At 45.1% G+C, this 101,604-nt stretch overlaps 2 protein-coding genes, 1 long non-coding RNA gene and 3 pseudogenes across 9 annotated transcripts; 5 read left to right on the top strand and 1 right to left on the bottom strand.

The window, feature by feature from the left end:
* The first annotated feature begins 2,573 nt into the window (after window positions 1-2,573).
* Window positions 2,574-3,456, top strand: LOC111523296 (annotated as a pseudogene).
* A 3,953-nt stretch (window positions 3,457-7,409) lies between these two features.
* Window positions 7,410-16,353, top strand: LOC111523295 (annotated as a pseudogene).
* A 3,935-nt stretch (window positions 16,354-20,288) lies between these two features.
* On the top strand, window positions 20,289-30,693 carry NUTM2F (NUT family member 2F). 6 transcript variants are annotated; one of them, XM_026447179.2, is made up of 9 exons: window positions 20,524-20,641; window positions 22,999-23,695; window positions 26,261-26,389; window positions 27,366-27,505; window positions 28,003-28,079; window positions 28,170-28,433; window positions 28,915-29,031; window positions 29,384-29,772; window positions 29,845-30,517. In XM_026447179.2, exons 1-9 carry the CDS (start codon window positions 20,626-20,628, stop codon window positions 30,239-30,241), a joined length of 2,226 nt encoding a protein of 741 aa, XP_026302964.1. In that variant the 5' UTR covers window positions 20,524-20,625; the 3' UTR covers window positions 30,242-30,517. The 6 variants fall into 6 exon arrangements, with proteins under 6 accessions (XP_026302965.1, XP_023043577.1, XP_026302964.1 ...); XM_026447177.1 differs by having other exon boundaries at window positions 20,613-20,641; window positions 28,125-28,433; XM_023187808.1 differs by lacking the exon at window positions 29,384-29,772 and adding an exon at window positions 30,656-30,693 and having other exon boundaries at window positions 20,626-20,641; window positions 28,003-28,060; window positions 28,151-28,433; window position 30,127.
* Window positions 30,694-47,153: 16,460 nt separating this feature from the next.
* ZNF169 (zinc finger protein 169) lies at window positions 47,154-92,008 on the bottom strand. Of its 2 annotated transcripts, none has more exons than XM_023187788.1 (5): window positions 91,929-92,008; window positions 73,324-73,411; window positions 57,996-58,122; window positions 57,388-57,483; window positions 47,154-51,256 (listed from the first exon to the last, which is right to left on the bottom strand). In XM_023187788.1, the coding sequence occupies exons 2-5, from the start codon at window positions 73,354-73,356 to the stop codon at window positions 49,698-49,700; spliced, it is 1,815 nt and encodes a 604-aa protein (XP_023043556.1). In that variant the 5' UTR covers window positions 73,357-73,411; window positions 91,929-92,008; the 3' UTR covers window positions 47,154-49,697. The 2 variants fall into 2 exon arrangements, with proteins under 2 accessions (XP_023043556.1, XP_023043557.1); XM_023187789.1 differs by having other exon boundaries at window positions 47,154-51,253.
* LOC111523313 lies at window positions 61,782-62,707 on the top strand (annotated as a pseudogene).
* Window positions 81,858-85,014, top strand: LOC111523305. The gene is made up of 3 exons (XR_002725495.3): window positions 81,858-82,121; window positions 84,061-84,218; window positions 84,636-85,014. It is a non-coding gene; the product is annotated as an uncharacterized LOC111523305 (long non-coding RNA).
* Window positions 92,009-101,604: the final 9,596 nt, after the last annotated feature.

The raw sequence follows: 101,604 nt of genomic DNA, 5'->3' as shown, positions 1-101,604 counted from the left end.
TTTTTTTTTGAGACGGAGTCTCGCTCTGTCGCCCAGGCTGGAGTGCAATGGCATGATCTCAGCTCCCTGCAACCTCCATCTCCCCGGTTCAAGCGATTCTCCTGTCTCAGCCTCCTGACTAGCTGGGATTACAGGAGCCTGCCACCACGCCCAGCTAATTTTTGTATTTTTAGTAGAGATGGGGTTTCACCATGTTGGCCAGGCTTGTCTCGAACTCCTGACCTCCGGTGATCCACCCACCTTGGCCTTCCAAAGTGCTGGAATTATAGGTGGGAGCCACTGTGCCTGGCCTTGATAGTGTCTTAAAATTGAACACTGCTTATTTTTTATTTGGGGGAAGGGGGTGAGGTAAGATGAATAGCTATAAACAGAACCACTAGTATTGTAAATATATTCTTAAATAAACACAATGGACACAGTCTGATAAGTTTTATGCTGAGAAAGATGGGGCCATGTTACATTCCTTTGTTTTCCAGCGCCCAGGCCAGTGCCTAACTACCATGGAGTAAGCACTCAATAAATGAGAAACAGTCTTGGAAAAAAATAATCTGAGCACACAGAATATTTTCCAGTGTGCACTACAAAAAACACGTAGTCAAAAATATCCATAGAAGTGTTGCTTAGAATGGGGCAAAAGCGGCCGGGCGCGGTGGCTCAAGCCTGTAATCCCAGCACTTTGGGAGGCCGAGACGGGCGGATCACGAGGTCAGGAGATCGAGGTCCATACTGGCTAACATGGTGAAACCCCGTCTCTACTAAAAATACAAAAAAAAACTAGCCGGGCGAGGTGGCGGGCGCCTGTAGTCCCAGCTACTTGGGAGGCTGAGGCAGAAGAATGGCGGGAACCCGGGAGGCGGAGCTCGCAGTGAGCTGAGATCGGGCCACTGCACTCCAGCCGGGGTGACAGGGCAAGCCTCTGTCTCAAAAAAAAAAAAAAAAAAAAGAATGGGGCAAAAGCCCAAGGAAAAAACCACCCTCGCAAGGTTAATGAGAATTACAAGCCAGGCTTTAGGCTGAATTGTGGTCAGGCATCAACCAGGGTGCACTGGTGTGCTCTGACTCATCTCCCTGCAGCTGCTAACCAATCGAGGGCCACGCAGCACACTGACCACCTGCTCCCATAGATAGAATCTGACACGAGACCTTTTTACCTAAGAATTGCTTACGGTGTTTTTCAGATCCTGAATTCCAGCAGAATGGCTGATGCCAACCCGTCTGAAGACCCCTACCAAGAAACCGATTCAGCATCTCCTGGTCCCATGACTTCACCCCCAACTTCTCAACCAATCAGCAATCCCCATACTTTAGACCATCACCTGTCCAGACCCCTTAAAATCCCTATCCCCAAACCTCTCAGGGAGGCAGATTTGAAGAGTCCTCTCATCTTGTCTTCTCGTTCAGCTGCCCTACAATTATTCAACTCTTTCTCTGCTGCAATCCCCACTGTTTTGGTGCATTGGTTTGTTACCATGCAACAGGAAATCAAACCTGATGATTCTATAACCATATTCAAGTGAAACTGAGAAATAACTATATCAATGTGAAACAGAGAGGTGTGACTTAGAAATTGTACACATTGGGTGTCACAGCTTCCCTATACTTTGTGTTTTCTTTTTTTTTTTTTTGAGACAGAGTCTCGCTCTGTCGCCCGGGCTGGAGTGCAGTGGCCAGATCTCAGCTCACTGCAAGCTCCGCCTCCCGGGTTCCCGCCATTCTCCTGCCTCAGCCTCCCAAGTAGCTGGGACTACAGGCGCCCGCCATCTCGCCTGGCTAGTTTTTTGTATTTTTCAGTAGAGACGGGGTTTCACCATGTTAGCCAGGATGGTCTCGATCTGCTGACCTCGTGATCCGTCCGTCTCGACCTCCCAAAGTGCTGGGATTACAGGCTTGAGCCACCGCGCCCGGCCTTACTTTGTGTTTTCATACTGACCTTGTTCACACTAATAAAGTGCCAACTTTGACTGCCTGATTGTGATTCTGATGATGATGAGAAGGAGGAAGAGGAGGAGAATAGGAATATGGTAAGAAGATTTTAAACCACTCTCTTTTCTCATCTTCCAAGTATTTACAAGTGGCTCAGTTTTCCCAAGTATTCCTTTCTTTCTTCAGAACTTCCATTAAAATAAAAAACAATTCTAAATCAAGCCTTATGGACAAGAATTAATGGTTCTCCCTAATATATCCCAAATCAGTGTGTCATTTGGGCAAGTCACTTCTCTCCCAGATTGTTATTTGTCCTACATGTAACTGGGGTTTTGCAACAGATATTACTCTTCCTTCTCCTTTCCAGGTCTGTTAGAAACTTTACTAGGAAAGCCTGAAAGCAAAATCTGTACTGTATATAAATCCAGAGAAATGCTGATACTGACTAAATAATTTCCTCAAATCTGGTCACCTTTCTATGGGAAAATTCCTCACCTTAACAGTGTTTCATGCATAAAGTCATTTGGCCTCTTAACTGCATTGTTGGATATTTTTAAGACCAAAAGCTTGCTAAACCCAGAACAGTGAAAGCATTCAGTTGAAAATAAAGTGAAAAGCCACATATGTCTTAGAGGGAGAAAACAGTGCTAATGATTTTAGGCTTTAATAGTTTCAAGATCCCGACTGGCTGCTCTCAAAAGCCATCTTTGCATTGTTCCTCGTGGGGCTCCTTGCTCGCCACGGACTCCGGCAGCTTTATCGCCAGAGTCCCTGAACTGTGCGCACATGCGTTCCTTCCTTCCTTCCTTCCTTTTTGTTTTTTGTTTTGTTTTGTTTTTGTGTGTGTGTGTGTGTTTTTTTTTTTTTTTTTTTTTTTTTTTGTGGTGGGTTTGAGACGGAGTCTCGCTCTGTCACCCAGCCTGGAGTGCGGTGGCGCGATCTCGGCTCACTGCAAGCTCCGCCTCCAGGGTTCACGCCATTCTCCTGCCTCAGCCTCCCGAGTAGCTGGGACTACAGACGCTTACCTAATTTTTTTGTACCACCCAGCTATTTTTTTTGTATTTTTAGTAGAGATGGGGTTTCAGCCAGAATGGTCTCGATTTTCTGACCTCGTGATCCACCCGCCTCAGCCTCCCAAAGTGCTGGGATTACAGGCGTGAGCCACGGCGCCCAGCTCTGGCTTTCTTTTTAATCCCCTGCATCAGATCACCGGCGTGCCCCACCGTGTCAGATGCAGCGGTAGACACCAGCTCCGAAATCATCACCAAGGACTTAAAGGAGAAGAAGGAAGCTGTGGAAGAGGTGGAAAATGGAAGAGACGCCCCTGCTAACAGGAATGCTAGGGAGCAGGAGGCTGACAATGAGGTAGATGAGAAAGAGGAAGAAGGTGAGGAGGAAGAGGAGGAAAAAGAAGGTAATGGTGAGGAAGAGGATGGAGATGAAGACGAGGAAGCTGAGTCTGCTACAGGCAAGAGGGCAGCTGAAGATGATGATGTCCATACCAACAAGCAGAAGACCAACAAGGATGACTAGACAGCAAAAAAGGAGAGGTCAAACTGAAAAAAAAAAAGGCCATCGTGACCTATTCACCCTCTATTTCCTGTCTCAGAATCTAAAGGTGGTCACCTTCCAGTATTGAGGCCCACCCGCCATGGGCAATGCCACCCACAGATGACACTCTCCACCACCCAACCCAAACCGTAAGAATTTGCAACAAGGGAGGAAAAAGAACCAAAATTTCCAAGGCCCTGATTTTTTTCTTAAAAGTACTTTAAGAAAAGAAATTTGTTTGTGTTTTTTATTTACATTTTATATTTTTGTACATATTGTTAGGGTCAGCCACCTCTAATGATCTCGGATGACCAAAGCAGACTTCGGACCGTTCTCTGTCCTACTTCTGACTTTACTTGTGGTGTGACTGTGACCACGTTCATTATAATCTCAAAGGAGAGAAAAAAAAAAAAAAAAACTTGTAATAAAAAGCAAAAATGACAACAGAAAAGCAATCTTATTCCCACTATTCCAGTAACTTTTTTGTGTATGTACTTAGCTGTACTATAAGTAGTTTGTATGAGATGATTAAAAAGGCCGGCTGGCGTGGCGGCTCACGCCTGTAATCCTAGCACTTTGGGAGGCCAAGGCGGGCAGATGACCTGAGGTTGGAAGTTCAAGACCAGCCTGGCCAACATGGAGAAACCCAGTCTCTACTAAAAATACAAAAAATTAGCTGGGCATGATGGCTCATGCCTGTAATTCCAGCTACTTGAGAGGCTGAGGCAGGAGAATAACTGCCCGAGAGGCAGAGGTTGTGGTGAGCCAAGATCTGCCATTGCACTGCAGTCTGGGCAACAAGAATGAAACTCCGTTTTGAAAAACAAAACAAAACAAAAAAAAAACAGGCCAGGTGCAGTGGCTTACACCTGTAATCCCAGGCCTTTCTTTGGGGGTCGCCGAGGTGGGCAGGTCACGAGGTCAGGAGTTTGAGACCATCCTGGCCAACATGGCGAAACCCCATCTTTACTAAAAATACAAGAAATTCACTGGGTGTAGTGGCGGGTGCCTGTAATCCCAGCTACTCAGGAAGTGGAGGTTGCAGTGAGCTGAGATCGTGCCACTGCACTCCAGCCTGGGCAACAGAGTGAGATTCCATCTCAAAAACAAAAAGGCCAAAGATAAAAGGTTTCTTTTCTTTCCTTTTATTTTTATTTTTTTAAGATGGAGTCTCACTGTGTCACCCAGGCTGGAGTGCAGTGGCACCATCTCGGCTCACTGTAACCTCCACCTCCCAGGTTCAAGTGATTCTCCTGCCTCAGCCTCCCGAGTAGCTGGGATTACAGGCACACGCCATCACGCCCAGCTAATTTTTATATTTTTAGTAGAGACGGGGTTTCACCATGTTGGCCAGGCTGGTCTTGAACTCCTGCCCTCATGATCTGCCCGCCTCAGCCTCCCAATGTGCTGGGGTTACAGGCGTGAGCCACTGTGCCTGACCTTTTTTTTTTTTTTTCCTTTTTTTGTCTATGAAGTTGGTATTTTTTTTGGGGGGGGGGGGCTGTTTGATGTATGTGTGAAACAATGTTGTCCAACAATAAACAGGAATTTTATTTTGCTGAGTTGTTCTTAAAAAAAAAAAAAACTAGCTGCAATGTCCCAGAGAGAAAAGTAATACACAAGTAGGCTTTCAAAAATATCAAGGTTATTGGTGTTTAAAATCAAACTATGGCTAGGCACGGTGGCTCACGCCTGTAATCCCAGCACTTTTGGGAGGCTGAGGAGGGAGGATCACTTCAGGCCAGAAGTTCAAGACCAGCCTGGCCAACATGGTGAAACTAAAAATACAAAAATTAGCCAGGTGTAGTGGTGTACACCTATAATCTCAGCTACTTGGGAGGCTGAGGCAGGGGAACCACTTGAACCTGGGAGGCGGAGGTTGCAGTGAGCTGAGATCACACCACTGCACTATAGTCTGGGTGACACAGTGAGACTCCATTTCAAAAAATTTTTAAAATAAAATCAAACCACTAGAGTAGTTCAGACTTCCCCTAACACTTGCAGGGCCCAGACTAAGAATGCAAAAGAAGGCCCAAATATGCTACATCCAGGTATTTAAGTTGCAAATTGAATTAAACTGTCAGAGAAAACATGCCCTATCTTCCTAGCTTGACAAATGCACCTTTCTAAAATATTAAACTTTTTTTTTGGCAGGGGGTGTGGAGGGGACAGAGACTCACTCTGATGCCCAGCCTGGAGTACAGTGGCATGATCTTGGCTTGCTGCAACCTCCACCTCTCGAGTTCAAGCAATTCTCCTGCCTCATCCTCCCAAGTAGCAGGATTACAGGCATGGGCCACCACACCTGGCTAATTTTTGTAATTTTTTTAGTAGAGACAGGGTTTCACCATGTTGACCAGGCTGGTCTCAAACTCATAACCTCAGGTGATGTGCCCACCCCAGCTTCCCAAAGTGCTGGGATTACAGAACATTAAACTTTTAAAATTGGTTTAAAGCTCTATTTCTCCTAAAGTTAAAAATGGAGCTAGTGCAATGGTGTGCACCTATAAACTGAGCTACCCAGGAGGCTGAGGCAGAAGGATTGCTTGGCTCAATAGTTTGAGACCAGCCTGGGCAACACAGTGAGACCTTGTCTCAAAAAAAAAAAAAAAAAGGCAAAATGTCAAGATAATTGAGTGTTATTATGGTTGAAAGTGTCTGGATGCTCTGATGATAAGCTGGTGATTTGGGGATGAGCAAAAAAACAAAATACGTATTGCATTTTTTTTTTTTTTTTGGCCTTCACTTACTTTATTTTCCAAGACGGAGTCTCACTCTATCACCCAGGCTGGAGTGCAGTGGTGCGATCTCAGCTCACTGCAACCTCTGCCTCTGGGGTTCCAGCAATTCTCCTGCCTCAGCCTCCTGAGTAGCTGGGATTACAGGCATGCACAGCCATGCCCGGCTAATTTTTGTATTTTTAGTAGAGACGGGGCTAGTCCTACATACATACAAATGTAAGAATAGCATGCATCATTCAGTGTTACAAAATGTTTCTCAGGTGCTATATGCAACTGTGGTGAATACCAAAGTAATTACAACTCCATAGTATTAAATTAATGTCTTCTTAAAGTAGAATCATAAGAACGATAGAGAAATATAGCAATAAGGGAAACAATAAATTGGGGTCCTGTTCACTAGCAAATCATGCCTATTCATTGTTGAAAATGTGAAAATTAAGGTAAATAGCATTATTTCCTAAAGCACGTACACAGGGTAGAGCTGTTGTAATTGGGTTTTTGTCTTTTTGCAGTTCAAAAAGTTTCCTAGGCCGGATGCAGTGGCTCACACCTATAATCTCAGCATTCCGGGAGGCTGAGGTGGGCAGATCACCTGAGGTCAGGAGTTTGAGACCAGCCTGGCCAACATGACGAAACCCCATCTCTACTAAAAATTACCCACTTTCCCTAGTTCATTGAACAGTGGGATTCCTGTGGATTTATGTTTTCTAGTTTTGTGGGGGAAAATCAGAACTACTTTCCCAGAGGAAGTAAAAGTTAAGCTGAGACTTAAGGAGATGGCATTCAGCCACGTGAAGTGCAGTAATCCAGGTAAAGTATCGACCTATATATCCCCCTAGTTCTCAGTAGTGCTCAGGGGACATTCCCATTAGTGATGATTCACGTGGCAGTGAGCAGGCGAGGCAGCTGACTGTCACACAGGACCACTGTTGTTTTACTACTAGCTATTTCTCTTGCTCAAGCAATAGTATACAAGTGGGCATGTCATATATTAAAAAATACATGTTCAATATATACAAATATGTATCATATATTATTTATATTATATATATCTATAGGTATCCATCTATCTATCTATCTAGGAAACAACATTAAGAAATGTAAGAGCTGGTGCCTTGCACTGGAGAAGTTTATACAGCAGTGAAGGATATAAACAGGAGAATCAGACTTAGGGAAAGTGAATACGGAAAAACCATGACAAAATGGCAGGTGAGTGAGTAACCTGCATCATACTTGCACTTAAAGCTTCATCTCTTCACTCCCTGAACAACCAGTGAAACAGAAGGCAAGGATAGGGGAACTGGCTGCCAGCTGATTTTGATGTCTTGTGCCACCAAGAACTTCTTTCTGGCCTGGAGCAATGGCTCGCGCCTGTAATCCCAGCACTTTGGAGGCTAAGGCGGGCGGATCACTTGAGGCCAGGGGTTTGAGACCAGCCTGGCCAACATGGTGAAACCCTGTCTCCACAAAAAATACAAAAATCAGCCGGGCGTGATGGCACACACCTCTAGTCCCAGCTACTTGGGAGGCTAAGGCATAAGAATCGCTTGATCCCGGAAGGTGGATTTGCAGTGAGCTGAGATCGCGCCACTGCACTCCAGCCTGGGTGACAGAGCAAGACTCTGTCTCTGGAAAAAAAAAAAAAAGAAGTTCTTTCTGATATCCGGGACCTCTTCCGTCAGAAAGAAAAACACCACGAAAAGAAACCAGTCACCCCATTACAGTGTGCAGGTAAAGAGCACTGAGTTAGACCTTTTCCTCCAAGGGCTGGTCCCAAGCTGCAACCTGGGCACTCCTATAGCTAGATGCCTGTGGTGTGCAGCGGCTCCGCAGCCCGAGGCCTTTGCTTTGCGAAGGCTGGGCTCATCCCACTCACCTGGGCCTGGTGAAGAGGGAAGGGAGGAGAGCCAAAGGTGTGGGGCAAGAGAGGGTGAGGAGAAACAAGGAAGACAGAGACTGCAGCACTCTATGGTCAATGGCATAAAGGACAGTTGGCCACCTGTTGTCAGGGCCACTGTCACAACCTCCTGCCACTCCCATGCATGGGAGGGGAAGGGCTGGACCTGGGTGCTACCTGGGAGGGGCATCCATCCGTAATCTGGATCCCGGCTCCACCTGTGCCCCTTCCCCTCTGGTGCTCCCACCCTCACCTGCGTCTCTCTGCCAGGTTCTGTCTTTCCTTCAGGGGAAGCCTCTGGCACTGTTTGTCCAGGTAAAATCAGAGCCCCAGCTTTATTCTGGGAAGTTCTGACTAATAATTACTGGGGAGAAGAGGGAGGAAGCAATGCAGTAAATGAAGAAAGGAGGAGGCGCTGCTGAGGCCTCCACCACTGTGTTGTCACCGTGCTGTTGTGGTGCTGCTGTCAGCACCCCTGGGCCCCCTCAAACCTTTCCATTTCTTACCTACGTTTGGTCTCATTAATTCACATCTAGAAATGTATTCAAATGAAAAACAATCCAGGATGTATGCATATAATTTTTAGGGATGTTTAGCAAGGCTATTTGTGGTAGAAAAATTGGAAGCTGGAAGCTACATAAATAACTAACAATAGGTGACTGATTCTAAATCATGGAATTTTGTTTGGTAAAACTTTGTTTTTTGAGACAGAGTCTAGCTCTGTCACGAGGCTGGAGTGCAGTGGTGCGATCTTGGCTCACTGCAACCCCTGCCTCCTGGCTTCAAGTGATTTTCCTACCTCAGCCTCTGAAGTAGCTGGGATTACAGGCGCCCACCACTACGCCCAGCTATTTTTTGTATTTTTAGTAGAGACAAAGTTTCACTGTGTTGGCCAGGCTGGTCTCAAACTCCTGACTTCGTGATCCGCCAGCCTCAGCCTCCCAAAGTGCTGGGATTACAAGCATGAGCCACCGCGCCTGGCCAGAATTTTTTTTTTTAGACAGGGTCTCACTCTTTGTCCAGAATGCAGTACAGTGGCATAATCATGACTCACTACAGTCTCCAATTCCTGGGATCAATCCTCCTGCCTCAGCTTCCTGAGTAGCTGGGATTACAGATTCATACCACCACCCCTGGCTAAATTTGTGTGTGTGGTGGGGGGGAGACGGGGGTCTCTCTGTGTTGCCCAGGCTGGTCATGAACTCCTGGGCTCAAGCCATCCTTGCACCTCGGTCTCCTGAAGTGCTGGGAATGTAGGCATGGGCCACCACACCCAGCCTTTTAGTAGTATTTATTGCACATATTTAAAGTAATTTTATGGGAGAATATATATGATTGACAGAAAATGCTCACTATAGGCCAGGCACGGTGGCTCACGCTTATAATCCCAGCATTTTGGGAGGCCGAGGCAGGTGGATCACTTGAGGTCAGGAGTTCGACACCAGCCTGGCCAATATGATGAAAGCCTGTCTGTACTAAAGATACAAAAATTAGCCGGGCGAGGTGGCCTGTCCCTGTAGTCCTAGCTACTTGGGAAGCTGAGGGGGGAGAATTGCTTGAACTCTGGAGGCAGAGGTTGCAGTGAGCTGAGATCATGCCACTGCACTCCAGCCTGGGCAACAGAGGGAGGCTCCGTCTCAAAAAAAAAAAAAAAAAAAAGCCCACTATATATTGAGTGGGGAGAAAGCAGTTTACAAAACAGATTTTGGCTGGCTTCAAAAGAAAACAGGGAGACATAATACGGATGGGCAGAGACAGGAAAGTGGTATCTCTAGGTAGCTGGATGCTAGGAATAAATATTATGCCATGTTATTTTTGCAAAGATAAGAGAAAAAAGGGTATTTTTTAAATTGCGGGGGTGGTCAGCAGTTCACTCACTGGTGCTTGTGGGCTTTGTTCCCTCCCGGGAAAGGGACAGAGAATTCCACATCCAGAGGGAGCCCTGCCACTTATGCTTCTGAGCTTTAAGTCACTAGGACTTCTTTCCAACTTGTGTGCTGAGGAGACTCCAGTGTTGGCCTCAGTTCCCAGGCTGAACTCAGCAGCTCAGCCCATGAAAACTTCTGTATTGAGACAAAGGAAAGGATCTGTCAGAAAGCAACACCTGTTGTCCTGACACTACGAAAGAGGACAGGTAACAAAGAAGCTGAAGACGGGTGGTAGAGAGAGGTGTAACATTTCAGCCCCTCAATCTAGAAATGTTAGTAGAATCAAGAACAGCTTAATAGACCGAGAGTCAGAATCCCCTGACGAAGATTCTTCATAAGAAAAAAGAAAGAAGACAGGGACATAACTCAGCAGCAGCTGTAGGGCAGGCCATGCAAGATGGGGGAAAGAACAAAAATTTTCCAAATAATCAAAATGGGAACTCCAAACTTTTCAGGTCCCAGATTACTTTTTAAATCTCAAGCTAATCAGAACTTTGCCAGAGTCAAACGTAGCGAGCCTCCATCACCAAGTGTTCTTCCCAAACCACCAAGCTATTTCCTTTAATTCTTCTGATAAGGAAATAATGACATTGTAACTCAAAACCTTACTTAAAGTACAGGTACAAAATAAGATAAAGGACTAATGTTTACATTTAGCTATGTTTACAGATAGTTGTCAACTGGTCTAAAACAAATTCACCAAGGGATTAATGTATTTGTGTAGAACTGTTAATTATTGTAAAAAATATAATTGACTTCATCTCATTTGTTTTATGTGTTGGGTGCACTGTGATGTAATGATAGCATCAGTGCAACTTAAAGTACTAAATTAATAATTGTATTAACTATTAAGTGTTCTCAAATGAGTTGTTTTTTTTTTTTTTTTGAGACAGAGTCTTGCTCTGTCACCCAGGCAGAAGTGCAGTGGTGCAATCTCGGCTCACTGCAACCTCTGCCTCCTGGTTTCAAGCGATTCTCCTGCCTCAGCCTCCGGAGTAGCTGGGATTAAAGGCATGCATCACTACGCCCAGCTAATTTTTATATTTTTTGTAGAGACGGGGTTTCACCATGTTGGCCAGACTGGTCTCAAACTCCTGACCTCAAGTGATCCAACTGCCTTGGCCTCCCAGAGTGCTAGGATTACAGGCATGAGCCGCTACACCCAGCCTCAAATGAGTAACTTTTAAGTGAAACCATTCAAGTTTAGATTTGGGGACTGGCAAGGGAATCAACTTTTTCTATTGAATGTTGGAGGAAAGTAGTAATATAAGATTATTATTCATGGATAGTAGATTGCTGAAAGTGAATCAGATTGTAAACATCTAGCTAAGACACAGGATTGAGAAGTAGGTAAACTTCTGAAAGTTCAGTATACTAGAAGCACTCAAACCAGTAATATGCCAACAACCTGATGCACTGCCAAAAGAAAATGTGAAGTTTTCCTAATAGTTGCATTTTAGTAAATTGTACAGTGGTGAAACTGGAAAGGGCACTTGGAGTTTATTAGAACGAGGCAGAGTACACCCCAACGGCCCTTTCTCTAAACGTAGTGGATAGGTGTCTGCCAACAAATACACCAAAACCATTGGTTTTTTTTGTTTGTTTGTTTTTTGTTTTTTTTTTTTTTGAGACGGAGTCTCGCTCTGTCACCCAGGCTGGAGCGCAGTGGCACGATCTCTGCTCACTGCAAGTTCCGTCTCCCAGGTTCATGCCATTCTCCTGCCTCAGCCTCCCAGGTAGCTGGGACTACTAAAAAATTAGCCGTCACCACACCCGGCTAATTTTTTGTATTTTTAGTACAGACGGGGTTTCATCGTGTTAGCCAGGATGGTCTCGATCTCCTGACCTCGTGATCCACCTGCCTCGGCCTCCCAAAATGCTGGGATTACAGGCGTGAGCCACTGTGCCCAGCCCAATACCATTTTTAAAAAAATATCATTTAATGGTCACTCAATAGCTTACAAAATACATTTTTATGGCTGGGCATGGTGGCTCACACCTGTAATTGCAGCACTTTAGGAGGCCAAGGCAGGTGGATCCAAGGTCAGGAGTTCGAGACCAGCCTGACCAACATGATGAAACCCCACCTCTATTAAAAATACAAAAATTAGTCAGGCATGGTGGCACATGCCTGTAATACCAGCTTACTCAGGAGGCTGAGGGAGGAGAATTGCTTGAACCCAGGAGGTGGAGGTTGCAGTGAGCCAAGATTGTGCTACTGCACTCCAGCCCAGGCAACACAGCGAGACTCCGTCTCAAAAACAAAACAAAACATTTTTATATTACGGCACTGCCTAAGCTATTCTGATAGTAATGTGACCGTATCATTTCCGCAAAGCTTGCCTTGGGGAAAGGAAGCTTGCTTTTGAGAGATGTATAATGTGAAAGTTTTAAGTAACTAGGGAAAAAAGAGCCATGTAAATACATGTAATAAACTTGTAGCATATGTAAAGTTTTCTTGGCCTTTATCCTACAAAAATGGAATATTTTAGTATGCATTTGCTGAATATAAGAGTGTGGACTTTTTTTTGTTTTGTTTTTTAATACTGTGGCCTAATTTTAAAGGTCCAAAATAAATTTTTTTTTTTGGAAAAAAAATCACTTTATTCTGGCCGGGTACAGTGGCTCATGCCTGTATGTAATCCCAGCACTCTGGGAGGCTGAGGCAGGCAGATCATGAGGTGAGGAGATCGAGACCATCCTGGCTAACACGGTGAAACACCATCTCTACTAAAAATACAAAAAATTAGCCAGCCATGGTGGCATGTGCCTATAGTCCCAGCTACTCGGGAGGCTGAGGCAGGAGAATCGCTTGAACCCAGGAGGCAGAGGTTGCAGAGAGCCGAGATCACGCCACTGCACTCTAGCATGGGTGACAGAGCCATAACCATCTCAAAAAAACAAACAAACAAACAAAAAGAACTTTATCTTTTTTTTTTTTTTTTTTTTTTTGAGACGGAGTTCACCGCGCCCGGCCAGAACTTCACCTTAAAACTAAAATCTATTGCCAGGCGCAGTGGCTCACCCCTGTAATCCCAGCACTTTGGGAGGCCAAGCGGGAGCAGATCGCTTGAGGTCAGAAGTTCAAGACCGGCCTTGCCAACATAGTGAAACCCTAGCTCTATTTTTTTTTTTTTTTTTTTTTTAAGAGATGTAGTCTCTCTCTGTCACCCAGGCTGGAGTGCAGTGGCACAATCTTGGCTCACTGCAACCTCCGCCTCCCAGGTTCAAGCGATTCTCCTGCCTCAGCCTCCCGAGTAGCTGGGATTACAGGTGCCCGCCACCACGCCTAGCTGATTTTCATATTGTTAGTAGAGACAGGGTTTCACCATGTTGGCCAGGTTGGTCTCAAACTCCTGACCTCGTGATACGCCCGCCTCGCTTCCCAAAGTGCTGGGATTACAGGCGTGAGCCACTGCACCAGGATGACAATTTGCATTTTTAACTGCTTCCCAGATGATGCTGATGCTGATGGTCCACACTTTCGAGAATCTCAGAAACAAAGCCTTATATTCAACAACAAAATTTGCATAATTCTGTCTCCCTTTTGTCTCAACTAACAGCTTAAGGGAAAGAAAATAGATTTATTAAGTATCATCCAGAATATACATAATGTCATTTTATTTAATTCTCACAACACTCTACAACATAATTGTTACATCATTTTGTGGAGGAGGATGTTACATCTCAGAAATTAAGCAACTTGTTCAACAGTATACAGTCAGGAAGGGGTGAACAAATGTGTTTGACTTCAGAATCTACATTCTCTGTTATAACTTGCCGCTTCTAGTGATGTTTAGCCAGCATAATTATGTTAGCCCAGAATTTTAACTTCATTCTACTTTCTATGTGGCAGTCTGTCTTCTACTTCGTTGTAGTCTATTTTAAAATTTTTGTTATAAACTGTTTCAAATTACCTAAAGAAGGCCAGGCACAGTGGCTCACACCTGTAATTCCAGCACTTTGGGAGTCTGAAGCAGGCGGATCACTGGAGATCAGGAGCTCGAGACCAGCCTGGCCAACATGGTGTATTATAATACACAATAAAAGATGGCTATTAAAATTGTAACTTGGGGGAAGTGTTAGCCACACTAACCACATGACAAAAGACACTATGAAGAAACACATCTTACTGCTCACCGGTAGCACAGGTCATTGTTCCTTAGGAGCTGGTCCACCATGTTCTCCACTTGCACAAACCAGCTGGGCACGGCTTTGTAAACAAGGGAAGTGTCTCTCACATCGCCAAGTACTAACAAATAACCATATCACATACCTGTAATACATATAAATTCAGTTATCTCACTCTCCTGTGTAAACACAGAACCCCATCTCTCTATCAGACACACACATACTACATTCCCAGAATATATAACCCTAATAACCACTTACTGAAAAATACAAGCACATAGCTCCACAAAACATTCATCTAAACTGCCATGCCCTTGAACACACACACACACTCAATACTCATGTAGTTCCCTATGTGCCCTAAATATATCTGCGATTAACTAACACGCCACAAATATGCAAACATGCCACCTCATATCCCCAAATACACATACAGTCCCACAATACCTGCACATACGTAATCACACTTACAAATGCTCACACAGAAATAACTCCTCCATTTTCCAAGACACAGAATCATACAAACTCCACCTCACAACTGCACACATTCATTCTACCAGTCCCCCAGCAGTCATGGATCTGCCCTCACACACTGAAATAGCCATACGCAACCCCTGAAAATCCTGAAAGGAAACACACACAACCATGCAACATATTCTGAGCACACAAATGGTCTTCCTACATTCCCCAAATATGTAAACCACAGTGTACATCCACAGAAATAGACACAAGCACTTTCTCTATTATTGCCCATATGCACAACAAGGTAATTCTTCCAAATCTGCCAAACATTAGACAAATACAAACCCCCAACATTCATCTGAGAAAACACATGGAAAATACATCTTCACAACCCAAATCGCAAATATCTAACCCTAATTCTTCTTGTATACATATATTACACCTCATATCCTCCAAATATAGACACTCACTCTTACACACTCTCACAAAAGCAGTTATGAATAGTTAAGAATGACCTTCTTTGCTTTTCTTTTTTCTTTTCTTTTCTTTTTTTTTGAGATGGAGTCTCGCTCCCACCTCAAAGTGCAGTGGCGTGATCTCCTCTCACTGCAGCCTGCACCTCCCGGGTTCAAGCAATTCTCCCGCCTCAGCCTCCTGAGTAGCTGAAACTACAAGTGCGCACCACCACGCCTGGCTAATTTTTGTATTTTTAGTACAGACAGAGTTTCGCCAAGTTGGCCAGGCTGGTCTTGAACTCCTGACCTCAAGTGATCTGCCCACCTCAGCCTCCCAAAGTGCTGGGATTACAGGCATGAGCCACCGTGCCCAGCCCAATTATGACCTTCTTTAATCCGCAATCTCCACACAGACACCACCAACCCACACAGGTGAATCCATATTAGATTCTCACCAATTAAATACATATCAAATTCCAAACTAAGAATTCATATAAACACATTTTCACATACACACAACCACCCCCACAAATCTCACAACCCCCAAAATGCAAAACAAATCTCTCACATTTTCAAGTACACACACTGACCCAACTGCCCAAGAAGACACACACGTGTGTGCAGTAAATTTTAGATATAATACATGTGTAGTCTACAATTTACAAATAATGATATACACTACTTGTTATTGTAAATTCCACATAAGTAAGCGATTCTCATAGAAGCTTTTCTTGACTTTGGCCACACTCTTGCATCCACAACCAACTTGTGCTGCTACCAAGTGAACAGACTATGACTAAAGGCCTGTTCTTCCACTTTGCAGCTGCTCATATCATTGGCAAATGAGCGTATTGAAACACGCATTGCTGGCTGATCATTCTGATTAAGTCAACAAGCTTGGCAACTCACTCAAATGAGGTCGTCCGCGAGAACTTCACTGATTTTACCAGCACAGGAGCTACTTCTTTGCTGAACTGCAACACGTTTCAACTGCTGAGGTTTTCCTCAAGCTTTTGCATTGTTTGGAATGTGAGCGGCACCGCCGAGACAAACTGGGGTTCCCACTGTACTGCTAAATTTCCCCCTTCACTTCAAGGCCAGGCGAGCATGGGAAAGGAGCAGGGCCTGGGCGTCCCGCAGAGCCCCCGCTAAGGAACGCTCCCACCTTGAGCGCAGCCACAGGCCTGCTCTGGCCACAAGGATGGGGTCGCCCCGCAGACAGTGGTGACCAGCGGAAGCATGACCAGGAGGCGATAACCTTCTAATCACTAATAACTTTATTTTTAGGTAACACCATGGAGGACGCCATGAGAGCGAAGGCCGTTGGGTAACCGCCCTTTCTGCTCGCGCTGCGCCGTCTCCCTGACCCGAACCACCGGCAACCGATGCTGGCAGCGAGCGGTTGAGGGCGGCCGGCTGCGCAGTGGAACCCCGCCCGCCTCGAGGCTCGTGCGCACCTGGCGCCCGCCCTGGAGGGGCCCGCAGGAGATGGGGAAATGGAGGAGGGACGCGGCGCCTGGGCGCTTCCTGGGACCAGGCGACGCCTTCTCCTTGGAACCGCCAAGACCGTCCCTCCTAGAAACGACCGCGTCTGACCGGGCGCGGTGGCTCACACCTGTAATCCCAGCACTTTGGGAGGCCGAGGTGGGTGGATCACCTGAGGTCAGGAGTTCGAGACCAGCCTGGCCAACATGGTGCAATTCCATCTCCACCAAAAATACAAAAATTAGCTGGGCGTGGTGGCGCGCACTTGTAGTCCCAGCTATTCGGGAGGCTGAGGCAGGAGAATTGAGTGAACCCGGGAGGCGGAGGCTGCAGTGAGAGAAGATCACACCACTGCATTTCAAGGTAGGAGCGAGACTCTAAGGAAAAAAAACAAAACAAAACTAGTAAGCAACTCACTGACTTGAGTTTGTGATAGCTTGAGAAGAAACTTTCATCATCAGATCCTTTCTGCTCATTTGCAGGATTCCTATTGTCTGTCTCCACGTGATGACACTGAAGAGCCTTCACATCCCAGGCTGACATGGAGCCTTAAGTGCAGAGACTGAGAGCTCTGCAGGACACAGCATGGAGCCGCCATTCCTCTACTCTTCCATGACTGGGTGGAAGAGCATGTGTCCTCTGAACAGGGGATCCAAGCCCTGAGATGTTCTTTCTCAGCAGTCAGTGCGGCCCAGGACATTGTGTGGGCATGCTCAGAGAGCAGGGGCCAGAGGGCTTTTAGCCACCACCTCCCATGGCCAGTCTTCACAAATTACCTTTGGCTAATTTGATTGTCTCTCCTCCTGGGGTCTGGGACTTCAAACATACAGAAGCGATTGCAGAATTGAGACAAGGCACTGTTCCACAGTATGCTTTTTGTATCAGTGGCTCAGAAAAAGACTCATTGAAATCCTGTATCAAAGTCGTGTTTGAGAATCTTGAGAAAGCATCGGCTCACTGACTTGACAAGGGAGGAAGCAACCAAGAATTCTGCCCTTCTTCAGTGCCTGAGCGTGATATTTTGCCTCAACAGCCCTCTTAGATGAAGTTACTGGTTGAAAATCATTTATGTTTGCCCCATGATAAAAGCTCAAGTCCTCAGAAAGGTCTCCAAAGTGGTTGTTTTTTGTTTTGTTTTGGTAAGTTTACTATGATTTTGCTTGAATTGCTCTCCGTTGATCTCAGCTAAGATCGAGGTAGAGGTGCACAGCGGAAGAGGGCTGCATGTAAGAAGGCAGCTCTGTCTCACGGGACAGAAGGCCTGGGAACACCCAGACACGCAGTCACTGCATGGAGGTCACTCCCCTCCCAGTGGCCACTGTGGAGGCATTTTATAGAATTGCTCGCTGGACCATTCAGGTTTAAAGTTGGGACAAAATGGAGAACTCATGAGGATATTGGACAGGAGTTAGGAAATGACTTTTTCCCACAACTGGAGCGAGGAGGGAAGAACCCTGGGCTTGAGACTTGCAATCCACCGCCTTCCCCTGCGGTGTGGCCCCCGTTAAGTTTTCCTGCAACTCTGCCTTCTTAAGTCCAAATGTCTTCGAAAGGGGCAAATGCTTCTTAAGTGCCAACAGGGTGTGTTTCAGCGAAATGTTCACAGTGTGCACCGGTCCGGCTGACGGCCTCTTCCCTTCCCCAACACCCTGCCATCAGTGCAAAATTACCCTGCCCAGCAGGGAGTGACGTGTGTGTCTCAGATTTTGTTGCTGTGCTCTGAGTACTCCTCATTTCCTTTGACCAGTTTCCTAAAACTCCCCTTGTTCACAGCACAGAACATGAGTGCTCTTTCCTGTCATTTTGATGCTGATAAGCAGCAATTCTCAGTGTGAAAATGAGAATGAAGTTTTTTTTTAAAGACAGGCTACGATAATTCCCACACTGAGAATCACATGCGATGACACTTGTGGTGAAGACGAGGCCAACAGTGAGCTGAGAGAGGCCAGCCAGGATTCACACGTGGGAGGGGATGCGTGGGAATGGGGATGGGACATTGGTAGATAGCATCCTCGCTTGTCTCAGAATGGACATGGGTAGTGAATTTCTAACTCCTGGAGAAACCAGAGTTCTAGGAATTGTAAGATGCTTTATGTTAGGAAAGAAAAAGACGGTGTTCTGCCCTCCTGTCCCTTAAAACTGCATTCTGCCACTAAACCTGGAAGCTGAGAAGGATATAATGGCTACTCCTGACTTCCTCTCATCAAATCAGCCTGCTGTTGTTTTCTGCAATGGTTGTGGTGCAGAATCTTTTTGTGGTGCAGCCAAGATTCACACTTGAGTCTCCTTACTGCAAGTTCTCACTCTCACAGTGGAGAGTTAACAATAATTGCCTAGGCCGGGCGTGGTGGCTCATGCCTGTAATCCCAGCACTTTGGGAGGCCGAGGCAGGCGGATCACAGGGTCAGGAGATCGAAATTCATCCTGGCTAACACGGTGAAACCCAATCTCTACTAAAAATACAAAAAACTAGCCAGGCGTGGTGGTGGCTGCCTGTAGTCCCAGCTACTTGGGAGTCTGAGGCAGGAGAATGGTGTGAACCCAGGAGGTGGAGCTTGCAGTGAGCCGAGATTGCACCACTGCACTCCAGCCTGGGCGACAGAGTGAGACTCTATCTCAAAAAATAAAATAAAAACAATAATTGCCTAATATGTTATACTTTTTTGGGAAGAGTTACCAGATAAAGTACAAGATCCCAGTGAAATGTGAATAACACAGATAACAGATTGTTTTTGTAAAAGTATATTCTAAATATCATATGGATCATACTTATAGTAAAAACAAATTCGCTGTTTATCTTCAATTCAAATTCCACTTGGTATTCTTTATTCATACTTGCTAAATCTGGCCACTATGTTCTTTCATGTATTTTTAACTTTAAAAAACAGCAACATCTCGTTCTAGCAATTTACCTACAGAAATAAAGACAGGAACCACATTACCGGGACAAACATGGTCACTGCAAGTATCAGCAGAGTACTGGAACATATTAATGTATTAATTTTTACCCAAAAAACCAAAATATTTTTAGAGAGCAAAAATAGCTTTATTATGCTTTTGATTGCATAATATATCTCTGGAAAGATGAAAAAGAATCACATAACACCTGTTTGGTCCAGGAAAGAAAATGTGGTGGCCAGAGAAAAGAGGCGGGAGGAAGACTGGTCACTGCCTATTCCACTATGCGCAGTTTGAATCTGGAACCATGCAAAAGTATTGCTTAGTTAAGTTAAAATCATGTAAAAGATACAAAAAATAAACATTTAACACCAGCACAATATGCTGGGAAACAAAATGAACGGATTTCTGGTCTCGGTGCTGTAGGTCGCATAGCCACTCTTTCCTGGACTGAGGCTTCCCAGGAAAGGGGATGGCAAGTAAGGCCTGCCGGCTGCTGTGGACAGAGATTCCAGCAACATACATAACCCGGGGGCACAAGGACTGCCTCGTAAACAATGATGAGCGCACAGCCACCTAATAGCCTGGATGGGCTGAGACCATCCTGATTTCAAACACCCAGTCCCCTTGCCTTCCTAAGAACCCCTGTGTTTCTCAGACTGAAAACGTGTTCTGAATTTTGTTCGGGAAGTGCAGCCCCTGTTGAAATTCATCAAGAGTGGGAAAGAGCCAAAGGGGGAAGGAGCCTGGGTTGAATGGCACAAAAGTAGGTCTGTTGATAAAGAATGAAGTAAAGGAGACATCAGCTACAAGCTTTTGCTGTGAGTCAGGACGACAATTTAAAAGTTGCCTAAAGGGGCCCACACCGTCTGTGTTGCTGCTGTCCAGTTGGAAGGGAAACTCAGGTTCTTGCCTACTGGCCAGAGCCCTTCACAGAATGTCCCCCACCCCTGCCAAGCCCAGCTGCCCACTGCCCCTCCCCCTCTGCAGAATGTCTGGGGTCCTATGTTCTAAACCTATTTACATTCAAATTTTCCCTGCTCCACTTGGACTCAGGAGCATCTGCTGAGCCAGGTCACTCTCTGGGTCCTGCCCTTGACTTTTCTCATTGCGGAAACTGCCAGACAGCAGTGGGCAGTGCCCAGCCTGAGGGGATGGCTTCAAATGGAGGTGAGCCTGTAGGGATGGGGGCATTATCCGAGTCTGCCATGCCTCAACTCCTTGGGAATTCAAATTTGAACTGCCCCTGGGGACAGCTGATAGGGCTGATGTTGAAGAGGGAGGGAGCACTGGACGTCCCCAAGGACAACACGCCTGGAGATGGCCATGGCACCCTGAGTCTGTGGTTAGGGAGGACGGCTCCTTAGAGGTGGACCAAGATGCCTGCAGGAATATACCGTGTAGAGGAAAGGATGGAGTGGATGGATTGATCCTTTCTGGAGGGGGACAGGTCATGTCATTGTGTGTTTGTAGGGAGTAGTGGGATCGTGTTGTGCTGGTGGCCACGGGAGGATGACAGGCAAGCCTGAGCCCTGTGCTGTGTCTTCAGGCACCTGGAAGGTGCCCTTCCATAGTGTTCAGAGGGATTTGGGCTGGAGTTTTCTAGATCTTAGGGAGGAGTGGGGAGAAGTGGTCTCAGCCAGAAAACTGTTGGGTGGGTTGGCTGTGACAGAGCATGCAGTGACAGCCTCTGAGTGGGCGAGGCTGGGGGCTACTGTAACTGCCACAGCCCAGAGCCTCTCAGCTCCTCCCCAGAGCTGGCTGCTCCATCAGTTGAGGTAGCTGTTGGCTTTGATCCAACAGGGGTGGGGGCAGATGAGGAAGTTCAGGTAACACATGGCCTGGGCTTCCTGAGTTGTTCTGCATTGTTTGCCCTTTTGTGGAAGCTCAGGTCTTCAGACCCACTTCCTCTTGTCTGCTAGCTCATGGCCTGTCCCCTGCACTTTGTGTTACTGTGGAGATGAAGAGTTTGCCCCATTCTATGTATACCACCTCATGAACAGGGGACAGGTGTGGATTCTTGCTGGTTCTCAGTGGAAGGGTTTGGAAAGGCTGGTTTCCTTTTCAGTAGAGAAAGGAGAGTAGCACACAAATAGGAAGATGGTTCTCTTATTATTATTCAAGTTAGGATGTGTGTCCTGAATGATGAGGTGCATGTGCTGTATCCCTTATTCCCCCTGACTAGAGACTGCATGGGGTCCTAGTGAGCAGGGATGAGTTCCCGACAACTTTGCCTCACCTGGCCCGTGGCCCAAGAACCCCTGGTTCTTGGTTGGTCACTATGTTCAGTTATTGGGAGCTCAAAGGAGAAGGACCAGAGATGCTCCTTGTCCCACTACCTACCGTAACATGACCAGCAGCTGTGAAAATCCCTGGGCACCTCCCCTGATAGCCCTGCTGCTCACCATTTGCTGGCTGAGTTCTAATAGTGTGCAACTGTTGCTGGCTGTGCGGTGACAGTATCTCAGGCGACTCCACCACTGCCTCTCAGACCTGCTCCCTGGGAACAGAGCTTCCTGAGTGGCAGCTGGGACCACTGAGCACTGAGGAACGGGTGGCCGGAATCTGACCCCCATTTAGCACTTGTGTGGGTGGTGCCAGGACAATCATTTGCATGCTGGGTGTGATATGTTATGGTTTATCTTCGGGGTTCCTAGGGCACTGGCTTGGGTGAGATTTCCATCCAGTGGTTTTCTTTTTCTTTTTTCTTTTTTTTTTTGAGACGGAGTCTCGCTCTGTCACCCAGGCTGGAATGAAGTAGCGCAATCTTGGCTTACTGCAGCCTCTGCCTCCTGGGTTCAAGCAATTCTCCTGCTTCAGCCTCCTGAGTAGCCGGGATTACAGGCATGCGCCATCAGCTAATTTTTGTATTTTAGTAGAGACGGGGTTTCACCATGGTGGCCAGGCTGGTCTTGAACTCCTGACCTCAGGTGATCCGCCCACCTTGGCTTTCCATAGTGCTGGGATTGTAGGCATGAACCAGCATGCCTGGCCTATCCAGTGGTTTTCTTTTGTGGTGTTGAGCTAGGAAAGAAAGGAGTTTACAAGAGCTTCAGGAAAAGGAAGACTGAAGAGGAGATAGGGCCATAATATTCGGAAGCTTCTGGCTTCCTGTCGGCCTTCTCAGTGCCAAGCACTGCCCTGGGGTAGGCCCGTCTCCTGTTGCTGAGCACGCTAAGGACCACCAAGCCGCTGAGAGACTCAAGCCTGACCCATGGCTTGGGAGATGCCTGTGAGGCTGACGGGGTCTGCCAGGGACACTGAGGGAGACCCTCGGGCAGCGAAGGCTTGGCTGTTCCTTCTTGGGAGACAGGGGTCAGGGAGTCTTGGTGACCGGGGCCTGGCTCTCTAGTGGAGCAACCCTTTCGTGGAGGAACAGAGCATCCCATGCACACTCAGGGACACTTGCAAGCGGCAGAGTTTCCCCGTCACACGCCCTCAGCTGTTGGGACTCCCCTCTGATTCCCCAGTGACTAGTGAGGACCTGGAGACCCCAGCTTATTCATCTCTTTCCTTTGTCTCCACAGCATACCCAGTGCTGGGACCGGGCGTGACTGTGAACCCTGGCACCTCCCTTTCTGTGTTCATGGCTCTGCCCTTTACCACACCTGCTCCCGGCCCAGCACACGGGCCACCCCTCGTGACTGCAGCGGTTCCTCCCGGCGGCCCTCTGGTGCTGTCTGCCTTCCCCAGCACACCTCTGGTGGCAGGACAGGATGGCCGCGGCCCGAGTGGGGCCGGGGCTCCCAACGTCTTTGTCCAGATGTGGACAGAAGTGGGGCCTGTGAAGCCCCCTCAGGCACAGACCTTGGTCCTAACTCAGGACCCCGTCGTCTGGCAGGCTCCAGGCGCCCTCTGCGGAGGTGTCGTGTGTCCACCTCCCCTACTCCTGGCAGCTGCTCCTGGGGTGCCCATTACATCTGCCCAGGTGGTTGGGAGCACCCAGGCCTGTGAGGGAGGCTGGTCCCAGGGCCCTCCTCTTCCACCACCACCACCGGCTGCCCAGATGCCTCCCATCGTGCCCCCAGGGAACGCTGGGCCATGGCCACAAGGGGCTCATGGAGAGGGCAGCCTGGCTCCCTCCCAGGCCAAGGCCCCACCAGACGACTCCTGCAATCCCAAGAGTGTCTATGAGAACTTCCGACTCTGGCAGCGCTACAAGCCCCTGGCCCGGAGGCACCTTCCCCAGAGTCCTGACACCGAAGCGCTTTCCTGCTTCCTCATGTGAGTGTCCTCGGGGCACCAGAGCTCGTCCTGCAGCTCACACATAAAGAGGCTGCCGAATGGACAGGAGGTCACGCTGTTCAGGGGAGTCTGCAGGGCGGTTGTGACGGTGATCGGTTATGCTATGGGAAGGTACATTTTCAGCAACATTAATCTGGCTGTGGCTCAGGACAGACTGTCAGGGGCCTCATGTCAACTGCCCGTCACTATCCTGTGAGTCCAGCCAATCCTTACTTTTGTTTTGAGCCAGACTTTCGCTCTTGTAGCCCAGGCTGGAGTGCAGTGGCGTGACCTCGGCTCACCACAACCTCCGCCTCCCGGGTTCAAGCAATTCTGCTGCCTCAGCTTCCTGAATAGTTGGGATTACAGGCATGCGCCACCATGGTGGGCTAATTTTTAGTATTTTTACTAGAAACGGGGTTTCACCATGTTAGCCAGGATGCTCTCGATCTCCTGACCTGGTGATCCACCCGCCTCGGCCTCCCAAAGTGCTGGGATTACAGGCATGAGCCACTGTGCCCGGCTTTTACTTTAAATAATTTTCACAGCAATGTTTACAGAAGACCCAGGTCAGAGAGAGTTCTTGGTGTGACGTGAGCCACGGTTTGAGTTTAGGTCTTGTTTGTTTGTTTGAGATGGAGTCTCGCACTGTCACCTGGGCTGGAGTGCAATGGTGCGATCTTGGCTCACCACAACCTCTACCTCCTGGGTTCAAGTGATTCTCCTCCTTCAGCCTCCCGAGTACCTGGGATTACAAGTGCCTTCCACCATGCCCAGCTAATTTTTCATATTTTTTAGTAGAGACAGGGTTTCACTATGTTGGCCAGGCTGGTGTTGAGCTCCTGACCTCGTGATCCACCTGCCTCAGCCTCCCAAAGTGCTGGGATTGCAAGTGTGAACCACCACACCCGTCCTGGGTTTAGGTCTTTGAGTGTACACCCCAGTGCCTTCCCTCGAATTGAGTGTTGATGGCCAGGGGTACATCACATGGGGCTGGGGGGAGGAGCTGCAGGGCCCGGCGGGAACCTGGCACATGCCCGCAGTTCTGCCAGTGAGGTCCAGTTAGCACCGCGGTGATGGAGTCTGCACAGGGGGATGGCCTTGGGCCCCACACTAGGGTCGATGCTGGGCAGGTATTTGCATCTTCACCCTCAATCCTCCCTAGAAAAAAGGACGATGATGCTTCAGAGGATGGCGAACAGATGACTTGAGCTCACATATGACATGTGTAGCACAGTGCCTGGCACATGCTATGACACATTACATGACAGCAATTATGATTACTGTCCCTATTACTATCATTATCAGGACTAGGCCATCTAGGAGAGTGCTCCCCAAAGCCACGGGCTCCAGTGATAGCTCTGAGTGCACCACGAGCCCAGCAGCCAGGGCCGTGGACTGTGGTGACTGTGAGGCAGCAACGTCACCATCCGGGAGAGTTTGTGGTTTAATTCCCAGTCCCTGCCTCTCTCCACCCTGCGGCGCCTCTGTCACCCTGTGTTTCCCACTGATGAGCAAATGGGAGCCTGAGCACATCCACCGTGCAACACACTGGCCGCTCCCCTTGGGAAGTCCCCTGCCTGGGGTGTAGGTGGAAGGCGGCCCCATCTTCCTCCCCAACAATCTCACTGCCCCCGCACCCTGGAACTGGTTGCATTCCCCCTTGGAGCGGAGTCCCGGTGCACTGGGGACCCTGAGTCTTGGAGTGGAGCTGCCCCAGGCTCACAGGCCTTTGCCATGGCTCCTGTGGGAATGTGCGAAGCTGTACCTGGCTGCTTGCAGTGGGCTTGGCACCGCTCTGCTTTGGTTCTGGACATGTGCTCCTGCTCCTCATGCTTCAGGACTCTGAGGCTGCATCCCCAGGGGCTGCCTTACTCCAGAGTCCCCAGGAAGCTGGTGAAATGCTCAGTCCTGGGGCCCAGGAACCTGCACTTTAACCCTGGCTCCCAGGTCATTCTGTGTGCACGCTGTCTCAGTCAGCTCAGGCTCGGCTGTAACAAATCCCATAGATTGGGTGCTTTATCAAGACACATTCATGTCTCCCAGTTCCAGAGGCCAGAAATCCCAGATCAAGGTGACAGCAGATTGGGTGTCTGGTCAGGGCCCTTTTCCTGGCTGGAGAGAGCTGCCTTGGCTATGTCCTCTTGTGGCTGAGAGGAAAAGCCCTGGTATCTCCTCCTGCCCTTATCGGGGCTCGGATTCCATGACTAGGACCCACGGTCATGACGTGCTGTAACCATGATTGCCTCCAAATACCAACGCGCCGGCGCTGAGGGCTTCAGCACAGGAATGTTGGGGACACATATGTTCCACCCATAGTACTGAGTTCACTTCTCAACATCATAACGCCGAGGACTTGAGGGGCAGTCGGAGAGGCCCCTCCGACTGTGTTGATGTTCGATCTTGGGGGCGTGTCCTGGGGCCTGAGGAGCCCACGTGGGGGAGAACAGGACATGGACAGATGGCAGGACAGGTGGGAGGAGGACAGGGGCCAGGTGTTGGGACCAGGTGGGCTCGGGATGAAGGGTGGGCTTGTAGACTGGGGCTGACTGCACTGGTTTACAGCCCAGTTCTCCGATCCCTGGCCCGGCGGAAGCCCACCATGACACTGGAGGAGGGACTGTGGCGGGCCATGCGGGAATGGCAGCACACGAGCAACTTTGACCGGATGATCTTCTACGAGATGGCGGAAAAGTGAGTCTGGGGTCCTGGGGGCAGGGCCCACGTGGCAGAGTTGAGACTGAATGACAGAGGCCTGGTGGCCGTGGTGGCTTCTCAGCATGGAGCATGAGGAGGGTGTGGACAAACACAGGATGCTCTGGGCCCCTGGCTCCCTCAGGAAGCTGCTCCTGCCACCTAGAGTGCTCTGGGGTCTCTGTCCTGCCCTCTTGGGAAGCACCCCCTGCCTGGCCTGGGCCAACCCCTGCCTTGACACTGGAGGTCATGGTGGCAGCAGCCAGCGTCGCAGCCCAGAGGGGGTCACCTCCAGCTGTGGGGATGGGGAGAAGGGGCGCTAGTGACTGTAGACAGAGTGGGGTGCAGGCTCCTCACAGCAGTGGCCAGAAGTCGGTTTTCTGCCATCCCAGCCTGGCCAGGGAGTTGGGTCAGAGGAGACCTGCGCCCGGGACACCATGAGACCCATCTCTGGCCTGACCGCCTTTGCTCCTGGGCAGTGCCCTCCGTGAAGACAGACGGACAGACAGACAGCAGCCTCGGGGGAAAGGGGCCCTGTCCTCCGGGCTCAGCTTTTGCTTCCTCCCGACCAGGGGTCTCCCGGGCCTTGTGCCCCTGGGTTATCTTTCAGGGACCCGCAGTCCCAGCCTCAGGACTTCTGCATCTGGGCATCATCCCTGACGCCGTCTGCCATCAACCCCACCCTGGGCAGCTGAAACCTGGAGGAGGAGTCCCCCGGGACCCTCCTGGACCTCGTGGCCCTGACTTGAGTCAGGAAGCCCCTTTGATGCCATGGGCTCTGCAGGGGCCGGGTGAGGGAGGGTGAGCCCAGAACTCTGGAAGCAGCTCCCTCCTGGGACTGGGGGATGAGACCCAGTGAGGGCCCGGACAGCCCACCTGAGGCACTCCCTCGCATCCCTGCCCTCGGCCGCTGCCTGGTCCTGGGGACAGGGGGCCTGGACCCTCTCCGCACAGCCTGGGCCTCCTTCACCCCCAGGTTCCTGGAGTTTGAGGCTGAGGAGGAGATGCAGATGCAGAAAGCACAGTGGATGAAGGGGCCCCAGAGCCTGCCTCCTCCAGCCCCGCCGAGGCTTGAACCTCGAGGACCCCCGGCCCCTGAGGTGGTCAAGCAGCCAGGTACAGCTTCCCACATTCCCACAGCAGCCATGGCAGAGGCCAAAGGGGCCACGGGAGGCCACTGTCCTCACACCCCATGCTTCCCTTCAAGAGGAGGGTTTGCTCCCCAACAGGACAGCTTCTGGGAGTGGATGTTGGGTACTGACCTGGTCAATACCTACTTCGTGGGCGGCCTGTGATCACGAAGCGGGGTATTGACCTTGTCAGGTTTCCTACTTACTCTCTCCCCTCGCCCGTCCAAAACTCCACATATGCTCTACCCAGGAAGCAGGGATGAGCGGGGAGAGTACACGGCATATCGTTGGCTCCAAACTTCCTCCCAAGCGATGCTGTCTCAGATGTGCCCCTCCTGCATGTCTTCTCCAGGGGCGCTGTGGTTCAGGTGGTCCTGACCCAGCCGGGACCCACTTCACATCCCCAAGCCCTGCCCTCCCCTGTGTGGTGCAGGCAGGAGGAGCGGCCCTCACCACACCCAGCCTCCTCCCTCTCTGCCTCAGTGTACCTTCCCAGCAAGGCTGGCCCCAAGGCCCCGACTGCCTGCCTGCCACCACTCAGGCCCCAGTGGCCAGCGGAGGCCAAGGCCCACCTGTCGCCACCCAGGCCCCAGCGACCAGCAGAGACCAAGGCCCGCCTGCCACCACCCAGGCCCCAGCAGCCAGCGGAGACCAAGGCCCGCCTGCCACCACCCAGGCCCCAGAGGCCAGCGGAGACCAAGGCCCCTGAGGAGATCCCCCCTGAAGTGGTGCAGGAGTATGTGGACATCATGGAGGAGCTGCTGGGGCCTCCCCTCGGGGCCATGGGGGAGCCCGAGGGAAATTGGGAAGATGGTGAAGTGGAGCAGCCACAGGAAGAGGATGGGATGACTCCAGACCCGGGCCTCCTGAGCTACATTGACAAGCTGTGTTCCCAGGAAGACTTTGTCACCAAGGTGGGCTGGCCTGGAGTGCTGGGGTCTGCAGGATTCCAGGGGGTGGCACTCCCAGGTCCTTGGAATTAAGCTCTGTTCCTTAGCTTCGCAGCAGGGGGGTGGGTGGGTGTGTTTCTGTGGATTTGAGCGTCTGTGTATGTGATTGCGTGTGTCTATGTGTTGCTGTGTGTTTGTGTGTGATGGGTTACTGTGTGTCTGTGTGGGTGTGAATGTGGCATGTGTGTTACTTGTGTCTGTGTCTTTTCCTGTGTCATATGTGGATCCGTTTGTGCGTCTGTGTGCGGTTTGTGTGTCTCTGTCTGTATGTGTGTATGCTACCAGGTCTGTGGTCTGTGTGTGTAGCTGGTGGTCGCCATGATATGAGACAGCCCCAGGAGGGTGGGGACAGGGCCCTCCCCGCTTTCTGCATCTCCTCTGGGTGTCCGTGGCTCCAGGTTACTCCCTGCCCGGGAAGCTCATGTATTTTTCCTTCTGTTTCCAGGTGGAGGCCGTCATTCACTCCCCATTCCTGGAAGAACTGCTTTCCCCAGATCCACAGATGGATTTATCGGCCCTAAGCCAGGAGCTGGAGAAGGAAGAAGCACTCACACTTGCCCAGGTAGACCAGCGGAGGGAGGGGAACCCAGGGGCAGGAGGGACCCGGCACACAAGGCCCACCTGATTGTCTAAGCCCATCCTGCTGGGGATGCTCAGCTTCTTGGGGAGTCACTCCGGGATGGGAAGATGCAGGTTCACACGGAGTACGATGGAGAGGAGCCAGGGAGGGGAGTCAGCATGCAAGCTGCAATGAGGCCCAATGGGATGCCCGGCAGAGCCACACCCTCTCCCTTTGACACGAAGCTCAGCTGCCTCAGACTTCCCTGTCTCCCGCCGAAGTGCCCTGGTCTCCACCACCCTGGGCCCTGCTCACACCTGGGGCAGCGCCAGTAAGTGCCTCTTTCCTCCCGCAGCTAGTGGAGAAGCGCCTCCTATCCTTGAAGGAGAAACGGCGTGTGAGGGCAGCCCCTGGTCATGGCACGGCCTGTTTGGACTCAAGTTCTTCTAAGTTTGCAGCTCGCCAAGGAGCAGAGAGAGACGCCCCTGACCCCCAACAAGGGGTCGGCGTGGAAACCTGCCCACCCCAGACGGCTGCCCAGGTCCCTCAGGGACAGGCCAGAGTGTGCACCGGCATGGCCCGGTCCAAAGACCCTGCTGTGCTTTTGGGATGTCAGGATTGCCCCGGGCTGAGGGCTGCCTGGCCAACCTCTCCTCTGCAGGACCACAGACCCACCTGCCCCAGCCTGGGGACCAAGGACACCTTGGATCAGCCTGGAGCCTCTCCTGTTAAGGAGTCACACAGGCTGGCTAAGGGGGAGTCACACAGGCTGGCTAAGGGGGAGTCACACAGGCTGGCTAAGGGGGAGTCACACAGGCTGGCTAAGGGGTCAAGTGAGGAGAGGGAACTTCCTGGCATGGTGTATGTCGTGGGTTCCCACCACAGGCTGCGGCCCTGGAGGCTATCCCAGAGCCCTGTCCCTTCCTCAGGCCTTCTCAGCCTAGGAGGGCGGGGACCCCCGGGAGCTCTTCAGTCGCCATCTGCTCAGAGGAGAGGCCTCAGCCCAGCACCCTCTCCTGTTACCAAGTCCAAGAAGCGACTTCTCTTCGGAAGCCCGTCCTCTGCTGAAAAGATGCCCGACCCGGGGCCTGGGCTCAGGGTCTCTGGGGAGCAATCCCTGGCTCCAGGGCGGGGTGGCCCCTCACAGTCTCAAAAGAGAAGGCGTGGCCCCTTGGTCTCCAGGAGGAAGAAAAAGCGGCATTGTAGCCAGTAGGGGCCGCTGCGGGGCAGGCTCTCCGGTGCCAGTCCCCACGGGCGGGGCTCTGAACTCTCGGACCCTCATGGCAGCAGGTGCCCCAAAGCAAAGGCTGCTTCTCCCCCAGTGCTGATCTTGCTGGGCCTTAGCTTTGGAGGGTGGAGGAGGGAGGGGAGGGAGAGGGTGGCTGAACAGGGAGGGCGGGAAGGGAGGGCCTGCAGGGAGGGGGCTGGGGGGCGGGAAGCCCTTGGGGGCCTCATGTGTAAATGGAATAAATGTAGTTGTGTTGGAAAACGCTCTGGGGCTGCTGCCTCTGTCCTTGGCGCTGTGCTGCTCCGTGGAGGGTGTCTGTGAAGGAGGGCAGAGGGAACCAGGAGATGCCAGGCACTGGGAACCCACAGAGGCTGGCTCCACTTTTTCCTCCTGGTATAGGGGCCCCTTCAGATGCTCCGGGGACTGACAGATGCTGAGGAAGCCCTGATCCCTCCCACCACTCACTCACAAGACCCTGCCTGCGTTAGGGAGGCTTCTCGGGGCCTCCCATCGTTATCAGTATCCCTGGAAAATCCTGGGATTGGAGAGAGCTGGCTGGCTCTTGTTCTACTCCATGGGAGCTGAGGAGAAGGCAGCTGCCTACAACACGGACATGGGAAGAGGGGGCCGCTCTGCTTAACCCTCATCAGGAAGAGCGCGGGCACTGGGCTGAGGGGAGACGTCGAGGTGTCTGTCCACACGGGTGTGTTTGGGATACAACAGTGAGTGGGGAGTGGGGGAAGTCCCTCTGCCTGTTTCTGGGCAGGAGAGAGTCTTGTCCAACTAGCTGAAGCAGATGCTCCTTGCTGTGGCCACAGAGACTGGCCTCAGGGGCCCTCGGGGTCCTGCATGGAGCCCCCCCCAGTTATGATTCCTTTGCCATATGATGACTGAACTCGTGTGGAATTGATGTGGACAGAGATTTACATTGGTATCTAAAACAGTTCCCTCCCAACACACCATCACCAACGGGAACAAGCATGACCAGCCTGCCAGGAGCAGGGTGGGTGTGTCTGCTGGTCCCAGGGCCAGGAGGAGCTGGGGCCCAGGCCAGGGGGAGCCAAGGGTCAGCCACCCTTCTGCCAGGCACAGACCCCAAGGGCAGAGCAGGGGCTGCCTGGGATGTGGCACTGGCTGTTCGGGGAGTGCCCTGGGAGTCGGGGGCCAGGTGTTCACCGAAGGGAGACTTCTGGAGTCTACGAGTGAGACGAGGACTGCATCGGGAGAGGGACTGAGGCTGGGGAGGGCGCTCTACTCTTTCCCAGGTTGTCCTTACCTCCCCATCTCTGCTGAACTCCCCTCACCCCATGTGGCCGACCTCTGTCCCCTTACCCCTAACCCACCTCTTAGAATCTCAGATCCCAGCATGGACAGGACCTGGCACCTGCCCTGGTTCCCTCCTGGCCAATACCTTCTTGTCCATGGCCTGAGTTCCAATTCCTCCCCAGGGCCCTTGCTGGCTCAGGACTGCTGTGACTGCCAGAGCACAGGTCCCAGCACTGCCGGCATGCAGAGCTGTGTTCATGGTGCTGGGTGCTGGCCCAGCAGAAGCTGATGGGGCAAAGCTGTCTGGTATATGGTGGCCTGGCCCCTCTGCAAGTGACAAAGGGAGCCGTGTTTGGGCGGCCCCATCTGCCCACAGAACACAGCAGTCAGCCGGACAGATGCCTCTCTGCCCTGTCCCTTCTGCTCGATGTGGGCAGTGTCGGAGGCCTGCCGCCCTCTGTGGCCTTTGGGAAGGAGAGTTTATCTTGGCAGGGCTTCCCCAGCTCAGTGCACATCAGGCCCTCGGGGAAAATGTGGGGAGTGAAGAGTCACTGGTGGGTGATGCGGGCAGCTCCCGTGACTCCTCTACATTCAGGGCCATCCTCAGGAGACGAGGTGACACCTCCCCTTTGCAGGGTTTAGGAATGTTAAGTGAGCCATGTTTGAAGGGAACGTGGTCGGTACTCTGGTGTGTGTGGGTGCTCAGCCAACTTCCTCACTTAAGGGTGAAAATGATACCTTGGCTTAGTGACACCTCGGGGCTTCTGCTGGTTACCTCACTAGCTGTTTTCTGCCCCACTGTCCCTGTCCTTGTTTTGGCTGAGCCATTTCCAAGAGGCAAAACCTGTGCTTCCTCCACCTCTGTGTCCCGCCAGAGCCCTACACTCTGCCCCTACACAGGGGGGCTCTGATAGACTGAATGTGTGTCCCCCCCAGTTCCTGTGTTGAAGCCCTAACTCCTCACGTGATGGTATTTGGAGATGGGGCCTTTGGGAGTTATTCAGGGTTCGACGAGACCATGAAGGTGGGGCCCTAATGATGGGATTAGGGCGCTGGTAAGAAGCAGAGACCCCAGAGCTCGCTCTCTCCCTGACATGAGGACACAGTGAGAAGGCAGCTGTCTGCAAGCCAGGAAGAGAGCCCTCGCCAGAACCTCACCTTGCTGGGACCCTAACCTCGGACTTCCAGCCTCCAGACTGACAAATACATTTCGTTTCTTAATATGCCTCCCCCTCCCCTACCCACCAAATCTATGACACTTTGTCCTAGCAGTCTAATGTGACTGGGACAAGGTCCATCATCTCAGGAACTTCCTTCCTGACTGGTGTCTGGAAACTGTGCATCAGAGCCACGGGAAAGAATGAAGAAAGGCTCGGCTCTTTACGACTGTCAGCACACCTCCACCCCAAGTGCAGTGTGTCACACATGAACCAGGAGCGCTGTGGGACACAGTGCAAGGGAATCCGTAAATACCCATGACGTCGTCACATCCACGTTCGGGGAAGCCATGCAGCTTGCTCACAGCAGGTGCTGGGGTGTGCTGAGGCTCTAGACGGGTTTGGCCTCCCTGCTCATGTACCCAGGTCACTCTCTGGGAGCCAGTGCGGCTGGGGCGGCCCCGGGCGGGTTCGCCTCCTCCCTTCACCACTGGACGACAGATCTCTGAAGAAGCCACGGCCTCCTGAGAAACTCCATCTGACAATGTGAGCAAGGCCATTAGTGAACATGCTGTGCTTCCTGACAGCTCCCAGGACGGACTTGATCCAGGTGGCTGCCCTTTTGGAGCCGCACTTTGCTTCTAACTTCAGCATCCCAAGATGTCTTTCAGGTCTTGGTGCCCTGGGTGGTGTTAGTGACAGTCACCTGGCTGGGGGGATCCGCTGATATCCGGCCAGGGCTGCCAGAGTCACTGCCACTGAGTCCCTGACCACCACTGGGTACAGACTCTCAACACTGGCCTCACCCTGGCACATCCCTTGTGAGGGAGCTGATACACTGGGTTACTGAATTCTGAGTTATGATGTCATCGAGCATGCTTTGTCTGCACACCTGTGCCCTCTGAGCTCATTTTAGGCAAATGTGTCCGGACTAAGGTTGTATTTACCGATGGTTCACTTTCCATCCTCATCTCAGTCCTCGGAAGGATGAATTCCACCTCTCACGCCATGGTCCTTCCTCAGAATTTCCTTTGTCTTAATTCATTCCAAAGATCATGTTGTAGGGATGTTTATCACGTATACAGTATTTGCATAGACTGTATGAGCGATTAAAAGATATTCTCTGACATTAAACACAAACAACATAGAAATCTCACAGGTGAAGATAGGATCACAAGATTCCTAATCAATGTAAGTGGATGGTTAGTCAAGGTTAGTCAAGGTAAACTGCTTCATCCCCCTATCCTTTATTAGCTAGACAGAAACTGACTGTGTATAGGCTTTATTCCTTTATAAGGTGCCAAAATAAAACCCCAAAGCACAAATCGCACAAACCAAGTCATGCCACTGAGACCATCGTGTGTCACCTGAGCTAGCTGGGCCATGCCAACTCCTACCCCATCTCCTGCTTTTCCCTGCATGCCTCAGGAATGGGAGCTTCTGTGTGAGCATTCATAAGACATCCTGCATTCAGGTCCACTGATATGTTTTCTTTTTTAAAAAACTATGCTCATTTTATTAGGAATGTTTCAACCACATAGAAAACGTATAATAGAAACCAATACAGACACCACATAGATGTGGGCCATGTTAACATTTCTACCGTTTGCTCATTTTTTAAATAAAAGCTTTATTAAGACATTCACAAAGCATGCTCATTGAAATTGTACAATTTGGGTTTTTCATAGAATTTGCAACCATCACCACGTTAAACATATTTATAGAATTTGCAACCATCACTGCATTAAGTCTACTTATAGAATTTGCACGCATCATCACTATAAACTTTAGAACATTTTTATCACCAAAAAGAAAACCCCTAGGCTGGGTGCAGTGGCTCACGCCTGTAATCTCAACACTTTGGGAGGCCAAGGTGAGTGAATCACTTGAGGTGAGGAGTTCGAGACCAGCCTGGCCAACATGGTGAAACCCCGTCTCTACTAAAAACACAAAAATTAGCTGGGCGTGATGGCACACATGTGATCCCAGCTACATGAGAGGCTGAGGCAGGAGAATCACTTGAACCCAAGAGGCAGAAGTTGCAGTGAGCTGAGATTGTGCCACTGTACTCCAGCCTGGGTGACAGAGCAAGACTCCATCTCAAAAAACGAAGAAGAAAAAAAAACCTTGCCCCCATCTACACCCTAGGCCTACGTAACCATGAATTTACTTTCTATATAGCTTTACATGCTCTGGACTTCCATATGAATGGAATCATACAATATATGTCTTTCACACCTGACTTACTCTACTTTGAATATTTCCAAGGTTCCTCCATGTTTTTAGAAACTATTATTATATCAAACCTTTTTATTGCTGAATAACATTCCATTGGTGGATATCCTGAAACTTATTCATTCATCAGGTGATGAACATTTGGGTTGTTTTCACTTTTTGGCTATTGTGAATTATATATATATATATATAATATACATAAAATAAATAAAAAATATATAATACATATAAAAGAAAAACATATATCTATTTTTTCTTTTTCTTTTTTTGAGACGGAGTTTCACTGTTGTTGTCCAGGCTGGAGTGCAATGGCACCATCTCGGCTCACCGAAACCTCCACCTCCCGGGTTCAAGCATTCTCCTGCCTCAGCCTCCCGAGTAGCTGGGATTACAGGCATGTGCCACCACACCCAGCTAATTTTGTATTTTTAGTAGAGACGGAGTTTCTCCATGTTGGTCAGGCTGGTCTCAAACTCCCGACCTCAGGTGATCCACCCACCTTGGCCTCCCAATGAGTAATACTTCTAAGAAATTTGTGTACAAGGTTTTGTGGGGATGTATGCTTTTATTTCTCATAGGTACGAGTGAACTCAGAGTGAAATTGATGGGCCATATGGAAACTCCATGTTTAACCATTTCAGAAGGTGCCAGACTGTTTCCAGTGCAGATATACCATTTTATATACCCACTAGCTATGTGAGGGTCTCAGTTTTTCCCCACATTCCAGCCAACATTATCATCTCTCCTTTTGATAAAGTCATCCCAGTGGTTCTGAAGTTGCATCTCATCATAGTTTTCATTTGTGCTTCCCTGATGTTGAACCTCTTTCATGTACTTATTATAAGGCCATTTGTATATCTTCTTTGGAGCCATGTGTCCTCGACATTCCTCACTTTTAACTAATTTGTGTTTTGTCACTGAGTTATAAGAACTCTTTATATTTTCCAGATAAAAATCATTTAAGGGGGGCCAGATGAGGTGGCTCACACCTGTAATCCCAGCACTTTGGGAGGCCGAGGCGTGTGGATCACCTGAGGTCGGGAGTTCAAGATCAGCCTGGCCAACATGGTGAAACCCCGCCTCCACTAAAAATACAAAAGTTAGCTGGGTGTGGTCGCATGCGCCTGTAATCCCAGCTTCCCAGGAGGCTGAGGCAGGAGAATCGTTTGAACCTAGCAGGTGGAGGTTGAAGTAAGCCCAGATCGCACCACTACACTCTAGGCTGGGCGACAGAGTGAGACTGTCTCCAAAAAAAAAAAAAAATTCTTTACCGGATATAATTTGCAGAAATAGTCTCCCATTCCATGGGTTGTCCTTTCTTTATTTTTTGTTTTTTGGAGACAGAGTCTGGCTCTGTCGCCCAGACTGGAGTGCAGTGGCGCGATCTCACCTCACTGCAAGTTCCACCTCCCAGGTTCACGTCGTTCTCCTGCCTCAGCCTCCTGAGTACTTGGTACCACAGGCACCTACCACCACACCCGGCTAATTTTTTTTTCATATTTTTAGTAGAGACGGGGTTTCACCGTGTTAGCCAGGATGGTCTTGATCTCCTGCCCTCATGATCCACCCATCTCGGCCTCCCACAGTGCTAGGATTACAGGCATGAGCCACTGTGCCTGGCCTCTTTTTTTTTTTTTTTTTTTTTTGAGACAGAGTTTTGCTCCTTTGCCCAAAAGGAGGCTGGAGTGCAGTGGCGCAATCTCAGCTTACTGCAACCTCTGCCTTTGGTTTCAGGGATTCTCCTACCTCAGCCTCCCCAGTAGCTGGGATTACAGGCATGTGTCATCACACCCAGCTAATTTTTGTATGTTTAGTAGAGACAGGGTTGCGCCATGTTGGCCAGGCTGGCCTCGAACCCTTGAAATCGTGATCCGCCTGCCTCAGCCTCCCAAAGTTCTGGGATTACAGGCCTGAGCCAGTGCGCCCAGCCATCATTTACTTTCTTGACAGTACTCTTTGAAGCACAAAAGTTTTTTTACTTTGGATGAAGCCCAATTTATCTATGTGTTCTTTTGTTACTTGTGCTTTTGGTGTCATATTTAAGAAATCATGAACTAGTGCTAGGTCATGAAGATTTATTCCTATGCTGCTGCTTTTTAAACAATCATTTAAAACATTTTAAAGTGTACAGATTCAGTAATGTTAAGTATATTTTCATCATTGTGAATACACGTTAAGTATATTCTTCTTAATCTTCAGAAATTTAGATCTTCAGAAATTTTTCATCTTTCAAAACTAAAATTCTATACATATTAAACACTAATCCCACCACCACCACTCCCACTCCCAGTCCTTGGCAACCACTACTGTGATTTTGACTATTTTAAATACTTCATATGAAAAAAAAATTGTCTTCTTGTGATTGGCTTATTTCACTTGGCATAATGTTCTTGAGGTTCACCCATGTTCTAGCATGTGACATGGTTTCCTTCTTTCTGAAGGCTGCTTAGTCTTCCATTACATACACATACACACACACACACACACACACACACACACACACACCCATACACATATATACACCATATTTTATCCTTTCATCCACCAAACTCATTTGGATTGCTTTTATCTCTTGGCTATTGTGAATAATGCTACAATAAACATGGGTGTGCAAATATCTTTTTGAGATCTTGCCTTTAATTCTTTAGGTTATATATTGAGAAGTAGGATTGTTGAATAGTATGGTAACTCTATTTTCATTTTTAAACAACCGTCATACTATTTTTCATCACTGGGCACAGACTCTCAAGAGTGGTTACCACCCTAGCGCATCCCCTGTGAGCGACTTGAGCTGTTCTACTGAATTCTGAGTTATGATGTCATCAAGGATATTTTGTGCACACAACTGCACCCTTTGAGCTTATGTTAGGCAAATGTATTGAGACTAAGGTTGTCCTAATGCTGGTTCATTTCTCATCTTCATCCCAGTCCTCTGAAGGACCAATTCCATCTCTCCTGCCACAGTCCTTCCTTCTGATGTTCTTTGAAATGTATTAGTTCATTCCAAAGATCATGATTAGGGACTTGTATTGGATGGATCTGTAGAAGTGTGTTTGGGATTAAAAGACATTCTGTGATAGCAAATACAACAGACAAATGCCCAAGATGAATACAGGATCATTAAGTTCCTCAAACCAATCCTAAAGGGATTGGTCATGGTAAATTTATCATCTCTTCCAATCTGTTCATGTGAACATGTCCAAATACAGATTCGCTCATTAATGCGCAGAAGGAGTCTCGAAAGAGTAGTGTTATAAGCCAGCTTATACAATGGGACCCGGCATGGGTCATTAGAACCAGCTAGGTGATACCATCCTTCTATCCCACTGCCCTTTCTGAACACTAACTCTGGCTTTGTTGGATTCCTGTGTGCTGGCCTAGAAAGCAAAGAGCACTGAGGACTCAGAAAATTCCCACCATTTCTGTCTCTGTGAGCTTCTCCAACGGCCTGAGGGTCATATTTTCAGGGTATTTTTTATTTGCCACTCTACAGGTGCAAAAGACTGACAACCACTACATAAAGTTAGTATTGAAAAGTTTGCTCCAATGATACTTGAACAACATATACAATGTAACTAAACAAGTGTAATTGAATTTTAATCTAACGTGTCTATAGTATAAGCTTTAATTATACAAAAACGAGAAGGAAAGGAAAGACCTCAAACATTTGGAAATCGAAAAGCATTCTTCTAAATAGCCCATGAGTTAAAGGGTAATCTCGGGGAAAATTAAAAATAATATAGACCTAAATAAAAATAAAACATATAAAATGTGGTAAGATACAGATAAAGCATTGTGAAGAGGGAAGTAATCAGTGTTAGATGCATATATTAGAAAAGAAGAAAAGTCTTACATCAATAATTTAAACTTTTACATAAAGAAACCAGAAAAAGAGCAAAATAAAATCAGAGCATGCAGAGGACAGGAACTAACAGATAAAAGAAGAAATCAATAAAATTGAAAAGAGAAAATCAATACAATTTAAACAATATTATTTTTGGGGGGGATGGCGTCTCGCCATGCCTAGGCTGGAGTGCAATGGTGTGATCTTGGCTCACTACAACCTCTGCTTCCTGGGTTCAAGCCATTCTCCTGCCTCAGCCTCTTGAGTAGCTGGGACTACAGGTGCCCACCACCATGCTGGGCTACTTTTTGGATTTTTAGAAGAGATGAGGTTTCACCATGTTGGTCAGGCTGGTCTCGAACTCCTGACCTCAAGCAATCCACCCCCTTTGGCCTCTCAAATTGCTGGGATTACAGGCGTGAGCTACTGCGCACCTGGCTTAAAATTGTTTTTTAATATGATCAGTAAAATTCATAATCTTCTCATGCTAAAATAATAGAGGAGATTCAAATTAAGAATGCCAGCAATGTGCGGTGGCTCACGCCTGTAATCCCAGCACTTTGGGAGGCCGAGACGGGCAGATCACAAGGTCAGGAGATCGAGACTATCCTGGCTAACATGGTAAAACCCCGTCTCTACCAAAAATACAAATAATTAGCCAGGCATGGTAGTGGGCGCCTGTAGTCCCAGCTACTTGAGGGGCTGAGGCAGGAGAATGGCATGAACCCAGGAGGCTGAGTTCGCAGTGAGCGGAGATCACGCCACTGCACTCCAGCCTGAGTGACAGAGCAAGACTCTGTCTCAAAAAAAAAAAAAAAAAAAGAATGCCAGCAATGAAAGAAGAGATAAAACTACAGATCCTGTAGTCATTTAAGAGATAATAAAATAACATACTAACAACTATATGCACACTCATATTAAAAACTAACATGGGCCGGCCAGGCGCAACAGCTCATGCCTGTAATCCCAGCACTTTGGGAGGCTGAGGTGAGTGAATCACTTGAGGTGAGGAGTTCAAGACCAGCCTGACCAACATGGTGAAACACTGTCTCTACTAAAAATATAACATTAGCTGGGCATGGTGGTGCATGCCTATAATCCCAGCTACTCGGGAGGCTGAGGCGGGAGAATCGCTTGAACCTGGAAGGTGGAGGTTGCGGTGAGCTGAGATTGTGCCATTGCACTCCAGCCAGATTACGACTATAGTCCTAGCTACCTGGGAGGTTGAGATGGGAAAATTGCTCCAGTTGGGGAGGTAGATAGCTGCCGTGAGCTATGATTGTTCCACTGCACTCCAGCCTTGGTAACAAAGCAAGACCCTATCCCGTCCACAAAAAAAAAAAAAAAAATTACATATTTTAAAATTATCTTCCTAAAATATTTGTTCTTTTTTTTTTTTTTTTTTGAAACAGACACTCTCTCTGTCATACAGGCTGGAGTGCAGTGCTGTGATCTCAGCTCACCGCAACCTCCACCTCCTGAAGTCAAGCAATTCTCCTGCCTCAGCCTCCTGAGTAGCTGCGATTACAGGCGTGTGCCACTACACCTGGCTAATTTTTGTATTTTTAGTAGTGACAGGGTTTCACCATGTTGGCCAGGCTAGTCTTGAACTCCTGACCTCAAGTGATCCGCCTGCCTCAGCTTCCCAAAGTGTTGGGATTACAGGCACGAGCCACTGCACCCAGTCAAATACTTGTTACCAAAGTGTTGGGATTACAGGCATGAGCCACCGCACCCAGTCAAATACTTGTTAATTGCTAATGTAGTTTTAATATTGTGTTCACAAATTCTTTGATAATCCCTTCCCCAGGAGATACAGCTTAGTTTCCCTCCCTTGGCATATGGGCTAGAAGTGGTGACTACTAAAAATAAGAGTATGGGAAGAGAAAAATGATAACTTTATGGGGGCAAAACCTGTCAGGCTTCACCCTCACCATGTGATCAAGGTTAACATCACCAGAAAAGTCATGCTGGTATCATGTACCCCTTGAAGAAATACAAGAGGACACTTCACCTCTGTGATATTCTTCCAAAAAATCAGTAATGCCAATCTAATAAGAAAATATCAGACACGTCCAAATTGAGACATTCTATAAAGTTCCCGGGCAGTTCTCTTCAAGTGAAGGTCATGAAAAGCAAAGACTGACAGACTTACGGACTGGAGGAGACTAAAGCGATGTGATCACTAAATGCCACATGGGATCCTGATGGAATCTAGATCAGAAGACATGGAATAGCGAAAACCTAGTGGAAAGTCCAAATAAAGTGTGTAGTTCAGTTAACAGTGTTGTCCCAATGTTAGTTTCCTAACTCTGGCAAATGTACCACGGTTGTGTAAGATGTTAACATTAGGAGAGAAACGTGAACTGACCAGCTGGCCCATGGCACCCTACTGTAAGAACAGACTTCACTTATTTATGTATTTACGATTGACACAGACTCCTAAGTTTTTTTCCCCCCAATGCTTTATAAGTCATTAGTATACTCAATTAGATTGATACTCAAATTGTCCCAGATTTGGCCAATGAATGGGAGTTCCTTCAAACTGATTCTTCTGTCCTAGAGGCATATTCCATCTTTTTTTTTTTTTTTTAATGCATTTCCTTTTTGGCCTGACAAAGTATTCCAGGATCATCAAATCCTAGTCCTGAAAGCAGCCACTTCTTCAGGTCACCCTGATTTTCATTACTGAAAAATGGTGTTAGAGGTTAAGATCTGGATAGCACCTGTGCTCACTGCTACTGGTGTGTCTGTGCTTCTTAAGTCTTCTCAGTGGACAGACCTAGAAAATGCATACGTGGGCCGGGCGCGGTGGCTCAAGCCTGTAATCCCAGCACTTTGGGAGGCCGAGACTGGCGGATCACCAGGTCAGGAGATCGAGACCATCCTGGCTAACACGGTGAAACCCCATCTCTACTAAAAATACAAAAAACTAGCCGGGCGAGGTGGCGGGCACCTGTAGTCCCAGCTACTTGGGAAGCTGAGGCAGGAGAATGGCGTGAACCCGGGAGGCGGAGCTTGCAGTGAGCTGAGATCCGGCCACTGCACCCCAGCCTGGGCGACAGAGCAAGACTCCGTCTCAAAAAAAAGAAAAAGAAAAGAAAATGCATACGTGTGTATACACAAACATACAGATATACGCACACATACACATGCATGGATACACACATACACATCTTTGGAATCAAATGTTCACACCAATACTTCCAATTCCAGTCCATCCTCACAGGATACTCATTTGTAGGACTTTTCTTCCACAGCGAGAACCCTGGCTCTCAATAACACAGACACATGTACTCATTTGCTCAATCTTATAATGCATATAAAATAGTTTCAGGATTGCTTTGCCCATACCACTACAAAACACAAACCTACTAGAGTTTGGATTTGTTTGTAATTCTAATTCACATATAACAAACTGCCCAACCAAGACTGAGGGGGTCTAGTCAAACACTGTGTGCATTATTTTCCCTTCTTTCTTATACAAGAGGTAACAAACTCTATATGCTTTTTCCACTTTGCTCTTTTCACTTAACATTTCTAAAAATCACTCCGTAACAGTTGGCTGGTATCTTCTTCATTCTTTTCACAATTACATTTGACTCCATCACGTATTATTCAATCCATTTCCTATGCTTGAATGTCCAAGCAACTTCCAATATTTTGCAACTATAAATAATGCTGATAAGTAATCGTGTGCACCTGTACATTCATATCACTGAAGGTGACTTTTTTTCCCTTCTTGAGATGGAGTTTCGCTCTTGTTGCCCAGGCTGGAGTACAATGGTGTGATCTTGGCTCACTGCAACCTCCGCCTCCTGGGTTCAGGACCTCAGCATCCCGAGTAGCTGGGATTACAGGCATGTGACACCATGCCTGATTAATTTTGTATTTTTAGTAGGGATGGGGTTTCTCCATGTTGGTCAGGCTGGTCTCGAACTGCCGACCTCACCTTGGCCTCCCAAAGTGTTGGGATTACAGGCGTGAGCCACCACGCCTGGCCTCTTTTTTTTTCTTTTGAGACAGAATTTCCCTTTGTTGCCCAGGCTGTAATGCAGTGGCATGATCTCAGCTCACTGCAACCTCCACCTCCCAGGTTCAGGCAATTCTCATGCCTCAGCCTCTTGAGTAGCTGGGATTACAGGCAACCACCACCACATCTGGCTGATTTTTTGTATTTTAGTAGAGACAGGGTTTCACCATGTTGCCCAGGCTGGTCTCGAACTCCTGAGCTCAGGCAATCCGCCCATCCAGGCCTGCCAAAGTGCTAGGATTACAGACGTGGGCCACCACATGCAGCCTGGAGGTGACTCTTAAGGGATAAATTCTTAGAAGTGCTCTTGCTTGCTGTGTCAACAGGTATGTGTATATATAATTAAATACTGCCAACTTTAAGTCTATAGGACTTAAAACATTTCGCATTCCCACCAACGATATATGAAAATGCCTGTTTCTCCAGTCTCAGCCGTAGAGAGTACTGTTAAGTTTTTAAATTTTTGACAATCTGATGGGTGAGAAATGGTATCTCAGTGTAGTTGTAATTTACGTTTCTCTTACCATGAGTGAAGTTGAACATCTTTTCACATATTTATACATCTTTTGGTAAAGAGTCTGTGCATGTCTTTTGCACAGTTTTCTATAGGATTTCTAATCTTTTCCCCCTCAATTTTTAAAACATCTACAAAGTAAGGATTAACCCCTCCTTTTTTTTTTTGGAGACGGAGTTTCACTCTTGTTGCCCAGGCTGGAGTGCAATGGCGCGACATGAGCTCACTGCAACCTCTGCCTCCCTGGTTCAAGCAATTCTCCTGCCTCAGACTCCCGAGTAGCTGGGATTATAGACGTGGACCACCACGCCTGGCTAATTTTTGTATTTTTAGTAGAGACAGGGTTTCACCATGTTTGTTAGGCAAGTCTCCAACTCTCGACCTCAGGTGGTCCGCCCTCCTCAGCCTCCCAAAGTGCTGGGATTACAGGTGTGAGCCACCGCGTCCGGCCTCAGGATTAACCCTTTATTGGTGAAGTATGGTGATTTACATGTTGACAAGGATTTTTTGTAGTCATTTGTCTTTTGATGTTATGGTACACTTTGTCCATGTAATCGCTATTTGGTATTTGTAGACATTATTTATTAATCCTTTATTGGCTCTGGATTTAGAATTAGAAAGCCTCTCCGCATACCAGGTTAAAGATTATTTCATCCATGTTTTCTTGTAGCATGTTTCTAGTATCCATGTTTCTTCTGGCAATGTGAAAAAAAAAAAAAACTTTTTTCACATTGAAATCTGTGACCCATTATAGATTCTCGTGTGTGATGGAATGGAATTTTATTATTTTCCAAATGGCTAGTCAGCGTCCCATTTATTAAAAGAGTATTTGCCACAGTCATGTGATATTCCACCTTTCGATAGGCATTTTTTAATGCATTCTGCTCTTGTTAATTTGACCTATTCATGTGCCAGTGCTATGATGTTGCTTAAATTATAGAGGCTTTGTAAAGTTTTCAAGTCTGGAAGGGCTAGTCCCTCTAAAGCACTTCTTATGCAGCAATTTTGTTGCAATTCTTTAATTTTCCATGTGGATTTTAGGATTAACTTACAGTCCATGTTAATGAAAAAACTCATTAGAATTTTTTTTTTTTAGACGGAGTTTCGCTCTTTTTGCCCAGGCTGGAGTGCCTGGGCAAAAAGATCACGCAAAGGCGTGATCTCGGCTCACCACAACCTCTGCCTCCCACGTTCAAGCGATTCTCCTGCCTCAGCCTCCCGAGTAGCTGGGATTACAGGCATGCGCCACCATGCCTGGCTAATTTTGTATTTTTAGTAGAGATGGGGTTTCTCCACGTTGGTCAGGCTGGTCTTGAACTCCGGACCTCAGGTGATCCATCCGCCTCAGCCTCCCAAAGTGCTGGGATTACAGGTGTGAGCCACTGTGCCCGGTGAGAATTTTTAATGAGATTGCAAACTTTTGTAAACTATAAGGTGAGATTGACATCTTCATTATATTGAGATGTTCTCACCAAGAAAAGAGGATGCCTTTCTATTTATTGAAGTCTATTTCTGGTTTCAGTGGTGCTTTACAGTTTTCTACTTATTGGTTTTGAACATTCTTTATTAAACTTATTCCTAAACATTTTATCTTAATCCAATGTCACCAAAATTGGAGTCACTTTTTTTTTTTTGAGACAGAGTCTCACTCTTGTTGCCCAGGCTAGAGTGCAATGGTGCAATCTCGGCTCACAGCAACCTCCACCTCCTGGGTTCAAGTGATTCTCCTGCCTCAGCCTCCCGAGTAGCTGGGATTACAGGTGCCCACCACCATGTATTTTTAGTAGAGACGGGGTTTCTCCATGTTGGTCAGGCTGGTCTTGAACTCCCGACCTCAGGTGATCCGCCTGCTTTGGCCTCCCAAAGTGCTGGGATTACAGGCGTGAGCCACCGTGCCCGGCCTGGAGTCACTAATTTTACATTTCATTTTGTGCTGCTTTTAGGTATTAACAGCCAGCTCTATTATATTCCAGAGTTCAAACGGAGTAACCCTAAAGAAGATGTTTTTGTGGTATGTTTTTTCTTTTCAAAAGGCCTATAGCTGAATCTATTTTTATTTTTAATTTTTTTTTGACATGGAGTCTTGCTCTGTCACCCAGGCTGGAGTGCAGGGGCACGATCTCTGCTCACTGCAAGCTCCGCCTCCCGGGTTCACACCATTCTCCTGCCTCAGCCTCCTGAGTACAGGCGCCCACCACCTACACTCAGCTAATTTTCTGTATTTTTTAGTAGAGATGGGGTTTCACTGTGTTAGCCAGGATGGTCTCGATCTCCTGACCTCGTGATCTGCCCACCTTGGCCTCCCAAAGTGCTGGGATTATAGGCATGAGCCACCGTGCCCAGTCAGGCATAGATTTCTTATTTCTATAAAACACTGATATTCATTTCGGGTGTGGTTTTCTATCAACCCAATCAAATCATTCTTTTCCCCTTCTTTCATCACCATTTTTATCTAAAAGAGAGGTTTCAGATGTATCTAGCAGAGATATATTTTTTTAAAAGTTCCATTTATATATATATATAAAAATATATAAATATATATATACATACACACTTTTTTTTTTTTTTTTTTAGACAGTGTCTTGCTCTTGTCACTCAGGCTGGAGTGCAATGGCACGATCTTGGCTCACTGCAACCTCCGCCTCACGAGTTCAAGTGATTCTCCTGCCTCAGCCTCCCGAGTAGTTGGGATTACAGGTACCCGCAACCACACCTGGCTAATTTTTGTATTTTTAGTAGAGATGGGGTTTTGCCATGTTTGTCAGGCTGGTCACAAACTCCTGACCTCAAGGGATCCACTCACCTTGGCCTCCCAAAGTGTGGAGATTACAGGAGTGCACCACTGCGCCAGGCCTGTTTTTTATTTATATACCATTTATCAGGTCCATTTTGGGTGAATGGCCATAGAAACTTCCATTATGGAAAAACACTTTCAAGTAAAAGGTCAATATACGTGCTGGAATTGTTATTATTTCTATTTATATTCTCAGCAGAAATTTTTAAACTGCTGGCATGAAATGACCCCACACCACACATACGCGTGCATACACACACATACACACACACGCACACCCTGCTTCCCTTGTGACTTCAGCTCTGGCCACTGGATAACTCACTGAGGCAAAATGGCTTCAGTGAAAATGTATTGATAAGGGCTGTCCCCAGTGGTCTCAAGGCACCCCACCGAAGCTAACCCGAAGACCATCTCCAGCTGAGATGCTGGGTCAGTGACCCCCATCTGTCATTCTTCTTTCATCTATCCTCCCAAGGTGAATTCTCCCAAACTAAAATCTCTTTCTTTTCATTCTGGTGAAAAACCCCTCTGAGCCAGCAGTGGCGCCAAGCACTGGGGAGACTGACCATGCAGTAAACACTTGGTGCTGAAGGAACAGGGCCAGGGCCAGGGCCAGTCTTGATGTAGGCATTTGTCAGGATCTAGGGCATTTGGGCCCTGGGGATCAGGGAACAGGAGGGACTATAGCTAAAGGGACAGTGTCTTGGGCTGGATAGAAGGGTGGGTGGCTTCAGAGTCTTAGCTCCTGACTGGAGTTTTAAGGAAGGTTGTGGCTGACGGGCTGGATCACTGGCACACAGGCATAGCTAACATGACAGGGATGTGAATAAATGCCCTTCAATCTGGCATCAGGGAAGTTGAGCTCGTGGCCAGCATCTCTCATCACAGACACTGGAAGACGTAGGAAGAGGTGAGGTTGAATACCGGAATATCCCTGTCCCATAGGACAGTAGTCCAGAATAAATACGCAGAGTAATTCCTCCATGTCTCCGAAGAGGTTGAATGCCTTGGGGTTCTCCTAAAAGTATCAGTGAATGAGGTACATAGCCAGGTATGCAGCTTTGTAGAGAAGCAGTTTATTAAAACAAAAGACCATAAAATACAAAGGACTGCTGTGCAGAAAGTGAAGCATAAACCAACTATCTCATGATCAATGAAGGAAAGCAACTCTTTTTTCTCCACTCCATATCAGGAAAGTGGAACATCTATTATTGGTTTCTGCCATCTTCACACTTATGGCGAAAGGAAACGAATGGTCAGGAGAGCACTCTGTGGCAGGTGCTCATGGCTAGACATGAATTTTGGAAGTCCAGAAGTCAGAGTGTTATGGACTAAATTGTGTCCCTCCCCACCCCAATTCATATGTTGAAGCCCTAATCCCCAGTGTAACTGTTTTTGCATACAGGACATTTAAAGTTGTAATTAAGGTTAAAATGAGGTCTTTAGGGTGTTGCCCTAATCCAGTATCACTGGTGTCCTTTTAACGAGAGACATCAGGAAAGTGTGTGTACAAAGACTAAGCTATGTGACACCACAGAGGGAAGGCAGCCATCTGCAGGCCAAGGAGAGAGGCCTTAGTAGAAACCAAACCTGCCAACACCCCGTTCTAGGACTTCCAGTTTCCTGACCTGTGAGAAGCTAAATGTTCTATTGTTTAAGGCACCCAGTCTGTTGTTTTCTTACGTTAGCCCTAGCAAATTAATACAGATTTTGGTACTGTGATAGGGATGCTTTGTAACCTAAAATGTGGAAGTGGCTTGGAACTGGGTTCTTGGTAGAAAGAAGCTACAAGAGTTTTGAGGCACATGTTAGGAAAAGCCTGGATGACCTTCAAAACACTGTTGGTCGGAATGCAGATGTTAAAGGTTCTGGGCTGGGTGTGGTGGCTCACACTTTGAGAGGGCAAAGCAGGAGGATCATTTGAGGCCAGGTGTATGAGACCAGCCTAAGCAACATAGTAAAAACCCGTATCTACAAAATCTGTTCTTTTTTTTTTTTTTTAAAGGTGATTGTGGTGAGGTCTCAGACAGAAATGAGGAATGGGTAATGGGAAACTGGAATCCTTGCAAAGGACTTGCCCAAATTGCATTCTAGTGTTTTGTAGAGTATAGAAATTGTGAGTGAGGTAGTGCAGAATATTCAGGTGATATTTCTACACAAAGTGATGCAAGTGGAGCCTGTTTCCTCCTTGCTGCTTACAGTAAAATGTGAGAGGAGAAAGATAAATTGAAGGAACTGTTAAGCAAAAAAGAACCAGTACTTAAAGATTTGGAAAATTCTCAGCCTGTCCGCATTGCAAAAAATGAGAAAGTATGTTCTCGAAAGAACACTAGGGTGTGGCTGGACAACCACGTGATAAAGAGATTAGTATAGGTCTGAATGGAACCAGTTAACCGTCTCACCAGAAATGCTGCCAGCTTGAACTGAACAGAGAAAGAGACAGGACAAAATGAAGGCAGGCTGTTGGCCTTCTGGGGTGCTACAGGAAGGTACAAGAAAAGGGAAGAATGTGATTCTCAAAGGTTCTAATGGGCCCAGAGAGCACAGGGCTAGAGGGCAAGTGTGTCTCCTCCTCAATTTCAGTGAGCCAGGAGCCACTGCCCAGGGCCAAGGAAGCGACACTGCAGCTCCCATGATCCCATGAGCCCAAAAAGGAGGGCTGCCAATCCAGTTGGCCAACAGGGCAGAGCACTGAGCCAAAGGGGATTAGTCTCGAGACTTAAAATCTAATGGAAGTTGCCTTGCCAGGTTTGAGACTTGCTGAGGATCCATCATTCTTCATTTCTTTCTCATGTCTCACCTTTGGAATGGGAAAGTCCAGCCTCTGCTTGTCCCACCATTGTATAATATTTTGGAAGCAGATAATCTGTCTGGTTTCACAGGATCACAGCTGGAGAATTTTGCCTAAGGATGAATTGTACCTAAGGTCTCATTCACGCTTGGTTTAGATGATATTTAAATGAGATTTTGGATCTAGAGTTGAAGTTGAAATGGGTAAAGAATTTTGGGACTGTTGGGATCCTGTGAATGTATTTTGTATGTTTGAAGGACCTGAACTTTGGTAGTGGAGTGTTATAGACTAAATTGGGTTTCCCAAAAAGTCATGTTGAAGTCCCAACCCCGTAGTGTGACTGTATCTGGAGATAGGGCCTTTAAGAAGGTTATGAAGGTTAAATGAGGCCATACGGCTGTGGCTCTCTCCAGAATGACTGGTATCGCTACAAGAGGAGGAAGCCACACCAGGAAAGCATACACACAGAAAACAGGCCACGGGAGGATGTGGCCAGAAAGCAGCCATCCGCAAGCCAAGCAGAGAGGCTTTAGCAGCAGCCAAACCTACCGATAGCTTCATCTGGGACTTCCCGCCTCCATAAATATGAAAATTGAGTTCTGTTGTTAAAGTCACCCAGCCTGGGGTACTTTGTTATGGAATCCCTAGCAAGCCAAGACAAATTGTGAATATAGAAGGTAAACCAAAATTCAACTATCTCATGATCGATGAAAGAAAGCAACGTTTTTTTTTTCCCATCCCATTTCAGGAAACTGAAGCATTTACTAGTGATTTCTGCCAGCTTCACACTCACGAGGAAAGGAAAGGTCAGAATATCTCTTGGGGCAGGAGCTGATGACCAGACTTGGTCCTCCTATGTCTATGCAAGTGAGACTTCTGGCTAAAGCCACGTCCGCACTCCCTGCAGACATACGGCTTCTCCCCAGAATGGGTCCGCTGATGCCGGATGAGGGCAGACTTAAAGCCAAAGCCGCGCCCACATTCCTCGCAAACGCAGGGCTTTTCTCCCGAGTGTGTCCTTCGGTCAGAGATAAGGTGTGACTTCTGGCCAAGTCCTCGCCCACACACCCTGCCAACATAAAGCTCCTCCTCTGAGTGTGTCCTCTGGTGTCGGGTGAGGAGCGACTTAAAGCCAAAGGCGCGCCCACACTCGGGGCACAGATAAGGCTTCTCCCCGGTGTGTGTCCTCTGGTGTCTGATGAGGGTGACCTTCTGACCAAAGCCACGCCCACAGTCAGGGCACAGGTAGGGCTTCTCCCCCGTGTGTGTCCTCTGGTGTCCAATGAGGGTGACCTTCTGGCTAAAACCCCGCCCACACTGGGGGCACAGGTAAGGCTTCTCGCCTGTGTGTGTCCTCTGGTGCCTGATGAGAGTGACCTTCTGGCCAAAGCTGTGCCCACACTCGGCACAGACGTAAGGCTTCTCCCCTGAGTGTGTGACCTGGTGACTAAGGAGGAGTGACTGCTGCCTGAAGCCACGCCCACACTGGAGGCACAGGAAGGGCCTCTCGCCTGTGTGTGAGCTCTGGTGCTGGAGGAGCGATGCCTTCTGGCAAAAGCCTCTTCCGCACTCGGGACACACAAAGGGCTTCTCCTCCAAGTGTGTCCTCTGGTGGAGAATGAGGGCTATCTTCTGGCGAAAGCCTCGCCCACACTCCTGACACACAAAGGGCCTCTCCCCGGAGTGAATCCTCTTGTGATTAGCGAGGGAGGAGGTATACCTGAAGCGTCGCCCACATTCCCTGCACACGTACGGCTTCTCCCCCGAGTGCTTCCTCTGGTGTATGGAGAGGGAGGCCTTCTGGCTAAACCGACGCCCACACTCAGGACACAGGTATGGCTTCTCCCCGGTGTGTGTCCTCTGGTGCTTGATAAGGTCTGATCTCTGGCAAAAGCCTCTCCCACATTCAGGGCACACATGATGCTTCTGGTGGCTGAACAGGCTTGACTTTTTGCTAAGTCCCAGTCTGTAGTTTCCACGTATGACTGCTCCAGATTCCGAGGTGTCGACTCCCTTCAACATTGTGTCTGACCCCCCAGGACGCATCCTCTGGGCCAGGCGAAGGTCTATTCCTCCTTCTGTGTTCCCTTCCAACCATTCTACTGGGTCACCTTGATGTGGGCTGAACAATGTCCTAGAAATTCTGCTTGGCCTCTTTCTTAATGAGGTGTCGGGGCCTTCTGTCTCTCCACTTTCTCCTTTTTCACTAGAGCATCTTGGAGCTTCTAGTTGGAAGTCACTTCCTGCAGATGAGCTTGGGAAGATCTGTGTGGGATGACCACTTAGTGCATAGTGTCTGAGGAGCTGCGAGCTAGAAAAGGCCACCAGGTGGGGAAGACTGGGCTGGAATTCTGTCCTAGGCTCTGCTAGAGAGAAAGTCTCGGTCAGAATCACCACAGGGGCCTGTGGATTGCAATACCTGCCCAGCAGTTTTCTTCAGATGTTCACAACAGAGACCTCTCTTCCAACCCACAAGGGCACATTACATGCTCTATTGCAGCACAGAAAACCCACACTACAAATTAGTCCTATCAGCCAAACTAAAAAGTTCAAAAAAGCATCACAGGCAGCTTCAGCTCTATAAACTGCTGCAAGTAGAGTTACACATTGATCCTCCTCTCTTGGGCCCTGCTCTCTTGCTTTTGCTCCAGCTCACGCCTATGAAACCTTGCCTGAGAAACATTTGCTTGGCCTGCCGTTTATGCAAGAGCCAAGAACTTGGTGTCTGAGCTGCAGTAAGTAACAGACTGATTACGATCCTGAAGATGCTATAAATAAGATCTAAACATCTGAACGGGAGCCATATTTTGGGCTTCCTTGACTATGGCGACTCAAGTAAGGGGCACCCACGAATCAGATAAGCTGTAGCAAGAGATACTGGTTCCTGTGAGGAACACGCTTTAGGCCAGGGAGCTTCCACAGCAGCCTGATGTGAGTTGTCTCCTGAACTGCTGCACGGACACTCTTAAGTCCTCTGGAAGAAGAGGAATCCCTGATGCTGCCCTCCTGGCAAACGAGGGTGCTGTCCTCTAGCCTCTGGGCAGACTGCAGCCAAGTATATTCCCCGAATAGCATTGCACAACACTGCACACACTGTTTTGCTCAACAATCCAGGATTTTTAAAAACTCTGGCGAATTAAGGAGAAGTTCAACGTTTGAAGGTTAGTAATAGATGACTTATTAGCATAAAGATGTTTCAGGGATTATACATATTTTGGCTTAAGCATATTCTTATCCAAAACTGTTAAAACTATACAAATTGACCTTTTCAAAAAAATTTTTTTCTAGGTTTAAATAGGCTGCCAATTGGAGATAATACTAATTCCCATGATGGCATAAATTAAAGGCTCTGGAAATTGGCAGTGCTTTCAGCTTCCGTAAGTTGATACCATAACTCCTAGGTAATTATGGACTAAGTTCTTTTTTTTTTTTTTGAGACAGAGTCTCACTCTGTTGCCCAGGCTGGAGTGCAGTGGTGCTATCTTGGCTCACTGCAACCTCCACCTCCTGGGTTCAAGCAATTCTCCCACCACAGTCTCCCGAGAAGCTGGGATTACAGGCGCACCCACCACGCCTGGCTAATTTTTTGTATTTTTAGTAGTGACAGGGTCTCACCATGTTGGCCAGGCTGGTCTCAAACTCCTGACCTCAAGTGATCCACCCACCACCCAACTCCCAAAGTACTGGGATTACAGGCGTGAGCCACTGCGCCCAGCCCCTGGAACAAATTTTTAAGAGCATTGATCAGAAATGTACCCCGCAAGTAGCAACCCATAGCAAGAAACTGAATCAGGGTTTCAAGTGCCCTATCAGAACAGAAGTGAAGAATTTAATGGAATTAAACTATTTAACTGAAGACCCTTAGTTCAAGGCAGACGATTATAAATAGAATACTGATTTATATGTTATTCCATTTGTTAACTATTTTTAATCACAAAATATGTATTTCTTATTTTTGACCATACTATTCCTAAGAAAAACTCCTTGTATCGTTGATTAGAGTCAGTAAGATCATATCTGCAAGAGGGAACTTAAGCAGCTTTAGGGATTGCCATTCACATTCCATCTGGAATACAAAGAAGGTCCTCCGTATTAAAATATTCCAGTGGAAAAAGATGTGAGTTTTGCAAGATTACAGCATACAAAGTCACTACACATAAATCCATTTTATTTCTATGTACCATCAATAAACAACTGAAAATTGACACTTAAAATAGCATCAAAAAATACAATACTGATATGTAAGGCCTGTACACTAGAAATGACAAAACAATGCCGACAAAAATGAAAGAAGTCTTATGTAAATGGAGAGCCACACTGTGTTCACATATGGCAAGACACAGTATTATTTACATGTAAGTTCTCCACAAATTGATACAGATTCAACTTGATCCCAATCCAAATCTCAGTAGGCATTTTTGATAAAAACTGACAAGCTGATTCTAAAACTCATACAAAAAAAAAAAAAAAGAATAACGAAAAGAACTTGCAAAATAAAAAGCAAAGATGGAGGATATTTTATTTTATTTTGAGATGGAGTCTCGTTGCACTTTGCCTGAGCTGGAGTGCAATAGTGCGATCTCGGCTCACTGCAACCTCTGCCTCCCAAGTTCACACGATTCTCCTGCCTCAGCCTCCCAAGTAGCTGCGATTAGAGGGGCACACCAACACACTCAGCTAAATTTTTTTGTATTTTTAGTAGAGATGGGGTTTCACTATGCTGGCCAGACTAGTCTTGAACTCCTGAGCTTATTATCCGCCTGCCTCGGCTTCACAGTGAGTTCAAGACCTAATAAACCTACAGTAATCAAAACTGCGGTATTGGCATAGAGACACTAACAGAGGAGTAGAAAAAAATATAAAGTCCAGGTATAGACCTATCATACATGGTCAACTGATTTTCCACAAAAGTACATAGGAAATTCAGTAAAGGGTAGTCTTTTCAATAAATGGTGCTGGAAAAATTGGATAATTGTATGCCCTTCCTCCCCTAAAAAAGGGGAAGTCTGAATTTATGTACATTTTTATGTCTACTCAAAATAGGCGTATAGACCTAAATGTAATTAAAAATTATAAAATTACTAAAAGAAAAAAATGAGAATCTTTTTGACCTTAGTTTAGACTAAAATTTCTTAAATACACTACCAAAACTGTAATTCATAAGAGAAAAAATTGAAAACTGGATTTCATCCCAGTTAAAAATTTCTCTTTGAAAGGCACTAGTAAGATTATAAAAAGTAAACCACAGAAAAAATGTCTGTAAATCACATATGTGATAATGGACTTCTATATAGAATATCTGAAGAACTCTCAAACTCAATAATACAAAAATAAGAAACCACATTTTTACATGGGCAAAAGATGTGAAAACACTTCTCTAAAGAAGATATAAGATGGCAAATAAGTGCATGAAGATACTCAACGTCATCAGTCATTAAGAAAAGGTCAAAACCACAGTAAGATGCCACTCACTACACAGCTATAAGAATGTCTGAAATTAATACAATAACCAAGCCAAGTTTCGACAGATACGGAACACCTGGAGCTCTCGTACACTGCCATGGGAATGCGAACAGGTGCAGCCACTTTGGAAAGCAGTTTGTGAGTTTCTTCAAAAGTTAAATATAGACTATATCCATCATCATACAACCCAGCCATTCCAGTCCCAGGTATTTATTCAACAGAAATGAAAGCATTATATTCACACGAAAACTTGCATGCTTAAAACAGCTTTATTTATATTTGTCAAAAATGAAAACCCAAATATCTTTCCATAGGTCAGTATTAAAATGTGACCTAGCCATATAAACGAATACTCAGCAATAAAAATTAATAAACTATTGATACACATATCATAGATAAAATTCAAAATAATTATGCTGAGTGAAGAATCCAGTTGTATCCTGTATAATCCAGTTATACAAATTCTAGAAAATGCAGACAAATCTATAATTATAGAAAGCTGATCAGTGGTTGCCCAGGTACAGGGGAGGACAGCAAGGAGTGGGAGGTAGGATTACAGTGAGGCAAAAGAACACTTTCAAGGATGACAGACATGCTTGTTACTTTAGTTGTGGCAGTGGTTTCATGCATGTGTACATATACCAAAACTAACCAAATTTTACACCTAAATAAGTGTAGTTTATTATACCTTAAAAACATATCTTATACCTTAATTACTGTATCTTAATAACATTTTTATCATTATTTTACTTTTTTTTTGAGACAGAGTCTCACTCTGTAGCTTAGGCTGGAGTACAGTGGTGTGATCTCAGTTCACTGCAAACTTCGCCTCCCAGGTTCAAGCGATTCTCACTCCTCAGCCATCTGAGTAGCTGGTATTACAGGCATGTGCCACCAGGCTCAGCTAATTTTCGTGTTTTTAGTAGAGACAGGATTTCGCCATGGTGGCCAGGCTAGTCTCAAACTCCTGGCCTCAGGTGAGGCCACCTCAACCCACCTCAGCCTCCCAAAGTCTGAGATTACAGGCATGAGCCACTGTGCCCAGCCCATTTTTATATAATGAAATTTTTTTAGAAAGACAAAAGCACTCAGTTGCTACATAGTATAACACCAGCTAGATAGTTATATTTAAAAGCAAAAAACAAAACAAAAATAAAATGCCAGGAAACCATGAAAATAAACAAGATAAAGCAGGCAAAAATTAATTTCTATCTCCCAGCATTCATATAAAATTAATTCTGGTTAGATTAAAGACCTAAATGTTTCCATAATTTATATGGGAGTTCTACAAATCAATAACAAAAAGAATAGATCCATTGAAAAGTAGGCAAATACCTTGAATGGTCAAATCACAGATGGGGAACCAGGAAGGGCCAAGCAACATACGAAAAGATGCTCATGCTCACTAGTAAGCAACTTAAAAACCCGTCTGACATTTCACTTCCAGCTGAATAGATGGATAAAACATGAGGTCTGACAATCCCAAATACTGGTGAGGATGTGCAACAAGAATTCTCATAGACTCCTGCTGGGAGCATTAGCTGCCATGCCTACTTCAGAACACAAGTTGGCATAACTTATGTAAGTTGAGGCTATGCATGTCTGTGAACCAGCTACTACACACCTAGGTATATATCTTTTCTCTTTCTTTCTTTCTTTCTTTGTGGGATGGAGTCTCGCTCTGTCAACCAGGCTGGAGTGCAATGGCGCAATCTCAGCTCACTGCAACGTCCGCCTCCCAGATTCAAGAAATTCTGCCTCAGCCTCCCGAGTAGCTGGGATTACAGGCATGCACCACCATGCCCGGCTAACTTTTCTATTTTTAGTAGAGATGGGGTTTCACTATGTTGGCCAGGCTGGTCTCGAACTCCTGACCTTGTGATCCACCTGCCTCAGCTTCCCAAAGTGCTGGGATTACAGGCGTGAGCCACCGAACCCGGCTGGTATATATCTTAAGAGAAACTCTTGCACATGTTCCCAAGGAGGCATATAAGAATACAGAGCAAGATTATTTCATAGTCAAAAAGTTGGAAACAACTTAATAATATTATGTGCAGAGAAGTTTACAGACATGCAAAACAACACCCTATATGAATGAAGAACCCATCGGATGGAATAAAAGGATAAAGGCAGTCATGGAATGCTAACTCAGAAAACAGAGGCGGAGGAACAGGACACAATCAGGAAAAGTATGAGGCTATTACCTGGCTTTATAACATGCTATCTCTCAGGCTATAGGGCTGCCCCAACCCTACTCATTGTACAGTTTTTCATACCTTGCTGTAATCTTAAATAATCTATGATAAAAGAAACAGAGTTATGAGAATTTACAGGATAGAAATGATGCACAAAAAAGCTATCAGGTTAAGAATAGAAACTGGCTGGGCACAGTGGCTCATGCCTATAATCCCAACACTTTGGGAGGCCAAAGCAGATGGATTGCCTGAGCTCAGGAGTTCGAGACCAGCCTGACCAATATGGTGAAACCCCATCTCTACTAAAAATACAAAAAAATTTAGCTGGGCATGATGGCGGGCACCTGTAGTCCCAGCTACTCAGGAAGCTGAGGCAGGAGAATCACTTGAACCCAGGAGGTGGAGGTTGCAGTGAGCCGAGATCCTGCCACTGCACTCCAGCCTGGGCGACAGAGCAAGACTCTGTCTCAAAAAAAAAAAAAAAAAACCAAACAAAAAACAGGGGCAGAGGACTTAGTCTCAAAGGACAGGTACTGTTTTGAAGATCACGCCAACCACATGAGCCCAAGAATGGAGAAATCCTAAATATGCTCGAGACAGGAAGCCAAGTGAGGAGTGAGCGCCCTGACGGAGGAAGGAGATGGAATGCCAGGGGTGCCCTCTCCTGGGGGGAGGCACACAGTGTGGAAGGCAGGCAGTGCCATGCAGCCTTTACCAGTGGCCTAGGAGGCCTGAAGAAGAAGAACTTCCTCCTAGCACCTCAAAAACAGCCCCTCCTTCCTTCCCTGCTGAGCTCCTCACTGCCCTGCGCCCTCGCCTGCCCCGGGTTCCCCACTCACCTGGGCAAAGGTCCAGACGATGTTCGTTCTCCTCTCTCCAAGGTTCGTTCCCTTGCTCCAGCTGTTGGATGAGTTTTGGTTTGGAAAATGCAATTCCTACTCACAGAAAAAAACAAAACAAAAACAAAGTGATCTTGAGTTAGTGGTTTAAGAGGCTATCTCAGAACTCAGAGCCAACCCAGGAATGCAATAAACCCGGAAGGTGATAGGGAGGTGCGGGCGTGGAGTAGACAATGAATGCTGAGACAGGATGAATACAGGGAGGGGATCCTAGACCTAAAAGCAATATGTTGATTCTACCCTGTGCTTGAGTCAATAAAAATATTCCTCCTTTTGAAGGAAGATAACCTTAGAGGAGGAGCCCAGCCAAGGTAAACAGGCCTGAAATGCAGTGTCAGACACACCACACGCTCACAGCACACACACACACACACACACACACACACACACACACACACACATAAAACTGCTCTACTAAAGTCAGGCATTCTCTGGGGGAATAGGGGAAAAAACTGTTTTTCTTTCTGAGTCAGAAGCATGGCAGCTGCTACGTAAGACATTAAAATGCCCACAAGCAGAATCTGAAACCTTAAACAGGCCAGCCTTACCCAGGGAGACCAGATGGCTGTAGTTCTCCAGCATCACCTCCCTGTACAGGGTCCTCTGAGCAGAACTCAATAGCTTCCACTCCTTCTGGGTGAAGGCCACAGCCACATCCCGGAAGGCCATCAATGCCTGTAACACAAACACATCCCTGCTCACTCAACAGCCAGCCATGCCCACTAACCAACTTAAGCCACTAACCACAGTCAAGGCAAAAAGCAAGCAGTCCTAGAGCACCCAAGTGAGATGTATAGATCCTGCTTTTAACCTGAAACCTGGTTCCATATGTTCAAGACTATTCATCCCCTCCATACACTGATGCTGGTTCTTTCTGAGCTCTCTGTTGTACTGATCGAACACACGTTTGATTATCGCGGCTACACAGCAGGACTTGAAATCCGGTAAACCAATTCCTCTCCCTTCATTCTTCATGTTAGAAGCTGATTTAGCTATTTTAAAACAGCCTGTGCCTTTCTATGCAAATTTTATAATAATCTTGTCTGTATCTCCCAAAGCCCTTGCTGAAATGTTGATAGGATTCCCATTAAACCTGTATACCAATTTGGTGAGAACTTACATCTTTACTATGTTGGATCTTCAAATCCATAAACATATTATGTCTCTCCATTTGTTTAGACAGTCTATGATTTATTTCATCAACATTTTGTGATTTTCTGCAAACAGACCCTACACGTTTTGTTAGATTTACACCTAAGAATTTCTTCAGCTTTCTTCTTTTTTTAGTAATTTTAATGGTATTGTATTTTAACTTCAGTGACCATATGTTCATGCTATGACACGATACAACTGTTCGTCTGTTTTATCTTCTACACAGCAACCGGACTAAACTTACTTAGCTTTAAAAGCTTTTTTTCCCTTCATTCCTTGCGATTTTCTACACAGACAATCATGTCCTCTGCAAATAGGAACAGTTTCATTTCTTTGCTAATGTGGTTAGAACTTCCAGCGCTATGCTGAATGAGAGTGGTAAGAACAGATATAACCTTGGTTTGTTCCCAATTGTGGAAGGAAAGCATTTAATCTTTCACCATTAAGAATGCTGTTCTGGCCAGATGCAGTGGCTCACGTCTGTAATCCCAGCACTTTGAGAGGCCAAGGCGGGTGGATCACAAGGATAGGAGTTCAAGACCAGCCTGGCCAAGATGGTGAAACACCATCTCTATTAAAAATACAAAACTTAGCTGGATGTGGTGGTGCACACCTGTAGTCCCAGCTACTTGGGAGGCTGAGGCAAATAATTGCTTGAACCTGGGAGGCGGAGGTTGCAGTGAGCCGAGATTGCACCACTACACTCCAGCCTGGGCAACAGAGCAAAACTCCATCTCAAAAAAAAAGAATACTGTTCCATAGACCAGAATCAGAGTAGATGTTTAACAAAAGTTTTAATTAAAAATAAATTAAATTAAAAATAAATACTGTTCCACAAACAGGATAACTACTACCAGAAAAAAGAAAAACATATTTTTGTGGGGTGTGGAGAAATTGGAAACCTGCACATTGCCAATGGGAATGTAAAACAATACAGTTTCTATGAAAAACAGTTCGGCAGTTCCTCAAAAAATTAAACATAATTACCATCTGATCCAACAATCCCACTCCTAGGAATATACCCCCAAAAACTGAAAGCAGGGACTCAAACAGATACTTGTACACCAATGTTCATAGCAGTACTGTTCACAACAGCTGGAAACAACCTGAATGTTTATCAACTGAATGAATAAAGAAAATGTGAATGAATGAAAATGAATGAATAAAGAAAATGTGGTATATACATACAATGGAGCATTTTTCGGCCTTAAAAAGGAGGGACATTCTGATGGATGCTTTTAAGAGATAAGCCTTGAAAATATGCCAAGTGACATAAGCCAGTCACAAAAGGACAAATATTGTATGATTCCACTTATGTGAGGTACCTAAAATAGGCAAATTCATACAGACAAAGTAAAACAGAGGTTACCAGGGACTGGGGAGGAGTGGGAATGAGGAGTTACTGTTTAATGGATACACAATTTCTATTTGGGATAATGAAAAAATTCTGGAAAGTGGTGATGGCTGTACAACAATGTGAAGGTACTTAATGCCACTGAATTGTAAAAGGCTGTAACAGTCAATTTTGTGTTATGTATTACCAAAATTCTAAAAAGAATGTTAGCTGCAGATTTTTACAAGATTCTCCTCTGTTCCTATTGTACTGACAGTTTTGTTTGCAAATGGTTGTTGAATTCTGCCAAACTCCTGTTGCATTAACTGATAAAATAATCAATTTTCTTCTTTAGCCTATTGCTATGACCAACATTACATGATTTAAATTAGAAAAAAAATTTTTAACAAAAGAAATTTTTGCTTTATGTTGGTTTATGGCCCCGGATATGTCTGTCTTCGTCTATGTTTCCAAAGGCACATGAAAAGAATATGTATTCTGTTCTTATTGGTTGGAATGTCTGCCATTTACGTTTTATTTCTGTTTGTTCTCTGGGCTTTTCGCCTCTTTGTTTTCTTTACAACTTTCTCATGGGTTACTCAAACTTTTTTATAGTTCTGTCTTGATTTGCCTACAGTGTTTCTTAGTGTATTTCATTGTATAGCTTTTTGCTTTTATTTTTGGAGACAGTCTCATTCTGTTGCTGAGGCTGGAGTGCAATGGCACGATCTTGGCTCACTGCATCCTCCGTCTCCCAGGTTCACGCAATTCTTATGCCTCAGCATCCTGAGTAGCCGGGATTACAGGCTCCCGCCACCACACTCGGCTAATTTTTGTATTTTTAGTAGAGATGGGGTTTCGTCACGTTGGCCAAGGTGGTCTTGAACTCCTGACCTCAGGTGATCCACCTGCCTTGGCCTCCCAAAGTGCTGGGATTACAGGTGTGAGCCACCATGCCCTGCCATTGTATAGCTTTTTAAGTGGTTGCTCTAGGTGCTACATTACATACATATAGCTTATCATAATTTACTGGTGTCATCATTTTACCAGTTTGCTATTTTGTTGTTTTTTTGAGGCAGGGTCTCACTCTGACACCTAGGCTGGAGTGCAGCAGCATGATCATGGCTCACTATAGCCTCAATCTCCCAGTCTACGGCAATCCTCCCACCTCAGCCTCCCAAGTTGCTGGGACCAGGTGTGAATCACCACATCTAGCTAATTTTTTTTTTTTTTTTTTTTTTAGAGACAGGGTGTTACTATGTTGTCCAGGCTGGTTTCAAACTCCTGAGCTTGAGCAATCCTCCTGCCTCAGCCTCACAAAGTGCTGGCATTAGAGGATAAGCCACCACACCTGCCCATTTTACCAGTTTGAATAATTGTATAGAACTTACCTCCCATTACATCCCCTTACTCTTTGTTTAAAAACATAATTTTCCTAAGTATTTCCTCTATATACATTCAAATCCACATCAGACCATATGATAATCTTTGCTTCCGCCATCAACAAGGTTAGAAAATTCATGTAGAATAGCAATGCCTACTACATTTACCCTATACGTCTTCCTTACCATGTTCTTTTCTTCCTGATTGTTTCAGGGGACCCTGCTATAAAGAACTACCTGATACTGGGTAATTCATGAAAAAAAGAGGTTTAATTGACTCACAGTTCCACAGGCTATACAGGAAGCATGGATGGGAGGCCTCAGGAAACTTACAATCATGGTGGAAGGATGAAGGGGAAGCAAGTAAATCTTCACATTGTGGCAGGAGAAAAAACAAGCAAGAGAGGGAAGTGCTACACACTTTTAAACTATCAGATCTTGTGAGAACTCATGATCACAAAAAGAGCATGAGGGAAATCTGCCTCCGCACCACAGCCCCTGCCATAGCTGCCTCTGAGCCTGCTGCCGCCACCTCTGAGAAGATAGCTGGGCCACCCACGTATGAGATCTTGGAAAATCTGCCAGGGATGTCTTCACCAAGGGCTATGGATTTGGCTGAATAGAACTTGATTTGAAAACAAAAGAGAAGAACAGATTGGAATTTACAAGCTCAGGCTTGGCCAACAGTGAGACCACCAAAGTGACAGGCCCTCTGGAAACCAAGTGCAGATGGACTGAATATGGCCTGACATTGACAGAGAAATAGAACACTGACAACACAGCAGGCACTGAGGTTCCTGTGGAAGATCAGCTTACACATGAACTGAAGGTGACTTTCAATCCATCCTTCTCACCTAACACTGGGGGAAAAAATGCTAAAATCAAAACAGGGTACAAGCAGGAGCACATTAACCTGGGCTGAGACATGGATTTTGACATTGCTGGGTCCTCAATCCAGGGTGCTCTGGTGCTGGGTTACGAGGGCTGGCTGGCCAGCTACCAGATGAATTTTGAGAATGCAAAGTCCCGAGTGACCCAGAGGAACAGTGCAGTTGGCTACAAGACTGATGAATTCCAGCTTCACACTAAAGTGAATGACAGGACAGAGTTTGGCAGCTCCATTTACCAGAAGGTGAACAACAAGTTGGAGACTACTATCAATCTCGCCTGGACAGCAGGAAACAGTAACACTAGCTTTGGAATAGCAGCCAAGTATCAGATCGACCCCGATGCCTGCTTCTCAGCTAAAGTGAACAACTCCAGCCTGAGAGGTTTAGGATACACTCAGACCCTAAAGCCAGGTATCAAACTGACACTGTCAGCTCTCCTGGATGGCAAGAATGTCAATGCTGGTGGTCACAAGCTTGGTTGAGGACTGGAATTTCAAACATAAATGAACACTGTATTGTTTAATTTTAAACTATTTTTGGCCGGGCACAGTGGCTCATGCCTGTAATCCCAGCACTTTGGGAGACCGAGGCGGGCGGATCATGAGGTCAGGAAATCGAGACCATCCTGGCTAAACACAGTGAAACCCTGTCTCTACTAAACATACAAAAAATTAGCCGGGTGTGGTGGCACATGCCTGTAGTCCCAGCTACTCAGGAGGCTGAGGCAGGGGAACTGCTTGAACCCGAGAGGCGGAGGTTGCAGTGAATGGAGATTGCGCCACTGCACTCCAGTCTGGGTGACAGAGCGAGACTCCGTTTCTAAACAAACAAACAAACAAACAAACAATTTCGCAGTATAGCAACCTTCAGAATTTAGTGTATCTTTTAATGTTGTATGTCTAGGATGCAAGTATTGCTACGTATCATGTTAGACCCCCAAGTTAAAGATGATTCAGCTTTAAGATGGTACCCTTTCAGGGGTACAGAAGAAACCCAATTCAAAAAAGGTTCTTTCAGTGGTAGACTTGGAGGGAACATGGTGGCTCCTCTGAGATGCCAAGTTTCTTTTTTATCTAGAAATGGCTGTAAGTGGAAGCTGGTAATACGTAGGTACTTTGTAAATTGATATTGAGTAAATGAATGAAATTCTGATTTACTGAGAATGGAACCTTGGTTTCCCAACCTTAATTGACGAGAGGTTCATTGCTTGCTTGTGTGTACAAACTCACCTGAAAGGGACCTTTTCAGACACAGCGTCATGACCTGTTCCCACCCCAGCTCATCCTCACCTCTTTTACACCAAAAGGACTGCAGGGTGGGTTCGCTGTGTCTTCTCTGCCATTTTGGGGTGGAGAGGGTAGATGTGATGAAACCAGTAATTCAGGACTTATTCCTTCTTGTGTTGTGTTTCTTTGCCCTTGCATCAGACTATGAAATAGCTTCCAGGAGCTCCAGCTGGAAGCTTGGAAGAGTCTGTGTGATTGTAATCACATGGTGACAACACTCAGAATCTAAACTGGACTTCTGTCGTATTCTCACCACTCAATTTGTTTTTCAGCAGTTTAATGAGTACATTTTAGTGTCTTGCATTTTGTGGAATTAACTCCTCCCCTTCAAATGCTGTAGTTAATATCAGTTAAAAAAAAAGTTGAATAAAATATTGAAATCTAAAAAAAAAAAAAAAACCATCATATCTGTGAGAACTCACTATCACAAAAATAGCATGGGGGAAATCCACCGCCCTGATCTAATCACTTCCCACCAGGACCCTCCCCCAAAACTGAGAATTAAAATTCAACCTGAGATTTGAGGGAGGATACAGAACCAAACCATATGAGACTCCAGTACCACTCCCAAGTACGATGATTCACTAGACGGACTCATTAACCTCATCATGTAGTTATACTCATGGCTATGCTTATTGTAGCGAAAGGATGCAAAACAAAATCAGAAAAGGGAAATGGTTTGAGAGACAAGTCTGGAGGAAACCAGACACAAAATGCCAAGAATTCTTTCTCAACAGAGTCACACATGACTCTGTAATTCTTCAGTAATAATTTGTGATACGTTAAATGTTGTCTATCAGAGAAACCCATTAGAAACTCAGTGCCCGAAGTCTCAGTGGGGCTAGTCAACAGACATCCTCTGCCTAGCACATATTAAAATCTCAGATCTCATAAAGAAAGCAAGTGTCCAACATAAACCACATTGTTTATACACTTTAGGCACAGTAAGCTCTACTGTTGTTGTTGTTGTTTTTTTTTTTTTTTTGAGACAGAGTTTCGCTCTTGTTGCCCAGGCTGGAATACAATGGTGCGATCTTGGCTCACTGCAACCTCTTCTTCCTGTGTTCCAGCGATTCTCCTACCTCAGCCTCCCGAGTAGCTGGGATTACGGGCATGCACCACCACATTCGGCTAATTTTTTGTATTTTTAGTAGAGACAGGGTTTCTCCATGTTGGTCAGGCTGGTCTCGAACTCTCGACCTCAGGTGATCCGCCCACCTCAGCCTCCCAAAGTGCTGGGATTACAGGCGTGAGCAACGGCATCCAGTCAATTCTTATCAGTTCTGATGAGAAATCCATTGGCATTCTAATTGTTTTTCTCCTATAAGTAACATAATTTTTATCTGGCTGCTTTCAGGATGATTTTCTTCATCTTTAGTCTTCAGAAGTTTACTTGTAATGTATTCTGACATAGATTTATTGGGTTCATCATGTTCCAAATTTACTCAGTGAGCTTTTAAAATCTGTAGGTTTGTTTCCTGCTATATTTGGGACACTTTTGGCCATTATTTCTTCAAGTACTTTTTCAGCCCTTCCCTCCTTTGTTTCCCCTTCCAAACTCCAAAGACATAAATATTATATCTTTTGTTTTACTCCCACAATTCTTGAGGCTCTATTCATTTTTCTTTCCACTCTATTTTCTCTGTTCTATCTTCTAGTTCACTCATTTCTTTGTTCCCGTTAATATACTAGTAAGTCTATCCCCTGGCTTTTTAGTTCAGTTCTAAAATTTCCATATACTTATTCTTAAAACCTTCTATTTCCTTGCTGAGGCATTCTAATTCTTTCATTTATCTCAAGTGTGTTCTTTTGACTGTGGACATCCAGTTGTCCAAGTACCATTTGTATACACTGCCCTTTTCTGATGGAATGATCTCTACATCCATCCTTGTAAAAAAAATCAATTTACTATATATGTGAGACTTTTTTCAGGACTGTCTATTCCACTGATCTACAAGTATCCATCCTCATGCCAGTATGACACTATTTTGATTATGATAGCTTTGCAGTAAGTATTAAACTCAGGCAGTGTGAGTCCTCCAACTTTGTTTTCTTTTTCCAGATTGTTTTGTCTATTCAGGGTACCATAAGATTCCATATAAATTTCAGTCTGAGTCTATTTCTGAAAAAAACACCATTGGAATTTTGATCGGGATTGAACTAAATTTATAGCTCATTTTGGGTAGTATTGCCATCTTAACAATATTAAATCTTCTAATTCATTACAAGCATGGAAAGTCTTTCCATTTATTTAGGTCTTCTGTAATTTCTTTTAGCAGTATTTTGCAGTTTTCTATAAACAAGTCTTTACTTCCTTGGTTAAATTTATCACTAAGTATTTCATTCTTTTTGATGCTGTTACAAATTTTTTAAATTTCCTGTTCAGATAGTTCATTGTAAATGTACAGAAATACAACAGATTTCTGTGTGTTTACTTTGTATCCTGCAACTCTGCTTAATTCATTAGCTCTAACAATTTTCTCTGTGGATGACTTAGTCCATTCCTGCTGTTATAAAAAAAAATTGCTGCCTAATGCAGTGGCTCATGCCTGTAATCCCAGCACTTTGGGAGGTCAAGGCGGGCAGATCGTCTGAGGTCAGGAGTTCGAGACCAGCCTGGCTAACTTGGCGAACCCTCACCTCTACTAAAAATACAAAAATTAGCCGGGGGTTAGGTTAGGCGTCACCCAGCTACTCAGGAGGCTGAGGTGGAGAATCACCTGAATCTGGGAGGTAGAGGTTGCAGTGAGCCGAGATCGTACCACTGCACTCCAGCCCAGGTGACAAGAGTAAAACCCCATCTCAAAAAAAAAAAAAAATTTTGCTGAGACTAATTCATAAAGAACAGAAATTTATTTCTCACAATTCTGAAGGCTGAAAGTCCAAGATCAAAGTGCCAGCAGGTTTAGTGTCTAGTAAGGGTCCAGTCTCTGCTTCTAAGCTGGTCTAGAACTCCCAACCTCAGGTGATCCACCTGCCTTGGCCTTCCAAAGTGCTGGGATTACAGTGAAAAGCTACCGTGCCCGGCCCACCGCTAACCTTTCATAAGGTCACAAATTTCAATTCATGAAGGCTTTGCCCACAACACTTCCTAAAGGCCCACCTCTTAATACTATCACATTGGATCACAATGGTGATTAAGTTTCAACACATGAATTTTGGGGGGCACATTCAGACCACAGCAGAGGACTCCAGTGTTTTGTAAATATGAGATCATGCTTTCAGTGAAGAGATAATTTTACTTCTTCCTAACTAATTTGGATGCCTTTTCTTTTTGTTGCCTAATTACTCTGGCTAGAACTGTCAGTACTATATGAAATAGAAGGGGTAAAAGTGGGCATCCTTGCTTTGTTCCTGGTTCCTAGAGCTTTTAGTCTTTCACCATAAAGAATGATTGTAGTTGTGGATTTTTCATACCTGGCCCTTATCATGTTAAGGGAGTTTTCTTCCATACCTAGTTTACTGAGTGTTTTTATCATGAAAGGTTGTTCAATTCTGTCAAATGTTTTTCTACATTGAATAATATGACTGTGGGGTTTTTAATCCCACATTCCATTAATGTGGTATACCACCTTACTGATTTTCATATGTTGCACTATCCTTTCATTTTGGGAGTAAATCTCACTTGGCAATAATATAATCTTTTTAATACAGTGCTGAATCCAATTTGATAATATTTTTGGTAAGGATTGTTCTATCTATATTCATAAAGGATATCTGGCTTAAAGTCCTCTTTTCTTGCAGTGTCAATGTTTTAGAAGATTTTGAGAAAGATTTGTGTTAACTCTTCTTTATATGTTTGGTGGAATTAACAAGCAAAGCCATCTGGTCATGGGCTTTTTTTCTCGGGAGGACTTTTTGTTGTTGTTGTTGTTGTTGTTTGAGACAGGGTCTCACTCAGGTTGAAGTGCAATGGCACGATCTCATCTCACTGCAACCTGAGCCTCCCAGGTTCAAGTGATTCTCTTGCCTCAGCCTCCTGAGTAGCTGGGATTACAGGCATGTGCCACCATGCCTGACTGATTTTTGTGTTTTTAGTAGAGATGGGGTTTCTCCAGGTTGGCCAGGCTGGCCTTGAACTCCTGACCTCAAATGATGCACCTGCATTAGCCTCCCAAAGTGCTGGGGTTACAGGTGTGAGCCACTGTACCCGACCCTCGGGAGGATTTTTCTTACTAATTCAATATACTTACTTTATTACTAATTCAATATACTTACAATATACTAATTCAATATATTACTAATTCAATAACTTACTTATACGTAGTTATAGTCCTTTTTTTTTTGAGACAGAGTCTCACTCTGTTGCCCAGGCTGGAGTGCAGTGGCACAATCTCGGCTCACTGCAACCTCTGCCTCCTGGGTTCAAGCGATTATCCTGCCTCAGCCTCCCAGGTAGATGGGGTTACAGGTGCCCGCCACCATGCCCAGCTACTTTTTTTTGTATTTTTAGTAGAGATGGGGTTTCAGCATATTGATCAGGCTGGTCTCAAACTCCTGACCTCAGGTGATCCACCAGCCTCAGCCTCCCAAAGTGCTGGGATTACAGGTGTGAGTCACCGCGCCCAGCCTCATAGTATACCTTTTAAAATAAGTTTTCTACACTGATATTCTCTGTTGAAAATTGTTGACTTCATTTACTTTAGTTCCATGTCCATAGTTTCCTTGGTTCTTTGTGCTTATTAAGAAAGTTGACTTACAGTCTTTGTGCCTGGGCTTCCTCATGGACAGGTGGGAGAGAGGCAACCTGATGGCAGGCAGGCAGTCTGAAACGCTACAGTACTCTCACCACGAAGCAGCAGCTTATTTCTTCACCAAGTCTTCCAGTTTTGACAAGATTCCAGAATTTTACAAAAGTTGATTCTGACAGTTTCTGCCAGCTCATTAGTTGCTTTTGGGGAAGGACAGAGGCCTGGATTTCCCTACTCCGCATGTATGTATGTATTCATTTATTTGGAGACGGAGTCTTGTTCTGTTGCCCAGGCAGGTGTACAGTGGTATGATCTCAGCTCATTGCAACCTGCACCTCACGGATTCAAGCAATTCTCCTGCCTCAGCCTCCCGAGTAGCTGGGACTACAGGTGCACGCCACCACACCCAGCGAATTTTTGTATTTTTTGTAGAGATGGAGTTTTACTGTGTTAGCCAGGATGGTCTCGATCTCCTGACCTCATGATACACCCGCCTCAGCCTCCTAAAGTGCTGGGATTACAGGCATGAGTCAACACCCCTACTCTGTAATTTTTTATGATACATGTTTCGTTTTTGTTAAATTGTATGACCTCATATATATAAAATATCTAGAAGAGGTAAATCCATAGGACAAAAAGCAGATCAGTGGTTGCCAGGGGCTGGGAGAGGAGCGAATGGGGAATAACTCCTAATGGGTATGAGGTTTCTTTTGGCAGTGATGAAAACATGATGGTGAAGGTCACTCAATTTTGTTAACATAATAAAATCTTCTGAATGGTACATTTTAAATGGTTGGGTTGTATGGTATGTGAATATCTCAACAAAAAAATTTTTTTTAAGTTTTAATTCCAATGAGGAGTGAACCCCTAAACAAACCAAATTATCTTATACAAATTGATGCTATGCTGTAGGTATCATTGTTCCTAAACCAACAAAGTCTCCTGCACAAAACAAACATTTAAAAAAAATTTAAGATTCAATGAAGGGGTTATGAAAGGAAAATAAATCTTGGGGCCCCCAAATTACTAAGCTAAAGGGAAAAGTCAAGCTGGGAACTGCTTAGGGCCAACCTGCCTCCCATTCTATTCAAAGTCACCTCTCTGCTTACTGACATATATGCATAGCCGATTGCCTCACTTGGAGAGGCTAATCAGAAACTCAAAGAATGTAACTGTCCCTGTCACCTATCTGTAACCTGGAACCCCCCTTCAAGTCTTCCAGCCCTTGCTTCAAGTTGTTTCACCTTTCCAGACTGAACCAATATACTTCTTACATACACTGATTGATGTCTCATGTCTCCTAAAATGTATAAAACTAAGCTGTATCCCAACCGCCTTGGGCACATGTTGTCAGGACTTCCTGAGGCTGTCATGGGAGCATCCTGAGAACTAAGTTCTGATTCTTTTTATCTTGCTCATATTCCTATCTAAGGGGTCTGGGGAGTCATGCCCACAAACCATACATTCTCATCAGATGGGTTTTATTTAACTCTATATATCGTGGCTTACTTTCCAATCTGACTCTGGCATAACATTATGAGACAAGGAAGAAAATCAAAATATTTAACCCCAAAATATATTTCCTCGCCATACCTCACAATTGCTCTGCAAAGTCTCTTGTGGGAAAAATCCACATCCTATAGAGAATCCCCTTCCCCTTTGTTTACCTTTCTTTCTTCCTTCCCAGATCCAGGAGATAATCAACTAAGAGCCAGGCACCCTTTTAGGTCCCATAAGAAACATTTTACAACCTGCTTCCTATCTGAAGTCTGCTATCTGAGAGCTTCTTCTGCACCATAAAACTTGGTCTCCACAATCCTTTATCGTAACCTGAACTTTCCTTTCTATTGATCCCAGGTCTTCAGATAAACTCAACCAACTGTCAACCAGAAAATGTTTAAATATAGCCTGGAAACCCCTGCTTTGAGTTGTCCCGCTTTTCTGAACCAAACCAACGTATTTCTTAAGTGTATTTGATTGATGTCTCATGCCTCCCTAAAATATACAACACCAAGCTGTACACCGACCACCTTGGGCACATGTTCTCAGCACCTCCTGAGGCTGTGTTATGGGCCACGGTCACACGTATTTGTTTCTGAAAACTCTAAAAATATTTTACAGAGTTTGACTCTTTTCATTGACAGTCCTCAACCTTGGCAAAATAAACTTTCTAAATTAACTGGGACCTGTCTCAGGTTTTCTGGGTTCACAGGGTGCTAATTAGTTTCTTAATAGCTCACATATTGTGCTTACCAGCTCCCTTTCTATGTTACAACTATAATGCATGTTACAATTTCTCCTCTCAGGCAAAAGCCCTTAGGAAAAATGCCTAAATGTCATGTTACATATAGGTCAGGTTTTCCTACATAATTCAGATCTGATGCATAACAAAGTACCAGGAAATGCAATTTTAAAAATCATAAAATACACAATTTCAATGCTTAAAATAACATGCATCACAACAAACAAACCTCTTTCCCTTTATGCAATGAGTATTTTTTGACTAAGAGACACTATTCTAGGTATGGAAGCTTTGTCTTAAAAAGCTAAGCCTCTTAGATGCTTGTATCTCTTCATCAATTTTTCACAAATGTTAGATATAGTGAACTCCAAGTTTCTCTTCAAAGAATCAGTATGTCAGTATGTTCAGCTCTCTTATTCTTTGATTCTCCATTTTCAAGTTTAACTTCCTGGTTCTCTTCACCCCCTTGCCTCTAGTTTCAGTAAACAACTTTCCCACCAGTTCTAATCAGTAGTTCACATCTGTTCCCTGGTCACCTGCTTTGACCTGAGTCACCCCTGGCCACCTGCTCTGGCCTGAATCATCCTGAGTAACTGCCCTTCCTGCCAAACTACCCACCCCACCACTCTGGCTGGTATCCCTGCTCTCTTTAAAACAGCGAATCGGAATTAGCTTAGACTGTGCAGTCCAACCCTAGCCAACAGGAGAACAACACAGCAGTAGGGGCTACCTGCGTCAGGAATAAGAACCCCTTCCCCTCCCTTGTCTAGGTGTGCTCTCACCATTACTCCATTCGCGAGTTGTACCCTTCTATAAAAGTAAAAATTGCCTTGCTGAGAAAATCAAATTTACATTCGAGTGCTATTTCTTTTTTTTTTTTTTTTTTGAGACAGAGTCTCACTCTGTCTCCCAGGCTGGAGTGCAGTGGCTGGATCTCAGCTCACTGCAAGCTCCGCCTCCCAGGTTCACGCCATTCTCCTGCCTCAGCCTCCCGAGTAGCTGGGACTACAGGCGCCCGCCACTTCGCCCGGCTATTTTTTTGTATTTTTTAGTAGAGACGGGGTTTCACAGTGTTAGCCAGGATGGTCTCGATCTCCTGACGTCGTGATCCGCCCGTCTCGGCCTCCCAAAGTGCTGGGATTACAGGCTTGAGCCACTGCGCCCGGCCTCAAGTGCTATTTCTTTGCGGCACTGAGGAACAAGCATTTTGTTTCTAACACAAAGAAATGGCTAAAACAAACAAAAATGTATATTGAGAGAAGTTGGTCACAGACAGACAAAGTTTAGGGCCTGCTAAAGATTCCACAGGAAGTGAAAGAGTAAGGACAGAAAACATAAGCCAGTATTCCATGTTTGGCAAGAATGCTTCTCTGTTAATATACACAGTAAAGTGCAACATACAGAAGAAAAAAGTCTCCTATTACCTTGGAAAAAAATCCTGAACTGCCTGTGCTACATACATATTTTCTCTCAAAGGTGTTACAGATTTCTCTCAAAAGTGTAACAAATAAGGGACTCACAGCTCTCAGTGACATTCTGATAAGATCAAAACCATTTTTAATGTATCCAGAAATATGCAAATATCCACCATGAGCCCCGGAATATGATTACATACAGATCTCTCAAAAACATTCTACACTTGACACATTTATAGCACAAAGCAAAACTGAATTAGCAAAAATGACAATAAATATTTTGTTAATTGATAAAATCAATACAAAAATGCTCTGCCTGACAGCCATTTCTGTTGTCAGTGTTAATTCCATTCAGTTACATCAAGTTCACATGCTGCCTAGCCGGTGGGGAATAATCTATTTTCAGAGAAGGAGGCAATCTGGACCTTTAAGCATAATCTTCCAATTTTCAAGTATAGCAAACCCACTTTATAAAGTACGGGCCTGCAAAACTAAATCTATCCATGCACCACACAGAAATAGCAGGTTAGAGCCCTCACTTATACACAGAAGACTAATGTGGCCAAAGACCACCGGCTGTTGAAAGCTTCCCACAGGGTGAGGGATAGCCTGACAGTCACCTCGTCTCTGAGAAGAGATAGGATTCCTGCCCCATTTTCCTCTGTTTTTTTTTTTTTTTTTTTGAAATGGAGTCTCGCTCGGTCGCCCAGGTTAGAGTGCAATGGTGCAATCTCAGCTCACTGCAACCTCCGCCTTCCGAGCTCAAGTGATTCTCTTGCCTTAACCTCCTCAGTATCTGGGATTACAGGCATGTGCCACTGTCCTGTGCCATTTTCACAGCAGTCTCTTCCCTTAACTCTTCAGCTTGCAAAACCCTTCAGGGGCAAATCAGACAATTTGTCTTTTGAGAGCCTTCTTATACTTTTTTTTTTTTTTTTTTGAGATGGAGTCTCACTCTATCACCCAGGCTGGAGTGCAGTGGTGTGATCTCGGCTCACTGCAACCTCAGCCTCCTGGGTTCAAGTGATTCTCCTGCCTCAGCCTCCCTAGTAGCTGGGATTACAGGCGCCCACCACCATGCCCAGCTAATTTTATACTTTTAGTAGAGACGGGGTTTTACCATGTTGGCCAGGCTGCTCTCGAACTCCTGACCTCAGGTGATCTGCCCACCATGGCCTCCCAAAGTACTGGGTTTACAGGTGTGAGCCACTATACTTTTGTAGGCCTTCGGAGTCATTGGGCACGTAAGCATGGATGTCCTGTATTTTTATTTTAACTGCCCAGGATGTGATGGTCACAGTTAACTCCTTGGTAAATACCTGAGTCATAAATGTAGCAAATAAGACTGAGAGAAAGCCCCAGATAAGATGAGTCACACCTATAAGATCAAGATAGGCTTTGCCTAATACCAAGAAGGCAGCCTTCAGGACAAGAAACTACTATGAATCCTTCCTGCAATAGCTAGGAAGAAATTTCAGGACTTACCTCCTCCCGGGTTGTCAGGAGTCCTGGCGCCATATCCCTGCTCTCTGGAGTGCTCTTCCTAGAGAAGAGTCAAGTTGCAGAGGCAAATCTGGGGAAAGAGATAAGAACTGAGAGGGGTACTTGGGAAGAACACCCTTCACACTCTGTCCAGCCTCCCAATTCAGTAGGGAGTAGGGGAACAGGGAAGCAACAAAGGCAGGTTGCAGAGGGCATTAGTGAAGCCCATTCTTAGCCAGTGTCTTACAAATAAAGCCCACAGAGCTGAGCCAGCAACAGGCTCACATCCAAACTCCAGTTGGGGAATGGAGCCCCCATCTTCCAGCAGCTGGGTGAGACTCTGTGTGGACTCCATTAAAAGAAAAAGGCCTCAGAGTGCCCTCAAATGAGCGTTCATGTTGAAAAATAAAAAGCCTCAACATACTGAAAACAAAAACATCCCATCCACATTTACCCTGAGGCCAAAGGACAGGTTCCAGGAAGTCCAAAGCAGAAGTTCCTGGTTTTGAGGGAGACGTGAAGCAGGGTGGAGGCCATAACCTGAGTATCCTATATGACCCTGGCTGCACCCTTCCCTCCACTCACGTATCAAAAATTAGGTACCAAAATTTGAAATGTGACTTGGAATTTAGGAACAGGCAGTCAGTAACTGACCTAGTTTTATAACAAGTCAATTTCATGAAGAGATTTTTAAGAAGGGAGAAGTAGGGGTAGATTTTTTCTTAATGAAAATATTTCTTAAGACATAAATCATTCTTCAGATGACAAGTATAGGTCTTGACTGGATCCTGTCTTGCACAAATGAATGAGAAAAGCGGACTACAAGAGACAAGTCAATATGTGATGAGAATTATTGTTAATAGTGTTAGGTTTTGAGGACAAAGCTCTGATTTTTTTTATCTTGCCCAAATTCCTACCTAAGGGGCCCGGGGATTTGTGCCCTACAAACCATAAATTCTCGTCTGATGAGTTTTATTTAACCCTGTATATCATGACTTACTTTCCAATCTGACTGTGGCATAACAAGGAAGAAAATGAAAATGCCTTACCCCAAAATATATTTCCTTGCCATACCTTGAAATTGCCCTACAAAGTCTCTTGTGGGAAAAATCCACATTCTATAGAGAATCCCCTTTCTCCTTCATTTTCCTTCCTTCCTTCCCAGATACAAGAGATAATCAACTAAGAGCCAGGCACCCTTTAAGTCTGATAAATATTTTACAACCTGCTCTCTCTGAAGTCTACTATCTCAGAGCTTCCTCTGCACAATAAAACTTGGTCTCCACAATCCTTTATCTTAACCTGAACACTTCCTTTCTGTTGATCTCAGGTCTTCAGATAAACTCAACCAATTGTCAACTGTCAACCAGAAAACGTTTAAATTTACCTATAGCCTGGAATCTGCCCCCCCACTTTGAGTTGTCCTGCCTTTCTGAACCAAACCAATGTATTTCTCAAATAGATTTGATTGATGTTTCATGCCTCCCTAAAATATATAAAACCAAGCTGTACCCCGACCACCTTGGGATCTCAGGATTGTCTGAGGGCTGTGTCACGAGACATGGCCACTCATATTTGGCTCAGAATAAATCTCTAAAAATATTTTACAGAGTTTGACTCTTTTTGTCAACAGTATGATCGTGATATTCTGGATATGGAGGGAACAGTCATTAAGAAATGATACAAACGTTCTGTGGTGTGAACTAACATGTTTGCAATTTTTAAAAAATGCAACAAATGAATAGCATTAAAAATACAGTAGAAAAAATACAATAGAAAGAGCTCTTATAGATCTTACAGAATAAAAAGAGAATTAAGGAGACACCAATCAGCCAGGCACAATGGCTCACGCCTATAATCCCAGCACTTTGGGAGGCCAAGGATGGATCACGAGGTCAGAAGTTCAAGACAAGCCTAACCAAGATGGTGAAATCCCATTTCTACTAAAAATACAAAAATTGGCCGGGAACAGTGGCTCACATCTGTAATTCCAGCACTTTCGGAGGCCGAGGCGGGCGAATCACGAGGTCAGGAGTTCAAGACTAGCCTGGTCAACATGGTGAAACCCCATCTCTATTAAAAATACAAAAAATTTGCTGGGTATAGTGGTGGGCGCCCATAATCCCAGCTACTCCGGAGGTTAAGGCAGAAGAATTGCTTGAACCCGGGAGGTGGAGGTTGTAGCGAGCCGAGATAGCTCCATAGCACTCCAGCCTGGGCGACAGTGCAAGACTCCATCTCAAAGAAAAAAAAAAAGAGAGACCCCCAATCAACTGTAATGTGTGAACCTTGTTTAGACATTTTTGAGGCAATTGAGGAAACCTGCACATGATTAGATATTAGATAACATTTTTAAAATGTTATCATAAATAACATAAAAAAATTAAGTTCAATACAATTTATACTGTTTATAAGTTAGGTTAAAAATGGTCTAACCAATGTCCTCTGCAAATAATTGTGGCTATGCTTAAATAAAAAGGAAGTGCAGGCCAGGTGTAGTGGCTCACGCCTGCTGTCCCAGCACTTTGAGAGGCTGAGGCGGAAGGATCACTTGAGGTCAGGAGTTCAAGGCCAGCCTGGCCAACATGGTGAAACCCCGTCTCTACTAAAAATACAAAAATTAGCCAGGCATGGTAGCGGGCAGCCAGCTACTTGGGAGGCTGAGGCAGGAGAATCACTTGAACCTAGGAGGTGGAGGTTGCAGTGCGCCGAGATCGCACCACTGCACTCCAGCCTAGGGGACAGAGTGAGACTGTCTCAAAAAAAAAAAAAAAAGAGAGAGTGCAGAGCCTACAGCTGACATCACATTGAGGAACTAGATGCTTTCCCGCTAAGATCAGGAATAAGGCAAGGATGCCCCCCTTCATGACTCCTATTTTACATCACTGATAAGACAATGAAAAGACAAGCCATGGACTGAGAGAAAATACAGGAAGAAAAATGACAGAATAGGAAAAAGAGACATAGTCCAATGCATAATCATAGTTAAGAAAATTTATTACACCTCACTCAGTTAATGGAAAAGTGAATTGACAATAAGTCAGGAAATGGATAATCTGGAAAACACTACTGGACAGTATTGATCTAATGGACATTTATAGAACACCAAACCCAACAAGTACAGAATACATATCCTTTATAGGTGTACACAAAATATTCACCAAAGTGGATGAAATACTGAGGCATATAAAACAAATCTCCAATTTCAAAGGACTAAAATTTAAAGAGTACAGTCCCCAACTTACAATGGTTCTACTCACAATTTTTTGATGTCTTAATGGTGTGAAAGCAATACACATTCAGTAGAAACCATACTTCTTTTTCATTTACTTTTTGAGAGGTAGTCTCACTTTGTCACCAAGGCTGGATGCAGTGGCACAATCATAGCTCACCGCAGCCCCAACTTCCGGGGCCAAGCAATCCTCTTGCCTCAGCCTCCAGAGTAGCTGTGGCTACAGATGTGTGCCACCATGCCTGGCTTTTTTTTTTTTTTTTTTTTTTTCATAGAGATGGGGGTCTCACTGTTTGTCCAGGCTGGTCTAGAACTTCTGGCCTCAAGCGAGCCTCCTGCCTCAGCCTCCCAAAGCACTGGGATTACAAAGCATAAAGCACCATGTGCACTCAAAACCCTACTTCAGATTTGGAATTTTAATCTTTTCCAGGGCTTGCAATACTGGGCAGCAGCAGCAAGCTACAGCTCCAAGCCAGCCACACAATCGTGAAGGTAAATAACCCATACTCTATAGCGGACCGTGTCGCCAGATGATTTTGTCCTTTCTGAACCAAACCAACGTATTTCTTAAGTGTATTTGATTGATGTCTCATGCCTCCCTGAAATATACAAAACCAAGCTGTGCCCCAACCACCGTGGGCACATGACTGCCCAATTGTAGGCTAATGTAAGTATGCTGAGCAAATTTAAGGTAGACTACATTCGCTCTGATGTGCAGCAGGTTAGTTAGGTGTATTAAATGCATTGTCAACTTAAACAATATTTTCAATTTACAATGGGTCTATTGGGACATAATCCTATCATAAGTCAAAGAACGTCTGTATATTATTTGCCCAAGATAGAACTAAAGCAGAAATCAATAACAATAAGATATTTTTTAAAACCTTGATAATTAGAAATTAAGCAGACCTTATCTAAAGGAGATATGAATCAAAGAAGAAATTCCAAGGGATACGAGAAAATATTCTGAACTCAGTGATTCTAATAAACCTATTAATACTTATCACAACTTACCAAATTTGTGACTTGGAGCTGTTCCAGGCTGAATTATTCCTCATCTCCCATATTCATATATTGACATCCTAACCCCCAGTACCTTAGAATGTCACTGTCTTTGGAGGTAAGGTCTTTAAAGAGATAACTAAGTAAAAATGAGGTCATTAGAAAGGGCCCTAATCCAATATAACTGGTATTATTATAAGAAAAAATTCTGGCCGGTCACGGTGGCTCACGCCTGTAATCCCAGCACTTTGGGAGGCTGAGGAGGGCGGAGCACCTGAGGTCAAGAGTTTGAGACTTGCCTGACAAACATGGTGAAACCCTGTCTCTACTAAAAAACACACACACCTAAAAGGCCGGGCGCGGTGGCTCACGCCTGTAATCCCAGCACTTTGGGAGGCCGAGGCGGGCGGATCACAAGGTCAGGAGATCGAGACCACCATGAAACCCCGTCTCTATTAAAAATACAAAAAAAATTAGCCGGGTGCGGTGGCGGGCGCCTGTAGTCCCAGCTACTCAGGAGGCTGAGGCAGGAGAATGGCCTGAACCCAGGAGGCGGAGCTTGCAGTGAGCCAAGATCGCGCCACCGCACTGCAGCCTGGGTGACAGAGCGAGATTCTGTCTCAAAAAAAAAAGAAGAGAAAATTTGGACATAAAAAGTTCCAGAGGGAAGACCATGTAAAGACACAGGGAGGAGATGACCAGCTACAAGCCAAGGAGAAAGGCCTCAGAAGAAACCAACCCTGCCAAAACTTTGATCTTGGACTTCTATCTTCCAGAATTGTGAAGAAAAAATTTCTGTTGTTTACAGCCACCCATTCTGTGGTACTTTGTAATGGCAGCCCTAGCAAATGAATACAGCAGGTAATAAGGCAGTTCTGAGAAGGAAAGTTATAGGTTTAAATGAATGTGCTTTAAAAAAAAAGAAGGCTTAATTAAAAATAACTCAGCTCCCATCTTAAGAAGCTAAAAAAAGAAAAGCAAAAAGAACCCAAAATAAGAAGAAAGGAAATAATAAAGAGGAAACTATAATGAAATAGAAATGAAATTATAGAGAATTAAAAAGTCAAAGGGTGTTTGCAAAAAATATTAAAATTGTTAACCCTAGATCTGAAACTATAAAACTCCTAAAAAAAAAATAGGAAAAAGCTTCATGACATTGGTTGGTCTTAACAATGATTTCTGGAATATGACACTAAAGGAACAAGCGACAAATATAAAATAGACAAACGAGACTACATCAAACTTAACAACTTCTTTGCAGCAAAGAAGACAGCCAACAGAGTGATAAGGCAACTTACAGAATGAGAGAAAATATCTGCAAACCATATATCAAATAAGGAGCTAAAATGTAGAATATATAAAGAACTTCTACAACTCAGTAACAAACAACTCAATTAAAAATGGGTAAAGGACTTGAATAGACAATTTTCTAAAGAAGATATACCAATAGCCAAGAAGCATATGAAAAGATGTTCAACATCACAAATTACCAGGGAAATGCAAATGAAAACCAAAATGAGATATCACCTAATCCCAATTTGCATGGCCACTACAAAACACACACACACAGACACAAAAACAGAAAATAAGTGTTGACAAGGATGTAAAAAATTAGAACCTTAGTGAACTGTGAGTGGGACTGTAAAATGGTGTAGCCACTATAGAAAACAGTATGAAGGTTCCTCAAAAAATTAAAAATAGAACTACCATATTATCCTGTAATCCAACTTCTAGATACATATCCAAAGGAATTGGAAGCAGATGTATCCATTCAATGTATGAACGGATAAAGAAAATGTAGTCTAGCTATACAAATGGAATATTATTCAGACTTTAAAAGGAAGGAAATTCTGGCACATGCTACAACATAGATGAATCTTGAGGACATTATACTAAATAAAATAAGCCAGTCACAAAAAGAAAAATATTGCATGATCCCACTAATATAAATACTAAAGTAATTAAACTGATAGAAACAGAAAGTAGAATAGTAGTTGCTAATAGATGGGGAAGAGGAAGAGGAGTTACTATTCAATAGGTAAAAGATTTCAGTTCTAGAGTTCTGTTGTACATAGTTAACAATATTATACAGTATACTCAAAAAAGCATTAAGAGGATAAATATATGTTATGTGGTTTTTGTGCCACAATAATTTTAAAAAAGAATAAGAAGATCAAAGCTCCTACAACCCCCTCCAAAAAAATTACTAAACCCCTAGGAAAAGTGATTAAATTAAAATTTAAAAAGACAAATTTCCAAGCTCAGGAATAAAAGAGGAAACGTTACAGATCCTACATACATTAAAAGGACAATAAGAGATTCTTATTAAAAATAAAAACGACAGGCCCCAAATTGGTGAAAAGAACAAATTCCTTTAATCACAAGGTTTACCAAAACTAAAATGGTAATTTTGAATAGCCCTACATCTGTAAAGGTATTAAAATCATGATTTTAAACTTTAACCAGAAGTAAAAGTTCAGGCTCATAGATAAATTCTGTCAAATACTTAAGTAGGAGAGAAGGCAGTACTTCCCAATTCATTTTATGAGGCCAACATAATCCAGACATCAAAACCTGACAACGTCATACACTTCCTGCAAAAGTCCTTTAAAAATAATAGAAAGTCAAATCCAGCAATAGGTTATAAGGATGACACGGGAACACATGAGGCCCATCCAAGAAATGCAACGTTAGTTTAACTTTTTTTTTTTTTTTTTTTGAGACAGTCTTGCTCTGTCGACAGGCTGGAGTGCAGTGGCGCGATCTCAGCTCACTGCAACCTCTGTCTCCTGGGTTCAAGCGATTCTCCCGCCTCAGCCTCCCAAGTAGCTGGGGCTACAGGCACGCACCACCGCGCCCAGCTAATTTTTGTATTTTTAGTAGAGACGGGGTTTCACCACATTGGCGAGGGTGGTCTCGATCTCTTGACCTAGTGATCTGCCCGCCTCGGCCTCCCAAAGCGCTGGGATTACAGGTGTGAGCCACTGAGCCTGGCCAGTTTAACATTTGAAAAGCAATTTAATTACTTGCATTAACAAAATGAAAGGTGCCCTGGCCCACTCCTGTAGTCACAGCACTTTAGGGGACAGAGGCAGGTGGATTACTTGAACTTAGGAGTTGGAGACCAGCCTGGCAACATGGAGAAACCCCATCTCTACAAAAAACACAAAAATTAGCTGTGCGTGGTGGCACGTGCCTGCTGTCCCAGCCATGCAGAAGGCTTAGGTGGGAGGATTGCTTGAGCCCAGGAGTTCAAGCCTTCGGTGAGCCACGATCATGCTGCTGCACTCTGGCCTGGGCAAGAGTGAGATCCTGTCTCAAAATTAATAAGATAAAATAAAATAAAGGAGAAAAATCACCTTAGTAGTTGCAAATATATATATATATGAAAAAATTCAATGGTTATTCATGATAAAAACTCCTAACAAATTAGCAATAGAAGGAAACTTCCTCAATTTAATAAATAAGCATCTGCAAAAACATAGCACTAACACCATACTTCATAGCAAAATATTGAATGATTTCCCTGAAATCAAGACCATGCAAAGGATGTCTCATCTCACCATTTAATTCAACACTTAGGAAATATAAAGAATACAGAAAGTGAAGAAAGAGTAGAAAAGAAGTAAAAAAAGAAAACCAGATAAATGTAATAATTTAACATCAATCAGGGTAGGTAAAAGACAGACAATACCAGTGTTGGCAAGAGTGAGGCAAGAGAATTGTCATATGACCCTGGTAGGACTGTGACAGGCCAAGCATCACTAACAACTGTTTCAGTACTGACTGTGTGCTTAAATATTAAAGGCCAGTGCCCTTATACAAAGGCTGGGATGTAACAAAAGCCCATCAAGAGTTTTGCCTATGCCTTTCCTGGGCCTTAAAGCATGACAAAATAATGAAGGAATTCTTAACAGGATCCACTTAGGATTAAACAAATTTTATTGTGGGTCTGAAGAAACTCCCCAGGCCTCCACAGACAAGTTTATTGGGGGCCTGAAGGAACTCCTCAAACCTCCTGATTTAGCAGGAGACAAGATAAGGGTCATCACCCCAGCAGCTGGCCCCATTTAGAACAAGTAAATTTACTGAGGCTCCAGAGGAAGGTCTTCAGGACTCAGACCTTAGTTATAGAGTAAAAGAAGTTCATCAGTTATGTCTTTAGATAAATGCACACTTACATGTAGACATACAGCTTGGGTAGATAAGCTCTGGAAAACTTTGTGATTTGGAGTTGGTCTGGCGATAACTTCCAGGCCTTCTCCCTGTAACCAGTTACAGATATAAAAACTCTCTTCCTGCCAGGTTCATCTGCATCTCGTTATTGGGCCATGAGAAAGAGCAGCCCGACAGGGAACAAGTCTGGCCAGCTAGCAAGGAGATAAGGACAGTGCTGCGTTCAGCGGCTGGCAGCTTGCAAGGAGACAGGCTTCAGGAGGACTCCAGCAGCTACCGGGTGAAGTTTCCCCCGAGGACCCTCCCGAGGGCTGTTCCATGCATGCGCAAATCTGCATGTCCCTTTCACTGCTAGGGAAACATGGAGATCAGGAGTGGATGGGCTCCAAGGGTGAGCTGACCAGACGGTATGTCGGGGGTCTACTGTTCTCCTGTCTGGGCTTGCTAAGCCATTTGTCCGGTACCACCAAGGGAAGCAAAAGGGCTCGCTCATATACTCCCTTTGCATTTTGGGTGAGATCAGGTTTTGAGTTGGTTTTGAGTCTGTTTTGCCTGAATGCACTTCCCCTTCTGTTGTCCAAAATTTGTCTCCACTTGTTTGTGTATCTGTTTTATTCCTTTTGATGCCATGTAAACTTGATAATGGGAGGTATTGGGTTCATTCCTGCTGAGAGGCCTCTGGGAAGAAAAACAAATTTTTTTTTAGGAGTTCAATGGCTGAGAGTCGGCTTAAATAAAAGCTAACATCCAAGATATGTATATGTATTTGTGCATGTTTGTATTTAAAGGCCTTCATGGTTTTGTTTATTTCTCTCCTAGGACTTTGTCTTTTTGAGCAAAAGTTTTTTCTTCTCAGTTGACTGAATTCTGTAACAGCTATTACAACAAAAGCTACTCCGGGGTTTTTAAGAAAATGTGTAATTTAGACACTTAGAAATGTCTTTGGAATTTCTTTTTTCTTTTTTTTTTGATACAGAGTCTCGCTTTGTCCCCCAGGCTGGAGTTCAGTGTCATGATCTTGGCTCACTGTAACCTCCACCTTCTGGTTCAAGCAATTCTCCTGCCTCAGTCAACTGAGTAGCTGGAATTATAGGCCCCACTACCATGCTCAGCTAATTTTTGTATTTTTAGTAGAGACGGGGTTTCACCATATTGGTCAGGGTGGTATCAAACTCCTGACCTCGTGATCCACCTGCCTCAGCCTCCCAAAGTGCTGGGATTACAGGCGTGAGCCACCATGCCTAGCCAACATTAATAGTACACAAATGTAAAGATGAAATTGGGTTTATTTGGTATAAAAATTATACAGAAAGCATTGTTAAATATGAAATCATGTTTGGCTTTCTTTGGGCTATATTTGTATAAATATGTTATTGGTATGTGTTCCAAAGTTATGGGAAACTCCTATAATTCTGATATATCTTAGTGTACATTATCAGTAATAATTATAATTGCTATGTTAAATTATTTTGTGCCACAGAGTCAACAGATTTCCTTGTCAATTGTGTCTTTAACTATGGCTACCCTAAAACTTTTTGTCATCCATAAACAATTGTTGTCTTATTTTGGTCTTCTTTAGAAGGCAGTTTTATAAGCTGGGCACGGTGGCTCACGCCTGTAATCCCAGCACTTTGGGAGGCCGAGGTAGGCAGATCACCTGAGGTCGGGAGTTTGAGACTAACCTAACCAACATGGAGAAACCCCATCTCTACTAAAAATACAAAAAAATTTAGCTGGGTGTGGGCACATGCCTGTAATCCCAGCTACTCAGGAGGCTGAGGCAGGAGAATCACTTGAACCCGGGAGGAGGAGGTTGTGGTGAGCCGAGATCGCACCATTGTACTCCAGCCTGGGCAACAAGAGTGAAATTCCATCTCAAAAAAAGAAAAAAAGAAGGCAGTTTTATAATCAGCTGTAAAGTTCTAATAGGTGCTCTTGAAGGCAGGTTTCCGATAACTTTAGAGCTTGTGACATCAGAATAGAGGAAAAATGTTCAGGACTTATGACAAGCTAAAATGTTCATTAATATCAAGCAGGACAGCAATTAACTGCATGAACTGAACTAATAGGAGCTTGGAGTGATCTTTTTGACATTTTGCTTAAAATATTGCTAATCCTTTGTTTTGCTTTTCAGTGTCAAGGAAACTTTTCTTTTGAGCTATTAACAGCTTGTAACAATTAAGTATATGCCTATGAACAAAATTTGGAGCATATTTGTTCCTCTCTACCTGGTTCCTCTAAAATTTGGAAACTATCTGTGAGTATTCTTAATTTGTGGCAATACAGTTATTTGCATAAGTGCAATAAGAATCTGTTTTATTTTGTAACAGGACACAATTGGAAAAACTGGTTATTTTTACCAAGGCTTTAACTGGAATGATGTGCTCTCCTTTAAGGAATCGAACTTCACTTATAAAGCCAATAAAGTCCTTGGAAACTGGCCTCGTATTTTGTGTACACAGTCCCTGTACGGGGTTTCTCATCTGTGGTAAGTAATCACTTTCTGACAGGCCAGGAACCCCAAGTTATCTTAGAACCTCACGAGGAGAGGTATTCACCTAACTGATAGGTATTTGATGATACAAATCCATGGCTGGGCTTGGCGTTAAAAAGTCTTATCTCAGATTCCTTCTATGAAACAAAGTTCCATCAAAGCCAATTTAAAAAGCCCACATGAAATATAATTATTCTTCCTGCACTGTACACAAATAATTACACCAAGTACAATGAAGAAAACCAGTCCTACCATGATTTATCTGTTAATAAAAATGGGAAACTGGAGAGAGAAAAATTATGTTTCAAAAACTATAGTACACCTGTTGTTAAATTCTAGTTTCACCTGATGTTTTTTCAGCTTTTATTATATTCTACACTTTGGATTAAATTCTGATTTTTCTGTCTACAGGTCTCCAAAATACTATTTTCAAATTTTTCCTCCTTCTTTTCCTTTTTCCCCATTTTTCCTAATTTGAAACCACTGAAACCTAAGCTGTGCCTTCTTGAAGCCCCGTGAACTGAAGACTAGACAACTTAAACTCCAGAAGAAAACAGCAGCAACCTATTTATATGTGTTGCTGTTGCATACTATTATGTTTCAGCAGGCACTGCCTCTAAGCCCCCAAAACAGAGAGTGCTACTGGGAACAAATTGAACTCTTCCACTCCAGCGCTGCGTTCGGTGCTCCGCAACAATGACCACATCTCGGCAGGAAGTAGCCAGAAAGATTATGATGCCCCATCTCCCTACAATTCTCGTGATAAATAAATATACAAGCATGACAGAAATCATGTGCAGATTAACAGTGGGGATTGCGGCAGGTCAGGTCTCACTAAGAACTGTTTCAGTACTGACTGTGTGGTTAAGTTAAATATTAAAAGCCAGTGCCCTTATACAAAGGCTGGGATGTAACAAAAGCCCATCAAGAGTTTTGCCTAGGCCTTTCCCAGGCCTTAAAGCATGACAAAATAACTAACAATTTTTTTTTTTTTTTTTTTTTTTTCCGAGACAGAGTCTCTCTCTGTCACCCAGGCTGGAGTGCAATGGTGTGATCTTGTCTCACTGCAACCGCTGCCCCCGGGTTCAGGCAATTCTACTGCCTCAGCCTCCTGAGTAGCTGGGATTACAAGCAAGCACCACCATGTCCAGCTAATTTTTGTAAATAACTAAGGAATTCTTAACAGAACCCATTTAGGATTAAACAAGTTTTATTGTGGGTCTGAAGAAACTCCCTAGGCCTCCACAAACAAGTTTACTGAGGATCTGAGGGAACTCCCCAAACCTCCATGATTTAGCAGGAGATAAAATAAGAGTAATCACCCCAGCAGCTGGACCCATTTAGATTAAGTAAATTTACTGAGTTTCCAGAGGAAGGTCTTCAGGACTCAGACCTTATAGATTAAAGGAAGTTAATCACTTATGTCTTTAGATGAAGGCACACTTACACGTAGAGATATAGCTTGGTATATAAGCTCTGGAAAATTTTGTAATTTATTTTATTTTATTTTATTTTATTTTTTTGAGACAGAGTCTCACTCTGTCCCCCAGGATGGAGTGCAAAGGGGCGATCTTGGCTCACTGCAACCTCTACCTCCCAGGCTCAAGTGATTCTCCTGCCTCAGCCTCCCAAGTAGGTGGGATTACAGATGCCTGCCACAAAGCCTGGTTAATTTTTGTATTTTTGGTAGAGACAGGGTTTCACCATGTCGGCCAGGCTGGTCTCAAACTCCTGACCTCTAGTGATCCGCCTGCCTCAGCCTCTCAAAGTGCTGGGATTACAGACGTGAGCCACTGCGCCTGGCAAAACTTTGTAATTTTGAGTTTTGCGACGATTCCCAGGCCTTCTCCCTGTAACCAGTTATAGAAGTAAAAACTCTCTTCCTCCCCAGTTCATCTGCATCTCGTTATTGGGCCAGGAGAAGTAGCAGCCTGACCCTCAGTTTGGTCCAGGAACACAACTGTAAAATGCTACAACTATTTTTGAAGACTGTATGGCAGGTTTTTTAATGTTAAACATACATATGATCTAGCAATTCCCAAAGTACCCAAGAGATATTTTTTTAAAAAAATAGGGCACAGAAAGAGTTATACATCAGCCTAGTAAATGAACCCTGGAAAAGAAAAGAATTGTACAAGAATGGTCACAGTGGGTTAATTACTATACCTAACAATCAAAAACAACAGAAAAAGGAGAATGGATAAATAAAAAGGTAGCAGACTCATACAACAGAATACAATAGAAAGGAACCGGAATAAACTACTGATCAAGGAACAAGGCAGAAACAGAATACATACTATATGATTTCATTTGCGTGGAATTCTAGGAAAGGCAAAACTTCGAGGACAAGGAGCAAATCAGTTATACAACAATATACATTACTTAAAACTCATCAAATTGTACACTTAAGAGTTGTGATTTTGTAATAAAGCTGATTTTTAAAAAGACTTCAAAGACATTTTCAAGTAAAAGAAAACCAGTAAAATTTATTGCCAGCAGAACTGCCCTATAAGAGTTTCTGCAAACCCAAGAGAAATGATGCCAAATGGAAACTTGGATTTTCTGTGGTGACTGAAGATCACCAGAAATGATAAATAATGTTCACACCCCAAAAAAACTATCTTTTTCTCCTAATGTCTTTAAAATACATGACTGAGGCCAGACGCGGTGGCTCACGCCTGTAATCTCAGCACTGTGGGAGGCCAAGGTGGGTGGATCACTTGAGGCCAGGAGTTCAAGACCAACTTGGTCAACGTGGTAAAACCCCATCTCTACTAAAAATACAAAAATTAGCTGGGCATGGTAGTGTATGCCTGTAATCCCAGTGACTTGGGAAGCTGAGGCAGGAGAATCGCTTGAACCCGGGAGGCAGAAATTGCAGTAAGCCAAAATTGTGCCACTGCACTCCAGCCTGGACGACAGAGCAAGCTTCCACCTCAAAAAGATAAAATAAAAGACTGTTTATAGCAAATATATTAAAATTGCATTGTGATTGACAGCATATGAAGATTCAATACATATGACAATTATAGCCTGAAGAATGAAGGAGAAGGTAGGTACAAGTACCAGAATTACAAGATCCCTCATTTTACATGAAGTTGTACAAGATCACATAGACTGTGAAGAGTTACAAATGTATACTGTCATCTCTAAAGCAGCAACTAAAAATATAAAGTAAAAATGCAAAGCAGTATAGCTAAGTGGCAATTAAATTATATTGAATTAAGTTAAATTAGAATGTTAAAAAAAAACAAGTTCAATTGGCCCAAGGAAGGCAGGAATAGGAACAGAGCAAGAAAAAAAAAAAAAAAAAAACAGTAAAAGAGACCTAAATCTAATTGTATCGATAATTACATGAAATAAACATTCCAATTAAAAGGCACAGACTGGGCATGGTGGCTCATGTCTGTAATCCCAGCACTTTGGGAGGCTGAGACAGGAGGATTGCTTGAGCCCACGAGTTGGAGAACAGCCTGGGCGACATAGCAAAACCTCATCTCTAAAAATAAATAAGGCACAGATTGCCAGAATGGATTATATGTTGTCTACAATACAAAGACTTTAAATATAAGACATAGGTCAGTTGAAAGACAATGAATGAGAAAAGATAGAACATGCAAAGAGTAAACATAACAAGACTGGAAAGGGTATATAACTATCAGATAAACTATATTTCAAGACAAAGTATTACCAGAGATACAAAGGGATGTTTCATGATAATAAAACAGTCAATTCATCAGGAAGATATAACAAAGATAAATGTGTATGCACCTTATAGTAACAATGCTTCAAAATATGTGAAGCAAAAATTGACAGAATTCAATGGAGAAACTGGCAAATTCCATAGTCCTAGTTGGAATTAACACCCTGCCACAACAGTTGATAAAATAACTAGAAAAAAAAATCCATAAGGAAATAACAAGATTTGAACATAATAACTGACTTGACCAAACTGATATTAGTACACCACTGCACAACAGAATGCACATGCTTTTAAAGGGCCTATGGGACATTCCCCAACTCACACTACATGCTGGGTTGGGAAATAACTCCCAATACATTTGCAAAGACTGACATTCTACATCATTTGTTCTTTGACCTGAATAGAATTAAACAAGAAGTCAGTAAGTATATCTAGAACCCTCCCCCCGCAATATTTAGAAATTAAACAGATGATGCACAGAAAGGAACTGCATTCATCAAGTGCAGACAATTGTTTTGATGACTTTGACTGTAAAAGGGAACAGAGAGATAGGGTAATGAGGGCAGTTAGAAATCATGACCCTTCTCGGCCCAGCGAGGTGGCTCACGCCTGTAATCCCAGCACTTTGGGAGGCCGAGGCAGGCGTATCACAAGGTCAGGAGACTGAGACCATCCTGGCCAACATGGTAAAACCCCGTCTCTACTAAAAATACAAAGAAAAAAAGCTGGGCATGGTGGTGCAGAAGAATCGCTTGAACCCGGGAGGCAGAGGGTGTAGTGAGCCGAGATCGCACCACTGCACTCCAGCCTGGGCGACAGAGCAAAGCTCTGTGTCAAAAAAAAAAAAAAAAAAGAAAAGAAAAAAGAAAAAAAGAAATCATGACCCTTCTCTTGTCAGAACCCGGCAGTAGATCCCGCTGACCTCAGATAAGATCCACACACAATCTTGGCACCCTAGGCTTTCCTTAGTAATAGCCTAACCCCCTTTTTCCATCTGAGTTTCTATCCTCCATGAACTTCCTTTTCCAGGCAAAAAGGACAACTCTTCATACCCTCAGAGTTAATCAGTTGCACAGTCCAGGTGGGTGCCAAGCACTGTGTCAGTGACCCATGAGGAGCCAGACAAGGTGCCTGTCCCCTCAAAGAACTATCTCAAAACCACTGGGACAGTCGGACAGTTGAGATGTACCATGCAAGCCGTGGAGTCCTCATGTAATAAAGTGCTCTGCAACTAAAAAGGACACTGGAAGTAATTCTGCCAGAGAAAACTCAGGAAAGCTTTGCAGTGGACAAATATCTGTAGTGAGGCATCTTTTGAGATAAATAGGGAAACAACACAGCCTGTATAGGTGATATTAAATAAGTTCGGTTAATTTTGTTGGGTATAATCATTAATGCTGAAGTTGTTTTTCTTTAAATTCCTTATTTATGAAAGATGTATACTGAAGTATTAGGATGGTGCAAAAGTAATGGTGGTTTTTGCCATTTACAGACGAAATGATATGACATCTGAATTTTGTTTTAAAGCACTACATCACAGAAGTGTCATACCCAAGTTTTACTTCATTCCACATTGACAGCAGCTCCACGAGGTTAAGTACCTTGCTCAAAGTGACAGCGACAAAGGGAGAGACCTGGAGTTGAACTCACACTATGAAGGATCACTCAAGACAGCAAACCCTGGTATAGACCCCTAGTGAAAGAGACAATTTCCAAAGAGATCCACACTTGGGGTTGCAGATTTGGGGGTAAGAAGACAGGTCAGTCATTTATAAGTGGTGAAGTTGGGTGATGAATCCATGGAACTTCATAACTACTTCTGGATATCTTTGCAATGTTTTCATACTGAAAAGTTAGAAATAAGAATGTAGGTCTTGGCCGGGCACGGTGGCTCACGCCTGTAATCCCAGCACTTTGGGAGGCGGAGGCGGAGGCAGATGGATCACGAGGTCAGGAGCTCAAGACCAGCCTGACCAATATGGGGAAACACCATCTCGGGCTGGGCGCGGTGACTCACGCCTGTAATCCCAGTACTTTCGGAGGTCCAGCACTTTCGGATCACGAGGTCAGGAGATCGAGACCATCCTAGTCAACATGGTAAACCCCCCCCCCCACTAAAAATACAAAAATTAGCCAGGTGTGGCAGCACGTGCCTGTAGTCCCAGCTACTCGGGAGGCTGAGGCAGGAGAATCCCTTGAACCCGGGAGGTGGAGTCTGCAGTGAGCCGAGATCACGCCACACCACTGCATTCCAGCCTGGCGACAGAATGAGACTTCACCTCATTAAAAAAAAAAAAAAATGTATGTCTGGATGCCTTCCACCCAACTTCTTCCCCCACCTAAAAAAAAAAGAAAAGAAAAGAAAGAAAGAAAGAAAGAAAGAAAGAAAGAAAGAAAGAAAGAAAGAAAGAAAGAAAGAAAGAAAGAAAGAAAAAGAAAATAAAAGAAAAGGAAAGAAAGAAACCCCATCTCTACTAAAAATACAAAAAAAATTAGCCGGGCATGGTGGTGGGCACCTGTAGTCCCATCTACTCTGAGGCAGAGAATTGTTAGAACCCAGGAGATGGTGGTTGCAGTGAGCTGAGATCGCACCACTGCACTCCAGCCTGGGCGACTGAGGGAGACTTCACCTCACACACACACAAAAAAAATGTACGTCTGGATGTCTTCCACCCAACTTCTTCCCCCACCTCCAGGAATTCAAGGAGTCATTCAACAGCCCCCTGGGGCTTGAGAAAAATGTTCGTTGGCCCTATGGGTACCATTCTACTTGTTGCAACCCATGCTCCCGGAAGAGTCCCAAAGTCCGAGGAAGCCACACAGCTGCAGACGCAGACAATCTAGACACAAGTGCGCACCCATGTAACCCACAACCCGGAGATGTCTAACTCCAGCCAAGCCCTTCTCAACTCACCAAGGCGCAGCAGGGCCCCAGACCCTAAGGCTACTGACCCGAGTTGCATGGCCCTAGGGGTCCCCCCACTATCAAGACCAAGTCTGGATGTCTATCCACAAACAGTCCTCCCCCACAAACCCCAGTCCTTGCGGCCAAGCTGCACCATCACCACCACGGCGCACCAGCCAGCCACAAGAGTCCTAATAAACAACCGGACTGAGGTTGGCCGCGCCACTGCACTCCAGCCTGGGCGACAAGAGCGAAACTCTGTCTCAAAAAACAAAACAAAACAAAGACCAAAAAATTAGCCGGGCGTGGTGGCGGGCGCCTGTAATCCCAGATGCTCTGGAGGCTGGGGCAGGAGGATTGTTTGAACCCGGCGGGTGGGAGAGTGGGGGACGCGGAGATTGCAGTGAACCGGCAATACGCTATTGCACTCCAGCCTGGGCGACAGAGAGACACTACGTCTCAAAAATAAATAAATAAATAAATAAATAAATAAATAAATAAATAAATAAAATTTAATAAATAAACAACCCGACTGATGCCCAAGCCGCGTGCCTCCCACTAATGAGAAGTTTGCTCCAACCAAGGATATCATGTCCCCCAAAGCCACATTTGCTGGCCCAGAGACCTCCGAGGCGCGATGATGGGAGGGAATGGCGCTATGCTAGGACGGAATGGCGCTATGCTGGTGGGACGGAATGGCGCTATGCTGGTGGCATGATGCTGTCTGGGTACCCCAGGCAGAGCCCACTCAACGGCCCCCGAAGTACCGGGGGCGCACCTGCGGAGTAGCGCGGGAAGTCGGTCCCAGGCCTGCACTGGCCCCTCCAGGTCAAGATACTGGGCCCAAAGCCCCGCCAAAAGCACGCAACAACGCCAACGCCAACGCCCCCTCCCCAGCAGAGGACCTCCGCCAAGACCTCTCTCCGGGTGGACGGCGCACGCCCAGACCCCACAGCCGAAACTCAAACACCATGGAACATGTGGCCACAGCATGGACTGCCCATGCCAGCTTTCCCGATCTTCCTTCCCGTGGAAGAGCCGCGGAAGCGGGGACCACCTCTAGGTTAGCTCACCAGAACTGTGAAAGGACACTCACCACGCACCGGGCGACGATGGCGGGACGCGGAAGTACGCGAGCTGGACCGCCCCTGGGCACGGAACTACACTACCCAGACTGCCCCGGGGCGCGCAACTACCCTACCGTGGATGCCCTGGAGCGAGGAACTACAACATCCAGAATGCCGCGAGGGGCGGGACCGCAGCATCCAGGAGAAATTGTGAAAAATCAGAAAGTAAAATCTAACTTTCGGGTCCATGAGAAGGGAGGTCAGGTGAGCACTTTCTATTTAACTTTTTATACGGTCCTTCTAATTTAATTTTTTTTTTAAACAGATGTTACTTGTCCTCCATCCTGCAAATTCACATCTGTGATTTTGCATCCCTGTACTTTATTTACTTACTTCTTTTTTGAGAAGGGGTCTTCTCTGTCGGCCAGTCTGCAGTGCAGTGGTGTGATCATAGCTCACTGCAGCCAAACTCCTAGCCAAGCAATTCTCCCACCTCAACTTTCTGAGTAGCTGGGAATACAGGTGCATAGTACCACACCCGGCTAATTTTTTGTTTTGTTTTTTTAGAATCTGGGTCTCGCCGCCGGGCGCGGTGGCTCACGCCTGTAATCCCAGCACTTTGGGAGGCTGAGGCGGGCGGATCACCAGAGGTCAGGAGTTCGAGACCAGCCTTGCCAAAACCCCGTCTCTACTAAAAATACAAAAATTAGCCGGGCGTCGTGATGGGCGCCTGTAGTCCCAGCTACTCAGGAGGCTGAGGCAGGAGAATTGCTTGAACCCGGGAGGTGGAGGTTGCAGTGAGCCGAGATCGCGCCACTACTCCACCCTGGGCAACAGAGTGAGATTCCTTCTCAAGAAAAAAAAAGAAGAAGAATCTGGGTCTCGCTATATTGACCAGGCTGGTCTGGAACCCCTGGCCTCAAGCAATTTTCCCACTTCAGGCTCCCAAAGTCCAGCCTGGCTCCACCGCGTCTGGCTACACCCCTATTTTTTTTTGTCAGTTTAACTTTTTGTACCTTTAATTTTTGTGGGTACATAGTAGGTGGATGTATTTATGGGTTACCTGAGATGTTTTGATACAAACATGCAATACATAATAATCACATCACAGTAAATAGGGTATCCATCACCTCAAGCATTTATCCTTTGTGTTTGGAACAATCCAATTATACTCATCTTTTTAAATGTAAAATTAAATTTTTTACTATAGCCTGTTGTGCTAGCAAATAGCAGGTGTTATTTATTTTTCTATTTTTTTGTACCCATTAATCATCCACCACCACCCCCTACTACCCTTCCTAGCCTCTGGTAACCATCCTTCTACTTTCTTTTTTTTTTCCTTTTCCTTTTTTTTTTTTGAGACAGGGTCTTGTTCTGTCACACAGGCTGGAGTGCGGTGGTGCAGTCTCGGCTCACTGTAGCCTCGACCTCCCCAGGCTCAAGTGATCCACCCACCTCAGCTTCCTGAGTAACTGACACTACAGGTGTGGTGTAAGAGAATAATACGCTCAGAAACGTACCAAAGTCTTTGCAAAATGAGACATACTCTTTTTCTAAGAATTTGATAAAAGTGGTATTTTTAAGTTACTTCCTATTTGCTTCTTCTCAAAATTAAGTAACAGGAACCAGATTTAGCCTTTCACCTTAATCAACATTTAAACGGACAGAAAAGATGAAACATTTGAAGACATTTGACATCAGACAATGAAGAGCAGTGATCTCCAAGACGTGGGTAATGATGCAGCCGAGCCCTTGAACTTCCCGCAGATGGAGAGAATTTCCAAGTCATAGCATGGAGAAGGGAAACTCAAGTGGAGCACGGAGTTCAACTTGAGGAGATGGAACTGGGAATCTGAGGAGGCCTAGGCAGCTAGAGTTCACAGAGCAGAGTACAGAAAGGGAGAGAGAACGCCAGAGATGTGCAGAGTCCTTTCCTCAGGTATTAGTTGAGTGCTGACCAGCATGTACACGTGAGGAAACTCCTCAAAATTAGGGGTAAAAAACACTAGAAAGGGTTAGAGGGCAATCCTGTGAGCTCAAAAACAACATCAACACTGCCGTGCCTGTTCCCAGCAGACAGTGGAAACGCGAATTCACACGGCAGCAAGTCATGTGCTCAAAACGGTTTTGCCTCTAGTGGGGCAAAAATCACCCTAAATGCTTCTCTGGTCTCACCCAATAGAGCTTAAATCCAAGACTAGAAAGGATCAGATTGTTCCCAAGTAACTTAACTGCATCCCAGATAAAAAGCTCAAGAATATTTAAAAGAATACAAAACTATCTAGCATCCAATAAGGCAAAAACTGGGGATTTTTTTTTTTTCTATTCTTAGCCCTGCTTCCATCCTGAGACCCTGGATTTTAGAATTCCAATTTTAAAAAATGCTAGCATGCAAAGAACACATTCCCCAAAATGAAGAGAAAAGTCAACCAATAGAAATGACACAGAAAATATAATGAAAAGGTAAGGGCACAAGGTGGGTACAGTGGCATGTGTCTGTAGTTGCAGCTACTTAGGAGGCTGCTTAAAACGATTGGGACGATTGCTTAAACCTAGGGGTTCCAGACCAGCCTGGGCAACCTACCAAGACCCTGTCTAAAAAAGAAAAACATAGGAGGCGGAGCTTGCAGTGAGCCGAGATCGTGCCACTGCACTCCAGCCTGGGCGACAGAGCCAGACTCCGTCTCAAAAAAAAAAAAGAAAAGAAAAGAAAAGAAAAGAAAAACCAAGATAAGAGCATTAAAACATTTCTTATAACTACAACTTCAAGAAACTACAGGAAACACTTCTAGAAGAGTTTTTCTATACATCATGCCATACTGGATGGCATGAAGATTAATTTTATGTGTCAACTTGGCTACACTATAATGACCAATTACTTGGTCAAATAGTCGTCTAGATACTGCCATGAAGACATCTTACAGGTGTGATTAACGTTTTCAGTCAGTTGACGTTAAGGGAAATTGCATTCCATAATGTGGGAGGGTTTCAGCTAATCAGTTGAAGGCCTTAACGGCAAAATCTGAGGTTTCCAGAGAAGGAATTCTGCCTTAAGACTCTAACAGAAATCCTCCCTGATGGGTCGGGCGCGGTGGCTCAAGCCTGTAATCCCAGCACTTTGGGAGGCCGAGACGGGCGGATCACGAGGTCAGGAGATCGAGACCACCCTGGCTAATGGTCTCTACTAAAGAATACAAAAAAAAAAAAAAAACTAGCCGGGCGAGGTGGCGGCGCCTGTAGTCCCAGCTACTTGGGAGGCGGAGGCAGGAGAATCGCGGGAACCTGGGAGGCGGAGCTTGCAGTGAGCTGAGATCCGGCCACCGCACTCCAGCCTGGGCGACAGAGCCAGACTCCGTCTCAAAAAAAAAAAAAAAAAAATCCTCCCTGATGTTTTAGGCTGCTGTCCTGCCCTAGGAATTTTAGACTCAAGATTGCAATATCAACTCTTACCTCTTACCTGAATTTTCAGCCTGCCTGCCCTACAGATTTCAGACTTGCCAGGCCCTGCAATTGTATGAGCCAATCCCTTAAATAAATCAGTATCTCTCTCCCTCTTGATAAACAGATGAACAGATAGAATATATATGTATACACACACACACATATCCTATTAGTTTTTTCCTATCCTATTACTTTTTTCTTTATATATCCTGTGTATACATATATCCATATATATCCTATTAGTTCTATTTCTCTGGAGGACCTTGAGTGACAGTTGGTATTGCAGTAGACTGGACATTTCAGGGGAAAAACAAGTTAGCCTGAAGACATGGAAGGGGAAGCTATTCAAGGTAAAACAGGGATAAAAGTACTCAAATGAAAATTATTATTATGAAAATTATAAGTCAACAGATTAATGCATCTCAGTGAAGCCCACGCAAAGGAAACATGAAAATAATGACACCAAGGTACAACTGCTTAAAAGCAGCTATAAAGAAACTTGTTTTAAAAAGCCAGAAAGAGGAGACATATTATGTACAGATGAACAAAGATCACGGCAGATTTCATTCAATAAAAAATGTGGCCGGGCGCAGTGGCTCACACCTGTAATCCCAGCACTTTGGGAGGCCAAGGCAGGTGGATCGTGAGGTCAGGAGTACGAGACCAGCCTGACCAACATGGTGAAACACTGTCTCTACTAAAAATACAAAAATTAGCTGAGAGTGGTGGTGTGCGCCTGTAATCCCAGCTACTCAGGAGGCTGAGGCAGGAGAATCATTTGAATCCAGGAGGCGGAGGTTACAGTTAGCCGAGATTGTGCCACTGCACTCCAGCCTGGGCAACAGAGTGAGACTCCATCTCAAAAATTAAAAATAAAAAAAAAAGCAAGGTAAAAGGAGCAACATCTTTAAAGCACTGAAAAAAAAAAAAAAGCCAATGTATCAACTTAGAATTTTTTACCCAGTGAAAAAACAGGATGTCCTTCAATCAAAAGGAAAAGAATACTAGATGGAAATAGGGATCCACACAGAGAAATGAAAAACAGTAGAAAGAATATGTAAAAGCTGTGGTTTTATTTAAATAGCTTTAATACATAATAAACTTTAAAGTAATAAGAAGGTATTATGATGTTTATGATATATATAGAAGTAAAATGCATAACTCTGATAACACAAAGGCCAGGGTTGAAATGGAAGCACACTGTTGTAAGGTTCTACTTTGTGTAATAGTATAATACCACTGAAGGTAAATTGTGGTAAATTAAAGATGTGTAATATAAACTCGAAGATATAACTGAAATAACACAATCAACATATACCCAATGAACCAACAAAAGACAAATAAAATCATTAAAAATACTCAATTCAAAAGAGGGCAGGGAAAATAAGAATAATGAACAGATGATGGCTGGGCACGGTGGCTCACGCCTGGAATCCCAGCACTTTGGAAGGCCGAGGTGGGGAAATACCTGAGATCAGGAGTTCGAGACCAGCCTGGCCAACATGGTGAAACCCAGTCTCCACTAAAAATACAAAAATTATCCAGGCATGGTGGCACACGCCTGTAATCCCAGCTACTTGGGAGACTGAGGCAGGAGACTCGCTTGAACCCAGGAGGCAGAGTTTACAGTGAGTCGAGATCACACCACTGCACTCTCGCCTGGGCGACAGAGCAAGACTCCGTCTCAAAAACAAGCAAACAAAACAAATAAAGGGAAGTTGCACATTTCCAGTTCACTCACAGTGGTCAATCTTTGGATCCACATTTCAGCCAACCAACCAAACTCTGAGAGCCCTTTCTAAGTCCCTGAGCGGAAACATTAAGTGTAGAATCTCTGCTTAGTGGGCTCATATTAATGAATTCAACTTGATCCAACTTTCTGTTCCTTCCCCCGTTACCCCACACCCTTAATATTGATTCCTGAACATGTTCCCTGCTTTCTGCTTGTTTAAACTAGAAAATCAGGCAGTTCTTTTGGAATAGAGTATACCTTCTCATGGGTTACACTTTGTACCTCATCTTTAGGGACCTGCTGGGACTTCAGTCTAGGTATAGGTTTAGAAATGAAAAGGGATGGTGCATATGGGTCTTGAGGAAAACCAGCAGTGTCTTGCAAGACAACTGCCTCAGGGTAGGTCTTTACCATTTCCTCAGGCAATGCAAGGTTAATCCCCTCAGGCAGACGTGGAAAGACCAATATCACTGCAGGTTTGGAGGCCAACGCCACTGGGTTTGGGGAGACCTCTTCCACTGGCAGAAGGATGCATCAGAGTTTGGAGGCTCAATGTCTCTAGCCTTATTAAAGTCATCCAAGTTTACAGAACTCCATTCTTTTCCAATGTGCTCACTTTAAGTGTAGACACCTACGTGGCTTGGAGTTCAACTTGTGCTGTAATTCAGCCAATCATAGAATGAGGTTCTGCATTTGATTTTTCAGCAATTTCAGCCCTGTGCCTATAGGAGATAAGGCTCTCCTTCAGGGTACGCCTAGAAACTCTTGGATCATTTCTGCAGCACTTGACCTGGGAATTCAAATCCCTGAGTTTGTCCTTTTCTTTCACCACTTTGTCCAGTGACATTAGCATTAGCCAACATCATTATATTCTTTGGTTTTCCAAAAATGTTTGAAAGTATCATATACTTATCTCCTTGCTTCTTATCTCCTTGCTTCTTATATGTGGTTATCACTTATCTCCTTGCTTCTTATATGTGGTTGATTGGGAGTATCCAATGTAGATATTTTGTGTATCTATATGAACATGCCATGGATTATCAGTGCTCTCTCTTTACCACTGGAAATAGAATTATTGACATCTTTAAATCAATTCTTACTGGACAGCCAATTCCAGAACCAATTCAGAAAACTCATCTTAAAAATTCTGTTCCACTAAAACCACTTTCAGCACTAAAATCTGTATTAGGGTTCTCCAGAGAAACAGAACCAATTTTATATGTACATATATAAAACACATAAAAGAAAATTTACTTTGGGAATTGGTTCACCTGGTTATGAAAGCTCAAAAGTCCCATGACCTACTATCTACAAGCTGGAGAACCAGGAAAGCCAGTGGTATGAGTCAATCTGAGTCTGAAGGCTGATAATATAAGTACTGGCCTGAACCTGATGGCCCAAGAATCAGGGGCATTAATATCTGAGGGCAGGAGAAGGCAGACATCCAAGCTCAAGCAGAGAGAAAGAATTCACTCTTCCTATCACGAGGTCAAGAGACTGAGACCATCCTGGCCCACATGGTGAAACCCCGTCTCTACTAAAATACAAAAATTAGCTCGGCGTGGTGGTGGGCACCTGTAGTCCTAGCTACTTGGGAGGCTGAGGCAGGAGAATTGCTTGAACCCGGGAGGCAGAGGTTGCAGTGAGCCAAGATTGTGCCACTGCACTCCAACCTGGGGACAGAATAAGACTCTGTCTCAAAAAAAAAAAAAAAAGAATTCACCCTTCCTCTACTTTTATGTTTTATTTGGGCCCTGAGTGGACTGGATGCAGCCCACCCACACTGGTGAGGGTGATTTTTTCACTCAATCTACTGATTCAGATGCTAATCTCTTTCAGAAACACCCTCACAGACACAGCCGTTAATAATGTCTTACCCGCTATCTGGATATCCCTTAGCCGACTTAAGTTGACAAATAAAATTAACCATCACAATAAAGTTACCTTCTCCTCCTAGTTTGTTGTTGAATGTTTTCATCTTGAAGATATAAATCTTCAAGTGGAACAGAACCACTTAAATGTTGTCAAATGCTCTTTCTGAATATTAAGATAATCCTGTGGGGTTTGTTCTTTGTTCCACCAATATGATGCATTACATTGATTTTTGGATATTAAATTAATCCTGAATTTCTGGGATAAATTCCACTTGAATGTGGTATTTAGTCCTTTTTTATGTTGTTGGATTTAGCTTGCTAGTTTTTAATTGAGGGATTTGCACCTATTTCATAAGAGATATTGGTTTGTAGTTTTCTCGTGATGTCTTTTTCTGATTTTAATATCGAAGCAATATTAGCTTCAAAGAATGAGTTGGAAAGCGTTTTCTCCTCTTTTGTTTCTTAGAAGAATTTGTGAAGAATTGCTAGGGATTCTTTTTTTTTTTTTTTTTTTTTTTTTTTTGAGACAGAATCTCACTGTGTCACCCAGGCTGGACTGCAGTGGCACAATCTTGGCTCACTGCAACCTCCGTCTTCTGGGTTCAAGCGATTCTCTTGCCTCAGCCTCCCGAGTAGCTGGGATTACAGGCTTCTGCCACCATGCCCAACTAATTTTTGTATTTTTAGTAGAGACGGGGTTTCACCATCTTGGTCAGGCTGGTCTCGAACTCCTGACCTCGTGATCCACCTGCCTCAGCCTCCCAAAGCGCTGGGATTCCAGGCGTGAGCCACCACACCCGGCCTGAATTCATCTTTAAGTGTTTGGTAGAGCTCACCAGTGAAGGCATCTGGGACTGAGCTTATCTTTGTGGGCAGTGTTTTCATTATGAATTCTATCTATTTTCTTGTTATAGGTTGATATGGTTTGCATGTTTGTCCCTCAGATCTCATGGTGAAATGTGATTCCACATGTTGGAGGTGGGGCCTAGTGGGAGGTGAGCAGATCACAGGGGCGGATCCCTCAAGAACAGGTTAGGCCAGGGGCGGTGGCTCGGTAATTATCAGACAGCTTTGGTTCACAGCAGGCTTGTGAGACTGCATCCTTTGAACAATAGGCACTAATTTTCTCAGTAGGTAACTGCAAGGCACCCCACGCCAGGGAATGAGGTCTCTCAGCAAACCTTTTGGTGGCAGGGCAGTGTGGGTTTGCCCACATCCTGCATTCATGATAAACAGTTTGCAGTTTGATCATATAACCTCCAGCGGAATGCTGAGTTGGTCATGTCCCGTGGGCCTTTGGCTCCCTGCAATAATGAGGATGATGATGATAATAATAATAAAGATAAAGAATGCTTTAGCACCATCCCCTTGGTGATAAGTGAGTTGTGCTCTGAGTTCATGCAAGATTTGGTTGTATGGCATCATTCCCCCTCTCTCTCCTAATCTTGCCATGTGACACACTTGCTCTCCCTTTGCCTTCACAATGATTGTCAGCTTTCTGAGGCCTCATCAGAAGCCAAGCATATGCTGGTGCCATGCCTGTATGCCCTGAAGAAACATGAGCCAATTAAACTTCTTTTCTTTATAAATTACCCAGCCTCAGATATTCCTCTGCAACAACACAAGAACAGCCTGATACTTTGGTATGTTCAGATTTTCTATTTCTTCCTTAGTCAGATTCAGTAATTTCTATCATTCTAAGAACGTGTTCATTTCATCTAAGTTGTCTAATTTGTTAGCAAACAGTTTTATAGTATTTCCTTTTAATCATTTTTACTTCCCTAACGTTGGTAGTAATGTCCCCTTTGTCATTTCTGATTTTAGTTATTTAGTTTCATCTTTTTCGTTTGTTCATTCTAGCTACATGTTTGTCAGTTTCCTTGATCTTTTCAAATAAACTACTTAGACTGCATTTCTTTTCTTTATTATTACTATCACTATTTCAATGATTTTAACTCTACACTTTATTATTTCCTTCCTTCTCCTTGCTTTTAGTTTGCTCTTCTTTTTCCAGTGTCTTATTGTGAAAGGTTAGGTTATTGATTTGGTATCTTTCTTCATTTTTTTTTTTTTTTTTTTTGTGAGACGGAGTTTTGCTCTGTCGCCCAGGTTAGAGTGCAGTGGCCCGATCTCGACTGGCTACAAACTCCACCTCCCAGGTTCATGCCATTCTCCTGCCACAGGCTCCCAAGTAGCTGGGATTCCAGGGGCCCGCCACCACACCAACTAATTTTTTGTAATTTTAGTAGAGACGGGGTTTCACCATGTTAGCCAGGGTGGTCTCAATCTCCTGACCTGGTGATCCGCCCACTTTGGCCTCCCAAAGTGCTGGGATTACAGGCGTGAGCCACCGCGCAGCAGTAGGCATTTACAGGTATAAATTTCTATCTAAGACCAGGTGCAGTGGCTCACCCATGTAATCCCCGGTATTTGGGAGGCCGAGGTGGCGGATCACCTGAGGTCAGGAGTTTGAGACCAGCACCACCATGGTGAAACCCCGTCCCTACTAAAAATACAAAAAATTAGCTGGGTGTGGTGGCAGGTTCCTGTAGTTCCAGCTACTTGGGAGGCTGAGGCAGGAGAATTGCTTGAACCCCGGAGGCGGAGGTTGCAGCGAGCAGAGATCGCACCACTGCACTCCAGTCTGGGCAATAAGAG

The sequence above is a fragment of the Piliocolobus tephrosceles genome, chromosome 14, assembly GCF_002776525.5.
Source record: "Piliocolobus tephrosceles isolate RC106 chromosome 14, ASM277652v3, whole genome shotgun sequence".
In the NCBI taxonomy this organism is placed as follows: Eukaryota; Metazoa; Chordata; class Mammalia; order Primates; family Cercopithecidae; genus Piliocolobus; species Piliocolobus tephrosceles.
The sequence above is the reverse complement of the archived record's forward strand: the minus strand, read 5'-3'. Positions and strand labels throughout refer to the sequence as shown.

Excerpts from the sequence above, each read along its gene's own strand:
- NUTM2F (XM_026447180.2), top strand. Across the intron at positions 27,506-28,002 it reads TGAGGTGGTCAAGCAGCCAG|TGTACCTTCCCAGCAAGGCT; the intron begins GTACAGCTTCCC and ends TCTCTGCCTCAG. Across the intron at positions 28,434-28,914 it reads AGGAAGACTTTGTCACCAAG|GTGGAGGCCGTCATTCACTC; the intron begins GTGGGCTGGCCT and ends TTCTGTTTCCAG.
- ZNF169 (XM_023187788.1), bottom strand. The coding sequence starts at position 73,356 with ATGGCGCCAGGACTCCTGACAACCCGGGAGGAG. Across the intron at positions 57,484-57,995 it reads CAGCCATCTGGTCTCCCTGG|GAATTGCATTTTCCAAACCA; the intron begins GTAAGGCTGGCC and ends TTCTGTGAGTAG. Across the intron at positions 51,257-57,387 it reads TCGTCTGGACCTTTGCCCAG|CAGAGCCTAGGACAGAATTC; the intron begins GTGAGTGGGGAA and ends CTTTCTCTCTAG.